This window comes from Zeugodacus cucurbitae, chromosome 3, assembly GCF_028554725.1.
Source record: "Zeugodacus cucurbitae isolate PBARC_wt_2022May chromosome 3, idZeuCucr1.2, whole genome shotgun sequence".
Classification (NCBI taxonomy): Eukaryota; Metazoa; Arthropoda; class Insecta; order Diptera; family Tephritidae; genus Zeugodacus; species Zeugodacus cucurbitae.
The window spans coordinates 7,970,067-8,101,573 of NC_071668.1; the positions used below are offsets into that span (position 1 = coordinate 7,970,067).

At 34.5% G+C, this 131,507-nt stretch overlaps 1 protein-coding gene, 1 long non-coding RNA gene and 1 other non-coding gene across 3 annotated transcripts; 1 reads left to right on the forward strand and 2 right to left on the reverse strand.

Moving 5' to 3' along the window:
* Window positions 1–7,751: 7,751 nt before the first annotated feature.
* LOC105215248 (uncharacterized) lies at window positions 7,752–95,855 on the forward strand. The gene is made up of 19 exons (XM_054226501.1): window positions 7,752–8,226; window positions 74,912–75,003; window positions 79,966–80,209; window positions 80,291–80,500; window positions 80,561–80,980; window positions 81,045–81,764; window positions 81,826–83,102; window positions 83,167–83,468; window positions 83,531–83,673; window positions 83,921–83,965; window positions 86,874–86,985; window positions 87,690–90,686; window positions 91,206–91,301; window positions 91,361–91,518; window positions 91,760–91,835; window positions 91,908–91,988; window positions 92,074–92,265; window positions 92,329–92,494; window positions 95,373–95,855. The coding sequence occupies exons 1-19, from the start codon at window positions 8,014–8,016 to the stop codon at window positions 95,530–95,532; spliced, it is 7,704 nt and encodes a 2,567-aa protein (XP_054082476.1). The 5' UTR covers window positions 7,752–8,013; the 3' UTR covers window positions 95,533–95,855.
* Trnag-gcc (transfer RNA glycine (anticodon GCC)) lies at window positions 86,245–86,315 on the reverse strand. The gene has a single exon. It is a non-coding gene; the product is annotated as a tRNA-Gly (tRNA).
* Window positions 95,856–102,238: 6,383 nt separating the features above from the next.
* LOC105215252 (uncharacterized) lies at window positions 102,239–103,338 on the reverse strand. The gene is made up of 4 exons (XR_851881.3): window positions 103,015–103,338; window positions 102,767–102,950; window positions 102,469–102,643; window positions 102,239–102,368 (listed from the first exon to the last, which is right to left on the reverse strand). It is a non-coding gene; the product is annotated as an uncharacterized LOC105215252 (long non-coding RNA).
* Between the last annotated feature and the right edge of the window lie 28,169 nt (window positions 103,339–131,507).

Consider the following 131,507-nt stretch of genomic DNA (forward strand, 5'->3'; position numbering starts at 1 on the left):
TGTTTCTAGAAGTGTTAAGTCAAAATTATTGTTCTATTTTCTATGATGAGTTTGTTGATGAAACAAATAGTCAACAGAACACACTTTTTCCTCCAACAAAATCATATTTCGAGCAATTGAGTTGGCATTAAATATTCAAGTTCAACGCACGCCACGTTTACCCCACACACAAAATTAATGCAATTGCAATACCAAATAAACAATTGGTCGCTTGTTATAAAAGCAAATGCCACTTAAGCAACAAGCAATAACTACAAAAATCAACAATTGAGAAAAAAAAAACTAAAAAACCACACGAACATATGAGAAACAGTAGTGAAAGAGCGCGAGAAAGACTTTCGCAATAAACAAGCGACGCTGAACAATTCCAAATGTGCGACGTCCGCACAGCTGATCGCACGAGCACGAGCGGTTGGAAGAAGAGTCAAACGATCCACCGCGTAGCAGAGCGAGTGCAAACGAAGAAGAGCACACTGAACATTCTCCATTTATATGTGTTTTGGTGGGGGAGCACAACTTTCTTCAACGCAACTCATTTTGTTTGCTGTTCCCACCGCTGGAGAGAACGATCTAATGTGATTGTATTGCTCTGGCGCGTCGCACACTGCAAATTTCCCGGAGAACTAGCAGTGTTGCTCTTTTTGCTTTGTGTTATGTGCTCCAGGGTTTATTTGTATGCGTTGCGGTTCCCGTGGTTTGGTGTGATCTTCTGCGCTTGAATGAAAAGCTGCGGTGATGATGTGGAAAAAGTTGTAAGCGTTCGCGAGTGTTTGAGTGTTTGTCTCTATGGAGCTCCATTTCAAGCGTTTCTTTCTTTTTTATTTAGTGTTAGTTTTGTCTGATTTTATTTGAATTTTTATTTGTTTTTTTTTTTTTCACTTAAACGCCAAGCGCTCAGCATTGCTCTTTTGTGGCGCTGTGCAGCAGTCGAGGGAGGCATACATTTTTCGGCGCTGGAGCAGTCTATTTGCTGCATCACATTTTCATTTATATTTTTCCAGTATTTATTTTGCTATTTTCAGGCATTTGTCTGCCCGCTCACTCGAGACGATCGCGCGCTCTGTTGTTGTCTCCCCAACTTTTGTTGGGTTTTTTATTGTTGTTTTTTATTGTTATTGTATTCCTTTTACTTTGTGTGTTGCCGTACTTTGTGGCGCTGTTGTTGTTGCTGCTGTGTCTGCTCTGCGATCGCTTGCTCTAAACGCCAAGCGCTCAGCATTGCTCTTTTGTGGCGCTGTGCAGCAGTCGAGGGAGGCATACATTTTTCGGCGCTGGAGCAGTCTATTTGCTGCATCACATTTTCATTTATATTTTTCCAGTATTTATTTTGCTATTTTCAGGCATTTGTCTGCCCGCTCACTCGAGACGATCGCGCGCTCTGTTGTTGTCTCCCCAACTTTTGTTGGGTTTTTTATTGTTGTTTTTTATTGTTATTGTATTCCTTTTACTTTGTGTGTTGCCGTACTTTGTGGCGCTGTTGTTGTTGCTGCTGTGTCTGCTCTGCGTTCGCTTGCTCTGGCTCTGCCTCCGACTTTGGCTGTGTGGCTGTTGCGTTTGGTGGCACGGCTTGGCCAGCTGAAAATGTGGCGCTTGTTGCCTACTAGTCGCTGATACTAACGATCAGTTGACCGCCTGTGTTTGTTTGCCTCAGACTCATTTCGACGTTTCACACGTGAAGTGTTGGGTACGCGCGCCGGTTTGCGGTACACGGTGCTCTGATCTAACTACTAACAAGAGTGGTTGGTTATATTATATACTTATATAGGCAATGCACCACCTAACGCCTACAAATTGGCACGAATGTTAGTTAAAAAATTTTAAATCGCCAAAAACAACAAAAATAGTGAATTTTCTGTGAAAAGTGTCGGAAAAAAATTATTTGAAAATTTTTTATGAAAATTCAGAAAATATCTTTTTGTTATTAAAAATAAGCAGCAAGTGTGTGAAAGTGAAATATTATAAATATTTATGTGCAAAAATCAAATTTTAAAGCAGAAAAGCCAAAACACTTGCATCACAAAATCGCTGTAAACGGCTTTTTAATTGGATTGCATTGTAGCTGTGTTGTTGTTGTTGTTATTGCTGTTTATGCTTTTAACTACAATTATTTGAACTATTTTCGTTTTTGTTTGCTGTTGTTGTACTTGCGATTTTTTCGCCTATTTCGCTATACACCGCTATTCGCGAATTGGCGATTGCTGCAATTTTCATTATTTTTCTCACACACAAAGGCGTACAAATACAATACAGGTGCTCTACTATGATTTTTTTCAATTTGTTGTTGTTTTTTTTTTCAAATATTTTTTCTTTCATACACTACTTAAAAACACAATCGTATTTAATGTTCTTTCTATTTCTTCCTCTCCATCGCCCTTTGCAAAAAAAAACAAAACAACACGCTTTGTTCCGCGTTCAAGTTGTTTGATTTTTGTTGTTGCTGTTTTTCTGCAAACCTTTCCAAAGTTTTTCGCTTAAGCCGCTACGCTGTGATTTTATACTCGTACATATATGAATATTTTCCAATTGTTGCTGCTTTTGTTGTTGTTGTGTTTTTTTGTACATTACAATTATTATTATGTGTTGTATTTTGTTGTTGATTTTCGCAATGACCTCGATATTTTGTTGTTAGAGTGTGTTTTGTTGTTGTTTTTGTTTAGTTTGGTTTGCTTCTTATTGTTGTTGTTATTATACAACAAATGTCGTTTGATGGGGCTATGCTTTTGACACCGTCACCGTCACCGCCAACAGCAGCGCCGCCATGTTTGTTCGATAGCTGTCAAGCGGAAAATGTGGAAAATTGTGTGTTTGCTACAGACCATTGCGGTTGATGTGAATGCGAAGTGGAAAGATAAAAGTTGAAATATTTTTCTAAACAAAATTTGACGTACAATATTAAAAATAATAATTATTGAAGAAAATTAATAAAAATGTTGTTCAAGCTAAAAATCATAGATATGAAAATATAAAATTACAAATAAATTGTAACACAATTTTGCAAAGAAAAGAAAAAAATAATAAAAATATTTGTTTAAAAAAATATTAAAAAACTAAAAAAAAAACATTATAAAAAGTTCCTATTTATTTAAAAATTTTACAAATATGTTGGATAATTGGCTGTACCTAAAAAAAATATAAAAAGTAACCAATTATTTGTAATTTATATCCATAAAATTTTATTTGAAATGTGACTTCCAGTAGCCCAATATATTTCATTAAAAAAAAAAATCTCATAAAACGGTGCTCAATAAACTGTTATATCATAAATATTTGAGACCTTCTTGTTTCTAAAATATTAATGTTAATAAATCATTGTCCGCTCACTTTTAGAACCACCCTCTCTCCACTTTATGCCACCTCTTTAAAATCAACGCCCGAAATACTTTGTAGTCTATTGACTTCAGCGACTTTATACACTTTTATATTTGTATTTGTCATTGACAAAATTCTCATAAAACGCAGAACATGTTTCCAAAAGCAGTAAACTTGCAACGTACAACAAATAAAAGCTTGCAACATCGTGGATTTTTAACTCAACTGGAGTGGTGAATCAGATATGTGTGATTTTTATTTTACCTCTTTGTGTGTATGTGTGGAAAATGCAATAGTGGTTAGATAAATTTATAAAAAAAAAATATTTTTTATTAATTTTTTGTATTTAAATTTTTTAAATTAATGAATATTTTTTATTTTCTTCAACATAATTTTTTTGTAAATTAATAAATTATTTATTTCATTTTTTTAATTTTTTTTCTTTAAAATTTTTTTCATTAAATCTTTTTTTATTTAACTTAAATTTTTTATAAAATAATATTTTTTTTTTAATAGTTTTTCATATCAAATTTTTTTAATTAAATTTTTTTTATTTAAAAATATTTTTTGTTAATTTCTTTAACTTAATTTTTTTGTTTTTAAATTAATAGTTTATTATTTTAATTTAATATTTTTTTATATTCATTTATTTTTAATTTAATATTTTTTTTTATATTCGTTTTTTTTTTTTAATTTAGGGTTTTACCAGTTTCTGCTTGGATTTTTTCAATTTACTTTAGTTTCCTATATTTCGAATATTTATATTAAATAAATAAAATAATAATTAGTCAAAAATAAAAAAAAATTTAAATTTGTTAATAAACTGGAAAAAATATGTATTAGTTTATATATTTTTATATTTTCATCAATATAATTCTTTAATTAAAAAAATTTTGTTCAATTAATTTTACTAAAAAATATATTAATTTAAAACTACAAGTTTTTATTACGCAATTTAGTGTGTTTCCACTTGATTGAGCTTTAAACTCAGCAACAACTAACAAGTAGCAAAGGTTAAAGAAATATGAAAACACAGCAGGCGTTTGCGATTCGGTCATCAAAACCATATAAACACAAACGAAAACTGATTAAGAAGTTAAGTTGCATATAGAGAAAGTGAAATTGGGAAAGAAAAAAGGCATAAAAACATACAAAACAAGCTAAAACAAAACCCTCAGTTTACTCAACCTAACGGTGAAATGTGTTGAATCGATCTATGTACTCTTAAGTATGTATTTTATGAATACATATGTATATGTATATACTTGTATGTTTGTTTGTTCGTATGTATGAAGGTCATTGCGTCTCAATAAATGATGTATGGCTTTTGTGCTTTTACTTATCATTTTTTGCTATAGACGCTTTTTTTTGTGCGTTTTTATTTCCATAATGTTTGTTTTCATATCTAAATGATGGCAATAAAGCGGCTAAAAAGAAATGAAATTACCTACTACTTATCAGCAATGGTAGGTGATAAACATACAGAAAGTAGTGAATTTGTTGGAAAGATACCTCTATTTATATATTTTTGTTTGCAAATAAGAAAGGAAGTTTGTGCATGTTTTTGGCAAGTCACGAGATGAAATGGCATGCAAGCAATTGCAGAAATATATACATACACATTGTAAATTATTGAATTATCAATAAACCGGTTGCAGACAAATTGAGATTGATTTTGCCACTCTTCCTCCCTAGCCTTAGGTGTTAAAGTAAACAATCTGAAGATTATTAAGACGGTTAAACGTCCTTTAAACCACTCTCTTCAGAATTTTTATAATTCGAGTTAAGCTCTTTTGTCTTCAAATCCTAACCAATTAGTTTTTTCATATGTTCGCTTTGCTCAGTAATCAATTTAGTTGTAAGCTAAGGCTTCAAAGGTGAAGGAAAGCGCAAGTGAATTCGGATTTCCGCTGATAAAAAAAAAGAATACAAGCAGAATAAAATATAATAATTCATAAACATCTGTAGCGAATTTAGACTCTCAGAGAATCTTTCATCTGAGCCTAAACATAAAGAAAAATGAAATAAACAATTTTGTATTTGGTTGCTAATCATTCTAAATGTAGGTGGAACAAACTAAAGTTCTCAAATTGCATATTTCGCAATTGAGATCGCAAAACGCTTTTAATATAGTATCAGACGATGATTATTTTAGCTGAAAAACCCAGTGGAATTTATGCCGTAGTCGTTTGTGGGTTAAATGTTTCGCATATAAATCAAAAAGATATGGGTTTTGGTATTAAATTAGTCCAAAAATAATATTTTTTATGAATTTTTTACTTAGTTGAAAGAAATGAATTGGTATACATTATATCCAATCCAATCCAATATACTTTTAATACAATTATTTTTTTTTTTAACATTTCATTTATTTGTATTTTTGTTTTTAATTTGTTTATTCATAAATTTTTAAAGTTTTTTTATGAAAAATACTGAGTTGATCAGTAAATACACTTTTTGCAAAAAAAAATTGACAACTGTGCCATCTAGCGAATTTTTAAACTCGCAACTTCTGTTTGAAAATATTTCTCGAGAATTTTAACTCAATCAGTTATCTATTTTTAATTTTCATAAATTTTTTAGATCTATCTTAGAATATATCTGCTGACTTTCTGAGTTTAGATCTCTTTAATGTGTCACAGACCTAATTTAGGTGTTAACTCCAAATTTAGTCGAAGCATAAAAGAGAGCTTAGAGTGTTTTTCGGTTATTCAAAACCATTTAATTTCTGATTTTTATATAATTTTTTACGCTAAAATGTTAACAAATGTAAAAAAAAATATAAATTAAAGAAAAAATTAAAAATAGTTGGCAACTCTGTTTACATTAATTTTGTTTGTAATTCTTGTTTTTTTATTTTTTCTTCAATTAGCACCTACAACAATAGTATTTATTCCTCACAAAAACAAACAAGTCTTCAACTGTTTAGAAGCATTGTAAGAATTAGTTTCGTTGAGCTGCTTCAAGCTACGCCTGAGTTATTGATGCTTAGCACTCTGTATCACACTTTGTTGATACCCGCTTCACCCCCAACTCAGCTCTTGATATTCCTTGCAAATGTTGAGCGTGTGATTATTCAATGAATATTATTCAGTATCACACCTCATAGAATATATACAAACATATTTACACACCTTCTTCCATATATACATCTCTACTCACAAGACTTTTGCGCTTATCATTTTTCTAGACTTTTGTTCTCTGATTTGTTACTCTCTTCTAAGCAAAATTTTGCTGTTTGTGTTTTGTTGAATTGTTTTTGTTGTTTTTTTATTTTTTGATTTTGTTTTTTTTTCTGTTTATGAGTTTATTTTATTTTTGCTTTTGCTCTCCTACCTTGTCTTTACCTTACGTTCTTCCCATTCACTTGTACTTTTTTGCTGATTATTATTATTTATTTTTCGCTGCCATTTGGCACAATTCACTATCGGCGTTCGCAGCGTAACAAGCGAAAACAGAAGTGCGCGTTGCAAAGTGTATAAGAAATTTAACAGAAAAATATTAAAATTAAAAAGAGAAATAAAATAAAATTAAAAGAAATCATAATTTTCAATTTGAATGTGAATAGAGTAAAAGCAGTAGCAGTCACTGCGTTCCCCTCCAAGCATGACTACCGCGCGATATTCAATTACTCATACGCCACGGTTGTGAGGGGGGCTATAACTGCAAACCGCTATGTTTGAGGTGAAAATATAAATAAATAAATAATTACATACAGACATGTATTTCTATATATATGTAGGTATATGGTATAACAATAACCAACCGTCATCACTGCGGATCGTGTCCGGCGTTAATTTCTGACTAAGATTACCTCACAGCACAGCATACAGCACACAACACAGCACACAATTCAATTCCAATTTGGAACGTGCGGCGTTTTGTGGTGGGGCACACAGGGGTGCATTTCACGGTTCGCGTAGTTAGAATCTACTGATTGTGTATGTGCCGATGTTGGCGTGCCTAATTTGTTTGTTATTGTGTTTTTTACATATATTTTTTTTGCCTACAGTGTTGTGAAAAATCTAGCATAATGTGGAAATATTAAAAAATAATATTATTAATAAATTAAAAAATAATCCAGTGAGTGACTCTGAAACTGCATCTCTACTATAAAATCTTCTGCGCTGCGGAATGGAAAGTCCGCTTACGCAAGCGCCGTACTTATTCACCTGACTGCCGCTGTCAGAGCAGTCAGCCAGCCAGCCCACCTGACAGTCGCAATTGCAAGTGCAAACGTTATTCTCTACATTACACACACGCCCGTGCGTTCGCTGCAGTCTCGAGAGTCTATCGACGTCCATGCGCCATCACCATCCACCGTTATATAGTGGTGTGCATCGGCGCTGGTTATCATCAATGCGCGCTTCAATGCCGCCAATTAAAAAAACGCCATTCAAATTTGTCGTCGTCGTCGTCGTCACCGCAACAACAAATACAACAACTGCAATAATAATAATAATTACAATTGTGTGTAGAAAGTAAACGGAAAAGCTGTGAAGAGGCGAGCAAATACAAAATCAGCCGCTTCGCTCAACCAAGTGCGCTTTTTGTTTTTGTAAATGCAAATACACACCTATGAGATTGTTCGAGTGTACGTGTGCGCGCTTTTGTAAATTAAATTTAAGTGCATAAATTGTTTTCTTGCGCTGTTGTTGTGTATTTTTCGTTTTTTTTCTGTTTTTCTTCGTTTTGTTGTTTAAAATGCATACACGCATCCGTGCACCATCTTTGCCGGCACTTTGCTCTGTGCATACACCGCCCTCCACCCCCTGCACGCCGCCCATCTACGGTAGTGTGGGCAATTTTGCCAACTTTGGCAACTCTAGCTCTAGCACAGCGCTGCATTCGCCGTTGTCGGCGTCGTCGCTCTCGCTATCGCCTAAATTCCCAGCGAATTATGTCAGAAGCGAAAAGGTAAGTGATATCGTGCGGATAAAATAAGAACAAAAAATTACAACAAATAAAATATAGTAAAAAAAAGTAAACAAAAAAATATAATATATGAAATAGATAACTCAAAAAAAAATATATATACATTTTTCTTTTATTTTGAAAAAGTTGGTTTCAAATGGCCTACAAAAGCCAAGACAAGATAAAAGCTATAAGCGACAAGAACAAAATAAAAATTCGCAAATTGCGTAGAATACTTTGGACGTGAATATAATAGACAATTTTCTTATCTATAATCTCCAGTTCTTTTCTGCGTATCACAACACAATATTTTTTTTTGTCTATTTTCTAGATTTTTTAACAACTTCTTTTATTTTTATTTATTTATTTCTAATTTCATTTATTTTTTTTTTGTTCTTGTATCTTTTTTGTATATATTTTTTTAAATTTTTATCTATTTGTTTCTTATTTCATTAATTATTATTATTATTTTTATAATCTCGCAACAAAGTTGCTGCGAGAGTATAATAGTTTTGTTCACATAACGGTTATTTGTAACACCTAAAACTAGACGAGTTAAATATAGAGTCATATATACCAAAGTGATCAGGGTGACAAGTAGATTTGAAATCCGGATGTCTTTCCGTCCGTCCGTCTGTGCAAGCTGTAACTTGAGTAAAAATTAAGATATCGAAAATGGGCGAAATCGGAACACTGCCACGCCCACAAAATGGCGAAAACCGAAAATACACAAAGTGCCATAACTAAGCCATAAATAAAGCTATAGAAATAAAATTTGGTATGAAGTATCGCACTATGAAGGGGCATATTTGGATGTAATATTTTTGGGGAGGTGGGCGTGGCCCCGCCCCCAAATAGGTTTTTTGTACATATCTCGGAAACCAATAGAGCTATATAAACCAAGCTTTCTGCAGTCGTTTTTTAGCCACTTCTTAATACAGTCCAAAAATGAAAGAAATCGGATAATAACCACGTCCACCTCCCATACAAAGGTTAGGTTACTAAAAGTGGGTTACCTCACTATCGAAAAACGTCAGAAACACTAAATTTCACATAAGAAATGGCAGTTGGAAGCTGCACTCAGATTTTTTTACAAAATGGAAAATGGGCGTGGCGTCACCCACGTATGGGTCAAAAACCATATCTCAGGAACTACTTGACCGATTTCAATGAAACTTGGTTTGTCTTAGTTTCCTTACATCCCAATGATATGTTGTGAAAATAGGCCAAATCGCTTCTCAACCACGCCTATTTCCTATATACCAGAACTTTGAAGACTATCTGAATCGTTCACTTTACAATATATAAAGTAAGCACTAGTGAAGATATCGGTGCAGAACTTTGCACAAATACTATGTTTATAGTGTGGCAGCCCATTCTAAAAATCGCCGAAATCGGACCATAGGCTTTCAAGGCCCCATATATCGAACATGAGGACCTCTGTGCTTCTAACCTAATATTAGGATTTCCAACTTTCAATGGACTTTATACAATTAATATGACGAATATGTGGGTCAAATTGTGTCTTATATAATATAAATAAAATTAAATAAATAAATTGCGAGAGTATAAAATGTTCGGTTACACCCGAACTTAGCCCTTCCTTACTTGTTTTAATTAATTTAAATTTTTATTTCTCAAATTTGTTAATATTTTTTTTATTTATTTATTTTTTATTTTTATTATTATTATTATTATTATTTTTTTTTTATACAATTACGTATTGTTTTATAGTTTTTATAATGCCTAGACTCTATGATACCTTAAGTCTCCCTTTTAGTTGTTCTAGTTCTAGTGATGTTTTTTTAACAATTTAGCACTTGAAAAGTATTCTTTCGGTTTATCATATATTTTTGTCAAATCATATTTTATTTATAACTGATGATGACCATTGAACGATTGTCAAGTGTATTGAAATTATCTGGCATACATTTACCAGATAACTTTTGTGGTCAAGTGGTCAAGAAGATTTTAGCGCTTATTGAGATAATATTTTTGAACATGTACTCCCTACTAGAATAAGACTATAATGCTCTGCCAATAGAATTAGTACAGACGATAAACGGTTTCTTTTTCGTTAGATCATAGAACGTGCTCACTGTGTTTTCCATTTGTTTCCTTTGAGTTATGACACTTGATTTGATTCACAAAATTTCAAGGTTAGATTAATCGATGCTGAGGATATTTTATAAATTAATTTATACATTGACCTCAAGTATCGTTTAAAAGATTTGATGAGGATATTATCATTATAAAAAATAAAAAAAACGACGGCTTGAAAGGGCTTTCTGTATACTTTGGAAAGTTTTTTTTTTGACTGACAGCGCTTTTCGTAAAATGTTGTTGAAGACAAAGACCTTGTTAGAGAAGTTTAGAGTTCAATAGATTGAAGCATGAAATCAACTGAATTTTTTCAGCATAGTGGTTCTATGAAATTTATTTTTTGAACAATTATTATAAAAAATATTAAAGTTTAGCACGATTTGGTAATACGATTAATCTGAGAGTAGGTCGAAAGTATGGATAAGGCATAGTATAGCGTTGTCCCAAACCGAATAAAATGTTTTTAAACCATACCAGAAGGTTCCTACGTTAAATATGAAGACTATTTTGATTATTCTCTGTGTGAAAAACGATTTTCAAATCAATCTTCAGTCTTGTGGCTGAATTCGGTTATTGAAACTTCTAAATCGTCTTATGTGTCTCGTTCTCGACAGTGTATGCCCTTTAAAAACTCAAATGCCTTGTGACGTTTTACTTATATTCCTCAGATCTATCTTAAGACTATTTCGCACGAAATAATCGTGAAATCATCAACAAAATTAGAAGGTGTAATCGATAATTGCAGCAAAGAGAAGAGGGGCAAACTCGCCAAATACGAGTAATCACTAACGAAGCAAACGCGCTAACTAACAGTGATAATTCTACTTTGCCAAAGCGATTTGCAGCTACAGAAGAATTAGTTGAAAAGTTCAAGGTGAATTCATTAGAATTGGAATTGCAGTTTCACACGCAAATTTCATAATTTCCACGAGCTGTGCTCGTTGGCCGTCCGTCCGTGCGTCCGTCCGCGTCGCAATGCAATACCCAAGCGAAATCTCTTATTCACCAGCAATGGTTAGAGCATTAATGATTTTATTTGCTTTAAACATACATATTTTATGCTTCCATTCTCATGGCAAACATTTGTGTGGCATGGTGCAAGCTAGTCGTACGCTGTTGCAATTAGCAACACCACCTTTCCATTTTCAATTTTCTCATGGAATTCCGCAACATAAGTGAGCATTTAGCATTTAACTATTTATGAATATACTAAGCATGCACAGCTATGTACACTTGTGTGCGAAATGTTTGCGGCGGTGGAGGTGGCGGCGGCCCTATGTTGCAAGTTGGTTGGCATGCATGTCTGCCGTGCTTAGAAGTACAGCAATAATTTGATTGCAACAACAATGCAAATTTCTGGGTGGGACACTGACTGGTTGCAGCACATGCACTGACTCGCTGTCTGCCAGCGCTGTGTCTGCGTCTGCTTTTTAGAGCAGAAACAAATTTCATTTGCAAATCTTTCGCCAATTTTTTTTTTTGGTTTTTTTTACTTAAAACATTTTTGGCCTGGCTTTGCTCTTGTTGAACGCCAAAATAGAAAAAAAAGATTTTTTGAAAAATTGGAAGAGGCTTCAACGTCGCTAGCTGCCTAATCGGCTTTAAGTTGGCTCTTCTTCGCTTGTTTTATTTTTTTATTTTTTTACTTTTGTTCTGCCATATATTTGTGTGCATATATGCATATTTTTCGACTCCCCCATTGGTATGCAGATGTTGCACGCGTCTGCCTGCCTTCGTTCTCTGCTTTCTTGCTGCAATTTTTCTGCATGCATGCAAGTTTTCCCAAATATGTACGTGTGTGAGTGTACTGGTATAATCTTGCGTACATATATCTTTTTTTCAAGTCGAATGGTTAGAATAATTGCTTGCATGCACCGGCTGTTGTAAGCGCACAGTGGGTGGGGAGTGTTAAAATATTGTTAAAAAAATTTTAAAATATAAAAACTCACAAAAAAAATTTAATAATAATTTAAAATTTAATTTTTTTTTTAATTTACTTAAAATATAAAATTTATTTTTTTTTTCATTATTTTAATTAAATTATTTTTTTTTTCATTAAACAAATAATTTTTAAGAAAATAAAAAATTCAAGACTTTTAACATATCAGATATACATTTGTTCAGTTTTTTTATTTATTAATTCTTTTTCTTCAGTTTTTATTAAAAATAATAATTTAAATTTTTTTAAATATAATTTTTTTAATTATTTTTATTTTACTTTTTTTTAATTAGAAATTATAATTTTGTAAAATAAAAAATATTTCTTTTAATTATAATTTTTATAAAAAATAATTTTTTTTATTTTGTAAAAATTACACTTTTTGCAAAAAATTATTTTGAAATTAATTTTTATATTTTTTTCTTTAATTTTTTCCAATATGAATAATATATTCAATAATAAATTTAAAAAATAAATCATGGAAAAAAAACATGTTTACATTTTCACCACCTCCACCCCACTGTGCAATGCCACCCCAGCCAAAATGTGTTGCATTAATCAAAGTTGGCGCTTTGCCGAGCGCTGGAATTTTCTGTTGCTTGTTATGCGCGTCTGACATGCGCTGCATTTTCGCTGCGCCCAACAACAATTATCACTGTCTCAGACGCGCCACGCGGCAAGCACTCCACCACCACTACGCCCAAACAATGCGCTCCTTTCAAGTATAGAGCTAATTGTTATGGCATAAATCTTTGCAGCGGCCCACAGCGGCACACTGCTTCCTCTGCCACAAAAGTGAGCTGCACTTTTACCGCAATTCCTGCTCTACAAACATACACACAACTACATAAATATAAAGGCAAGCACATATGCTTGGCTTCATTAAAACCCCCGGCTAATTTAGTTTTCCTGGCATTTCTTTGCCAATTTGACAGCGCCATGTGAAAATTGTGTGCAATTTTGGTTTTTGTTGTATTCACTTGACTTGCGCGTAATGAAAATGAAAGGAAAAAATGCATCATTGCAATTTCCCTTTTCACATGTGAAGCAATTGCTACTTCCTCGCGCCCCTCCACCTCACTTCCTCACCCACATACGCATACTGATGGCTGCTGTGGTGTTCAGCGTTAATTTTGCGCTGTCTTGGTGAGGTGAAGAGTGAGGTAGGTAGTGGAGGAGAGGGAGCAGCCTGCATACTTTGGCATAAAATGTGAATATATTTGCTCTGAAGATTGCCATCAGTTGCCAAACGCTTGAGTGACTATCTTCCTGGCTCGAATGCTTGCCATTATTAGTCGGCTGTGCCGCTTTTCCTCCCACTCTTTTGCGCTCCCACCGCGCTTTGTGGCGCCCCACTCAGTCAGTCATTCAGCGGTTGTGGTCCCATAAAATTATTTTCATTAACTGTTAATTTGCATTATTTGGCTTTGCCGCCGACAAGCGTGTGCATTTTTTGCCCACAATTGCATTGCTGGCATTGTTGCTGTTGTTTTTTCGAAAACTTTTGCAATTTGCAATTCCGAGTTGCAGTTGTTGTTGTTGTTGTCAAAATCAGCGTAATTCCATTCCTTTCATTTGCCATTAAAATTGCGTATTGCACCATGGCGTCTTCTGCGACTGCTTCTTCTTCTTCGCCTTTACTTTTCAACTTTTGCCATTTTCATTTCCTTATCACATCTCTGTAAGCCTTTCGTCGGGCCGCTTGGCATGTCGAATTAGCACCGTTAACTTTTTTATTATTATTGTTGTTTTTTTTATTGCTTTTGTTGTGGTTGTTGTGTTGGCTGATTGTCTATGACATCATGTCTCCCTAAACCGTTTTCGCATTTATGTGGTTACGCTCTAATGCCAGCGATTAACATGTTATCAGTTGGGTTGCTTTGCCTCTCTCCGCCACCTGCCGCGTTACTTCCTTTACTCTCACCACACTGTTGGTTAGCGCACCACTGCACACCCTACACCCACTCTCTAACTCGCCTAACCAACCAACTTTGCATAGTTTTACTAATAGTTTCGCATACGATTCGCCTTCGTTCGTTCATTATGTTTTATGATTTTCACAGTTGCTTACATGTTTCAGTTGTTGTTGTTGTTACTATGTTTTTAATTTTTTATCGTAATGAGATCGTGTTTTCTTCTTTTCACTTTTGATTTTCAATTTATTGCCTTTGTGTAGTTGTATATTGTATTATTCATGAAAGTAATAGCCGTACAAATAGTTAAGCAAGCGATTTGCTTTGCAGTTGTAGGCATACATTCATACATAACCGTAAATTTGTAAACATGAGATTTCGATTTGATAAGTTGCTTCTTTAAGACACTTACATGATTATGTAGCTAAAAGACTGAAGCTCAAAGTTGTATAAATTTCATTTAAGAGAGAATTATGAATACTTTAATAATAACTGGGTCTCTGGTTGATCTCTAGTTGGACTCTGGTTGGACCTCTCTCGAAATTTTGAAGAACTCTGTGTGATCGTAGATACCAGATATCTCCAAGCATTGTAGCAAGTAGCGAATCGAACAGTCAACTGGTATAAATCAAATATTACGGTATAATTAATTAGAGAAGGCATTAAATGAGATTTTACCATTTTTTTATATTGTATAATTATCCGAAGAGCTCAAGCGAGTAATGAATAAAGGACGAATGAAAAGTTATTTTCTAAAAAATGAAGCAACAGTTCTTTACTGATGCTGGACAACTCTGTGGCGCTCCAGCGAAAAATCTTCATTGTAGTCGGTGAACAAAGTCAAGATGATGAAGGGAACCATTGTTATTGAAATGTATAATTATTCTTGAACTATTCCAACACTCTCTCGACCCTTACCACGCATGACGCATATCATGTTGTGGACTAGACTTAGGAATCAAATGTTTCAATGAGGTTCTTGTAACGTTTAGACCGTAGTTTTCAAGCATTCATTTTAATTTTTGTAAGGCAAGTCCATTGTACCTGCTTATAGCACCATTATTCTCCATAACAATCCCTATTTAAAAAGAGCATCTCTGAAAACAAAGAGTTTTTGGCGAAGCCATCCAAGTTTTAAATCATACATTTTCCGTAAACAGACTAACAGCCCTATTCTGTGCACTTGACAAAATATCAAACAAGTTTAAAATTTTTTCAGATTTTTATCAAGTAAAAACTTTTTTGGTATTCTGAGATAATTTTGATAAAATAAAAAGCTTCAGTACGCATAGCTTTTCCCCACACGGGTGGGAAACAAAATACTGTAAACAGAAACAGCTGATTCTGTCCAATTATATTCGAATTTAATTGAAAAATTGATTTGAATTATTTTTTAACGTAAGTTTTCAAATACATTTCAATATTTGTTTCAAAATAGTTAATAATTTAACTTCAATTTCACAATAAATCCATTGCTTTTGGTCTATACTTTTCTTAGTGTGCGCAAATATTCCATGCTCCGAAGCTGGCACTATTTTTCATGCAAAAGGCCGTTATTTGGATGAGTGTTTGTTTTAACCAAGCCTTCTTCAGTGTGGCTTCGTTGATAAGTTTGGTTTATGATTGACCAAAGAGTTATCAGCCTATCAATCCGATTATTATGTCGAGATATCGACTGAAGCCTTTCAGACCTGATGCAATGTATTTAGTTTGGTTTCACAACTCCATAGAGTAAATGGATGTAAAATAGATGACAGGGTTATATCTAACCAAAGAGGGAGTGCCGCGCGTAAATAAAGTTGATGGATAATCAAATGGCAGAGCCTATATATTCACTTTTCCATCCCAGATCCTCCATAGCCTTTTGCTCCCCCGCAAAGCCGTAGAATACTTCATAATATTTAAAACTGTTTGGAATGCAATTTTGATTTAGTTGGTTGTTATGTTTAGCTTCAGAAAAGTTCCTTGGAGACTACGAAATCTAAACTTTGTTCTTTGTTGGCAAAAATTTGCTAAGCTGTAATCGCATGCAATATATAGGAAACAATTTCGTCAATGTTACTCTCATTGTCCTCAGTTTTTTATACAAAAAACGGAAAAATAAACTTCTTAATATATTATAAAAACGGCTCAATAATGTTCATATTTTTCCTCTTTGCATAAAACTAACGACAAAAGTAAAATATCTCCATTGCAACAAATTCACTTTCTCAGCTATCCACAGCGAGATATTTTATTTGTCAAGAGCATTTTACTTCTTAACAACTTATAAAGAAAAGAGCTTTTTATTTTAGACACAGAATACCAAATGCTTGATAAATTTCAATTTTTTACAAATTAGAAATTTGTTGAATTTGTAAAGTGCACAGAATAGGGCTGTAAATATTCAAACTGTTGACGAAAAACATTTTTGGAGAACCTAAAGTGCTGCTACTATTTAGACTAGACCCCCACGGGTTTCGTACTCCAAAGACATCAGAGAAAGTTAACACTCAGATTGGACTTATATCATAGGTCGATCTGAAACTGGGAGTAACATAAAAAGATCACAATTGCTTCCTTGAAGGTTCCACCTCAGAAGCCTATAGTGCTTGCTAGACTGAGTTCGTGATTAATACCTCTCAATAATGAATATGTAAATAAAATATATTCGAAACATATTTAACAGATTATTTACAAATTATAAATTACCGTTATTTTACATGAAAACAATCATAATTTCATGTAATCCGTGTCTGCTGAGAAAGTCTATATGACTCAATACTGATTCGTTTCGAAGAAAGTGTGATAATTGTCTTTTAATAAGCTTACTCTGCTTTATATTTAATGTCTTCTTTCATTAAACAGTTATGTCACACTTTCCGACACGAGTGCAGTAAGTAGACATAAGATTTTTCCCAAGTGACGCATCAAAAAACGAAAGTCAAATTTCTTCAAAATTTAAAGCGTTTTTTTACCATACACCCAATCAAGCATAACTTCAACTAGTGTCAAGTGTAGCGGATCATTCACTTGCATAACTGTTTCGGCTCTTCCACATGCATTTGCCTTCAGACACAGCATTTTCGAAATTTCCCTTCCACAAATCAAACGAAAATCAATTACCCAATCTCTTTGCATGCCACACAATGATTTGTTGTTTACTTTTGTTGTGCACCATTTGTGGTTGTTGTGCGCCACTTATTGTTGCTGTTGTTGCCAACGATCGCTGCATTAATCAACTCCCACTGAGTTATGCTATTTATACCAGTATTAAGTCAGCACTAACTGACAGCATAGCGACATTATGCCATCGTCACCTTCATGTGCTGCAGTAGCATCAGTGCTGGCAATGCACCAAAGCTGTGGCAATTACCAGCAGCAGCGCTTAATTAGTGACAGCGCAATCAGCGTTTTTGGTCGCGGCTCATTGCTTCCGCGCTGATTTCGGTTGCAGTGATAATTGTGCGAGATTTTTTGGATTTTAGTTTGAATGTGGTGGAGTTAGAGATGTGCGAGGAACACAAATACCTTGTAATCGATTTTTAATTTTTTTGTTGAAAATTTTAAAAATTTCCAAAAATTAATATTATTAAAAATAATGATTAAACTTTTCATTAAAAAAAAATAAAATAAAATTTCAAATAAAAATAAACAAATAAATAAATTTTTATTTATTTATCGATAAATTACGTATATGTTATTTTATCGATTTTTTTTATATATGTAAATTAATTTTAAAAAGTTTACAAATTGTTGTCTCAAACCACACCAATACTTCCAAAACATTTGGTACACTCATTGCTGTCCAACATTTCACCAATTTATTTTTATCGAAAATCGCACTTACCTTGTCATCGCTAACTAACTAACTCACAAACGTGGCATAATAAATTAAATAAGCTACCAGAGCTCACGAATTTCACAAAAACAATAAATTATACGGATACAACACTTGCAGGCAACAACAACAATAACAACACCAACAAAATAATAGCAATTTTCCACAGCAGCCAGACGTTTTCGATTTCTTTTGTCGACTATTTTTGTTTTTGCGATTTTTTTTCTCTTCATATTTTTTTCTCTACATTATTTTGTTGTAGCGTGGAAAACTGTCGCAACTCCGCGAAAGGAAACTGAACTGCCTTGGTTGTACAAATGAAATGGAAAGGAAATTGCTGCAACTTTCCATTAAAAAATGTTTGCTGTGCTGCCAGCTAGTTAGAAAAATAAATAAATTCAAAAAAAATTAAATTTATATCCTGCCCGTGAAAGCTTGACAGCTGCGAGGTGTTGCCGGCAGCTGTACCTGTCTGCAAGCCCGTAAAAACCGTGGCAAATTGAGTAATCGAGCGTTGCATTGCTGCTATAAAGCAACAAAATAAAATAATTTTTCTTAATAAGTAAAAATGTTTTAAACGCCAACAAAGTGAGCTTTCATTAAACGGCAATTGCCGCCAATTTCATTATAAGCCGCGGCGAGATTACCAAATAATTACATACTTATCTATATTGAATTGGTTTTCATTAGCCTCGCTTTTCCAGCTTTGGTTAAAAATTTTGATTTCACTGCAACAATTTATTGCCAATTTCATGCGAATTTTCACTCGACAACAAATCGATTCCTTGCCACTTTCGCAATCACCGACCGCCGCTCCCCACAACCGCCGCTCTATAAAATGCCACAAAAATTTCCTTCCGCTTCGGGCCGCAAATGTCGTTATTGCAATTTTCAAAATTTCAAATATGCCGTTACATTGTGTGTGTGTGCGACATATTTTTATCTGCAACTTGCAAAAATCAAATTGTATCACATCAATTTGGCCGAAAGTGCAAAATGTTGTTGGCCTTTCAAGTTGCTGGTGTCGTTCGGTGCTTGAGTTTTGTTATTGTAACATAGTTGATATTTTATGTCAGTTTCTTGAGATTGGTATTGCAGTTGCTCTTATTGCACTTACAGTGTGTATCTTGAGATACATTTCATTGAAAATTTGTCTTTTATTAAAATTGTTTTTGAAAACTTCAATTTATACTCGAGAAGACCCCACAAATTGATTGTACATACGTTGAACATTTAAAGTGAACTTAAAGTATGACACGGTTTCCATTAATCTATATCATCAATTCAGGGTTCCCTATTAGTGCTTACAGCATCTGAAATTTTATCTCTTTGTGGTTTTTATTAGACAACGGAGCTAATTTTATAAAATTTCGAATATATCTGTCGTCATGTAATTCCTCTCAAGCATTGAACTAAGCAGTGACTAATTTTGTACAGAAGAAAGTATCCCAATATTCCATTCTCCCTTTCGAAATCATTCACTATAGCAATGTATGGTCGGAGTCAAGGTTTAGCAGACCGTTTAAAATTTTCTATATTGAGATTATAGGTTATACAATTTTGGTTCTATATTTTTTTATTCAGAGATAAAAGTTTCGACGAAAATCTTACTTAGTGAGTGGAGGTTCCAATAATTCCCATATGAAAACTTATAATTTATTCATATAAATCCGACTTCAGCAATTCTTTCAGAGATTGAGACAGATTGAGAGATATAAATATAGAGATAGATAAAGATTGATAGATATAGGGGTAGAGAAAGAGACATATTGAGAGATATAAAGATAGAGATAGATACAGATTGATAGATATATAGGGATAGAGAGAGACAAATTTATAGAGATAGAGATAGAGATAGAGGGATAGAAAGAGAGACAGATTGATAGATATATAGGGATAGAGAGAGACAATTTTATAGAGATAGAGATAGAGGGATAGAAAGAGACAGCTATATGACCGTTTATCGTAGATTTGTGAATGAATAATCGTCGAACGGTTTGTAATAAAAGGAAGAATATAAGAGAGCGCTAACTCTTGAACATAGGAGACGTTTCTATTTGAATTAGACGAATTCATATTCGAAATTAGTGGGTATATAGAAGGTTTCTGCCAACTGAAATTTGAATTAAAACTACAAATACGAATTATTTGACATTTAATGTGCTAAAAACCAAGAAGAATAAGCACTTCCTGGATCGGACGACCACTTCCGTATATAAAATCGTCTTGAATATAATTATATAGCCAATGAAAACTCTTATTATTGCTGATTAGCTTACTAGCAGTAGATGAATATTAAAGATTCTCAAATATTGTACTTCCACAATTTTCTAAATCTCTTTTTTTTTCAAAATTGAAACACTGTGCCGCATAATCTATTGCCGCTCAAGCATTACTGATGCCCCACAGATTATTTATCGCACACTCGTTGAGTGAGTGTGTGTGGCTCTGCACTGTATGTTCGGCATTTGAATGAAATTTTACTTTTATCACATTTCTTTTTTTTCCAATTCAATTTCCAAAATGACATATTGGCGTTAACGAATTTGTTTTCCATTTAACTTTCTGCAACTAAGCAGTGCGACGTTTCAACTGGAGGCGTTATTACAGTTGTTGTTATTGCTCTGGTTGTTATTGTTGTTGTTGCATATCGATAATGGCTTCATAGACATAACAAGTTTATATATAAATCGTGCATGACTGGGAGCAGCGACATGAAGTTATAACAATAATAATAACAATAACAAAAAAATAGACAAATAACAAAAACAACTACAAATATCACTTAATATATAACGGTTTCATGTTTTCCATTACTTCAGTTACTTAAATTGTTGTTTTTTTTGTATCTATACACTTTCGTTTGTTTGTTTGTATGTATGTGCCTGATACATCTAACTGTCAATTTAAAAAGCGACTTGTTGAGTGGCAAATAACGGTACAAATCAAAACTCTCAAGTGCGCGATGCAACATCGTTGAAAATTGTCGAAATTTATGCAGTTGAGTAAATATGAAGGCAGCAGCAGCGGCTGCTTAAGTAACCGCAACATCAAAAACAACAACAACATTGTGCCACACCGAAAGTGAGCGCAATCGATTGGGCGCATTCAATCGCCTCAATCAACACTAACGACAGCCATTTAATTTATGGTTGCAAGTCGTGCAGCAGCGCGTCGTCGTCGTCAAGTTGTGTCGAGTGATATTTCCAGGGCATAAGTTTTTGAAATTAAAAAGTGTAATAATGAAAAAAAAGAAATATATTTTTTTATATTTTTTTATTTCCTCTCGTAGCTCTACTTAAGAGAATAAAATGAAATCAATAAAAACCGAAAATGTCACTGTCAGTTAGCCAGCCGTACCCACAAAATGAAAAATCGTATGCAACACCGAAAAAATCGCCTGCTACACCTTCAATCACTGCACCAACAACACAATTTATTATTATGTAGGTTACTCATACGTCTTGGCTTTTGTCGCCAGCGTTGTGTGTCCGCATTCATTAAATCAAACTGCCAAAGTATTTTTCTACACAATTTACCAATTTTGTGGCATGAAACGGCATGCAATGCCACACCACGCTGCATGCATTTCGCGCTACACCCACCAACGCGCGCTTGTGCCACAACTCGATCTCTTGGCCGCTGCTGCCAATGCACTTCACCCTCAAAAGCTATAAAAAGACCGTTCAAACGGTGGCACTCTACAATTGCCACAGCATCGCGCGGCAGCATACATTGTCTGACTTTGCATCTGCATGCTTCCTATATGGTGCGGTTGAGTGCTGGTCGGTGACTTCTACTGTTTTGCAGCGACTTTTATGCATTTCTTAGCTGACTAGGTAGCTGATTGGCCAAGACTCTATTTTGCTCTAGTCTGCATGCTTGCGTGTATTTTCTATTTTTTCTTTTTGTTGACTCTTATTATTCTACTATTGCTTTATCTTGCTGAACTGAACAGCGAGCTATTGTAAGCGCCACACAGTGACCTATGGAAAATGTTGGTAATTTGTTTGAAGCTTCAACAATCTGAAATGATCTCAAAATTTTGTACGCTTCTTGCTCTAGAAAATTTAATTATTCTTTGGAATTTAAAAAATTTGCCCATAAAGCTGATCGTCTAAAAAGATCTCAGTACAGAGAAAAGATTTCAGAATGTTTGAGATCACCGATTATTCAAATAGAGACTCATAACTTTTGGTCGTACTCGATTTTTTTTTAAATTCGCTGTTCCAACAAGTTTTATTCCTTCTTCTAAAAATATTTCTTTGAAAATATCTGAGAAATTTTTTGAAAAAAAAAAAAACAGATCGCCATGATCATCACAAAATATTTTTGTTGTAATTTAGAGTTCTTATCTATAAATGAACAGATATTCTTAACAAATATAAAAGTCTAAGAAGAAAAAAATGTGTCTTGAATGAACTCTAAAACGTAGTTTTTATAAAATAATAATCCTGATTGATCATCCGATGATCTGTTTCTAGGCTAGTCGGGGCTCTGTATCAAAAACGGATCCTGATTTTTATCTGGCCAAGAGCGGTCAAATTGTCCACATTACGCTCTATCTTTCTCTTTTCTGCCCCTACAACAAGAACAACATTTACTGAAGATCGCAAAACCGATCAAAAGACAATTTCTTTTATGGAGCTTCGCTCTATCTTTTAATATTTAGATTAGGTTTAGTGGTTGTCTATGGACGCAGTTGTGCTTTTGGAAGCCTCATTCTGATTATTAAGATTTTAGTAAGTTCATACTCTATTTCCCTGGTACTAAAATTAAAAAAAAACCTGTTATGAATTCTTTTGAAAGATTTTATATTAATTTAATCAAGAAAAAGCATTAATTCCTCATCTTAAAAAAGCTCACTATTTGCTTTATGTATACTCATTAATTTATCTGCAAAGCCAGCAATCTCTTCACCACTGTGCACTATAAAAACCTTTTTATATTTGCTTTACTGCCACCGCTGGACTTACCGTTGCTCCCGATAATCGCCTTACCTTCATCCCGCCACAGCAACCAACGCCACCAACTGCTTTATCTCAATTCATTTTAAATGTATCTCATGGCAAGCGCTGCGTCGGCTGTGGCTTTCCCGCTGTGCCTTGTGCCTTGTGCTGCAACATGCCATTCACTTGGCCTTCATTGTCCGCCTGGCGAGCAGCTTTTCCTTTTTCCCGCAGCGCTGCCGCATTTGCATTTCTGCTCCTTTTTCACGTTGATTTTTTTTCGAGAAAGCTGTTTGTGTCCGTGCTGTTTTTGAGTTTTTTTTTTTTGTTGTCGACCAGCGGAAAGTGAAGAAAATGCCAGGAAAAAATTTCAATAACTCGAAGACTTTCCTTTTACTTTCGATTTTGCCGCTTTTCGCCGGGATTTTTTGTTTTTTTTTGACAAATTTTTTTAAGATTTTTCATTGTAATTTTTTTTATATTTTTTCATTGTTATTTTTTAAGATTTTCTTTTCACTCAACGGCCAATAGCTTCACTGGTTTCACTATAATAGTCAACCTTTAGCGGCGCGTTTCTTTTAGTTTACGCCCACAATTACTGCAGTTGGCCGAAAGAGGAACAAATTAGGAAACAACTTTGGCGTATAAATTTTCAAATAACTGCATAAACTCTGTTGCGGGTGTATGCCTGTACAATGGTCGTCAGTTCGCGTCGAAAATCTCAGTATTTATGAACGTCGGTTGTGCAGAGTTCGCTGGCTCTGCGACCCGGCGGCCATTCTTGTCGCTGTCGCTTTCGTTTTGCCACAAAATTTGCATTTTACGGTCATTCGTGCATTGAAAGCACACACTCGGCGACGAACATATGCATATCTCTGGTATTGGAGCACTACGCTGACAAGGTGAACTCCCTGGTGGCACTATTAAGTATTTACCGTTACGGCCATGTAGTGCTCAGTGCGAGTACTTATCTCTTGCAGACAGTCAGGAAAGTGAAATTTGCCTCTTCGTATACTTCAAAGGAATCCAGCAAAAGTTAAGTTTAGATACTTCAAAGCGAAAAGCTGCTGCTTAGTTACAGTTACATGCAAGTGCTTGCTTTTGATTTACGGTATTTATTTTTAGACACATGTGTCTTCCTTTGCTGATATATTATATGTATGTACTCTTTGCACTTTTCCACTAAAATCCTCGAGTTATTTTCGTTGAAAATTCGTATATTTTCAGCTTGGCTTGGTTGATTTTTGTTTATAGTCGCTTCTTAGTTACTTTTGAAATATGCTTTTGGCAAATATTTGATTTTTGAAATGTATAAAGCCTTTACATGTAAATTGTCAAAGAAGAAATGCACTCTGTCTATGCAACCCAGACGCAAATGGGTTACAAACGTCAAATCCTCAATTTGTTGCTAGAAATCTAGTTGGAGATGGTTTAAAGCTTGTTGGAATTATGATATATGATTCAGAATAGGAACAAAACATGTTACAGAAGCTCTGACCTTGTTGTGAACTCCAAATCAGTATAATATTAATGATATCTTCTTATTAATTAGTACAAATATTTTCTTACAGGGATCATGCATTCTTAGGATCATAATTAGATCACAGATGTCAATTATTAGCAGAGATATAGAACATCTACAAAGTTCAGGGAAGCAGAATTCAGCAAGAATGTATCTTGGCTTTCAAGAATGTAGAGTCATCTGAAAATAATTTGAGATCACAATGACTTCTCTTCTAGTTGTCAGTACTTTTTTCTCAAAATTTGCTTTTTATATCATATATTTTCCTGCTATTAGACAACTTAGAGGCAATACAAAGCTTTTACTAGAGCTTTTATTTTTTTTTAACACATTTTTGTAAAGTTTACTGGAGTTTTCTTTTCGAAAACCTTGATGTTCATTGAGAAACTTGACTACAGCTAGAATTTTAAGTATATAAAGACCACTTAATTAAAAAATTAAAAAGTTTGGAAAAAAAGCTTTGAAAGCTTTCGATCGAAAATACCTTTCCGACGCATATAAAATTGTATAATTTAGAACACCTTATGAAAGAAACTCATTTCATTACAAAAATACACTTTAGACCAAAAACGCACTATCAACTATATATAAAAAATTCTAAACTCGAAACAACTGTCAAATAATGAACTCTGACCTTAGTGCCAATTCTAGCTGAAAGTCAAAAAGTAATGCAGGAAAATATTGCAACACAACTTCGCGAAACAATTTCCTTCCTATTTCCTCATTCTTAAACCTAAACCTGATGTCTCTGTTACGATATGAGACGGTGCCATTGGCCTAGCTTTCGACACAGCAATTAACATTGACCTTAACGCAAAGCAACGTCGGTCAGTTATACCCACTGCTTTACACATGTACGAAAACTACTACAAAAACAACAAATAAAAAACAATAATAATGTTGTAATAAACACAAAAACAATTGTCACCCGCGAAAAGGTGACAAAACGACAATAATAATAATAATTAGAAGACGGCATGCTATTTGAAGACAATAGTGGAATTGGAGAAGACAAGAGAGGGAGAAGAAGAAGTGTTAAAGTGAGGTTTGTGCTAATAATTAGCGGGAGTACGGTCAAATAGGCAATTTGACAGTGACAAAGTTGAATTGTGTAATATTCGCGAAAGAATATGAATGAATGCGGAGGCAATGAGAGAGAGACCGCAGGCATTAATAACGAGTATCCACGCAAGTAATGCGGTTCTTATACATTTTTTTACGCTCTTCTTTTTTGTTTTTGTTTGCTTTAGTTTTGATTTATTGTTGTTGCTTTTTGTTTTCTTATGAAGTGCTAAGTGCCATGCTTACTTCATTCATATGTACACACGTACCTATTTGTATGTCTGTAGGTGTATCCGCAAACTTGCTTTTTTTTAATGGTGCCGTTTGTTTTGTCTATTTTATTGCTGTAGCTGTCATTTGCTGTCCGTTGTTGCTGCTGGTGACTGACCCCCATTTAATGTGACAACTGTTGCATTGCATTGCTTACTGACTGACCACTCACTCCATCAGTTATAGTTGACAGTTACTTAACGTGCTTGTGTTTGCTTTCATTTGTTTTTGTTGTTATTTCTGTTACAGTTTTATAACGCATTTCATTTACTTTTGTTGTTGTATATACTGTTTTCATACCTGCTTTTAACCAACATATGAATGGCAGACTGAATTGAAAACATGTAATGCATGTAAAATATGAAAAATCCCACTCGTTGTGACTTGTTACTTGCTACTCTCCACTAAAAACAATCATGAAATAACAGTTAGTGCTGGTCACCAAAAAGTGATTCAATAGTGGGTAAATTTAGTCGTATACACTCCAAATTAGTGAAAAGTGCGCGCTGAAATAGTCAATGAACCGCAATGGTAGTATTAGTACAATAAATTACAGTGGTGGGCATATAAATATTGACACTTCATTGATACACACACTTATTTAGATTCTCAATCGCTTTTTTAAACTGATAATAGTCGACTCAATTCTTTGTTTGAATTTTAAGCAATAAATGAATAAAATAAAATTAAGAATAAATAAAATAAAAATAAGTATAAATAAAAAATATCGACGTGTGTTCAAAAAATAACGGGAATTTCCCAAAAAATATCGAAAAATTCCAAAGTATATTGCTAAAATTTTTTGCCTGTAGCAACTGCTAAGGTTAGACATGTTTTTATGGTTTTTGCGATTTTTGTGTGTTAAAAGCTCATACTTCGTGGGTTGTTCGTGAATTTTTGCTCACAAAAAATGCCTATAACGACGATGCACTAACATTCATATTCGCCAAACATGGCTCCTATTCCTATTTCTGAAAATAAAGAGAGCCTTTAAGGGCCGTTGTTTTCAAGCATAGATGAAATCACTGAATGAGCCGAAATTTATATTAAAAATCGAGTTTGAGAAGTGTTTCGACGGTTGGAAGAATGCTAAATGCATAATAAAAATTTTATTTAATGTTTTTCATAAAAGAAAAATTCCCGTTATTTTTTTAACATACCTTCATAAACCTCCAACTAACCAGAATAAGAATGAAAAATGAATTTTAATATATTTTTAGTGTTTGACAGTTGAACGTTATCACTGAAATTTCGAAAATATCGTATCATTTTTTGCAATTCTTATTCATATGGACACCGCTGTAATTTTTCAAATGTGGAAATTAATAAAAATATTTCTTATTAGTTTGAATTACTTCAGAATAAGAATTTTAAAATATTTTTACGCATTAAATTTCATATTTTCCGAATATTTTTTAAAGCACTGTACAAATAAAGAAGATAGCAAAAATGATATATCAAAGACTGCAATCATTGAAATATATGTATGTATTATGAAAAAAACAGAATGCTCGCATAAGAAACATCTGGAAATAGTTTAAATAGAACATGACATATGAAGAGTTGTTTTCCTCCCTGACAACTGCATGTAAGAATGACACCAGTGTGTTTTAAACCGCTACACATTTCATCATCGTTCTCTAGTGACATGTAAGTGCTTGAGTACAAGCAACTTGTCAACATATAGTTCTTATATTTCCTCACTTCTGTGTTATTCTTCATTCCGAGTGTAACAACTTCTTTCACACACATGCGGATTACAACATATTTTCTCATATTGTCACACAAGCAGTGTACCTGTCTTTACGAAACGCCCAAAATCAGTTATTAGCGATTTTGGGCAACACTTTACCGTTGTTTGCGCCACTATTTTGGCGTTACGAAAATTCCAACGCGACACCAAAAAATTTGCATAAGTCCAAATGTGCGGCGACGACATGCGAACCGGAAAAACGTGACCAGTTTTACGCATTCAGAATTTTATAAAATATTACTATAAGTTTTTTTTCGACATTCAAAAGTCGAATTTGCATATAAGTAATATATTAGGCTTTTAGAAAAAAAAATTAAAGTTGAAAAATATTTTTATAAAAAACTATAAATAAATATAAAAACAAATATTAATATTATTTTGATTATTTTTCTATGCTTACGCTTAACCCACCCAAAAGTCATGCCGGTCTTGAAGGTCGCTAACGAGAGACAACCATTCATAATTTATGTTTTCGCCTTTTATTTTAGTTGTGCGCTTTATTATTTTGCTCTTTAAGCTTATTAACATTTTTAATTTATCATTTTTCACTTGATTAGGCATTTGCACTATTTATATTTTTTATTTATTTATATATTTGTCGTTATTTCAAATACTCGTAGTAACCACATTCTTCCGAGAAGAATTCGTTAATATTTTACTTGGCACTCATATCTCTATATACCTATGTATGGACTTATGTATCCAACTGTATCTAAGCTAAGTGGCAGCTCGTTTTATATGAGCATAAAGTTTTTATGCTACTCACAATTCGTGACTGCCTTCAAGGACGTGACCGTCCTCCCACCGGCTAATGAAGTCAAGCTAAATGAAATGCATGTGTATTTGAGATGTTGGAACTTATACACATATGGAGTATATGTAAATACTCGTGTAAAAAGTTTAGTTTTACTATGCTCCTCTCCAAATTTGAATATGTTGGAAATTGTGTTTGTTGCCTCACTGAACTTGTTGAAGTGAACTTTTACTGTTCGTAAGTTGTATTAACTGAGTTGATTTCAACGGAATTTACGCTAGTTTATCTTGGTGGCAAAGCGAGAAATTAACGCATAAATTTGTGATATTGAATTAGCTGGATATTTATTTAGTTATCTATGAAATCATCATAAGTAATTAAGATCTTTAGTGGGACAGTTAGTAAAGTAATAATTGGTCGAGGTTAGAGCAATTGCCATATACATATTTTCATAAATTTATGTTGGGTAATCACATTATAATTACTAAGATTACATTCGATCGGAAAGGCTTTAACTAGTTATCCTTAACAATAAAATCAGTTATAAATAAGTTTGAAGAAGGGATTTAGGGGGAAGGGGATGCTAGTCGGATTATTTTAAAACGTGTTAGATTTGTGATATAGGCTTCAGAGTAGGAATAAAAAAGTAAAAGAAAACCTGACAAGATTGTGAACTACAAATCATTAATATTATTCTTATTAAATATTACAAATATTGTCTTGCAGAGATCATTCATTCATAGGATCATAGGTTTCAGATGTCGAATAGTAGTAGAGATATAGAGCGATAAGATTCGAGATCTTTATTCGAACAGCTATTCATTTTAGGAAGCAGAATTCAGCAAGAATGCATATTGTCTTTCATGAATATAGAACCGTCTAAAACTAATTTGAGATAACAATAATTTCTCTTTCACTTTTAAATACTTTTTCTCTCGAATATTGCTTATACAGTATGTCAAACAAATGTTCCATAAGTCCATTACCATAATATGAGAAAGTTCAAGTAATACTTTCATGGTTAAAGAAATCGTATTCTAAGGTTACTAAATTTAGAACAATGCTTTAAAGTCACTCACAAAAAAGGTAAAAGGGAGTTTCTTATAGATCACTTTGTTCGAGTTTTGTTTATCCGAATATGCTTATACATTTCTAATGGCATTAAGCAACATTGAGACTTCTCCGAACTGTTTCAAACGATGCTTCAGGCAGGGCGACGCGTTTTCATGTGATTTGTTACACTAAGCAATTAATATCCTTGTTCCACTGCGATCTCAGCCTTATAGCATTTTTACACAGCCCAATTAATTGATCAATCAAAATGTTATTGAGAAACCTTTCTTGCCTTTTGCACTGCCGGCTACTCGATAACCGATCAGCTGTTATACATTTTTGTTTTTTCTTTTCATAAGAAGTTGGTAAGTTTCATCAGCTGATTGATATTTTTAACAGCGACATCTACAGTAGCTTTTTTTCAAAATTTCTGCAGACGAAGAACGTATATATTATATAATTACCTTTGTCTCAGAGGTGCATTTGATTTTCAAGTCGATTAAAATTCAATTTAAAAATTAATGTAGATTTTTATTTTGTAAGGTAAATCGATCATAATACGCGTTTTAATCGAGCAGAGGCCGGTTAATTGATCAATTAGCTGCTGTGTAAAAAGGCTCTAAGTCACATGTATTGTAGCCAAAATTTTGAGCTGCTCTGGGTCGATTATTTGTTTTTCTAATACATAACCTTATTTTCTGGGCATAAAATCTTCTTCTTTAATCTTTCATTATTTAATAATAAATTTTTTTATTCCTTGCAACCAGTATCTCCCTATTTATGGTATATACGCCACTATAACATTTACTATACTCGAATAAAATTAAATAATTTATGCACCAGTTGAAAATAGTAAAATCAATTTAGTGCTTGGAATGTACATAAATTTACATATAACCATAAATCAGCCTACTATACGATGGGATATGTAGTAGGCAACCCACAATATACCTATGTAGACTTCTAAATTTGTACATATGTATATAAATAAACAAAGCCTCATTTTTAGTCTAGATTTTTAACAGGTTTACGTGATTTTTTGTGATTTCGAATTTTATTTACCTACATTCAAATTAATGCGACGGTTATTTATGCCAAAAATGTCTACCTACAAGTACAAGATTACGAGTGTTCTGACAAGCAGTTAAGAATTATGTACAAAACCAAAAAATAAAATGTGAGAAATCCAGTTTCAAGCACATTGGTTGTGCAAGAACGATGTTCACAGAGTTGTATACATTTTTTGATTTAATTTTTTTTGTAATATATTTTTTATTGAGCTCCACGTTCTTTTCATTTTTTCCATTTCAACGAGCAATTTAAATAGTTTACCAGCGCCGTAGCTGTTGCCATCAACACCATTTTAACGTTGTTTGGCGGCATCTTTTGTACTCTTGAAACTTGTCAAATATTTGACAGTTCTATGCACAGCATTGTTGTTGTGGCGTAATTTTCATTTTTTGGAGTTTCAGTTATTAACATTCCTGGACCATAAATGGCATGTAATAGTTTTGTATTTACACATAAATAAGATTTATATAATCACAGTTTCGAGTGTGCATTTCAAAGTGTTTGATTTAAGAAGTTGTCTGCCGGAATTGGTTTAACCATTTCGTGGGCGATGACCAAATTGTTGTATTTCTAACAAATAAAGAAAAAAAAAACAATTTGAAGGCATACATTTATTTTATTTGTAATTAAATATTTAAATATATAACAAAAAAAAAAAATCAAAAATAATATTAAATATATTTTTTAGCAATATGGCAACACTATATGAGAAATTTCATGAAAATCCAGCGTCATTTTCCACACAATTTACTTATTATTATTAATATTATTATTATTATTAATTCAAAGTTCTAATTTCCCTGCCGCTACCTCCATTTTATTGCCATAAACTCTAGTTCTTCTCCAACAATAACATCTCATTTGCTATTCATAAACCGCTCACCATGCGAAAAGTATGTAATTTTGCAATGCTTATTAAGTTCGTTTAACAATTCTGCACACGTTTTTGTATTTTCTACACTTTTTGGCACAGAATTGGCTAAAACTGTCAATGCCTTATCGTGTTCTCGCTGATTAATGGCCTCCACTGTGTCCACTTAAATGCAAAGGTAAACAATCTGCGCAAATACTAGGCGTTGAATGGTAGTAGCTGCGCCTCCTTTACCAACTACTACTTGCTTCGTGCCTTCTACTTGGGCATTAAATTGTAAATTTACTAATGGCATTACACTCATATTTCTTATTTACGTGAGAAAATTTCTTTCTGCACTGGGAAATTTAAAAATAAATCGTAATACTGTGGAAAGATATTGACTGTTTTTTTTTTGTATTTAGTTGACCACAGTAGGATCAACTTTAGTATTGAATCAAAAAGATGAAAGCAATACAATCTCATGGAACAGACTTTTCGCGATTATACTTTCGGGAATTATAATTTATATATATATATATATAAATAGTCGAGCTTTTGAAAACGAAAGTGAAAAAAAAATAACGAAATAATTCCGAAAAATTGTAATACCTAAATTTCAGGACTATGTAGAATTCAGTATAAAGATGAAAAATCTGAATTTTCTATAATAGCTGGTTATAAATTGTTTTGTAAATGAGCGTATAGAATATTGCATAGATTCATCTCTTAAATAAAATATTATAATAAAATAAAAATTTATAATAAAATTCCGAAAAATTCCAATCCCGAAATTTCGGGATTATAAAATATTTTATTATTATCTCAAAATTTCAACATCTAACTACACCAAACTTGTTTATAAAAATTAAAAAAAAAAATAAAATAATCCCGAAAAATTCCGAACCCGAATTTGTGAAATTTCGCGTTGTTGGTTTTGAGAAATTAAAAAAAAATTAAGTAATCGCGAAAAATCCCTGTACCACATTTTCAGAATTTCGGCATTATTTTCAATTTTAATATAAATCGAAATTTTCTAAATTTCCAGGTATTAAAGCCGATTATTATATTTATATGTTACTGTTATAATAAGCCATAAAATAATATTTTCAACTAATTTGTTCCTTTTCTTTCATTTCAGGTATGTACCTCCTTTATTGATTGAACTTGTCATACAGTTCCAAAACATACAAGCAAGTACTTTACTATATACAATTCGTTAAATTCACCATCATTCAATTCATCATCGAGGCCTTACAATTATTAAATACAAAAATATTAATTCAATTCTTTATATGACATGTCAAGTATTCCATATAGTATATTGGGAATGTATCTACATACCTCTATACTCTCCTTACCTTGTACCTGCTGCTGTTTTTTTTTCTTCATTAGTTTCTTTACTTATTTGTCCAACACTTAGTCAATTAAGAACCCAACACACTTCATGCGGCCGCTGCAGTCACTTCTCTTAAGTGTATTTAATTAAATAATTATCAAGAACAATAATATTTTGCAATGCCAATGTTGGCATTGATACTTTTGTATTATTTTTTCCAAGCTCAGATATACGCAGAAGTCGGACATGTACTTGAGACGACTTTTATTTGTGTATTCATTCCATTTGCAAGAATTTCGCCTACACGGCGTCTTTATGCAAATATTTCTGAGCACATATTTTTGCACTAATTTATTTTATTGTCATTTTATTGTTTGCATTGGTTAAGTGTCAAGAATTAGTTTCTATATAGTTTAGTTGATCACTTTTTAACTAAAGGTTTGTGCGGTTCCAGCGATTTACACCCCATATTTGGTAGAGTCTTCGTTTAAGATGACTTCAGATATTATTATGCCCTAATTTTATGACAATTGTTAGTGTTTTATGGAAATATATTCCTCATAATGCTTCTAACCCGTCACAATCTACAGAGCTCTCTCAATAATCCAAATTTGGAGTCTCAAAACTTTTCAGACCTGGTGAAAGCAAGATTTTTATATTGACATTCTTCTCCAAGAGCTTTTTTTTTGTCTCCAAGTCCCTCAATCGTGAGCCCACGTAATACTCCGAATTTTTTTTATTTAATTTTCAATTAACCCTTGTTTGTACATTTGAGGTCTCTCAGACCCGTTGTTACTTTTCCTGACAATTTTACGATTTCTTCCTTAGTCTTTGATTTTTACTATAAAAGTTAATGATTTGATTAACAAAAAAGCCAAAAGTTCTGATTGCTAAGCATTCTAATTCAGATTCCTCTTATATCTCTTTCCATCTTCATCGCCACTTGAGCTCACAGAGCACTCCCACGAGTGTCTGTCGCTAGCAGTCAGCAAGCGCTCTCTCAAGACAAATCAGTGTAAATGTGACAGACACTTAACTGCAACAATACTTGTTGTTGTTGTTGTAGGTGTATTATTAATTTATGCCCCAGCTTGAATATAAATCTTAAACTTTGCTGCCACACAAGAACAAGCACAAGAATAACGCAAAACTGAAAACAATGGACCGAGAGAGAGAGTGCGTAAACTTTTAGTCACAGCAGTGGAGCGGTCAAGAGCAGCAAAGGAGGAAGTAAGGAAGGAAATTGAGAACAAAAGAAGTTGTTGGCAGCTGACGAGCCACAAGGGGCAACCGCCGCCTTTAGGCTTCAAGTTAGAATTTATATTTGTAGGGTGTTTGCTGTGTGTGTGTCCGCTTTTTGAAAGTTATCTCAACATCTCTGTAAATATTGTCTCATTTTTTGGTGAATTTGCCAAAAAATTTGCCATTCAAACTGCCTCGAAATTGCCACTCACCGAGTTTATCGCCATATTTTTTATGATTATTATTATGGGCACTGGTTTATTTGGCGAATTTTGTATGCGTAAAATTCCCTCAATGCAGAGTTAGAACTTTAGTGAGTGTGTCTTTTTTCTGAATAAAAATATTTTTTTTAAGTTGACAAAGTAAATTTCAATATTTTTTTGTTCTTACTCAAGTTAGTTGGCATTTTATGGCGCTGATTGGTCAGCCTTGAAAATTCTGCAGATGTTTTCTTTTTATATTCTTCTTGCTGACTTTTTTATCTTGGTTCTCATATGTCACATTATCTGTGTTATCGCGCTTTTTGAGTTTGAAGTAATAAAAAAAAATGAAGTCACTGTGGAGACAGCCTAACGAGCTACCAGAGTGACTCACTCTCACAACTTCCTTTGTTGGAAACTTTTTTCCACATTTTTTTCTCCAGTTTCTCCAGTTATTTTTATCATTTTCTTTTTTTTGTCTTTCCAACTAAAAACCACAACATAATTTATTATATGCCACTTGATCAGCTCTAATTTTAAGCGCACACAAATCAAAAAATTAATTTTTTTGATGATTTTTCGCTTTTTTTTGGATTTTCTTTCATTTTGGCTTTTCATATTCATCGCTTTTACAAATTACCGCTATTTAATATTTTGACATTTCCCCAACGGAAATCATTAAAATGAACCACAACAGGCAACAAGTCAAGTCATAACGACCACTGATGAAAGCTCATGAATGGCCCGAACCGACGACACTCACACTAGCCAATATACAACATTTTGGTTGTGGGCGCGTAAGCCCAGGCAGCCTACATATGTGTGTGTATGATACTTTGTATGTGTTTGTGTTTAATGTGCTCTAGATTCTCTAGATTTCAACTTTGCTACGAATTTCAAATCCGGTGTTGAAATTTGACAATAAACATTTATCAAATTTATGATTACCACTTTCATATAAATGTATGTATGTATGTTAGTTTGTTAGTGATACGCTGAGATTTATTAAGTAAAAGTTGTTTTTACTGTAAATAGTAAACAATAAATTTACTTGTTCATATGTGATCATAATGACAAAATTTATTCGCATCATTGGTCATAAATAATTATTTATAATATAATCACTTTTACTATTTCATTACTGCTCTCACATTCAGAAATAGTAATAAGTTAATTAATTTTGTTGAAATTTCATATTTCAATTTGATCATTTTAGCAATTTTGGAACAAAAAATATCAGATTTTTCATAAATTTCTTTTCGGAACAGTTATTCAATTAAGTGTAAAGTTCATTTAAGTTGCCATGTATATCCACCTTATACAAATTTGTTAATATTTCCTAACCTATAAATCTAGTATGCCTACTCTCTTTGAAACAGTATATCACAGACCATATAATATAACCACTGAAGTCGTATAAAGACATAATGAGCTGTAAGAACCGCTCTCTCTACTCTCGAACCAGCATTTGGTATAATTTGTATAATTACAATTGAGTTGCGTATGCAAAGGAGTGTAGGGGTACAACCTCAATTAGGTATTGATATACTATATTATATTTGATTATTTAAGATCCTAATTTCTCAGTCTCCAGCGTCACCGGTTTACTATGAGCACTTTACAAGCTTTTCTATAAACCCTCTTCTCAAAGAAGACGAAGCTTCTAATCGGTTAAAACGCCGGTGTTCTCTAAAAATTGGGTGCTATCAGTGAATTCGAAAATTCTTTCTAGTAAGAATGATTTAAATAATTATTATCTATTGCCTTATACGTTATTTATACATTTTTGAAGTTTTCTAACAATGAATATTCTGTTTAAAATCGGCTAGAGGCTGAAACAGAATCCACTTCTTCAAAACAATTCAAATCTTCTACAAGTACCGCTTCTGGCAGGTGTTGGAAAGCAAATCTGTACAGAGAAAATATACTTTGATGTAGTTCCGAACGTACTTCCATTTGCAGGTCTTTATCATGTAATAAGCTTTTCGATGAGTATTTTTGGTAACCGCAGTACATTTTTACATTTATGGAACCGAAAATATTCTTAAAAGTATTGTAGCCTTTTTACACAGGATCTAATTGATTATTTAACCGGGCTCTGTTCGATTAAAACGCTTATTAAGATCGATTTATCATACAAAATAAAAATCTACATTATTATATAATTCAATTTTAATCGACTTGAAAATCAAATGCAACTCTGCGAGAAAGACGATATATATACGTTCTTTGTCTGCGATTGGCTGTATTTTTTTATAAAAAAAGAGCTACGGTAGATGTCGCTGCTAAAAATATCAATCAGCTGATGAAACTTACCAACTTCTTATGAAAAGTAAAAACAAAAATGTATAACAGCTGATCGGTTATGGATTAGCCGGCAGTGTAAAAGTCAAAAAAGGGTTTCTCAATCAAAATTTTAATTGATTAATTAATTTGGCTGTCTAAAAACGCTATGAAACTTAATATGCAAATAAAATGTCTTCTCCAAAGTGTACCGTAAAGCTCAATCGAAAAGCTCAAATAAAGCTTTTGGTCTTCCAGAGCTTTTTTACGTTTAATAATACTTGATTAAATATATTTTTTTGTCATTTTCTACTTATGATATATGAAACTAACGTTAACCAATAAGTGTTAAGAAAACGTGACTTTTCTTTAGAGCTTTTTACAATGTCATTAGATTAAAGCTTTTGAAATTCGATTTTTTTTATTTTTTAAATAAGTGTTTGCGGTTTAGTTCATATGCTTTGTTCATTAATTTCACCAATTTATTCATGCTTGTGCTACACAAAAAAGGCAAATTAACTGTGTTTGAGCAACGAATATGTCTTAATAACACAAAATTAATGTGGTTTGGAATTTGTATGAAGCATAGCTGATTTGGATTATCAACTATTACACATACTATACATAGTATATACTAGTAGCGAAGCAGGCATGTGGGCTAAAAAAACAAAGTTGGTAATAAGCTAATAAACTAATCCAACGCTTGATTACTTAAACGCTAGTATTTTCCCAGCAAAAATTTATTATAAAAACGATTTATTATTTCTAAAAAAGAAAAAACACCGAAACACCCTCTTAAAGTGCCGGAACAGCAGCACTACCTATTAATTAAATAATCGCAAGTTGTCAAAGCGTTGTCAGTGGGTGCAACCAATCGCTATGTGTATGTGAAAACATATGTTTGACAGCTATGAAATATTTCAAGCCATAAATTTTGGAGCGAAAAAATTACAATAAAAAATTTAAAAATTTTTTTTAGAAAAAAAGCGGTTGCACTTTGTTTAGTGCATTCCGTGTCACACAAAAATATTGTATTTTTCGCTACCCACACACTCTTGCCACACTGTCTGCTAATGCAAAGCAGCGCATTTGTAAAATATGAGAAAATCACATAAAAAAAAATCCGCCATTTAATTTTCATCGCTGCTGAATTGCATTTGGGAGTTGCTGCTTGACAGCTGACACCTGTCATTATGCGCAACACCAAGCCGCCAACAGGCTTACACACACACACACATACAAGCATACCGACTTGTGCCACCAATATGTCTTCCTCCATTCACTTGTTCAACTTTCTGGCGAGCAGCGAATGTCATTAAGTATTACGAAATCTTGTAAAAATTTTGTGCTCGAACAGCGATTTATGAACGGTTTCTTTTTTTTTGCAGTCGCTTAAAAGTGCAGCAGCAAAAGCAAAAACAACACACCGAAAGAGTGTAAAATATCTGTCTGTCTGCACCATTAACCATTTAGTCACTTTTCAAAGTGCCTGCCTGCCTGCCTTCGGGCGGCCTGGCCTGCTTTACTACCTGCCATAGCGTGGGCGCCCAATTTTTTCCTTGCATTTTTTCGTTTTTTCATTTTTTTCTCGAAATTTTGCATAACTTTTTGACTAATGACACAGCTTGGTCGCCGATTGTCGTTAAATCACTCCTCTGCAATGACAGTTAACAGCAAATGAATTATATTAAAATTTTAAATACTGGCCGCCGCCGGCCCACGTTTAACTGCAAGCGCGACGACGCATTTACAATCTACAAAGTTGCTCAAGTTTTCCAATGCAATAATAATTAATAACTGTCACATAAAGTGCATTGGTTTCTTGTGGTTATTGGTCAAAACGTTGGTGCATTTGTGTTTGAACTGAAATTTTATTTCTATTGAGCTTTATTTGTTGTCGGCTTTGTTGACAAAAGTTTTTGGTTTGAATTTTTGAATCAATTTTTGTAATTTATTTTTATTAATTTGTGGCTTAAATAAATCTACTAAAAGTTAAATTTCAGCACAAGCAGTTCCACTCTTAATTGAAACTCTATTTATACTTTGTACAAAAGAGCTTTTTAAGCTTTAAGCGTTAAATAATGGTTATAGCCTTAAATTTCAATACAAAAAATTCGGAAAATTCTATAAAAGCTTTATAAAAGCTCACTTCTGCGAAATATTGAAGCTTTCAATATGTTTTCGGATTAATGTCAAAAGGCTTTCAAATATGCTTTTTAAATGTTTAATCTTCTTCCAAGTATCACAGCTTAGTTCCGTTGAAATGTTTTTAAAGGTTATTGTAACTCGAATTTATTTCGTAATATCCTCAAAATTCGACAAAAATCTTTACAAAGCATTCAGAAGCACATCAATTGGGTACGGTTTTTAAAAATGTCTTTCCATTCGATCCATTCGACCAATAATTCAATACTACGAACGTTTTTTTTATTAATTTAAGATTTCATTCGAAGCTTTAAAGTTCTATGGAGTGAAATTTTAAGCAGAAAGTGTTTTTTATTGGAGTTTTTTTAGCAAAAGCTGCACTTAATATTGTGAACTCTCTTTCAAAAGTTTTTAGTACAAAACCTTACAAAGCTTTTAAGCTCACGTGAAAGCTCGGAAGCTTTTTTGAACTTAATGCATGACAAAATATTAAATTTCTATCCAAAAGTGTTTCCAAAAACTTCGAAAGCTTTTTAAAGGTGAAAGCTTTTATTTCAAATTACCATTTCGCTGCATAAAAAGCTTTAGGAAGATAAATAATATAAACACAAAAATCGTTTAATATCTAACCTTTTCTTTGATCGCAATTAGTGTCATTTGCAATTGTCAATTGCTAATGAAATTCACTATTTGATCAAATGAACACTGCTTATATCATTAATGCATTCTCTCCGCAAATATAAAATTAACAATTCAATCAATATCCCACCTATTTCACAGATTCATTAAAAACGTATTAAAATTTCATTAAAAAATTATGTCATCAAATTGTGGCCTGTCGTTTGTAGCGACGGCTTTGCTGTTTGCTGTGAGCTTTCATTTTCTACTTTTTGTAAAAAACGCGCGTTTTCACATCCATTTAATAGTAAACATGGCTGAATATAGTATATATGTATGTTGATACGCATTTATGTAAGCACAATTTAAATAAATAAATAAAAATACACAAAAATTTAGTCAACAAATTTAAGCTCTGAGTGTGGGTGTGGTGAATGCAAATAGCTACGAAGGTGTGAAATTAACAAAAATGTTTATATTTACGATTCTAGTAAAAAATCACAAATACCTTTAGTCAACTTAGTATTTATTAAAAAAAACCGTCGTGAAGAGTCAATAAATTTGTCAACAAAAGCTTCACTGAAAGCCTTCAACAAGGGACCAGCACAGCGTGTGGGCTGACAAAAACCCAATCACTGGCGCATGTGTTCAGCTATAAAAAATTAAAAAAAAATTAAAAAAATGATAATCGAAATCATCGATTAGTTTCTCAACTCTTTGACTTCTTTTTGAGCTACTCTACAAAGCCACAGCTTTTGCCTGCAAGCAACACTGCGGTGGCTATTTGTCTGTCTTACAGCGTAGCTTGTCCGCCACTTAGCTGCGCTATGATTAATTGCATTCATGTATGCTCACTCGCCAGTGTGTGTGTGTGTGTTGGTTTTCAAATTTAATCATAGATTCCCGCAGATAAAGAGGTACATATAATCAAGCTATAATTTGGTGCAGTTAATTTGAGCCACCAAAAAGCTGGTGAGCGGCAGCAACAGCAGCACTCACATGCTGACAACAAGAAAAAGACTTGAATGCACATAAGCAACTCATATGAGCTCAAACACACTTAACTAAACTCACATGCCTCTTTATACACCCCTCAGCTGCCCGCAGAGGTGAATTACGTGACTTGCATCGCTTTGGTGGCAAGAAAAACATTCGATAACTTTAAATTGCAAATCGTTAAACGAATCAAGCAAAGTTAAGCCAACAAAAACAACAAAAAAAGTTGCAAATAATTTTGAAAAATTGTAATTTCAAGGAAGTCAATTGATTTGATAGAGCAGATTTGAACTTTTCATGCATGATTTACAATAAAAACAACAAAAAAGCATCTATCAAAAGTGCTTTTAAAAGTTTTTTTTTTTGTTGTTTGTGTGTGTGTAAGGGGCGTGTGAAAAGCGTGTTGCCGCAAACAATGCTCGAAAGTGTGTGAAAAGCTGTGGCTGTGGGAGTGCATGACTACCATGGCGTATACGTAATGTGATTAGGACACGGAGGAAGTTCGTTTAGTGTGCAGTTTTTTCTTGCGGATTTTAATAAATTTGCTTGGGAAAGTGCATAGAAAATGTATAATGAGTATATAGTATGAAAATTGTAATATTTTATGAATTTCTTGGAAAGTAAAGTGAGGCTTTAAAATCTGCAACTCGGGTTTCAACTAAGTTTTATCTAAACTAAGTATTAGCTATGTTATTGTAAGCATATTTTTGTATAAAATTATCAAGTTTAGCTTTTAAACTTTTTCATTTTTCGAAAATAAAAAGCGAGCTTTTTCGGAGCTTTATCACAGCTTTTTTATTTTTTTAGAATATTTGGAAAGCGCACATAAAGAGTATTTGTAATGAGTGCTATATACTTTAAATACATTGAGGGTCAAGCTCAACATCAACATCAACATTAACCCAAACAAATATTTGTAGAGATCTGTTTGCATCCCAAACTTAGTCTCAACTGAAAATGCCACGAATGCTGCCAGAAATAATGGTCAAAAGTAGTAGCTAGCGACGACCAATATTTTGAATAACATTTTTGTAACCGTTTTTATACAAAAAATCCTTTAATTTACACAAAAAATTAAATTGTAACCGTTTTTATACAAAACAAGTAAGGAAAGGCTAAGTTCGGGTGCAACCGAACATTTTATACTCTCGCAATTTATTTAGAGATTTACCTATATTTTCGGTGAAAAATTACGCTTAGGCACTGGGTTCTTCATGTTTGATATCAGGGACCTTGAAAAGTCATGGTTCGATTTTGACAAATTTTCCACAAGTGATGTCACAGCTCAAATACAGTATTTGTGTAAAGTTTTATTTCGCTATCTTTATCGGTCCCTTATGTATACATTATAAAGTGAAAGAATCATAAGGATTCAAAATTAAGTTATATGGGAAGTAGGCGTAGTTGTGAATTGATTTCGCCCATATTCCACCAGTGTCATCAGGGTGTAAAAAAAATATTATATACCGAATTTCATTGAAATCTGTCGAGTAGTTCCTCGCCAAGCCCATTTTTTATTTTGTAAAAAAATCTCTTTATGTGTTTTTGGTTATCGCCATTTTGTGGGCGTGGCAGTGGTTCGATTCCGCCCATCTTCGAACTTAACCTTCTTATGGTGCCAAGGAACACGTGTTCCAAGTTTCATTAAGATATCTCAAGTTTTACTCAAGTTACAGCTTTCACGGACGGACGGACAGACAGGCATCCGGATTTGAACTTTACTCGTCACCCTGATTACTTTGGTATATATAACCCTAATATCTAACTCGTTTAGTTTTAGGACTTACAAACAACCGTTATGTGGACAAAACTATAATACTCTCTTAGCAACGTTTGTTGCGAGAGTATAAAAATGCTTAAATTTACAAAAAAAAAATTTAAAAGTCTTCAATTTTGGTTTTGTTTGACCTGGTTAGTTATGTTGTTTAAAGCGTATATTTCAATGAAATGTTCATGTGTTTAGTTTTTTGCCATTTTTATTTTCTTAATGTTATAAAAAAAGCTTCGAGAGAGCTTTTTTGAAGCTTTTTATATTTTCTAGAATATTTGACATATGATATGGATTTAATAAATAATGTGGTAATGCAACTACGTAATTTTTATAGACAATCTATTACCAGAATTAATTTTCTTCTACTGGCGTACATTTATTTTCCGTTCTAACACGCCATTTAATAACCGGTTTTAAGCTTCAAATAACTACACAGTTCGATAATGAATCAAGTGAAAATATGCCTATCTACCTCTGCCTAATATATCTATCTACTATTATGTACTTACCTCTGTAAAAAACTACAAATGTCAAGCGAATCTACAAAGTTCATTTATTATTTATTATTAATCTACCCCAGCAGTGTACTAGAATTCCCAGCGAATCTTGTCGAACAAGTAATTTGTGCAATTTTTGTCGCTTTTGCGCGCTAAAGTGATTATGGCAAATTAGACACTACAATGATGTGATGATATGACAATAACAACTATGGCAATTGCGTTCTATATCAAAGTACATTTTTTGTTTTTATTTTTTTAGATACAAAAAATGTGAAAGGTTGAAAAAAAAATTTAAAAAAAAAAATAATAAAAATCACAGGCATTTTGAGCTGTCTGTCGTCTTTTGCACAACGTTCGCACCTGGCAGCATTACCTCATTCATTCTGTGAATTTTTCGACTATAAACTCGCACACATATTTTTTGGCTGTGTGCTTTGCTCTGCTTGAAATTAGATTTATGTGCTAGAATAAACACAAAGCGAAGCAGCAGAAGTAAGCCAGCCGAAAAATATAAAAAAGCAAAAAATATAAATAAATGAATTATAATATCTAACGTCATGGCAAATGGTCAATAGCAAAGTGCGCATGCGCACCTTAAAAATATGAAATGAAATGCGAATATGAAATTTGCTACGGCGACGTGCCAGACATACAAAAAGCAACAAAAATATTTGCATTGCAAAAATGATTTATTTCATATTTCAAATGTAAAAAGTCTCATAAATATTTTCATATTTTCAGTGCAAAAAAGATCACATCAAAGGCGCGCTTGTTATAAATAATGCTCAACTTATTTGTATCTACTACAAAGTGCATACTTCAACTATAAATTGCTCGAAAATTATTACAGTTCAACTCTTTTGACGCTGTCAAAATCTCTGTCTCACTGCCTAATTGGCCAATCAAAAAGCTCTTTTGCAGCTTTGCAAAAAATTTGCAATTTATTCTGCACCTTTGCTGCTGTCATTTTCAAGTCGAATTTATGCATTCAAATTGTTTATTGCATTTCGCTCACAATTTGCATATTTGAACTGAAAATGAAGAGCTAAAAATGGAAATTATTCATAAAAGCTCTTTAAAATTTGAAAAATGTTTTACAAAAGCTTAATATAGCTTTTGCTATAATTATAAAACTACATACATTTTTATACACTTTTCGTATTATAATTGTGAGAATTTAATAATTTTGATTTCAACTCAAAAGCTCTATAAATCTGTAAGGATGATGAAAGAGTGTGGATCAAACAAAACTTGGAGCTTTTTTCATAGAAACATGCAAAAATTTTGGGCTTTCGTGGACTTTTCACTTTGCAACTAAAAATCTAAGACTTAAAAGCTTTATATTGTAAAAATTAAAAAGTTTCCATGATATTTATTTTTGAGAACTCAACAAAACTCAGTCAGAAAGAATTATAAATAACTGTAATTATGTATGACAAGCTTTGAAGCCAAAGTTCTCCAAAGTATTTAGAATTGAAAAAGCTTTCAAAAGCTGAAGAACCTTTCAAACGCTGGAACTTGAATCTCAAAGCTTGAAAGCTGCTTACCAAAAGCTGTTCTGTGTGAGCTTTTGTGCGAAAGTCAATCAATCAAAGCTTTTTAAGGCACAAATTGCCAGAGATTTTTGAATAAAATTCTCTGAAAGTCAATATGAAGACTGCAACTATTTATATTCATCTCTAATATATATAAAAATGGACGTTTTTATATAAAACGATGCATTTTTGCTTTCGTGCACAACAACTGACAGCTGTCAGAGGCTCACAAAGCAAGCAAGCCTATTTATAAAAGCTCATGTAACATCATTAAAAGCAATTTCATTGTGTCGCTCACATTTTTTGATCGTTGCTAATTGACATTTTTCGATTTGTTTTTCTAACTTATGTAAGTCACTAACAATAAAAACTACAACAATAACTATGGTGATTACATGCGCTAATTACAAAATTGTTATTGGCAATCGTAAAATAGTTATTTGCCACTTGGCTTGGTTGCCTTAGGCAGTGCAGTGCAAAGTCAGTGTTAGAAGTCATGTTTTTTTTTTAAATAGCTGAGTTCAGAGCCTCACCTCAAACACCCACAAAAAAAATTGTTGGCACATAAAAAATTATTTTAATTTTAGCTGCGCAATTTTTAATTTTGAATTTTTTATTATTTTTTTTTTGTATTTTTTTAATTTTTTTTGTTGTAATTTTTTTTGTATTATTTTTTTTTTAAATTCCATTTTTTGCTAATTTTCAGTAATCAAATGCTGACATTTAATTTGCAATATTCAGAAGATTTTGTTGTTGTTGTATTTTTTGTTGTTGTTGTTATAAAATATGTATTCATATGGAAGCTGGTCTTACAACAATTCTCATTTTATTGCCACATTCTAAGCTCAAGTGTACGCGCATCAATAAAAAATACAAATTGTTCCGCGTTAGTGTTGTTGTTTTTGCTTATGAATGTGTTTACATATATCAATTTGTTTGTGTATCGTTTGTTATTGGAAACTTGTAGGCGTTTTTACTAAACTTGGTTAGCGCGCTAAAAAAATAAACAAATAAATAAATCAAAGTGAACAAATACAAAAGTGTATAAGTAATAAATCCTTAATTAATAATTACTTAAGTTTACTTAATACTAATCGCTTTTGTGGCAAGACAACAAAATGTAATTATTGGCGGCGTTGTAGGCAGTGAGAATATTTTAAAACAAAGAAAATGGAAAAAATAATATAGAAATGTAAGTTCTATATATAGATGTGTACCATATGTTTGTATGTATGTAAGCATGTTAGCAGCAAAAGTAGTCACTTTTAAATAGCCAATAAGCCAATTTGCATTGCACATTGCACGCCTGCGCATGCGCCACTGTAACCAATTGTCTTTTATCACCTCGTGAAATGCATAATGCGGCTTTCGAATAAGTATAGCGCACGGAAATGCATACAAACAAACATATTTGCATTCATACAAACTCTATATATACATATATATACTCACATATATATAACGAGTGATTGCCAGACATGTACCACACATATCCATATAGCCACTTTTCTAATGCAACTACCGGCCATATTTTTGTTGTAAATGCATTCTTTGTTGTTGTAATTTAAACAACAATGTATGCCAAAACATATGCACTTACCTTTATACTTAAGCAATAAACTAAGTAAAATAATAGGCAGCTCCAGCTCAAGCTATACAAATCTGTCTCTTTCGCATTCATGCAAGCATACAAAGAAATAGGTAACTTTGTGTCAAGCATTGAAAGTGTACTATGCCATGCTACGCTATGCTATGCTATGCTACACGCCCAGCGTATTGCCTTGAACAAAAAAAAATACATAAAAAAGCGCATTGTTTTCCTATTTTATTACAACTTTTCTTACCGCTGCTTTATGAGGGAAAGTTGCTACTACTACTGTTGTTGTTGGAATGGTGAATGCTGCCACTGTTGCATTTACAATTCAGCAGCAACAATGAGCCTTATTACAATGCCAGCATTCAGCACGGTGGGCGATCCACAGCTGAGTTATCAGCCATCAATGAAAGGTTTTTTTGTGGTAGTAATGCTACTAATATCGCTACTATTTGATACTTGCAACGGTTGTTCAATAAATTTCAATTTCGAAAATAAATTTTTGAATTTTTTTTAAAGAATTTTTAACTACAGTTAACTTCCATAACTCAAATTTCTCCATACCTCGAACTCTAGAATTGGCAATAGAAGTAAATTTTCATACATATTACCTTCCAACTAGAAGTTTTTAGTGGATTATGGTAATTTGAGTTAGGAAAGCTCAACTGTATAATATTATATTTCTAAATTATATAGGGTTTTTTCATCCTTTCCTCTTCAGTTGTATCGTTTAATTCAAATATATGACACTAGCGCCATCTATATGTCTTCAATAACAACTAAATATACTCCACATTTCAAAATGAAAATTTTCGATTTTTAGTTTCGTAAATGAAGTGTCTAACCACCCTCTCTCATCTCCAAAGCAAATAAGTAAAGCGAGCAAATTATGAGCAGCTGGAACTCTCTTATATGTATGAATGACACGACTTTTTCATTAGAAAGACAATGAATGATTCGCTAATGTATGCGATTTATCATTGTTTTACCAACATTATTGTTGTCTGTTTTAACACAAAACAATTCAATAAAATCCCCACATTTTAATATGTCTTATACTCTTAACTGCTCAAATGCCTCACCACAGCATCATTTTATTAATTTACACCTATGACTAATTTTTGCCCTCATCTACCTCCACCGCTCTTTTCGCACTCACTCACCTCTTGTTTTAATTTCTGCGTTCACTGTCAATTTGTGTTCACATTATTTAAACAATAATTTGTTTGTATGTAAGCAGACCAAGCGGCTTCACTTTGTGTTTACCGCGCGCTCTATTAACAAAATTATAAACACAAACTTTAATTTGAAGTCAAAGAATCGCTGAGCGGCAAGCAAGAAAACCAGTTTGGAGCAAGAAATATTTTTTCTTTTGCTAAAATCATTGAGCAACAAATACTTTGTGTCATTTGTCATGACTTTTTTCTATTGAAATTCTAGCAACGCCGATTTAATGAAGGTGAAATAAATGCGAAGTCATGAGCGTGAACAGCGATAGCAAGCGTGTGAGTGAGCGCTGAAGCCGCAGAAAACGAAAATATTGTAGGCGGCGAGTGTGGTCAGCAGCGTAGAGAATTATTTATTTTATAAAATACAACAATATTTGTATAACCTTAATTGAGTCAATTTAGTTTTAATTGAATAACAATTAGTGACACACAACATATTTTATTTTTATTATTTTTCGCTTAAATAAATTAGCAATTTACTAATTGACTAAATTTAGAAAGTGACTCATTTTACTAATTGACTAAATTAAGATAATGATGTGAAATTATTTTAAATTGGACTATAGTTAAAAAAAATTAAGCCTTTTCTTCTATATCCGCTATTGCTTTACACTCATTCCACAAAATTAACTCAAATATAACGTCGAAGCCACAGCGACAGCCACGGCGGTTGACACATTGAACGCCTCAAAATGAACGAAGTGCGCAAGCAAACGCCACCACACACAATTTGCCGCCTCCGCCTCAACGCGTTGTCTTCGCTATTTATGTAAATGCAACGTGAGCGGCAGCCACAAACGCGCCGCCTTGGCAGTCAAATGCTTTGGCTAACAAGAAAAACCAAGCTAAGTCAAGTAACAAAAGCAAAAGTCAAGCGCTTGAGCCACGCGGCTTGTAAACAGGTGACCGCCACATGCGCGCATGCAGCATTTTTATGTGCGCGATTAACGCGCTGACTACCGCGCCGACAACAGCGGAGTTGGCGGTGACGCTGAACGCGGCGCGCACTCAAAAACTCAATGAGCTATAACGCCGCGCCGCGCGCCTTCAAGTGGCTGAAATCCGCAGTTGAGTGCGCGCAAACAAGCAAACGCGCGATGACTTTTTGATTTTGTCTTTGACTTTGCGCTTGATTTGTGGCTTTGATTTGCTTTTACACCTTTTGTGACTTTGCATCTTGGCCAACATTATTGCTGCTTGATTGAGTGACAGCAGCGCGGCGCGCGCTTTAGTCAACTGTATGTATAGACGCGCGCTGGTGTGTTCGTATTTGTGGTGTCCGCTGTGTTTGTTTTACCACAGAGCGCTTGTACGCGCCGTGTGAACGCGTCGCGCGCTGCCAATTCAGTTTGATTTGAGCCGCGTTATTAAGCGTTTCAAAAAGATAAAATCGATGCGAAACGAGCGCGCATAAAATGAAGCGTAAAAAATAATTAGAATAAAGTAGAAATTAAATTTTCGATTTATGAGAAATAAAATTTGGTTTTTCTTCGAAAGTTATATAATTAGTGAATAATTGTGCCATCAAAGTTAACTGCTTTTTCTAAACTAAACATTGAAATAAAACGCGCGCGCGCAACGCCTCTGAAATTGTGCAAATACTACAGTTACGAATTTAGCGAGTCATCGAAAGCGAAAGGTGCTCGAACTGACTTTAAATAGCGATTTTGCCCGACTATCTTTTTTTTTAGTGATTATTTGCTGCTGCCAAGCGGGAAACCGCATACAAGTTGTTTAGCAATTTAATTAGCAATCGTGTACAAGTGTTGCTTAACTTTTGTTTTTTTTATTTCACTAAAGTGTCTGTGTGCAATAACAAGAGTACGCAAATAACAGTATTGTGCGATAACTTAGAGATAAACAGTGAATTTAGAGTGTTTTATGCGAAGCTGCCAGCAACGCGCATCGCCTGCGCCGCGACGACCTTGACTTGTAGGTACGCGCCACCGCAGCGCCAGCAACAACGGTGTTTGTGGAATACCTTCCGAGTGACTGTGCTCCAAGTTGTTTGTGCAAATTAGTGGCGAAAATATTTAAAGAAATAAATATTAAAATATTTTTTTATCACGAAATCGACAACCGAAAATATCGAAACAATCGATTTGTGAGAGTTTGAAATTGCATTTTATTAAGCAAAAATCAATTATAGCACAGCGCAAGTGTTTGAAGAGAAACAAAAAAAAATTATGATAAATAGTTGCAAAAAATATAAAAAAAATTGCTAAATACGCCCTTGAATCAAGCTTTAGACGCCCACACGCCGCTCACTGTTTCATACAAAAATACAAAAGAAAGATAATAAGTGACGCTAAAATTAAAATTAGTCATAAACCACAACAATAGCAAAATATACCGTACACAAATTAATTTTAAAATACCACAATTTTGTTGAATTTATATAAAAATTCATCTGACACACAAAAAATCGAAAATTTTGACTTTAACTCCCAAAAGTGTTTAACAAAAATCAGTGAAAAATCAGACTTTTTCCATTGCAAAAAAAAATACATTCAGTGCCACCAACAGCGTTTACACCGCCCACCCACATACCAACTCTCTACTGCTGCCGACAAGCGCAATTAAATCTCTGCGTGATTTTCGCATTTCTCTCCAATTAAGTCGAAATCAACGTTTTGAGCTTGTTGTGTTCTTGCTTTAACTCCTCGCCCCGTTTTCATGGTGATAAATTAGCTTTTTTTTGCTAAACAAAAAGAGTTTTTTGTTTGTGTTCAATGTTTTATGAATTTTGTGTAAAATGTTTGCACCACGTAATTCATCGCCAATACCCTTGTATGGCAAGGAGGATGTGGCAGCTTATGAGGTAAATTTAATTATATATTTTTTTAATAAATAAGTGTTGTGCGGAATAGAAAAATAAAAATAATAAAAAGTGAAGAAAGTCTATTAATATTTGTGTGAAAAACCAGTGGGAGTTATTGTTGAAGACTTGCAAAAGTCGTACTGGAAGCCAGAATATGTATATTTAAAAAACAATAACTTAACTTAAATTTTTTTTAAATATTTTTGAAATGAAAAATTACAAAGTTTCAAATCTCAGTTCACATGTTTTTTCAATCTTCCAATCTTTTGGTGAAGAGAAAGCATTAAGTTTTACTCTGTAACTCTGCTAGTTTAAGGGAATATTTAATCAAGTTGTATCGTTCTATTTTAACTAACTACCTGCACATTATCAGAAATACAATTGTACAATGGATCTTTATAAAATATATATTTTTTTTTATAATTTTTTTAATATTAATTTTTGACTTATGAAACCTTCAATACTTTAAAAATAGATTTTATTTGTTTGATGTCTATTCTCTTTTAAATAAAATTATCTCAAAACAACAACGAAAAATAGGAGGATATCTCGTTAAAGACATTTCTAAATTCAATTTTCATTTGATTATACCAGTTTGTTATAATTATACCAGTGGTGTGTTCGATTCGTTCTTTCCAACCTGTAGCGAATCGAATATAATCTTTTCATTTCTGATCTTTTTGCGGGGATTCCAAACAAATGAAACCAAAATCTTATTTTTTTCTTTTTATTTGTAGCATTTTGTGGGAAAAAAGAGTTACGCCACCCTGAAATTTTCAAAAAATCTAATTTTTTGTTTTTGCTTAATTGCAAATTCTATATTCTAACGAATATTTTGAGTTGTCTCCGAAAACAATGTCTCAATAATTACGAAAACTAAGATCATTAGAAGTCAGCAAACCACATTTTTCGAGTTGGTGTATACGATAACTCAAAAACTATTCAACCGATTGACTTGAAAATTAAAATACATCTTCCTTAATAGGTTTTTGCACATAGTGACGTGGGATATTTTCGATTGAGTAATTTGAAAATTTTTGATCTAATTTTTTATACAATATTTTTCGCTCAAAATATGAAACAAATGATTCCAATTGCTTAAAAATTTGTCCACGTCACTCTGTTCAAACATATTATTAAATTAGTTATAAGTATAAAGAAGTTCTACCTCAAACAGTTTTATCAAAAAAAAAAAAAAAAAATTATAAAAAACTATCCGATTTTCATGCGTTCAGGGAGGTGTAACCCCTTAATATAGAATAGAATAGTAGAATATTTTTCATATCTATGTATGCCATATTTATGAAGTAATTTAACGGAAAAATACTATTTTCCTGAAATTCTCTATAGCAAGTATTTTTTATCGATTTTATCGATATCATATTTTCTTAAAATAATTATTTCTGCGCCCCCTTTGCAAATCCCTGCCAAAGCCACAGCTAATCTTCTTTCCATATCGATCTCAGAACATTACCCTTAAGAGTTGCGCCTTTCTTCTTAATAAATTCACGTCCATCAAAAGCAATTAAAAAATCTCAAACACCAATTTAACTGCAGTTCCATATTGATTTGTATGTACATGTGTATGTATGGGTATTTATCACTACATGACATTATCGGCAATCTAAACTAATTATTGCTTCATTCTTTAATTGCTTTCCTTCTTTCACATTGATAGAAATTTATGTTGTAAGCAACCGGTAGACTTTCACCAATTGATTGGGTGTCTATAAATATTTATATCTAAGTATATATGTATGTATATATGTGAGACTTTGTACTAACCGTAGACATGTTTCTTCCACTCCTTCACATGTCGCGTACATACATACAAACCGTGGTAAACTCTTAAAAATGCAATACATTTATTCAAATTGAACTTCCTTTGTAGATAAGCGACAAGCGGTGTGTCTCAAAAAAAGAGAGTAAAGCACATAAAAAGCCACTACATTTGCATAGCTTGTGTGTGTCTTTTTGGCTTTCATTTATAATTCTTTAAGTTCAACTGCAACTGCAGGTAAACATCAGTTTTACATGTGTCAAATGAATATACTTATATATTACATGTGTGTTTGAGTATATAAATCTCTCCATATCATACCTGTTGTGGCTGTGCAAGTAGTTCGTTGGCGTTTATCGTCGCCAACAGATTGAGCGGGAGTGCAGCTACTGGTTTGAGTAAATAAAATGTTTGTATTTTTTTTTTATTTCCATAAAAAAAGTGAAAGAAGATAAAGTTCTTGTGCATATGAGCCGATTCAGTTGTTGCTTTTTTCTACTACATTTTTTCTATTGTCAAAAGCGACAATGCAGCGCTAGCTTGTCACTCACGTTTAAACATGAAGACCGAAAGACAGACAGTTTGTCCAAAAGCGAAACTGCTGCTGCAGCTACTCACAAGTACTTTGCTCTGCATATATTCATGCTTTTTCTGTATTTTTTTTTTTTGTTTTTCCCTCGTTAATTTATGCATTTGACGTGACTTGATACGTGTATCTCCGCTTACTCTTATCTGTATGCAACAGACACGCGTGCGGCGTTTTCATTTTTTTGTGCCCGATTTTTTTATATAATTTTTTTTTTAATTTTATTCAAGCTTTATTTTTATTGTTAGAAACCCTAAACCTGCCCCACAGCTGCATGCAAAGTGTATCAGAATTAAAAAAAGAAATCGTTCAGCTTAAAATTCATGTGATTACAAATAGTTTTGTGCATGGCTTTAAAGTTTCTTGTTTATGTTGACAATTTTAAGCGTGAGAATTTTCCAAGAGACAGTGAAATACGTGTGTGCTTAGTGTGAAATGATGGCCGCTGGATTTATGTTACCGCCAGTTGCAGTGTTTTTTGAATAGTTTTAGCTTACGGTTTGAGAATGATAAGTGAGACTAGTGACTGAGACGGGTTTAATTTTTATATTTTGTTCCAATTTTTTTCTTTTAATAAAAAGGTGAGGAAAATTCACGGAAATCTGAATTATTTTTTCAGGAATATATTTTGGGAATTCTAAATTAAAAGAACTTCTCCTAATATTAAAGAAAATGGGAAGAAAAGTGTTCAACATTTTGTTGCTGTTGTTGTTGTTGTAATTTAAAGTTAGAAATGATGGCAAATGAGTCCTCGATCAGATACAAATTCATGAATTATTTTTTCAGAAAATTTGTTGATAATCCGAATTTATAAGAACTTTCAATTCTCGGATGAATCGGAAAGGTAATTGTTCAACATTTTGTTGTTGCTGAAGCGATAGAAAATATTTATCAAATAATTTTATAAAATAATGCCGAGTTGCCTGTGCTTGACCCGATAAAAATCCGTGTCCACAACGTAGACCCGAATAACATGAGAGCTGTAAAATCCATCCAAGAGTGCGTCATATTCAGTACCTATCCTGCAGTCTACATTAATTCATTTCTGAAGACTTCATCACAGTGGTTCATTACCAATGATGATCTCTATCCATTATATTAACTTTCTTAGTTTTTTTATCAGCCTTGTTCTGTATAAGTTTGTACTATAAATAGTTCCCTTGTCAATCCAAAAATCAACTACAATATTACAACTTTCTATAAACACGTATCTCAAGTTTCTTAACTGACTTGCCTAAAGCAAATAACCATATTTCTGCAGTAATATTATTTTCAAATAGAATTAGCAATCGGCGAATTCCAGGAAACTCATTAATAGGCGACAAATGCGCGCGACTTTTACCGGAGATGCCAGTTGAGATTACGATAAAATCAACAAAAAGAAAAAAGCGAAAAACGACAAAACGTTGTATCGGTTATGCCCATGTAGACACAGCGTAATAAAATAACCGCAAATATGCAAAACAATTCGCGCCCTAACTACACTTTCAGTATACTATATACACAGATATATATGTATATATTTGTTTGTATGAAGTCATAGACCAAACACGAAATGCAAATCAAATCATTATCGATTCACTCAAACGAACGATTGAAAAGGTATTAAAGCGTGATCGTAACGTAAGCCATGATTATTTTCACAGTTAGTTTAAATTCAAATTCTAAATTCGATAGGGTCTAACGGCTAAGCACCACCAGTCAGTCAACCACTATACTCATACTTTTATATAAGAAGATGGTGTACATCAAAACACCAAATAATTTCAGCTAATACAAAAATAGCAACAATAAATCTGTTTTGGCTGTATAATTTGTCGCCTTAGTCCATTTACAACGCAACGTATCTATTGTAGCGCTCTTTTCGATGTGTTTGCACAACTCATTCGGTATCCGCTAATGATGAGCGCGTCTCACGCATACTTAATTTGTTTTCACAAGCAGAGCTCAGAAAATATTTCAGAATACTAACTGAAGAATACAGCAGAATAGTTGGCACTTTGACAAAGAGTTGATTGTCTGTAAGTGTGGTTGGTGTGCAGTGGCTTGAAGAATACAAGTTGAACGTGCAGAAAATTGGTAAAGACTGGGGTTATTGTAACACTCGTTTGGAGTTATATAAGTTCTGTAAATATATGCAAACAATTTGTGTTATTTTTATATTTGCGCAAACTATTCTCAAGCCGAAAGATTCTTGTTAGTTAAAAATGGCTGTCGGTATTCTCAATTGTACCAATCTTATGTTTTCTGGTTCAAAATTTTTGTGAAGCTACTTTTAAGATCACTTATTACTTCGAAACATGTTGTTTGAATTAAATAATGATGGACGTGTCAAAAAGTAGGCAATTTAGTAAGAGAGTTCGACCAAGATTTCATCGTAGTTTATGGCAACACACGAATACATTAGCCTCTAACTTGGGAACATGTTGATTGATTTAAAAAGTATAAGCGTGTCAAAAAGTAGGCAATTTAGTAGGAAAGTTCTTCATAAAACTTTTTAATTTTATAAAGATTTCATTGTAGTTTATGGCAACACACGAAAATGTAAACCTCGTAACTTGGAAACACGTTTCTTGATTTAAAAAATGAGGAGCGTATCAAAAAGTAGGCAATTTAATAAGAGGGTTCTTCGTATAACTTTTTCATTTTCCAAAGATTTCATTGTAGTTTGAAACAACGCACAAAAATGTTAGCCTCTAACTTGGGAACATGTTTTTTGATTTAAAAAAAGGTGAGCGTGTCTAAAAGTAGGCAATTTAGGTAGAAAGGTCTTCACCTAATTTTTAAATTTTTCAAAGATTTCATTGTAGTTTGGAACAACGCACGAAAAAGTAATCAAAGCAATACAAATGAAGCATATGCTGAATTTCAGGCATTTCCTTATGTATTTCACTAATTTCAGCGATAGTTTTCAGAGCTTTTTAAGCATCAAAAGCTTATTAAAAGCTCAAAATCTGCATTTAAACTGAAATATATTGAAATCAACTCAGTTTCAGAACACTGTATGCCATAGAAACATTTTTCAGTAGCAGTTCGTAAATCAAATTTGTTTTTATGGCTTATTAAGTCTCGCTTCATAGGCAAAATTTGCATACCTTCGCTCAATCAAATGGTGTTTAAATTTCTTTTGTCTGTAATACAAATCTGGAAATTTGCGTGACAAATTCGAATTTGCTAACACTGCCACTGTAGAGGTGGCAGCGACTACATACCAGCTTATTTCCTGCTTCATCAATGAATAATGCAAATTTTTATGCGATGACAATTAGCGATTCATAATAGTAAAAATAGCTAGATAACCGGTGGTAATTTAAATCGACATGTACGCATTTCAATGCATGGAAGTTATTAGTTGGTATATAAGTTTATGCAGGGCCTACAGGGCTAGGTAATTGAGGAGGGAGTTTTGTGGAATTTTTAATACGAGAGTATCAGAATGCCAATTATCGTGTTTTTTGAAAATCCCGAAATTTCGAGATTCGATTAATTTTTTAATTACCAAACTATAAATCGTTTATATATAAATACGAGGGTACCAATTGTACAATTTAGGTTCAAATCCCGAAATTTCGGGATTTCTATATGTCTCGGAAAGCTGTTGTAAGTCGTTGAAGATGCGATCTGTATTCAACTCCATACTCTATTAGCTTTATTCTGAAGGTATTTCAAAAGCTTTTATATGAAAAAATACAAGATTAAAATAGGTCCAAAATTTCAATCCCGGTATATACTCTCGCAACAAAAATTGCTAAGAGAGTATTATAGTTTTGTTCACATAACGGTTGTTTGTAAGTCATAAAACTACACGAGTTAGATATAGGGTTATATATATGAAAATGATCAGGGTGACGAGACGAGTCAAAATCCGAACGTCTGTCTGTCCGTCCGTCCGTGCAACGGATAACTTGAGTAAAAATTGAGATATGAAATGAAACTTGAAGCACATGTTCCTTGGGACCGAGAGAGGGTTGCTTTCGAAAATGGGCAAAATCGGATCATTGCCACGCCCACAAAATGGCGAAAACCAAAAACTTGTAAAGTGTCATAACTAAGCCATAAATAAAGCTATGAAAAAAATTTGGTACAAAGGATTGTTCTAGGAAGGGGCATATTTGGATGTAATTTTTTTGGGTAAGTGGGCGTGGCCCCGCCCCAAATCGATTATTTGTATATATCTCGCAAACCAATGAAGTTATATAAGCCAAAATTACTAAAAGTGGGTAATCTCACTAACGAAAAACGTCAGAAACACTAAATTTTACAGAAGAAATTGCATAAGGAAGCTGCACTCAGATTTTTTACAAAATGGAAAATGGGCGAGGCATCGCCCACTTATGGGTCAAAAACCATATCTCAGGAATTACTCGACCGATTTTCAAATTGGGGCAAATTTTGTGTTATCTTAATAAAAATATATCAATAAATTGCGAGAGTATAAAATGTTCGGTTGCACTCGACCTTAGCCTTTCCTTACTTGTTTAATTTTATTATTATTATAGTTTTCTTTTTATTTTTATTATTTTTTCTATTTTTTTTCTTTTTTTTCTTTTTTTTAGTATTAAAAATATCTCAAAATATATGTCCATTAAAATTTTTTTATTCATCATTTTCTCCGCTTATGCGGTAAAATAGTGTTAGTATGTGAGACCACCAACCTCTAAAACACCGCAAATGAACAGCTGACGTTACAAAATTAATATTAATGATTAGCAGAAATTATTATTAATTTTTTTATTTTCCAATTATAATTTTCCCGTTATTTAACATGTATTTAATATTTGCTTGATTTGAATAATCATTAGTTAAAAATTGAACATTAATTTGCCGGCTTCAGCACGCAGACCACGACGTATAAGCAACCGTGTGTGGCGCTCTAACCATATTTATTGCAACTCATTTGTGTGAAAACGAACGCTCCGGGGGAATAGTGCGTGCATTCGTTGATTGCCTCAGCGATAGCGGCGCTATAATTTATCGGTTTTCACGCTATTTAATTGCAAAATTGACATTGAAACGGTTGGAAAGTAAGAAAAATAATGCGCAATCCCTCACCAACTACTGCGAATGCACTCACCTGTAAATTTATGGAAAATATATATCTACAGCTGATTACACGTGTTTCTTGCAGTTGCCACACCCCGCTGTTGCTTGCACTGATGCCCCCATTTGCTCTCATTCTCTCTCTATCTATCTCTCTCTTTCTCTCTTATTCGTAACTCTGCGAATTTGTTAAACTTCAAATAATTATGAATTATGTTGCAACTTTCCGGCTTCTCGTTTGATTTATTACACATTTTTATAACAGAATGCATGCAACAATGCAACAATAACAACAAAAATTCCTTAATGTACAAGTTTATTTATTAATTTTTTTGGGAAGTTAAGTAATACCAGAGTTAGTGTATTTTGTGGTTTTTGTAGAATAGTATGTGAACTAAACTTTATTTGGTAACCAAGACTCATTTTAAATGTCTCCTAAAGCCCCTTAATACTGAAGAGAGCTTAGCAAGTATAATGGAAGGGGTCTCAACTCTTTTGTTCAGAAAAGCACATACGGATTTTTGTAGTAACTTTGTCATTCGTCACGTTTACTTCTAATTTTCTAACTCAACTGGTTATACCAAAAACAGTTGTGTTATTCTAACATCAGATGTCTTGGTATTGAGTCTTCAACATTTTTTCTGATTAAGGCAGTAGTCTGCTTTAGAAGACAAAAAAAAAGCGTTTTTTAGCAATTTTGTTTGAAAGGGAAGGAAATGATTGCGGTAAACGGAATTTTAAGACGTTAGTGTACTATATTTAAGGCTTAAAAAACAATAATTATTATTAAAAAAGATTGAAATTTTTTCAAAGTTGTAAGTATTTTTCAGGAGCGCCTGGAGTCTGCACTTGTAAATCGGTGCCGGTGATGAAGGTCGTGCGATGCATCTGAAACAGTCGAACCAAATTTTTTTTTAATTTTTATAAGTTTCTTTTCTTTATGAACTAAAAAAATACCGAAGAAGTTAAAAAATTCCAAATTTTTTCAAAGTTTGAAAAAAAATTCACTTTTTTAAGAAAAAAATTGACTTTAAGTTGCAAAACAAGTAGTTTAAATAATACTTTTGTCGAACTTTTTTAGTTCAAATAGAAGATAATTTAATACTGAAGCTAAATCACTTTGGTTTTTTTCGATCGGACATATATTCTTTTTGCTATCGCCGGCACCGTTTTCTAACACTTGTGAAAATGAAAACTCGAGAAAACGCGTTTTAAAGGTCTGCCTGAGCAATCGCACCTGCTCGACGCTCGGCCACTAAAACTGCTCTAGCTTCCAAAACAAAACAAAAAATAGATTTTTTGAAGCCTGTAAAGCAGACTATTGCCTTAAATTTTACCAAAGGGAGTATACCTTATTAGGAGTGAATACCTTATTAAGTAATATAACCTCATTCTATACCTCTTCTGATTTATTATATCAGTCTCATGTATTTATACCAGTTGCTGGTTCGATTCGCCAAACTCTCTCCTCAGATTCCTATATTATTTAAAGCAAGTTGAGACTCTCAGGAATTTTTCAAAGCATCGGCACTTTGTATATATTGTAAAGGGTGATTTTTTAAGAGCTTGATAAATTTAAAAAAAAAAAAACGCATAAAATTTGCAAAATCTCATCGGTTCTTTATTTGAAAGGTTAGATTGGTTCATGACATTTACTTTTTGAAGATAATTTCATTTAAATGTTGACCGCGGCTGCGTCTTAGGTGGTCCATTCGGAAAGTCCAATTTTGGGCAACTTTTTCGAGCATTTCGGCCGGAATAGCCCGAATTTCTTCGGAAATGTTGTCTTCCAAAGCTGGAATAGTTGCTGGCTTATTTCTGTAGACTTTAGACTTGACGTAGCCCCACAAAAAATAGTCTAAAGGCGTTAAATCGCATGATCTTGGTGGCCAACTTACGGGTCCATTTCTTGAGATGAATTGTTCTCCGAAGTTTTCCCTCAAAATGGCCATAGAATCGCGAGCTGTGTGGCATGTAGCGCCATCTTGTTGAAACCACATGTCAACCAAGTTCAGTTCTTCCATTTTTGGCAACAAAAAGTTTGTTAGCATCGAACGATAGCGATCGCCATTCACCGTAACGTTGCGTCCAACAGCATCTTTGAAAAAATACGGTCCAATGATTCCACCAGCGTACAAACCACACCAAACAGTGCATTTTTCGGGATGCATGGGCAGTTCTTGAACGGCTTCTGGTTGCTCTTCACCCCAAATGCGGCAATTTTGCTTATTTACGTAGCCATTCAACCAGAAATGAGCCTCATCGCTGAACAAAATTTGTCGATAAAAAATTTCGATAAAAAATTTCGAACCGAACACTGATTTTGGTAATAAAATTCAATGATTTGCAAGCGTTGCTCGTTAGTAAGTCTATTCATGATGAAATGTCAAAGCATACTGAGCATCTTTCTCTTTGACACCATGTCTGAAATCCCACGTGATCTGTCAAATACTAATGCATGAAAATCCTAACCTCAAAAAAATCACCCGTTAATAATATAAGCTTTCTCCTTTAAAAATCGAAATTTTCAAATTTATACGACAAAAATAAAAGACCATTAATGGACCCGTCATTTATCGCCATAACATTTTTAATTGATGAATGTCTTTTCTCTTAATCAATTTCAGTGAAATTATGAGACTTTCTCATATTTTTTCATAATTTCATTGCTTTTATGGTGTCTTCTGAAACACTGCGAAGACAAACAATCGGTGTCTTTTATAATAAGTCATACACTGAATTTCCATAAGTCTATCTCGCCGGCTTTTATGCATTTATTGGATTTTTATTATCTACAAATGAAATGCCGATCATCACCGGCGATAATAAAATGGCAAATGGATGTGCGCTCACTGCAATGGACTTAACAACGCCCAAGCCGCGATGTCTATGCATAAATTTATGCCAATTGCAATGTATAATTACACACTTACACAGATATGTAGATATGCACTCTCATATATTTTCATACACATGAGTAAATATGTACTATTTGTAAGATTGCCAATGCATTTCTGGCATGCGGATTGCAATCATTATAGCTGCTATAAGTTTATATTCATCTAAACTTTGCGCATTAAACATAAAAAGCATAAATGAGAATGCATAGCCAACAACTACATTCGTATATGTCTGTATGTGTGCTTTATTGAGTTTGTGCTCGTGTAAGTTTGTTAGTGCTCATGTAAAAGTAAACAAAACAGCATACTGCACTGTCTATTAACCTCAATTGTTGTTGTGGGCCGCATCGAACGTTCATTAACCCCGTTAAGTGTGAGGCACAGACGCCAATATCGATATATGCACGAGTATATCTAGCTATATATCTATGAGCGTGCAATATTTGTTTTTGACTATATGGTATGCTGTCTGTTATTGCATTTGCAGTCATTTCTGTGACTGCGATTATTTTTTTTTTGCTATTTTTCATATAGAATTTTTATCTTCTTTTTTCAATATTAACAGTGTGGCAAACAATTATGAGAGTATGAAGTATTAATATTATATTTTGCAAAAAACATAAAGAGAAAAGGCTTCAAGTTTTGGGATTACTTCTCTACTGTATTTGAAGGTTCTCAAGCTTTGATGACTCGTCACATTAAGGCAGTAGTCTGCCGAAAAAAAGCCTTTTTCAGCAATTTTTTTTCAGGGAAGGAAATCATTGCGGTAAACGAAATTTTTAGACGATGGTGTACTATATTTAAGGCTTAAAAAACAATATTTATTATTAAAAAATATTGAAATTTTTTCAAAGATGTAAGTATTTTTCTGGAGCGCCTGGAGTCTGCACTTGTAAATCGGTGCCGGTGATGGAGGTCGTACGATGCATCAGAAACAGTCGAACCAAATTATTTTTTAATTTTCATAAGTTTATTTTCTTTATGAACTAAAAAAATACCGAAGGAGTTATAAAATTCCAAATTTTTTCGAAGTTTGAAAAAAAAATTCACTTTTTTTTAGAAAAAAAATTGACTTTAAGTTGCAAAACAAGTATTTTAAATAATGCTTTTGTCCAACTGTTTTAGTTCAAATAGAAGATAATTTAATACTGAAGCTAGATCACTTTGGTTTTTTTCGATCGGACATATATTCTTTTTGCTATCGGCGGCACCGTTTTCTAACACGTGTGAAAATGAAAACGCGCTTTAAAGGTCTGCCTGAGCATTCGCACCTGCTCGACGCTCGGCCACTAAAACTGCTCTAGCTTCGAAAATATGTCGAATTGGCCTCTGGAATTTTAAAGACATATTCTTGGATAGTTTTGGTAGAGATTTAAAACAAAACAAAAAAAATCGATTTTTTGAAGCCTGTAAAGCAGACTACTGCCTAAAGTCTGTCTTCTAAAATCACAAAATTCTAGATATTCCGGTGAGCAAATGTACTGAAACCCATGAGTAGTTGTTGTTGTTGTTATATAAAAGGAACGCGATTTTATTTTAATAATGCTGCTAAGTTGATAGTCATTTTAAATTAGGTATCTCTCTCTGGATAGGTAGACCCGACTGTGAAGAATATATCGCATATTAACTCAATGTGCTCTTCTATTGCAACTGTTTGAAAGAAGGTGACGAGGAATCATGTGATCAATGTCTCCTTCAATGTCCAGCATTCCCCAAACTAAGGTTAAAACACCTTCGACGAACCCAGCGAATTAAGGACTAACTCCAAGCGCATTGTCGAATCGTGAGATCTTTTGAACCGTTATTAGTATTTTGGTGCCACAAAGCGCAGTCGAGACTGTCTTAAATGAGATTATCTTTAGACGTGGAGATCTACCCCTTGACCTAACTTAACCTCTTCTATTGTGCTACTTACTGCAACAGTGTTCTGAAAGCTTTCTTGGAAGTCAAATGGTTGCTCTTTTTTACTGCATCGAACTCAAAGATGTATTCATCCAATGGTCAAAACGTTTAAACAAATTAGAAATGTTGTTTTCACTGTGCAGGGGTTCAATAGAAGATTAATAAGGACCTTGTCGGAGATCAACTTTTTAGATTTTAACAGCTGAAATTTGAGAGACCGAAAACAAATACTCTACAATCTGTCGCACTAGTTTTAAGACACACTGTATTGCACTCACAATCTGTTGTATGCATCATTTATATCGCACACAAACCATAACAACAAATATTTATAATTCTACATATGTACAAGTATCTTATGTGTAAGTTCTACGGCCATCATCATGTTGTTGCCTCACTTTCAAACTCCCTGCACACCTCCCGCATTGCGCCAGTCATTTTGCCATAATTTACGCAATTATTTCTATCAGCGCTTGGCAGGCGTTGTAAGTTCGTAAGCCCCGCTAGTCGCTAGACACATTACCATTTGTTTATGCATTTTGCACACCATACATACATACATACATATTTATATATATTATATATTGTTGTTATAGTATTTGTTGTTGTTCTCAGTATTGCATATTTGCTTATGTCACTTGTCAAAATGCTAAACGCAATTTTATGTAAATTTTCCAAATCGCTTGCGAATGCCACCAACTTTGTCGCGCTGCCGCTGTCAACTTGTACTATATAGTTTACAATATTCTTATACTATATATATTCCTATACAATATATATATGTGTGTCTTATAAACTTCTTGTATGCATTGCATTAACTGTTGCTACTGTCATTCTTCATGTCTTACCATCAGTTGTGGTAACAACGTGTTCTTCATGCTTGTCATCTTTGTGTTTACCTTCAGGCAACAATTGACAAGCCAGCGACACAAAACTAATGACAGTGACAAATTTGCCAAAGAAACTTTGACTCCTGCGTTATGAATTTTGAAAATTTCAGACCTTGAGGGGTACTAAGTGTCACAACTTTGAAACTAGTTTGATTGGCCCATTAGGTTTCACTGAGCTTGATTGAAAGATTGAATGAAAGTGTATGAAGTGGCTGAGGCTTTACGGATCTCATCTCAGATAGCTACCAAAGTCTAAAGGATATTTTTGGATCTCAATCCCATTTATATGACTTTTTTGGGATTTTCGAAGCCGCCACTGGTTATGTCGATTATTCTCTTTCTCTGAGTAGGCGTAATAAGAGATGTTTTCCTTAAGAAAGCTATGTTAAAGCAAAAATCGTCATATGTTTTATCGATAACAGGAGCTTTTTCTAGTAATGAAGGTAAAATAGTATAAAATGTAGAACTTTTTCGAGAATATAAAGCAGTTTCTTTAAAGTAATTCGTTAGAAACGCGGGCTTAAGAGTAGTAACACAATTGTTTGTTAAAATGAAGGTGAGAGTGTTTTTATGATTATGACAGATTAGTGATCATAATTTTTTTTATAAAACTATATATAGATGACGAAGAGTTTTCCAAGCTCTAGAACCTTATAGAATGATCTAACCTAAGACATTACTTTCTACAACTATGCTTCCGCCTTTTTTTCATAAAAACGGTTACAAATGTCGATGAGCCTCAACCGCACTTTTCTTGGAATTAAAAAAGAAAATCAAAATTTCCCGCAAATGTCGAGAATTCGGCTCAAAAAGTGACATTTTCAGTTGAGAATAAGTTTGGGATGCAAACCGATCTCTACAAATATTTTGTCGGGTTAATGTTGACGCAAATGTCCAAGATCGACATAAAATGATTTAATCGATCAGTGCTTGACCCTAGAGACATCTATTCTAGAAAACGGCGGAAGCAAAGTTGTAGACCTAATAATATTATGAACTATTTGTATTTTATTAGTGTAAATCTATACACTTAACCTCTAAGAAACTCTATGAAATGAATATTACTTCCATCAAATAAAAAGACTTCGCACACTCACACACAATTCTTGCACTTGAAGTGCGCAAAAAAGTCTTCAGAAAAAAAATTACACTTTTTATATGTCTTATTGACATTTCCACTTGACATCAACAAAACGGTCACATGTGCAGTGGCTCTAACAACCATCCAGCCCACACGCAGTGTTTCGCGCGAATGCAAATTCCAAAATCTGTATGTATGTCAGTTGTTGTGGTAGTTATTCTTTTATTATTTGTATTTGTTTTTATTTTTGTAATGATTGTCAAGGCTGTCGGTTGGTGTTGTTTGGCTAATGAACGACAAAGTGTCTGCCAGATGAGTTGAGCGTGGTCCATGGTCTCAGCTGCTGTTCGGTTGTGGCATACATTTTATCTACACATTCATTGAAGGTTGAAAAAATATTTTTGTTTGCTTGTGTGTGTACGGCCCACAATGTGGATCATGCAAATGAATGTAGGTTCTTTGAAATTATTATCTGCCAACAGTTGGGTTGTTAATTGAGCGAAGTAAAGTGTAATAAATTGAGTAATAAAATGGCATTAATAATCTCTGTTTTGAATTAAAATAATTATTTAAAAATTACTTTGTTGAAAAAAATATAATATTATAATAGCAAAAAAAAAAAAATAAAAATAGCATTAAAAATAAAAATAAAATAAAAAAATAAAAAAAATAAAAATAAAATAAAAAAATAATAATAATTAATATAATAATAAATAATAAAATAAATAAATCTGTTAGAAATGTTTAAACTATGTTTTTAAGTTACTCGATTTTATAGCTAAAAATAATAATACCAAAAAATAATAAAAATTCCTTAACACTTCAAGTTAGCCGTAAATAGAAACTGCATTCAACTACTACAACCTTTTACTACTCATAACACATTTTTGAATAAATTTAAAATAAAAAGTAAAAAATAAAACCTCCTACTTTCTCTTCCCGCTAACTTCCCACAGCTAGCAATAAATTCAATTATCGGTCAACTGTTGTCAGTCAAACACCATCGCTAATCCGGCATTATACCGTTGTTGACCCGTTTACCTAGACTAACTCATACAATTTTCCACCTTACGCCGCCGCTAACACTCTCCACAAAAGCTGTGTCACGAGCTCAAACGGTCAGCGAGTTGTGAGTGTGAGTTGTGCTTGAAAATTTCGCATGAAGCGTTGGAATAGTGGTGGAGCGCTTTGAAAAACTAAAAGCGTCAGAAGTTGTGTTTGATGGTGCGCGTGCAACTCCGCTCGCTACCTTTACCAAACACCACCGGTGAAGCCTAGTCTGCACATTTAATTTCATAGCTGACGCATGCGTACTGCAACTCCGTCAAAGTGTCTGTATAATTTTGTAATTTTGTGTTTGCCCAACCAAATTCGTATTTCCTTTGGCTGGCATGCGCAACAAATTGTTCGAACAAATGTTGTTGTTATTGTTTTTGTATGGTGAATGCATGCAGCATTTATTTAAGCAGCGTATTCACATAGGAAATTTCTTTTTTCTTAGGCAAAGAAAATCATTGCAAACGCATAAATCGTGAGTTGAGCGCTAAGCGAGTATGTGTTCGATTGCGTAATACATTCACTGGTTATAATTATTGTTGTTATTGTAATTTATGTGCTTACTTCGTTCGAGTGTACTCTACTTTGAGCTCTAAAGCGAAAATTAACTGACCCAACCGAACGCCTTTGGCAATGACAGTGAGCAACAACAAGCTTTCAGAAAAAATGTTCTTACTTGCAGTTTTAATTTTAATTGCCCATGACTTCCGATTGTTGCGTTGTTGTTATTGTTGTATTTTTATTTTTTGTTATTTTTTATTTCTATTATTTTTTTCAAGCGTTTAATTTCCATTTTTTGTTGTTTTTTTATGAAGCAATAACCTAATTTCTGTCCAGTGGGCATTTAAGTTGTTTTTGTTGTTGTAATTTTGTGCAGATTTAACTTTTTTACAATTTTTTTTTTTAATTTTTCCATATATCTTATACTTTTTGTTAGCCGCCAGCAAGTTAGCATTATTTCACTCTTTTTCTTTTTAATTTTTGTTGTTGTTGTTTCAATGTTTAATTTGATCACGAAAATTACTTCTAATTGCTTACAATTATGACAACATGCGAGCGGCGAAAAAAAACACAAAATTTTAGACAACAAAATTGTAAATAATCGTTTCATTTGCTAATTTTTGAGCGCTTTTTTGCTTGCCTTTGCGTGGAACCGGTTTCCAGTGACAGCGCTTCGGTAGCAATGAATACAAATAACAAAACTTACTTATACAATAACAAAGAATGAATAATGTATAAAAATCTCGATTTGTGTCTAACGACCTTTGGCTAAACGAGTTGCGGCGTGTTCTTATGAAACCTGGTTAATGCCTAGTAGGAAATTAAACGAATAGAGAATATATTAAGGGTTGGTGGTTGATTTCAAAATGTTTTTGAAGCATTTGAAAATATTTTTTAAAATGTTTAAATACTTCAAATATAGAGTATTCTGTCAAAAGCGCAATTTTACTGTCTTTGGGTTTCGCACATACAACCAATCGAGTGCTAGTCACGAACTCCAGCAACTTAGCTGCGGTTATAATACTGAATTGTCTTAAAAAACAAGAAAAAACGTTAACTTCGGCTGTACCGAAGCCAGTATACCCTTCACAGGTGCATTTCTTTTAGTAACAATGTGTTTAAGCAAATCTAAAGACGTAAGAAAAAGCAAGTAAAAAAGAGAAAACATTTTACTAATTCTTTTTAGCCGGGTTGTTTGCTAGACATATTAAGGTTATATAGTTAACCGATCTGAACAATTTCTTCGGAGATTATATTATTACCTTAAGCAGTAATCCATATCAAATTTCGTGAGATACCACGTCAAATGCGAAAATTTTCCATACAAGCCATTGATTCCGATCGTTCGGTTTGTATGGCAGCTATATGCTTTAGTGAACCGATCTGAACAATTTTTTCGGAGATTAAATTATTTCTATGAACAATAACTCACACCAACTTTCGTGAAGATATGTAGTAAAATGCGGAAGTTTTCCATACAAGCCCTTGATTCCGATCGTTCGGTTTGTATGGCAGCTATATGCTATAGTGAACCTATCTGAACAATTTTTTCGGAGATTTAATTATTTCTATGAACAATAACTCACACCAACTTTCGTGAAGATATGTAGTAAAATGCGAGAGTTTTCCATACAAGCCCTTGATTCCGATCGTTCGGTTTGTATGGCAGCTATATGATATAGTGGTCCGATATCGGCAGTTCCGACAAATGAGCAGCTTCTTGAAGAGAAAATAACATCTGCAAAAGTTCAAAACGATATCTTAAAAACTGAAGGACTAATTCGTATATATACAGACAGACAGACAGACAGATGGACATGGATAAATCGACTCAGTTCAACATACTGATCATTTATATATGTATTTTATAGGGCCTCCGACGCTTCCTTCTGGGTGTTACAAACTTCGTGACAAACTTAATATACCCTGTCCAGGGTATAAGAAGTAGAAAGCGTAATAAATGACAAATCCATATGAGAAACTTAATGCAACAGATGTTAAAATTCATATATGGCGAAGACAGACATTTATATATGTATATTGAGGAATATATGAATATCTAAAGTATGTTTGTATGTTTATAAAAAAAATATTTGACATGCCAATAGCCATCGCATTGCAATAAAACAACCACACACAATAAGCGTCTACAGTGTAGTGGGTGCAGCTGCTGTGCTTGAGATGAGTCAAAAGTCGAGAGCAAGGTTGTGGTGGTACTGGCAGAGGGGGGCGAAACAGCGCAGGCGTGATTTCGCGCAAATGACATTTCATTCAAAATGCGCATCAAAAGAGCGGGGCTTTATTCTATTTTTATGAATATTTTTATTATAGACTGTGGGTGATCTCACTACTCACTTTTTTCACAGCTTAAAATTAAAAATACATTGCTTGAGGCGCCGTTAAGTGTTGGGTGCTGTATAGCGCTTTTGTAATTTTTTTTTTTTTGTGAAATTAAATTTAATTGATTCTGGAAATTAATACTAGATTTATACATTACTTAGAAGTTAGGCTTAAGGATTTTTAGTTAATGTTGAAAAATACAGCTTTTTTATTAAAAATATTAAATAAATTAAATTTCATGACAGTTAAGCTGAATTTGAAATCACAAGTCGTGTACTTATCCATATACTTATAATTATTATATAATTTTAAATATTCTTGATTTCAACTTAAGTGTTTACAAAAACACTATTGAAAACTACAAAAAGCTATCTTCTTAACTGCGCTTCTTTAGAAAAAAAGAATTATGTATGCGATTTTAATATTCCAAAGTCAGTTGTCGTTTTGAAAATCAATTTGGCAAATCCATCAGTCATACCATCCATCACATGTCTGACACATCCGTGTTGTCAGCTCTGCATATGTAGAGTCAGTCAGTCAGTATGAATGGAGTAAGTAGCTGCTACCTGTGACAAGCGAATAAAAACAAGAACGAAAGCGTAAAATGGTAGCTCACATACACACAAACACACTTTTCATTCACGCTATGCATCTTAATACTGAAGATTCTTAAAATTTTGGCATGTATGCTAAAGCTCAACAGTTGTCTTATGAAATTTCAATTCACATTTGTTACGAAGTAGTTACAAATATACATTTCTACATACTTACATATAAACTGATACATGTATATTTGCAGCTTTTTTGCTTTTTGCTCTGTTGGTGGGCGTTTTAACTGGCATATCTCTTGCCTTTTACGATTATTACCGATTTGGATTGATTTAGAGCACTTGTAGTAAATATTTTACGCCAAATTCTGTTCAACAATGTAGTCACGATTTGACTTGTACTCGTACATATGTAAATGGTGCAGCGAATTAATAAATTTTCTTAATGTATACTCGTACACCCGTGCAACAGGGCGTGGGTGGTGTCTGTCTACAAGCATATTTTATGTTTACAAGCCGTTTAGAAGTATAGAATTGTGTATTTTTTATGTACTTATGTTTTGCTAATAAATTACTTGTCCGTCCGCTTGATGGACGTGGATATCCGTTGTGAATTCAAAATTAAATTTTTTGATATTTTTTATATGTTTTTATGTTTAATATATGTAATGTATCTTTCCGTGCTTAGTTTAAAAAAGTAGAAATTTTCATATCACAGTTTGAGTAATGGCTTTTAAGATGCAAGTGCCTGAAAATAATGTAAAATCTCTCATTCTCCAAAAATTAGCTATAGATTTCCACTAACCCTTACTTTCTCCAAATTATTTTCTTCCAAATTGTTGAATACATGAAGTTGATCCAGTATTCGCTAAGCTCAGCTGACTTTCTGTTAAGTATAAGTCAGCATTACCCATCTATATAACTTTTCTTCTATTCTTTTTTTTCTATTCTTCAATTGGTATGAAGAAAATATGAAGGACTTCCCTTCATATATATATAGGTATAGGCAAGGATTCAAATTAGATTTTATTATTTTATAGATCCATATATCGTTTATACATATAAGAAATTGATATTTATGCTCTACTTTGCATACAGAATATATATATAATATTTTTAAATTATTTCAACTGATTTTACAAGATTAAGACTTTCTTCTGCCCAATACACAAAAAGGGAGACCCCACAATTTGCGCCAATTACCGTGGGATAAGCCTCCTCAACATCGCGTATAAGGTTCTGTCGAGCGTATTGTGTGAAAGACTAAAGCCCACCGTCAACAAACTGATAGGACCTTATCAGTGTGGCTTTAGACCTGGAAAATCAACAACAGACCAGATATTCAGCATGCGCCAAATTTTGGAGAAGACCAGTGAAAATAGGATCGACACACACCATCTCTTTGTCGACTTTAAAGCTGCTTTCGACAGCACGAAAAGGAGTTGCCTTTATGCCGCGATGTCTGAATTTGGTATCCCCGCAAAACTAATACGGCTGTGTAAGCTGTCGTTGAGCAACACCAAAAGCTCCGTCAGGATCGGGAAGGACCTCTCCGAGCCGTTCGATACCAGACGAGGTTTCAGACAAGGTGACTCACTCTCGTGTGATTTCTTTAACCTGATGCTGGAGAAAATAATACGAGCTGCAGAGCTAAATTGAGAAGGTACAATCTTCTATAAGAGTGTACGGCTACTGGCGTACGCCGATGATATCGATATCATTGGAAACAACACCCGCGCCGTTAGTTCTGCTTTTTCCAGACTGGATAAGGAAGCGAAGCGAATGGGTCTGGTGGTGAACGAGGACAATACGAAATATCTCCTGTCGTCAAACAAACAGTCAGTGCATTCGCGTCTTGGCTCCCACTTCACTGTTGACAGTCATAACTTTGAAGTTGTAGATAATTTCGTCTACCTGGGAACCAGCATTAACAGCAATAACAATGTCAGCCTGGAAATCCAACGCAGAATCACTCTTGCCAACAGGTGCTACTATGGACTAAGTAGGCAATTGAAAAGTACAAAAACCAAACTCTACAAGTCTCTCATCATTCCCGTCCTACTTTACGGTGCAGAAGCTTGGACGATGTCAACATCCTATGAGACGTCACTAAGAGTTTTCAAGAGAAAGGTTTTGCGGAAGATTTATGGTCCCTTAAACATTGGCAACGGCGAATATTGCAGACGATGGAACGATGAGCTGTATGTGCTCCAGCTCTGAAAGTATTCGATGCAGTACCCGCTGGTGGAAGCCGAGGAAGAGGGAGACCTCCACTCCGATGGAAGGACCAGGTGCAGAGGGACCTGGCTTCGCTTGGTATAACCAATTGGCGCCAAACTGCCAGATGGAGGGATACGTGGCGCGCTGTTCTGGACTCGGCTATAACCGCGTAAGCGGTGTCTACGCCCGTCAAGAAGAAGAAGAAGAAGAAGACTTTTAATTCGAAGTATCCGACTTGTTTTTCTCTTCTTCTGTCCGTTACGGTATTACTCCGCTCCATTGTAAATTTCAATACAAAAGATATTGGACTATAACTATTCAAGACCCTAAATATTGAACAAAAAGAACACACTGCCTGTGACTGATTTTTTTAACAAAAATATCTCGATAAATTCAGAGGAAATGATTTTTTTTTACTCTGCCTCTGTGCCTCTGTGCTAAAATGAGCAAAATCGGTTGAATACTTCCTTCAGACTCCATATATGTACCTATGGCATATAATGTAGCTTAGTGGTGAAAGAGAGGGAAATTGGTGCAGAAATTATCCCAGCCCTCATATACTATATCTACTGATTTTCGTTATTCTAGTGAACTTTATGCTGAAAATATACGTCAAATTGTGTATCTTAATAGAATTAAATAAATAAATTGCAAGAGTTTCAAATGTTAGCTCTTCTTTAATGATTGATTATACCAGTCTATTACCAGTTGTGTATTCGATTCACTACTCGCCGAAAATCATCCAACAATCATTTTAATAGCATAAAGAAGCTGTATTTCGATTCTAACTGCCATATCAAATGTCACCACAACATTTACTACGAAATAAAACCAGTTTGTATTCCCCAAAACATTCTCCAATATCACTCATAAATAATTCACTGGTGTATCACTAACATTCTAAACCTAAATAATGTGCTATTTGTTTATGCTTATGTGAGTACGAGTTATGTATTTGGTTGCCCCACAACTTGGTGATGCAATCAACCGAAAACACCAAAATGTAGCGTTCACTTAGCGCGATTTGTTTACCCCACAACTTGGTTGGTGCGGTATATATTTAGGCACGAGTATCTGCTAAATCCATATTCACACACCAATATTGACACGCCGCAAATACGCTAATTAACATTGAGAATGGATTATCAAATCACGTTATTTTGTCAACGCTTATACATACTGATCAACATATTTTTGCATATTTATAAACTGTAGTAAGAAAATTAAAAAATATAAAAATCGAAATCAAATAAACTAGTTTTAGGCATTATCAATGTTTTGGTTTGTTGGAAAAAAATAAAAAAAAAAATAAATAAATTGTATACAAATATTTGAAATATTTGTTTACTAATTAGCGACTGTTATTTACATACTATGTTTTGGTTTTGAAAATTATAATAACATAGTAGTTGGGGTTGTCTGCAAAGCATGGCAATTTAGTGAATTTAGAGCAAATAAAAAATATAAAAAATTAAAAAAAAAATAATATTTTCATGGCTAATAATAATTATGATGGCAGGATTTGGTGTTAGATGAGCTTAATTTAAATAATAATTTCAATTTAAATATTCATTAATATTGCTAAAATGTTATAAAAATTAAAAATTGTTTTTAGTGAAGTTTGTAATTTCAAAAATATTTTTGTGTCACCCTGTATTACCTTAACTCTTTGTAGTGAATTATAAACCTATTTTTACGCGCTCTCGTCTTTAAATTAAATTTCTAAATTGCAAGTAACTGCTTTCATAAAATAATTTTTATGAGTTCGTGCTTAATTTAAATTATATGAAAAAATAACAACAACAATAATAAAATCAGTATGCCTGTCAATTTTAAGTGAGATTAACGAATAACTAATGAATTAATGAACTAAATGAAAATATTTTGTATATATATACAATATATGTATATACCCGTTTAACACGCGCCACACAAACAAATATGTTAATGATTTGTACAATAACAACCACACGAAAGCCATTAGCTAGCAGCAAGTGTTTACCCACACGCCGTGCCTGCCACGTGCACTAAAAACACTCGATGATCTCAATTATTGACTAACTAGCATTGAATGGCAGCAGCAATACTCGTACTACGTTGTAACTATTTCTCTAATATTTTTTCTATATTATTACAATGTGCTTTAATTTCACAGTCTCACCTGCCGCACTCTCGCTTTACTCGTTAATCTTTCAACTTCTCTCAACTACCTGTTTGCACAATTATAGCTTCACTTGTATTATATGTATTCACCACGCCTCTTTTCCCCCCACGCGCTAGTTATGTTTGTTGTGCAACAACAATAACGCCTCAAGTGTAGCACAGCACCTGTTAGACAAGATCAAGGTGAATCTTAATAGCACATTACGTATACGCAACGTCGCATCGCCGACAGTTCAACCGAGTCATTGAAAATCATCACAGTTAATGGCGGTGAAGTACATATAATATACGAGTGTATCGCATTACCCACTGGCTATTGAAATGCATGAATGAGTGGCTGAATGGCTGAAGGCTCGAAATACTCGTAATATGGCTTTGGGAGCTAACAAATGAGTTGAATATCTGTGATTTCATATGTGTGTGTTTAACCGTGTGTGTGCAGCTCAGCGCATCGTCTACATTACATCTTCCAATTCATTGCTGGCATATCGCTGTTTGCGCTGTAATCGATGCGAATTGTGCGCTGTGGTTGTGTGACTTTTATGAATTGCGTAGTAAAATTGAGTTGTAAAAAAAAAAACAAATAATTTTAAAATAAAAAAAATATAAATTAAAAGAAGTAAAAATAAAAAAAATTAAAAAATTAAAAAAATAAAAAAGTAAAAAATAAAAAAATATAAAAATAAAAAATTAAACTTGTAGCAAACAATTTGTTAACACATGCCTCAAGTGATTATTCAATTATTTATTTATGTGCTTGTACGAGTACTGTTTGCCTGACGGCTGATGTCAACTGCCTGTGTGTGGTGAGAGGCAAAGTGGCGACTGTTGCGCTTGCGCATGACGTAGTCCCGCAGGCATGCCAGCGTGCGAGACAAGTCTTCCGTTGTTGTTTGTTTAGTGTGTACGTGATTTTTCTGTAGTATTTGCATTGATTTATTTATTTGATTTATTGTGGCTTCGGTTAACATGAAATTTAAAATCGATAATTTACGTAATTTTTTGCAATCATTTTTTAATTGTTTTAGTCAATTAATTCATTTTGAACACTTGGAATTTGCATTTAACGTATTTTTATCACTGATGTAAATTTTGTTTTGGCAAAATACGGGGGTTTTATATTTTTGTCGAAAAAAATTTAATTTATTTCATGTAATTTTTTAATTAAATTGAAATACAGTATACTCTCGAAAAGTAAATTCTCAGAAAGTAAATAATCGCGGAAAAGTTAATCACCTTTAAGATTACACATGCACCTCGAAAAAGTAAATTTTTTAATTTTTTACTTTTTTTTTTTAATTTACTTTTCAGAGAGTGTGATAAAAAATTCGAAACGCAGCAAGCAGAGTTTTTTACGATGTTGCAAAAAAACACTTACTCTCTTGTTTATCGCGTCTTTTTAGTAAATAAACTCTCCTACTTGATCCACTGGTTTAAAAATGAAAACGATGCAAATCAGGTGTCAGACTTTTTGTATTGTCGGACAAAAATGGTCAGAAAATATTTTGCAAAAGAAAAAAAACAAAAGAATATTCAAGATTTTTTCTCTTCATAGTAAATACATATGTATGTATGTAAATGTAAATATGTTTTTCATGTAAATCCATATGTTTTATTGAAGCAAATAAATGAATGAATTTTTTAAGTTTAAAACAGATAATTTATGTATATATTTGGAAAAGTAAATTATTCGAAAAAGTAAATTACCCAAAATACCAATCGATTTACTTTTCGAGAGTATACTGTAATACATTTTTTGATAAATTAAATTAAATTGAATTAATTTGCAAATAAATTTTTTGAACGATTTTTTTAATAACAAACCAAATTTAATTTAAAAAAATTAAACATTTGTACTTACTTAAAATAATTAATTTTTTTTTTAATATTCAACATTTTATATTAATTTTTTTTATAAAAAATTTTTCAAATATTTTTAAAATATTTAAAATGAGGCACTAAACCTAATTTCTCATAAATGAAACTCATATATATTAGAAGCTAATTGAATTACAGCTTTTGATTGACTTAACAAATCGAATGAATTAGAAATTTAAATGAAATTTTTGTTTATACAAGCAAATCATTTACAGTTGCAAATACAAAGACATCTAAGTATCACTAAGTTATATTTCGTGTAGATACACTACACTCTGCCACTCGTCAACGGCATCGATTGCAATTTTCGTTTTCCAAAAACCAAAGAACTAAAAACCAAACAAAAATTTACCAAAAAATTTTGTCCACTCTCATATTAAATTCTTTCTCCGCTCACTTTCTTCTTCAACCACTTTTGATCCCCAATTCTAGCACATTTATTCACTGTTTGTGTTTTCCTTTCATTTGCAGATAAAGCTCAAAAAAGTGCTCGGCCTCACAGTTTGCAGCAATGCCGCCTTGGACGTCTCGCCCGTTAGCGGTCTCTTGGCCTATCCAGCAGGGTAAGTTTCGGTATTTTTTTCACATTTAATCCCACAAAAAAACCAACAAACACAAATTTGTGCCAAATTCTTGTTGTTGTTAGTGTCAATATACGGTTTTTCGTGGATTTTTAAGTGCATATAACGGTTGTTTGCACCACAACCGCGTATCTTTGGAAAGTTTGAAAAACACTTTTTCTCGTTAATTACAACTGCAAGCAGGGAGAGAGAAAGCAGCTCAACCGCAACGAAATGAGTTTCCTCTTTAGTACAGAGTGCAATTTTGGTTTTAGAGAAGCTTATTTTTAAACTTTGTTGAAAGTAAGGGAAAAGTACTTATTCTAGTCGTGGGTTAAATGCGAAAATGGGAAATGCTTTGTGGCCTCATTTTGGTTACTGAAAAGTACTTCGCCGTAGAATTTAATTTTTCGTAAAGGTCAGATTTATAATTGAGGTCACTGAAGAAAGCAAGGAGGCTTTGTTCATAAATCTCTAATAAACGGAATAAGCAGAAAGTTAATATAGGACACTTTGAGTACTTCCCACGTCCACACTTCTTGCCTGCCTTCTTACATTTTCCGCTTAAGTTGCCTTCGAAGATCGAAAGATGATAGTTCCTGTTGCTCTTGTAGCGTTATAAAATATTCTTTCAACAGTGTTTGAGAACTCAGTTGAGTTGACAGTCCCGAAATACGGATTGGCGTCGTTTACGAAAAATCGACTCTTATGAGAACTGCTGCATCAGATGATCTATAGTAACGATTCTTGTTTGCAACAGTCTCAAAAATTTCTAACGATTGATAATTCGATTATTACGAGGAACATTAAAAAGATCTCTTGTAGTCACAAAGTACAGATTCTGTAGCCTTCGTAGGGACTGTTCTTACAAACCAAGTTGATTAATAACCTTCAAGATTTTTAGAGCGTGAAAGAGAGACAGAAAGAGACCACTTCTCCTTCTTCTTGATTATTCGCGGTTTTGCTTATGATATTATGGTGAAGGAGAGAGGGGGCAAGCGAGAGATAGAACAAGAGAATGGGTTCTAACAAGACTTTATTTATAATAACAAAGAGATCGGAAGTACTATCTCAAATAAAAAAAATATTTATACTCTCTTATTGAAGTGAACACACAGATTTAACGCTCTGGAATAACAAACAGACGTCTACAATAAAATTAGATTTCCTTTCACTTTCGCTTTACTTCCTTTTCACTGCTTTATTGCCGGTAGTAAAACTCTTCAAGAAATTCGTTTTGAATTGAAATAGAAAATCCGATTTGCATATAAAATCAGAATTATTTCAACTGTTTGTTTGGAAATGCAAAGGAACTGACCTCTGCATATCCTTGCAATTTATTGCCTTTTTCACCAACAGAACGTGCCAGCATTTCTGGTGAAATAAGCAGAACTAGATAGGAGTGAAAGGTACTTACATACATATATATTTATCAGTTGGTATATATATACAAGTCTATGCGCTCGTGCTTGCAATTTAATTTTGTTGAGCATACTCTCGACTGTTTATTTGGCAGCGGGAAAAAATATATGCGCATCAAATTGAATTTGGCAGCCAAATAGCTATTGAATGCATCACGCTGATTACATTTCACAATAACGACGGAAATCGATGGCTACAACAACAAATGTTCTCGCCGAGCTTATGCTAAGCATAAGTAAATTGTAAGTAAATAGCATGCGAAAAAATGTAATTCAAGCTTGTAAAAGCAGAGAGCTCCAAAACATTTGTAAATTACGCCGAGAGATTTACGCTGAAAATCTAAGTTACGTATACGCCCAGTTGAGCCGCCATCAATTTCGCATAAAGGCAAGGCTGAGTTATTTTCTACTTCAACGCTGTGCAGCCAACCCGGAAGCATAACTTTCTAGCTGAACGCGTACTTTGTCCTTTGCCATTTGTCCTTGATTGTTTGAGACAACATTGAAGCGCCTGTGAAGGCATGACTGTGTATGTGTGTTGTAAAGTAATGAATAGTAGGAGGTGGAGGGCGACTGCCAAATGCGGCTTTAAATACGGGCTGCACAGCTGCATTTGTCATAAATAAAAGATGAATTCGATGCTCAAACTAAGCGATAAGAGTTGACAAGCGAGCGCGGTGCAGTGGTGTGTGGCCTCGCAGCATGAAGGACCATATGTAACCTTCCGCATATGCCACATGCAAACGAACATGAGCATTTGTGGTATGGATGGATTTTGCGCACAAAGTAGCTTTGTTTGGCAGCCTCCACCGATGCTTAATACACTGATACATGTACAAATGTATATATGTATGAAAATAAGTACGTTAAAGCGGACAAAACGACAAACTGACAATCTGAGAATGGCCTGCAGCGTGTTGACAGCTGGCAAACACTTGCAAATTGTAGTGTAAGCTTGTAGTGGAAGAGAGTGAAAGAGGAGGCAACATTTGTCTTTCATAAGGCAAAGTTGTTGGGTGGCTACTTTACAACAACAACCTTACACTGTGGTTGTTGGAATTGTGGCGAGTTGTGTGATGGTTACCATACTCACTGACGGATTGACTTGTAAGCCAGCTTTTGGGCTATTGCGCACAGCGGCGGAGAGTCCTTTTAAAGCTTTCACTTATGCAAACACTTGCTGGGTGTGTTGAAAGCGCGGCCGCGAAAAGCTCATGTTTATTATGTCTTACATATATACTGCCTTTATAAGGGTTTATAATGTTTCATATATGCTGGCACAATAAAAATATGTGCAAATCTTGTATGAACTTGCGCTGCTTAAGCAAACACTAGCGTCAGTGGCTCACTGCAGCAGCCGCAATCGAGACCATAACCCGGTTAACTGCAGTAATAACATTCTTGCTTTATTTAAATTAGTTGGTTGCTACAAAAAGTGAAGAATTCTTTTAAAGCATATTTTGAATGCTGAAATATAGGTTCTTCCGATATACTGAAATTGATTGACGAATATATCAAATAATGGTTCATGGAATTTTTAGCAATTTAGAAATTTATCTAACTAAGTGTTTAGATAGTCTAGGAGATCAATTTTTTCTCTCTTTAGGGTATACGAGGTATGTTAAAAAAGTAACAGGAATTTTAGTTTTTTTAAATAAATATTCATGGGTTCATCTACAATAATGTCTTCACTTTCAAAATGGCCCCCATTTGTCGAACTCAATAAACTCAATAAAAATTAAAAAAAAATTTAAAATTGAAAATTGAAAATTGGACTTTTAGACAACTAAAATTTTAAAAATTCCCGTTATTTTTTGAACATACCTCAAATTAACTGCAGTAACAATATTCTTGCTTTATTTAAATTAGTTGGTTGCTACAAAAAGTTAATGGAAGCAATCTTCATCATATTTTGAATGCTGAAATATAGGTTCTTCCGATTCTGAAATTCTGAGATTCTGAAATTGATTGACGAATATATTAAACTATGACTCATGGAATTTTTAGCTAACTCTGACAATTTATTATGAGAGTAAGGACAAGGAGATCAATTCGTTCCCTCTTTCAGTCTGTATGAGGTATGTTAAAAAAATAACACGAATTTTAGATTTTTTTAATAAATATTTATTGATTGATCTACAATAATGTCTTCACTCACAAAAGTGCTCCCATTCGTCGAAACACTTCTGAAACTCGATCGTGCTTCAAACGTCTATAAACATAATAAAGATAAAAAAATTGAAAATTGGACAACTAAAATTTTTAAAATTCCCGTTATTTTTTGAACATACCTAGTATTAACTATGGTTCATTAAGGAGTGTTGAACATTCATAAATCTTTATGGAAGTGCTCTCGACTAAAATTTATAAAAAAGTCAGAGGTTAAAATCTCCAAAATCTTGGAAATTATCTAATTAAGGGGTTAGGCCAATCCGGAGTCACCCAAAGTATAGACAGTTTATTCTGAAATTAAGGAAAAAATTATTGGGTTTCAGACTTTATTAAACACATCCTACATTCATGAAGGAAACACATTCGAAAGCCCTTAGACCGCATATGTAGAAGGTTTTTTATTGTGAAGGTTTCGAAACTATTTAAGAAAACGAGGAAGGACAGTGTTCGGCCGGAATTGAACTTTAGATGAATATTATAAAAATATTTGCCGATTTCGTAAACTTTTGTTTCAAAATTATTTTCTAAATTTTATTCTTAGCTTAAACGATTTATCAAATTAAATTTGAAAGGGTTTTCTTGAAATAAAGCAACACAAGTTTTGAAAGAATCAGCTTTTAGAACATTTCAACCCTTAAACAGTTGTCCAAATTAATTGCATGAGAATTTCTCCGACGTAAATATGGAAAAAAAATCATGGGCTTTAGGGTTTAAGTATTTTTTTTTAAATTTATTAAAAGCAAATTTACGGTAAAAAAAATAAATGAAAAACTGTTTTACTTTAGTTTCTCCTTCCGACTCGTTGGCTTTACGCTGCTGCGAAAGAGCACTAATTTCAAAACTGTAGTAAAGTGTAAGTAACTAAATGTTTGCTGATAGTCAAGGCAAGGGCACACAAGCTGCTGCGCAACTTTTAAACTATTCCTCATTTTCCGGCATAAATTTGTTCATTTCCTATTTTGCCTTTTTTAAACGCGCTGCGACTTTACTTTCGCTTGCCATTTTTTATGTCATGCCATATCAGTAGCATGTGAATATATAAATTTACTGCTGCTGCTCGGCATTGTAAAAGAATTGTTAAAATGAACTTGCTTCCTGACAGCCTTAACAAAGGATTCGCGCAAGCTTTTGCTGCACAGCAACTGCAACGGAACATTTAATATGCAGCAGAAAGCTGTAAAAAGGGCATTAAGGGCGAACAACAGGGCTAATTAAGTCAGCAGGTGATTTTTTAATGAAAAGGACGGCGCATTAAGTTGCCAACTAGCTTGTAAATAATTAAATTTTAAGTGATTTATGTTTTATTATTTAACATTTGGTCTTCTTTAGCATTTATCATATTATTAACTTTTTCACTTTTCACCTCTTGCAGCTGCACTGTGGTCCTGTTCAATGCAAAGCGTCAAACACAGGCCTATCTGGTCAACACATCCCGCAAACCATTCACATCGGTCGCATTCTCACGCTGCGGCCGTTATGTCGCCACCGGCGAGTGTGGCATCAATCCCGCCATTAAAGTTTGGGAGCTAGACTCGCCGAATGGCAATCTCGAGCACACCACCGGCGGCAATGTGGTGGCGGAATTCTTCGATCACAAATATGCCGTCACATGTGTGGTGAGTTGGTTGAGAATCTCAATATGAAATATACTCTTTCTCCTATTTGATTAAAATATATAAAAAAACTACATCTTTCAGGCCTTCTCACCCACCGGCAAGTACCTGGTATCGATCGGTTCACAACACGACATGATAGTGAACGTATTCGACTGGCGATCGAATCAAAAGATGGCCTCGAATAAAATCAGCTCTAAAGTGTCGGCGCTAAGCTTCGCCGAAGATGGCAGCTACTTCGTCACAGTGGGCAATCGTCATGTCAAATACTGGTATATGGAGGGTGGACGCCGGGTAAGTAGCAAGATCACGGCTTATTGTAACTCATAAATAAACTTTTCACTTTCATTTCAGTACAAGGATCCCATACCGTTGATGGGACGCAGTGCCATATTGGGTGATTTGCGTGACAATGACTTTTGTGCGGTCGCCTGCGGCAAGGATGAGACAAAGGATCGCACATATGCCATTACCCGACAGGGTCATTTGGTGGAATTCAGTTCACGCCGTTTGTTGGACAAATGGGTGCAATGTCGCACGACGAGCGCTAACTGTTTGACGGTGAATGCGCGTTTCATACTCGTCGGTTGTGCCGAAGCCATTATACGCATTTTTAATGCCGCCACATTGGAATATGTGACGACATTGCCGCGTACACATTATCTGGGGGTGGATGTGGCGCAGGGTATACATATCAATCACATCATGACCGTACCACCGCATGCCAAATATCCGGATTGCGTGGCGATGGTCTATGATGAGCAGCGATCGAAGGTCAGTTTGTCGGTTAAAAAGAAAAATATCTTAAATCTAAATTCTTCACTCTTATGTCCTACAGGTCAGTTGCGTGTACAATGATCATTCACTCTACATATGGGATATGCGGGATATAAAACGTGTGGGCAAATCGCACTCTTTTCTCTATCATTCCACCTGCATTTGGGGCGTGGAAACTGTGCCATACAATATGGAGCGCGAGTTGTCGGATACACTGCCCGAAGAGTCGTTTGTTACATGCTCCTCGGACGATACGATTCGCGTGTGGGGTCTTGACGGCTGCACAAACACCGAAAATTATCGTAAAAATATCTACTCCAAGGAATTGTTGAAAATTATGTACATCGATGAGGAAATGAATTATATCAAGGATCAAGATCTTGCGGGCGATAAAAACTCCAATACCGCCTATGATGGTCGCAATGGTGTGCGCTGCATACGAATTAGTCCGGAGTTGCAGCATTTAGCCAGCGGCGATCGTTGCGGCAACATAAGAATCTATAATTTGGCGAACTCAAAACTAATCATGACAATTGAGGCGCATGAATCGGAAGTGCTGTGTCTCGAGTATTCGAATGAGAAAATCGAACGAAAGTTGTTGGCGAGCGCAAGTCGCGATCGTCTAATACACGTGTTCGATGTGTCGCAAGACTATTTGCTGCTGCAGACTTTGGACGATCACTCGTCCTCCATAACTTCAATCAGATTTGTGGGTGCCGGACTCAACTTCCAGATGATTTCCTGTGGTGCCGATAAGTCGATTATGTTCAGGACCTTCCAGGTAAATAATGTGATAAACTCCCCTCAATTCACATATTCTAATTATCTCGTTTTCCCTACAGGGCAATATTTTCCTGCGCGGCACAAACACCTCCGGCAAAACGACATTGTACGACATGGAAGTGGACTCAAATGCCAAACACATACTCACCGCCTGCCAGGATCGCAATATACGCGTCTATGGCACACAAAACGCCAAACACACAAAAACCTTCAAGGGTTCACACTCGGACGAGGGCAGTTTGATTAAGCTCAGCCTCGATCCCAGCGGCATTTATGTGGCCACCTCGTGCACCGACAAAACGCTTGCAGTCTACGATTACTATTCGAATGAGTGCATGGCACGCATGTATGGCCACAGTGAGCTGGTCACCGGGCTCAAATTTACCAACGACTGTCGTCATCTCATTTCGGCCAGCGGTGATGGTTGCATTTTTGTGTGGCAAGTGCCGCACGATATGATTGTCACAATGCAAGCGCGTCTCTCACAACAGCGATTACGTTCTGGCCATGCGCCACTACCACCCCGACCCGGTTCTATTATCGCCACACCGGAGGGCATTATTGTCGAGTCGCCAACACATGAAATGGAGGAGACGGCCACACCACACAAATTCATCGTGTCGCCGTCAATGTTTACCGAGGAGCCAGCGCTGACGCCAGGCTATAAATTCTCTGACGTGGGACAATTACCGCAGTGGGCGAAACGAAAGGCTGCGGCGAATGCGGATGAGAGTGGTGGTGTCTCCATACCCGGCTCAACCGTCTCCGCCATGCAGTCCGCCTCGTCGACGTCCAATTTGAGTTCGTCACCCAGTCAATTAGGTGTTGGTGGTGTGCCGCGTGCGCGTGGCCGTTGGGCACAACGTGGTCCCTTCGACCCGGACGATCTGCGTTCGAATTCGGAAAGTCCTTTGGGCACTGTGTCGTCAAGCGTTGGTGGTATGGGTATGGGTGGCGTTGGCGGTGGTGTTGGTGTCGTTGTGAGTGGCGGTGGTATGGGCAATACACAAACATCCGACTACAATAGCGCATCATCCAAGGACATTATGTACAACCAGACTTACCTCAGTGAAGATTCATCAATTGACTCCGGTATGGAAACGCGACGCGAATTGAAATTCATTGGCAGCAATAATAGCGGTACAGTGCCAACAGTGACCGGCAGTAATGGTGGCACAGCGGCCAATCGCTTGGCACCTGAGAAGCGCAAGCCAGGTCTGCGTTTCGATCCACAATCCAATGAGCATGATGGCGATGTCGAAGATATTTCAGATGGTGAACGCACCAGCTCCGATCACGGCATGTTCTACAACAACATTTCGCCCAGCACACCAACGTAAGTGATTGATGGGAGTTTCAGCAGTTTTTTTTTAATTTATGTGTTTTTCAAAATTTTCCAGTGACTTCAAAGTGACCGCCATGAATGAGGACGAACTGCGCAAATCGATGCGGCGACAGAAATTCGATAAAGCCGGTCTTACGCTGCCAGGTAATGGCAGCACACACACCGCTAGCACTGGCACGGGCACCGGTACCTCCGACACCGAGGACGAAGGCTCCACACCGAGCGCTGAGAATGCCGAGCGTTCGCTGGCTTCCACACTAGGTGGTAGCTCGGAGAGTATACCGCAAGCGACAAGCACTTTCTTGCAGGCCGCTTTGCCCGAGGGTCCAGGCAGCATGCTAGAACGTGGCAGCACAAGTGAGTTGTAATTCACGGAAAGAAATGAATTAAGTTTGACTAAAATGTTGTAAATTTTGCAGATCGACGCAGTATTAGTGCCAAACATAATACAGAGAACGGCAAACCGGTATCCAATGCGTCCACAATAACAAAATCGTTTACCAGCACGAAGAAGGACGAGCTACTGAAGGTGATCAGCGAGGTGAAACAACAGTTGGAAAATGTAAGTACACACTTTGATTCACATATATATTTCCTTATATATTATATCTATGATAATCGCATTTGTAAGCGTTTATATTCACTTAAATATTTTTTATTTGTTTCGTCCCTAATCCTGTGTCTGTCTCTCTTATATGTGTCTTGATTGACCAAAAACACCCAACCAAAACCAAAAAAAATATAAAAAAATTTCCTGTTTGGTGTTTGTATTTGTTTTTGACGGGTTGTACACGACGTTTTGTGCTTAGGGCGCACGTAAAAATGGAGTTAAGAGGTTGAATGCAATACCGGAGGTGAGAAATATCTAAAACGAACACGCTGTAACAATTTCTGTAAAACGCACTACTAAGGCAGTCTAATAACATGTGACGCTTTATTGAAGCCTTACGTCTCTCTCTCTCTCTACTAAAACTGGTGTATATATTCACACATACGCATTGCCATAATAATTTCGCTTTTCTACTTTATTTCGCTTAATTGAAACCATTAATTATGTGCACACCATTGATGTCTCATGGCACATACATATCTGCATTTGTAAAAGAATTTCATAAAATTTCATTAATATTATAGTTTTTCAATATTTGTTTGACCAAAAACGCATGCATCTGAATGTCGCTTTCATTTCCGATTTTTTTTTAAATAGTTTGATGTACTAAATTATATACTGTTGCACAAAGCGCGACAGTTTTACTGATTTATATTGGCTTTTAATGGATAATATGAGTTTTAATGCACAAACAAACATTTTTAAACATTTACAGTTATATTTTCATTACCATTTTATTTAGTTTCAATGACATTTTGTTAAAAAATTTTACTTAAGATCAGTTAGGTAGTTTGATTTCTGATATTTAAATTATTGTTATAGATAGAATTAAATATCGAGTCTTGAATATGCTGGTTTGAAAAATTCAAATTTTCGTTATAGCTTAATTGGGATCAAGTTACCTTACAATATTGGCACAGAATGATTTTTCTTTCGAAAAATTTTACGTAATCACCTTTTCTAGGTTCCCATACTAGCTTTCGAACAGTCGATATATTTATTAAATTGATTTGTGAAATAAGTCGTACTAACGAATCGTTTTTTGAGGGTTATATTTGTTAAATATTCTATCAAAAAATCATAATACCTAAAATAAGAAGGATATTCTCATGAAACATTACTTCATCTTTAATAGAATACAGCAGACCACTCCGGCTTCGCACGGGCTTAAACAAACATTTCAAAAGTTATAAGTTTTTATACACTTATACACACTCTCTCAAACATATGTATGTACATTGTCGTTTCTTGCGTGGGTTCATTTAAAAAAAAAAAGTAAAATGAGGAAAATTCGAACATGAAATTATATATTATTTGCAATGAGCTAAAACTTGATTACGACCTCTAGTCTTTTGTGTCCGTTGCCTTTCTCCTAGTGCGAGCTTGTATATTTTTAATATTTTGTTCTTCAAGCCGCTGCATACGCTTCGTACTCGACTCTCAAGCGCGTACTTGGGAGGTTTCGAAATTTTGTTCAGCAAGCAGATGCGAGCGTTCATTATTCGACTCTCTGGCACGTGATTGCGATGCGAAGAGAATGACTTCTAGGACGATTTTCAGTTTCAGATTAAGATTCTTCATCAAGGAGTCTCTTTGATACCCTCACCTGGGAACTATTTCCAGAAAGTTGAGATTCTAGCAATAAATATAGCCTATATTACTCGGGGTGAATCTAGCTTTCCAATGGTGAAAATTTTTTGAAATCGGCACAGTAGTTTTCGAGTTTTATATTTTTTTGTTTTTTTGTAGCGACAAAAACTATTCACCAAATATTGTTCAACAATGTTTTCAATTTGAAGATACTAAAGATAGATACACCCCTATTGCGAGTGTCGACTGGCAGTAGATAAACGACTACTGAGCGATGATCGACTACTGGTGCTATTGTGAGTGTCGATCAATCGCTCAACCAACGACTGTGATCGCTCATTTGTCGACACAAATTTTTCAATCGCTAGAGATTTTTGAATTTTGTCGATCAAGTTACACAATAGCAAATGAAAATATAATCGACTCAATCGACTGGATTCTATTATACTAGCAAGTGACACTTGCAATCCGTTCCGAATATTTAGACTTGACGGTAGTGGGAACAGATCACAGATTTCGATATATCAGGTTATTTTAAGGACTTTTGGAAAAAAATATTGATGCAAGCTATTCTTAAAATAGTTTTTGCATTTAGAAATCAGTTCAATTTTAGTTATTAAAATTTGTCTAATAAGAAAGATGTATGATTAGGTATTAGAATCCATCACATCATTTGTTGTTCGGTATTTTAATAGTTGAAGAGATTAAAAAAAATCAGCGAATATAACATTTCGGAGGACTATTTACACACTAGGCAGATATTTGAAATAATATTTAACTCTTAGCTTACATCTATACTACTAAAGATATAACCATTAAATAATTTAAATTATGTCAAATAAACCTGAATGCTTATTATAAACAATCTTAAACTAATAATAATAATACATATTTATCATAAAATATCGTAAAAATAAATGCAAAAAAGTAATTTGCATCGGCCGGGAATCGAACCCGGGCCGCCCGCGTGGCAGGCGAGCATTCTACCACTGAACCACCGATGCTTGTTATACCACTACCACCCTGATGGTAACTTCAGCATTAACACGCACAGCATAACACAACAAGCAGTCGAAGGAAAGGAGATGCTCAACGCGCTACGAACAAAGTGTGGAATTAGCTACACACGCGATGCGATTAATATCAAACTATAAATAGAGAAGAGCTGCAGGCAAACAAAGTGAAAGGTTAACAAGAAAAGAAGCAAACTCAAAATAAGAAACGCATGTGAATAGTTGTAAAGGCAAACATATTGACCGGAATAAAGATTAAAGATTTGCGTGTGAATTTGAAGCGGATTAAAAAAAGTAATCTGTCAGTCGTGGCTTTTTAGTTAAAGGAGTGAGATAACTAAGAAGCATTACTTTTTGCTTTACTAATTACAATAATCCTGTACATAAATAAATACATACTTACATATACATAAACGCATATGTAATTACATGTCAGCGCTTTGTCTTGTAAATGTTGAACATATTAATTTTAATAACTGTTTCATAGTTTACTAGTCAATTCTATTGTTTAGGAGCTTGTTTTTAAATATATTTTAACATTTTTATCAGGTCGGTTATCGCTCACTGCGTGGCAGTCATAGTATTTCGGATCTAAGTCTAGCGGGCAATATGGATAATGCGTCGAGATCGGCGGCTGCCGCTAACCGTTATGCAAAGACAGGTGAGTGAAATGAGCAAAATTCAGTTATTAAAGTCAGCAGATTTTAAAAACTTTACATTTTTATATATTATATGTAACTATAAATTAATTGAATTAAATTAAAATTAATTGAATTCAATTTAATTTGATTGAATTGAGTATTTATGGTGTACTAATTAAATTGAATTCAAATAAGCATATTTGAAGTGATTATGACTGACTAAATTGAATTGAGTTGAAATTAACTGAATTAAATTATATGGATTTAGATTTACTGAATTGTATAGATTAAATTGAATTGAAATAACCTGATTTATTTAATGTGGATATATATTAAACTTGTAGGCTTTAATGAATTCAATTAAACTAATTTCAATGTAATTAAAAATAAATAAATCGACTATTGCTATACAAATTGCAGATCCAAGATAATTTTAAAACAAAATAAAAGTCATATAATTTAAGATCATATTTATAGCAGCTTCTATCAATAATTCCTATCATTCTTTGGCCCCTACTTAGTACTTTATAAATATACTATCAACATATATAATAATATTAACCGCTCTATTCGTACGCTCATCAAATTTATATCTCTCACTATGTTCCGTATTTTCTCTTCCCCCGAACATGCGGCTTGTTGTAAATTTAAATATTTGGACTTAATATATTGCTAAACTGCTAACTTTACTTGAACCACTAATATATGCCTTACTAATCAGTAGCTCCTCTTAATGAACCCACACAGTACGCTAGCTATTATAACTCCCCATTACAACAACAACAAACATTACCACAACAACAGCAACAGATGTCGCTACAAACACAACAAATATCTGCGCAACAACAACAATTCCAAACTTCACAACAATATCCACCGTATCCACGTTCACCACTCCAGCAATCGTTTAGTCAGGAACAACAACAACAGCAACCACAACATTTCTTCAATTGCGCTGCATCACGTTCGGTGTTGCAGCAGAGCTGTCAAGCAATGCGTCAAGTGCAACAACACTATCCACCATATCCGCATCATGTTGGTGTCCACCAAATACATCCACCGCCTGGTGTGCCCTTCATGGCGCCCAACGCGCGTAGTACCACACCGCGCGCACAAGCGCAAACGCACAGCGGCAAGCAGTCGGGCGCCTTTAATAGCTCCACACTGCCCGCACAAGGTCAGCACACGCGCGTCAAACGCAACCCGGCGGGCAATGCGCGTCGCACGCCGAGCATACTGAAGCACTATAAGTCGTGTCCGGTGTCACCGGTGCATGAGGAGGTCGAATGGTCGGCGGATAATAAGAGTAGCATTATTATCACGGAACCGAAGCGTCATTCGGTGTACGCGGAGGATGCCCGCACCATACTCGACATGATACAGGCCGATACCGAGAAAATGATTGAGGAGATACAGAAAAAGTATGGTGATCTAGATGATATCGGCGTTGATTTGTATGACGCTAAATTGGGCGGACGTTACTCACAGCTTGTGGCATCGCAATCAGTGCCGTCTTGTCTTTCGCCACCAGTTTATGCGGCAGGCCGACAGCCGCCTTTGGCAACGCCCACCGCTGGGCCACACCTAACACACACGCTACCCTATCAACTGCACTCACCAGGCGCGGTAACACCGCCTAAGCGCGCCGTGTCCGAGTATTATATCTATCAGGAGTTCTATCAGTGTCATCGCAATGTTTCACTATCCGACATATTGGCGCCAGAGCAACAGGCAGAGACGCGTCGCATTGAAGAAGCGCGTTTTCTCGAGACACAACGGCACTCGAGTGCCAGTTTCTTTCTCACTTCGCAGTTTGGTGAGCGCAAGAGTCAGGAGTCACTGTTATCCGATGAGTTTTTGGATGACGGCAGCTATTGCAATAGCATGGAGAGCATACTCTCGGATGAGAGCGACTGCAAGAGCGCGCCTATGGAAACACAAATGCAACGTCATGCTGGCATTCGCAACTTCATACTGCATGGACCGGTGAGCGCCGCCGCTGCCAATACCACACAGCTGGTGACCAAGTCGTACGGGTCCAGTCCGAATGCTTATGGCAGCTTTGATTACTACATGCAGCAGCGCAATCTGCAGCATTCGCCGTTGCCTTACGAGAGCTTTGATGTGTCCAGTTACAATTTAGAGAATTTCAAAACGGAAAGTGTGCGCCAGAAAACGCCTATAATGCAAAAGAAGCTGCCCAACTCGAAAACATATCCACGTATTGCTGATACGCCGCGAGCCAGTGTTGGCGCCAAAGCGGAAGACATACCGACGCTCAGCTCTAAGAACAAGCAATACAATTCGGGCGTCAACAAGAGTCTCAGTCAGGACTTTGCGCAACAACGCCTGCAACGCACTACAAATCCGTTACAAGTGGAACGCAACACTTACGATGACAAGCTGTTTACCAAGAAAGCGGTGAAACCAAAACCACCTGTGCCAGCAAAGCCGCAAAATCTCATCTCAACACTCACGTCTACTGTGGAGACGGCGCATGCCAGCAGCGCGCCACGTGACACAGCGCCCAAGTACTGCGCCTTCGATGTGGACACCACCGATGTGCGCTGTCAGTCGCGCACCGCCAGCGTCGTGCGCAAATTCGAACGCAATCTACAAAAGTTCGAGCGCGAGAAGCAAGCCGAGTTGCAAACGAAAAAAGCGAGCGGCATGCGCCCTTCTGTCAGCAGTGGCGCGCTCACAACACACAGTTGTTTGAAAAAGGTTTCGAAATTTGATACCAGCGCTAAGAATGCGCCAGCGTCGCGGCGTGCCACAAGCATGCGCACACGCGGTCGCCCCAAGGTGGCGGTGCGCTTCAACACAGTCTCGCAAATCAAGTATACGCCCAGCGAGAAGCGTTCGTCGTCATGCAGCAGCGGCAGCACCGCGTCCGCTTACTCCGCCTGCGCAACAATGGAGCGCGAAACTACAGCGATGTGTCCGCTAAACGATATCAACCGCAACGTCGAGTCGCCACCGCCCATTGTAGGCAGTCTGCCAAGCGATTATGGTGGCGAGCGTTCCTTCGAGATGTACATAGCGGAAAATGGCAACGAACATGAGAATATGAATATGGACAGTCTGAAATTATATACCAAACCCGAACTGCAAGCGGTGGTCGACGAGATACAGCAGGAGCGCGAGCGCGATGCCAAGCACAAAAAGAATATGGCCAATGTGGAGAAGACGACCGCCGCCGACACGACCACAAGTAATCAGTGTAAGAATATCGCTAAGAAAATCGATATCATACAGAAATTAATCGAAATGGAAGAGCGCAAGCTGGAGCAAATACGCATTGCCACCGAGTCGCGCATGCGTCCCTTCGAATGCAACTCCAAACAGAAGGGTTATGTGAAGAGTTTGACAATGAATTTCGATATGCTCGCCAAGGGTATCGAGAAGGATATCGAGAATGAGCAGCGGCGCATACGTGCCGACAGCAATGATGCGGATTTGTGCGCCTACGCGCGTCACATCAAGCGTAATATAAGTTTGCCGGATGTGCTGGAGCGCACCGATCTGTTCGGCAAATCACCACCAGCTGCGCACTCCTCATCCACGGATGAGGATGAAGTTGAGCTGGCGAAGGAGGTGAAGGCCGATTCGGATGTGGAGGCGGACGAGAATGTGGTTGAACATGAGAGCGAAAAGATGCGCATTGATTTCGATGAGAAGGATCGAGGTTTGCTGCGTGCGTTCAAAAGCATCTTTACTTCATAATTATTTTGAAACACAATTTTTGTTGTTGGTTTTTTTCGAATATTTTACGTGTTTTCTTCACCGCCGCACTGTTGTTTTTTTAAATAATATTTTTTACAATGAATTTCGGTTGATTTGGTGGCAATTTTGTTGTTGTTTTCTTTTGTGTCTCCAATGAGCAATTAAGCACCGTTATCCATGCTTTCATCCACCTTTTTCAACTCATACTCATAAGCACGAGATACATACATATTCTCATTTAATGAAAAAAATCAGTTTCTATTTTCTATTCCATCCAACTTTTAGCTCATTTAAAGCATTTAAATTTATTATACCATATATTACTAATATTATTATTGTGTTTTCTTTCTACTATTAATTTTTTATTATTTTATTGAATTATTATTATTTATTATTTTTTGTCATTATTAGTTAAACTCATATAATATATAATGAAAAAAAATTTATTTTTATAAATATAATTTTTAAACAAATATTCCTGTCTGATTATAAAATTTTTCATTACCTTTCACAGGCAATCCAAAAAGTCTGCTGCCAATGCCAGTCGAAGACTCCTCAATGCGTCGCTCTTGTTCGCTCAGTGACTTGCATATGGGAAACCTAGGCAAATGTAAGTACCTTCAAATCTGTATATAAGAAATTTTATTGACTATCTGACATCAATTTCAGCTGGAAAGTCAAACGGCAGTCAGTTGAAGAATCCCGGTGTAGTCTATCGCAACAGTACGACAACAAGATCGGCGAATAAGCGAAATAGTTTGCAACTGAAGAGCTCTGCTGGTGGATTGGGTGCATCGAGTTCATCTATTGGTGTGCTAAATCAAGCGGTATGTATTACAATAACAATAACAAATATCTAAAAAAATTAAAAACTACAAAATATTTAAAGTGATATAGAATCAAAACTATATTTTGTATTTTTCAAAAAAGAAATATTTTCCAAAAATGTTGAAATTTTCAAAAAATATTTTCAAATTATATTTATATATATTTTTATATTATTTTATTATTTTATAATATTCTATTCTTTTAAAAATATTTTATATTTATAATAATTTTAATTTTTAGAGCGACTCTGAGAATGAGGACAGCAATCGTGGCCGAAGCAGTGGCAACAACCAAAATCGTAGCAATGGTCCAACGGGTAAGTGGAGTAGTAGGAAATGTCAGTTGCCTCCATATATTATTAACTTAATTGTTTTGTTTTTTTCACCAGCCGCCAATCGTCAGTATGTCAACAAGAATTCAAATGGCAACAACAACCGACGAAAGGGCTTACAACCAAATTTCAGTAACGGTATGTAAAATAGAAATTTTTCTGAATAAAACTATTCTATATTTATTTTTATAACATTCTTCATCTCTCTCCTATGTTCCATCAGCCGCTCCACTGCAGGACGATTCCAGCTCTGAGGAGACACCCGCCGGTACGTCCAACTCCAAACCAATAGTGCCACCACGCCCGCGTAATTTAACCTTCGATCATAAGAACAAAGTGCTCAACAGTCCGAATGTGATGAAGCAACGTGGCGCTTTTGAGGCGCCCGAATTTGGCACCATCGATGGCAGTGATCGTGAGTTTGCATTTGTTTTTAATCTTAGTATTTGTATGAAAATTATATATATTTGTCTTGTAGCAAAATCACAAGTGCACAATGTGATCAACAATTTGTACACAACAACACAGACCGTTATGCAATTGCATGCGAATCTGAAGAATTGTGAGGACTCACTGATGCTAAAGGAACTGGAGAACGCTGTGATTATGACACAAAATATGTTGACAAACATTACACAAAATAAGTGAGTTGAGCGAGTGTTTTAGATTTGATTTTAATTTTTATGGTTTAAGGTATAGATAAGAGCTTAGATGAATAATTAATTTTAAAGCACTTTCTGACATTTTCGAACATGCTCGTATCTTTATTTTTTTATGAACATTTTTTAGTTTAAATATTTTATTTTAGTTTTTATTTATCTATTTTAATTTTCAATCGACCTATTTATTTATTATTTAGTAATTTTATTTTAATTTGTTGTTTTATTTTTTTTCTTATTTAATTTTTTTATTTTTATGTATTAATTTTAATTTTTTTATTTAAGCTTTTATTAATTTTTTAAATATTTTTTTCCAATTCAGTACTGACCCCTCCACACATATCAGGCCTTTTTAAAACTATAAAGCTGCCCTCTTTGGGTCTATCTGGTGTATTGACGCTAAACAAAAATTCTGATTTATTTATGACTGACTTTCTAAAATATGTGAATTGAAAATGAAAAAAATTCAATAGTGTACTACTAGTGAAAATATCAAAAGAGAAGCTCAAATAATACAATTCCGTAGCTCATTAATGAGGTCTGGGGAATTTAATCTGCACAATATTATTGATAGTTGCATTTTCGCACTTTAAAACTTTGTTCAATTTAATTTGCCGAAATTACCAAAATTAACAGTTCAGCTGAACTTATCGGGCAGTAAGTACATCTAAATTCATAATAATCGTTATAATGTTTATGAATGTTTTGTTTAGTATCAAAATTAGTAAATATTTGTAGTTGTGTTGTCCGCTTTTATATGTGTAATATTGGAAAAAATGTTGCGGAAAAATACAAAAAAAAAAATTGCGAATTGAAGTCTTTGGAAAAAGTTCAGACTAATAATACTATACGGCAAAATCGACTTTTTTCTGGGTATTGGTTTATTTTTTCCAAATCTATTGATTCATAAGAAAAAAGTGTGAATTCTTCGATTTTTTAAGTTAACTTACAAATATTTGGCTTCAAAGTTCAAAAAATGGATTCTTAAAAATAATTAGTATTACTTACAGGATTTAGTCACTAATAAATCCAAAATATGGATAAAATCCAAATTCTGCAACAATTTTTGAAAATTAGTTAACTATTCTTCGAAATATATTTTTTTTTTATTTTTTTCGAACATCCAATTTTCAAAACTAATAAATAAATGTTATCCACCTTTCAAAAATAGGGAATGGTAGTTTATACCCATATTTTTTATATTTTTTTATTATCTATATCTTAAAATTAGTACTAATGCTTTCAAATAAGTATTTTTTTCGGACTTCGAAAGAAAATATTTCGATTTTGGAAACTTCTAAAATCGGAGAATACACGTTTTTTACTTGTGACTCTATCTCTCGGAAAAAATAGTTCGGTTCAATACCCAGCCGAGAGTAATAAGTTATTTCCCGATAAAATAAATTGATTAAAATTCAGAAATTAATTAAAAAGAAAATAAAAGAAAGAAAAATTAGTAAAATACTTCAAAGATATTAGGTCTACAACTTTGCTTCCGCCATTTGTTTGTAAATTTAAGGCTTTTTTTGTACGGTTACAAAAATGTTATTCAAAATATTGGCCGTCGCTAGCTACTACTTTTGAACATCTTTCTGACAGCATGCGTATTCCGTGCAAATGTCGAGAATGCGGCTCAAAAAGTGACATTTTGACAGTTGAGAATAATGTGCTGAACACAAACGCGGCGACACGACACGACGTAGCGACGGCTGATTACAAATGTCGCTTTGAAGCCAGCGTCTTGAACATTTTGAAGACGGCAGCGACATATCAAACAGCAATTTCATTGTTGCCGTACTAAAATCTTTCACTTCAATAAAATTTACATATTTAGTTTAAAGTGAAATTATTTGTGCAAAAAATGTAAAAATTGGCGATTTATTTGTTTTAAATAATCGATTGTTATTATAAATGATATATCAAAGCTATTTTACGTTTCTGCTGACAAAATAACGTCATACTTGTGAGAACTTTGAATAATTTTACATTTCACATATTAGTGGCAGCTCTACAGCGGTCATTGTCGTCGGCAAAATTAGAAACATTTCTAATTTGGCGACAGGGAAGACTTCAACCATTTTGTGGTGAAGTCGTGCTGTTGTCTAAAAATCTGTGCCCATAAGAACGCGTGTATTTTAATATTTGACAGATGTCGCTTGTCGCTTGTCGTCGTCTATATGTTCAGCACTTAAGTTTGGGATGCAAACAGATCTCTACAAATATTTTGTTGGTTTAATGTTGACATCTATCGGAAAGCAAAGTTTTAGATTTAGTACAGTCATGGCCAAAAATCGCTTGTCTAATGCAAATTTTACCGAACTGCTGTTCGATTCTTCCAATGACTCCTGACGAATGACAAGTCTTGACTTAGATGTCATTGGGTTTCGGTAGCTTAAAAGTAAACATAATTTTGTTACATCCTGTATTATTGTACACTACACACATAACCTGTTGAGACGAGAGTCTGATCAAGGTAAATTGAATGAGTCCGAATTTATTGTAGACAAAAATTGTGAAAACGTTAGCAATCACACAAACCATATGCGAAGGCTTTCTTACGCTACAACAATAGCTTTAAATTTATTTTTTATTGTATTTCATTTTGTGTTTGTTTTTATTGTATTGTTTCATGTATTTATGTCTTTTCGTCCTTTAGAAGACTAACACTAAATTTACTAATTATTACTTCATATGTTTTGTTTATTGTCTTACAAATGTTATCTGTTTTTTTATTATTTTTTTTTTTAATTTTAATTTAAATATATTTGTGTCACTTATGTATATGTAATTTAATTTAAATATATTTGTGTCACTTATGTATATTGATTTGTAATTAATACCAAATTTCTCTTTTACCTTCCAGAAATGACAAAAACAATTCACAACATAGTCACGCCTACACAACCACTGAACAAGCGAATCTAGACAATGGCGACTACCTAATGATGGTGAATAATTGCGCCGATCTTTTAAGTAATTTCCGTATGAAGCACAAACTCGATGACTGTGAAAATAACTCCTAGTGTTGTAAGAGTAGCACTAGCAGCAGTGGCGGAGAAACTAGCTTATAAATAAAGTAAGAAGCAGCGTATAAATAAAGAAAAAGAAGAAGAAGAGGAAATAATATGCAGCGAAAGAGTAAAAATTAGGAAATAAGTGCATAAATAATGGCAGCCAAAACTAACTAATATGTGCAACTAACCAAGCCAGCAAGCAAACGAGAAATGTGAAATGAAAGCGTTGAAACGTAAGCGTAAAGCAAAGTGTCTGAATGTGTCAACTCCAACCTTTTGGGGCGTTACTAATAAGCGTAATAAACATAATAATAAAATTAATACTAATAATACTAAAATAAAACAGTTATATAAGCAAAAAAAAAACAAATAATTTTTAGCATTATGTCCTTAGAATTTGTAAGCGAAAAATTGCAGCGCGTTGTATGTTGTAGTTGTAGACATTTATTAATTCATTCAACTTCAACTAATGCAATTCAATGTAAAATTGTAAACGAGACACCAACAACCAACTAATCTTTAACAAAACTAAAATTGCAAATATTCGAAAAATAAGCAATTAAATATGTTTAAGTGAAAAAAGCATAATTTTGTGCCGAAAATAATAAAAAAGTGATTGCTTAATACACACATACACACCATTACTTATTTACTGGCATATAAAGAAATAATTGCTTTTTTATTTGAAATAAAAGTAACCAACTAAATATATTTTTTTGCAAAGTAACTGTTATATTCTGCCTTATACGTCCACGTTCGCAATGGTTTAGTGCGTTTGTAATATGTTTGTTAAGTTTGCAGCAGTTCTATATTATATATGTATATGTATTTGTAAGTTTTGTTAAGCGTTTAACCTTAAGTTTAATACGATTTAGTTAAATTTATATTTTAGTACATACACACATACACACACACAAACACACTTTAAATAGTTACTTACAAATTCGTAGTTATTGATTTTTTATAAAAAAGTATAACGGTATTTGTGAAAAATTAACAGTTGTACGCGAGTGAAGGTTTTCTTTCGCGCTCTGTAGCCAATTTGTAATGGCTGTATGCCCTTACATACTAATACACACTTAAGTGCGTTTGACGGTTAATTTACGTTTTGTGTTAATTGCCTTTACACACTTTGATGCTTAAATTAAGTTCAGTATAATTGAAATTTGTTTCACAAAAGTAGTGGGAAGTAATTAGAAATTGTATGATATATTTATTATATACTCTTGAGTAATGTAAATGCATAATTTTGAGATATGAGCACAAGAGATGACCAAATTTTGATGAAAAAATAAGCAAAAGCGATTATTTGAGGAAAAACATTAGAAAAAAGTTGTCAAAAATAATTTTCGGTAAAAAAAAAAATAAAAAAAATTCCGAAAAATAATTTTGAAAAAATAACTTTGATGAAAAAACGATGCAAAAGTTATTAGATATTTGTGGAAAAAAATGTTGTCGTGAAAAATTAAAAAAAAATTCTTAAAATTAATTATTGTGAAATAAAAAAATAATAATTCCGAAAAATAATTCGTATGGAAAAATTGTTAAAAATATCACGCAACAAAATCTCTTGTGGAGTTATTAAAGCCTATGTGAGAGAAAAAGAGAGCGAGAGAGTAAGTAATAATGCTCAAAATTACTTTAAAAAGCTTTAATTGTAATATTTAAAATTTCAATTATTATAATTTTTTTTTGATTTTTCAATATTCTAGCAAAATTTTTTTGTTGCTTTCAAAAATATTTTTTGCCCTCTCTAATTTGCCCAAATTGCTCTTTAATGACCAACAGCAAAACCTACTCAAAAACATTTATAAAATACAGTTGAACTTCCATAATTCGAATCAACATTATCCACAAAAAAACTTCTAGTTGCAGAGACTTCGAGTTACGGAAGGTATAATAATTTGTATGAAATTGGACTTCTATTGCCAATTCAAGAGTACGAGTTATGGATAACTTCGTGTTAAAGAAGTTCAAATTAAGGAAGTTCAACTGTATATAAAAAAATGTTAATGTAATGTTACTTACTATAATTTATTATACAATTTGAAAGCTTCCCACAACAACATTTAAAGCCAATTAATTTGCAAGAAAAATGCAATGCAATTCGAAGTGAAAAATCTTTTTCAGCTGCCAAAATTTGTGCGAAAAAAAAATTGCAAAGCAAAATCGTAAAGCGCCACTGCGAAAGGGTTTCCATTTACAATTTACCAATTAAACAATTAAACTAAATAATTTTATTATCAAATATTATATTATATTATATTATATAATTATAACTCCTTATGAATATAGTTAATCGTATTGTAGCGTTTATTAATATGATATTTATAATATATAATTTATACCTAAAAAAACATTAGACTACCGCCAACAATTTAAACATTTACTCTATACACATACTAAGTATATTTAAATTAAATTAACATAAAGCAAACAACAACAACCATAAGCAACACAAAATGTTTTGCTTACTCTTTAAACTAAAAATTTAATCCTTAATAACTACTATTAACTTTAACTTAATGCAAGCCAACAATACTTTGTATTATACAACAATAATAATAAGTATAACAAACACATACACACATATACAGAGCTAACAATTTCGTTTAATTACTAAATTAGGATGCTGTGGTGAAAAAAAGAAAATTCTAATAATAATTAAGCAGCGAAGGAGCTAAGTTGCATTGTAATCCTAATTCTAATGAAAAGACATTAACTAAAATATAATTAACTAATTGATAATGCAATACAAATAACAACAACAAAATATGGTATGAATAAAATATTAAAAACTTATTTTGCGGAAAAAATTGAAATTTTAATATTTTTATTTCTTTATTTATTTTTTAGCAATAAATAATATTTACTTTGAGAAAATTCTAAAAAAAATTTTGTAAAATATTTCAGCAAAAAGCCAATTTAATTGCAAGAAAATAGCTATATATTGGCTAATATCCAAAATATAAAGCTGAGTAATTGTGTTGTTGGCTATGAATCCAGCAACATAATCCGACCTGCTTTTTAAGCGCATAGAAGCAATTTTCAATACCAAAATCAGCTATTTTATCTTATTTTCTCAGCTGACGCTAACGGTACAGTCATAATAATAAAAGTGCATAGTTCTATTTTGTGCACAATGATATGCTCTTTCCAATGACACCACATTCATCAAAATCGGTCCACAATTGTAGAAGTTATAAACTGTTACAGCTAATGTATTGAGGCATTTGAGTCCTACTGGCTGCTTCTGGGTGCCTGGTAGCGAACCAGCAAAATTGCTCACAGAATTTGCAAAGTTTCTTGGCTGAATTATACACATAAGCATAGAGGCCGTATGGGAAAATTCAAAAATCCATTTCCGTCAGCAGCTGCCTGACATTTCTGGGGGCCTGATACAAAGGTATAGAGGTTCGAGTAATCTGTTGGAAAATTTAAATGCAGGATGTAGTTTACGCTCAGCGGCAAGATGTGGAAAAATATTTTAGCTATCCGCAGCCTAGTATTCCAGGGGGCCTGGTAGGATACCGGTCCTTTGTCTACTAAATCATCTGTCGAACGGATGTGGAAAATTTAAATGCAGAATTGTAGTATATGTCTTAAAATATTATAAAAAATTTATATTTCTTCTACTGTCGCGCAGCTTTTCGGAGATTATGACTTCCAAATAAAAAATTTGCTTGTGAATAATTAAAATAGTCCATCCATAGACATACACACATAGCTAAAGAATATGTTTGTACGCTTGCTGTGTTCATCAATTAGCCAAATTTTAAATATAAAAAATTAAATATATATGGAGTACGTCCATAATGTATACATAATTATTTTATTAATATTTAACAGTAGTAAATTATGTGCCTAAATTGTTTTGCGTGTCAAAATTAACAATATTTTGCTAGAGCTTTGAATTTAGTAAAATTTTTGTTATTTTAAAATAAAATTTTAATATTTTTTAAAATGACATTTTCATTTCTATAAATAAAATTTTAATTTTTATAAATAAAATTTAAATTTTTTTAAATAATATATTTTTTATCAAAACACAACAAAATATCCCCGAAGAAAACAAATTGCATTTATTGAAGATATTTTATTATGAAGATATGAAGATATGAAGATTAATTCCCTTGTGTATAGTATTGATGTTGTCAAATTGTGAAACGTGTGCGAGACGAACGGCGAGCGTGTAAAAGAGAAAGTAATAAGAAACTTAAAATATTTTTGCACTTAAGAAACCAATACCAGCACAAAACTTACATATGTAAATGAAAGAAAAAAAAAACAGAAGAAAAATTAAAAATTTTAAACAAGTCAAGATCAAGTTGAGTATAATGTAAACGGATCCAAATGAAATATTAAAATATTTGAAGAGTTACATATAACAAACAATAAATTCTAATTACTTTATAACAAAGGAAATGGTTTATTTTATTTAGAAATGTGATAAAAAGAATAGGTAAGAATTGTATATAATTTTCGGGTATAGTCTCTACTAACTGCTGCCGCTTAATCGCTCTGTAATTTCCAGGAACGCGCTCCTACCGCTAGCCAATTATCTAGCAGGTCAAAGTTTAAACCAAAGTGAAAACTGGTATCCGGCGGAAAGAAATATATTTCACATACACCAGGAACTTACCTCCATCTCTCCTTACTTGGCTTGATTTTTCATGGCTTCAAGCAAAAAGGCTTGCTGTAATGCATCTGAAGCCTTCACTAGTATTAAATGTGTGTCATTTCTCTATGATTTAAGTTATGTTATAAGAGTAAGTATCTGCCATTTTCTTCCCCCCTTCACTCGCGTCGAAGAAGCACCATCGAAATCGGATTATTTGCCTTCGTACGCTATTAGATAAACAAAATTCATTTAAATGTCATGTCAAAGCATAGCCGCAAGCCTAACAACCGCCAAAGCAGCTAAAACACACTTTGGTAGCTGCAAAAGGAGCGCAAGAAGGAGCTCGTGCCAACAACAACAACTACTAACAAAATAACGCAACATTTAATGTGCAACGCGTTCAAGTAGCTCGTTTAAATATTGACACAAGTTAATTGATATCAAGCTACAACAAACAAGAAAACAAGTAATGGCAACAAGGCAAGAAGACAGCATTTGGTAACAAGTACAACAACCACAGCACAAGCTTACAACCTTCAATGAAGGTACATACCAACTTGCATGTCAAAGCGATTCAAGGAGTGAGTCGCCAGCAACCAAAGCATAAACTGAACAACACTGGCAACCGGGTCCACCAATCCACCATAGGGCTTACAACCAACGACTGCTGGCCGCTAGGCATAACACAACACACATACACGAACGGCATTTCTAACAACTTCATCTTCTGTTGAACAGGTGGAGTGAAGGGTCGCAAGGATCAATTCTGCTTATGGGGTGTTTGCTTACAACCACCCACCCAACCATCGTCATCATACACCCATCAAAGAGCGCTTATGTTGTACGGCGGCAATGAAGTCATCAAAGTGTATCGCAATAATTGACGAGGGTGTCTAAAGCTTTTTATGCCGCATTGAACACGAATGGACTGCGCTGTTATGTGTGTTAGCGTGTTTGTATGGACAAAAAAAAGTTTGACACTTTTTGTTAAAACTTTGAAGCTTCCAGGGAGTGTAAGTATGTATATGCAAGCGGGTTCAACAGCTGGATGTGATTTGTGGTGCTTTGGTTGTGTCTATGAGTCTGCCTTTTACTCTGTTAAATTGGCGCAAATTACAAGTTATTGAGGTTCCTGCGCTTTCGCATGGCATATGTGACCAATTTATTAATTTATATCCCGCTGTGCCTATATTGACCCCATATGCCCAAAATGGATGTATCTAAATAATGAACGCAATCATGTAAAATGGGAAATTATGTGGGCCTTTTAGAACCAAAGATGATGAGTTAATATTAAAAAATGGGTTCAGGAAGATTTTGTATTTAATATTCAATAAATTTTCAATTATTTTTATATATATAATATTGTTGTTGTTATTATTTTTCCAACCTACATTCTAAAACAAGTAAGTTAAAATATGTACTAATAATAAAAATAAAACGCCTTTTAGGTATGCTTCATATGCAAGTACAGTAGCAGCGCACATGCCACTCACACATACGCACCCACACATACGCACCGCAAAACTCGCAATTTTTCATTTTACTAAAATGTCGCTGATCTACTAAGCGACCAGAACAGCTCAGAAGGCAGCAAGCAACCCACGAAAAATTTTCAGGGCAACAACAAATGCACGTTTCGATTATCTCGCGTCGTTCCAGTGTAAACATACAGACACAGAACCGCTACCTTGCATTCCTTTGGTGACGAACCAGAGTTGCCAAATGTTAACTAATTTATTTAAAATTTGTACAGGGCACATACAACAACAACTCCGCTTTCAGGTGATAGGCGAAATACCAGGCGCTCATGAAAAACAGTTGGCAGCAGACACAACAGCGCAACAGTGACATTATTTTGGCAAAAACAAATGATATATTGTAATACAGGGTGCTATAAAGAATTATTTTCATATAATTAATAATTGTAACAACAATAACAAAATCGCGTTTCACATTACCCAGGTTGTTTCTTTGTAAACAAAGCATACATAATTTTATTTTTTTATCAAATAAAAACATTTACTTATCAGGATTATCTATAATAATTAATATAATTTTAATATTTTAGATCAATTTACATAAAAGATCCAAATTGTGTACGTACGACAGAACAATCCGGCGCTCATGACCATAAAATGTCTCCACGCAACAGTAGGCAGCATCCTCCTTGCCAGCCAACAATTATGTTTTAAGTCTCACATGAATAATACCTTTATCAACTCTATAAGAAATAAAGTAAATAAATATTAAACAAAGAAATTAATTACTTAAAACAAAACAAAACAAAGTAGTAAGAGCAAACAAGCAGTAACGCCACAAACCTCAAGATTTTTCCAGACGTCTACCCAGACGAACATAATCACACTGAAAGCAGCAAGCAAGCGGTGACCAAGAATGAAAGGAGAAGCATCAGGTATCAGCAGGCAGCATCCTCACGAATTTATTAAAAATTGCAATATGCCAGCCAATAATTATGATTTAAGTCACAAATGTACCCTTATTATATAAGAAATAAAGAAACAAAGAAATACAATAAATAGTTCACCATAATTAAACACTTAAAAACAATACGTAGTAAACGCAAACAAATCCACCCACACAAATCACACAAAAACTCACGATTTTTTTCAATTTACTAAAGAGTCGCTGATCTGCCAGGCACAGGAACATAATCACACTGAAGGCAGCAAGCAAGAGGTGACCAAGAATGATAGAAGAGGCATCAGGCATCAGCAGTCGCATCCTCATGTATTTACATATTTAAAATTTAAGTTTAAGTCACACATGTACCTTTATTATCTCTCTATAAGAAATAAATAAACAAAGAAATACAATAAATAGTTCACCTTAATTAATTAATTACATACTTTAAAACAAAACAAAATAGTAGTAGCAAACAAATCCACACACCAGTCGCACCAGAAAACTCACGATATTTTAATTCACTAAAGAGTCGCTGATCTGCCAGGCACAGGAACATAATCACATTGAAGGCAGCAGGCAACAAGTGACTGCAGCCCACGAAAATTAAGTAGGGCAACAACAAAAGCACGTTTCGATTAACTCATTGTTTCTAAGTAAACATACTGACACAGAACCGCTACCTTGCATTCCTTTGGTGATAAACCAGAGTTGCCAAATGTCAAATTATATATTTCATATTTGTTCGGAGGACAACAACAACTCTTCTTCGCAGTGATCGCTCAACTACCAGGTGCTCATGAAAAACCATAGGTAGCATACACAACACCGCAGCAGTGACATTGTTTTGGCAACAACAAATGATATATCATAATACAGGGTGATACAGAGAATTATTTCCATATAATTAACTATTATAACAACAACAACTCATCAGTGGCTATTTACAGGGTCATTGCATATAAAATTTGATTTATTTAATTTAGTTTGCAAAATCAACAAATAGTTTATGGACAAAAATATATAACATAACCGCTCCCCCTGTATTGCGTATATGCAACTGGACGGACAAAAACGACAATAAATCGACATATTAGCAGCACACTGAATTACCAGGCGCACAGAATTGCTGATAAAGCAGCAACTGGTAGCAGGTGCACGCCTATTACTCCTCAGGCCGCAGCATGCATTTGCAGCATTACAATAATAACAATAACAAATTCGCGTTTCACATTATCCGCGTTGTTCCTTTGTAAACAAAGCATACATATGTACAAGTCCGCTAATCGCATTCCTTACAACAACAATAACAATTTTTAACAATTTAATTTTGTAATTATTTGATATATCAGATAAAAAATAGCGTTTGTATGACAACTATTTGGCGTTCATAATCATTATTCATATATTATCATATTTAAAATCATATTCAAAATTTATTATTTAAATCTACATGCATTCTCTTATTAAAATATTTAATAAATTTATTAAAATAAATTAAAAACAAAATCATTCATCTTTCGCACCCTGTATTAACAGGCAAGCAGCATCACTATAGTAGGTTGCTGCTGATCGTGGGTGACGGCATTGTTACTCGAGACTTAGGCAGTTACATACCATACACACATATGTATATGTAGTCAGCTTAGCACAAAGCTTCGTTTCAAATACCACATCGTTCCTAAGTAAATATAAATACTATAAAATATTCGCTAGTTGTATATTACATTTATTACATATGTAATAGGATTGCCAAATATAAAATTACAAAACGAAAAATAGATAAAAATTGAGGAATTATATTTTTGAGATGAAAAAATTTAAAGATCATTCACAGGTATATTTATACATATTTATAAATATTGCAGAATATGTAATAGTACGCAATTAATTAATGGTATATTAAAGATAATTTTGTAATAACAAAATGTATAGATGTATGAAAATTACTAGTTTTTTTCATATATTTATTTTTTTTTTATTTTTCTTCGAAGAATTTTTGAGATATCTTTTAGTTTTAAAGTAATTGACTGTGAAAGAATGAGTTTGAAAAATATAGCCAAGCATCTAAACTTTTAATTCACTTTCTGATGCCCAAAATATTTATTTCCAAAGACGAAATTTCCCGTAATTTTTTGAACATATGTACTTCGTATATAACTATGTTTGCCATGCCTCCATATTTGTAAATACTTTCTGATTGTTATAAATAGAAGAAAACTTCGGTATAATTTTAGAACATACAAAGAAATCAATAATGAAATGTAAGATAAGTTTTCAGTTTGTAAAAAATTTCTCTCACAATAAACCTTTCAGCTCACTCTAAGTTATCTCTTTGAAAATTCTAAAAAAATGTGGATAGCATTTTACTAATTAATAAACCACACACAACCATTATATCTGTACATATGTACAATCAATAGATAATACACTTTTGTGTAACATATTTTGGACTCAACACCGTCACCGTCACCGTCACCAACACCGCCACCATCAGCATTGTGCTCCTCATCACGCAGCATGCAATGCGCATTCGAACTGCTCACCAAAAGAGCACCTTCAGTTTGAGCAACAACCTGCAAAGCGACTGAGGACAACACACCAACCCACAACAATTCACAATTCGCTCACAAACGCAGCAAACGCCCGGCGCCACCCATCCACCCACTCGCTGACGCAACTACCGACCAACCCACTGAATAGTTATCGCCGAGCCGTCGCCGAACATCGATGAATACGCGCATTCGAGCTGTTGCAGCCAGAGTCTGAGGTCTGAGCTCTGAAGGGGGTTGGGTTGATTGCCGCTAGGCCTGACATTCGGAATGGTTGGCTGGCTGGCTGGTTGGATGGCTGGCATGTGCCTTGCTCACTTGCACCAACGAAATATGAATAATTTATGCCGACACCCAATCGTAAAGTGAGCACATCCCCTCGTGCGCGCACTCGCCCCACACAACAACCCCGTCAACCCATTGTACGCTTGGGTTCGACTGTCAGTCGACTGCTGCGGCGCCTTTTCATGACTCCCTTTACATATACTTGTACATACTCGTATATGAAAAGGACATAAGGACACATGGTTGTTATTGTATTTGCATCTATAGAAACAGCAGCAGCAGCAGCAAAATATCAACAGCGTGTTTTAAATATGGATCGAACAAACAACTACAGAGCAACAACAACAAATCATATAAGAAAATCAACAACGACAACATCAAGAGTAGAAAAGAAATTGTCAATGATGTTGATGAGAACACGCCCACTCTGCTGAATACTCATATTTTACTGTTTGTTTGTAGTTGTTTTAAATTTTTTGTTATTGTTTTTTCTGACTACTTGTATTTTGTAAAAAGGCTTTTAACTAAATGTAGTATTTGTTTTTTGCAGTTTAGTATTTGCTTCGGATCTTATACTCTTAGCTCAAATTTTCGTCCTTTTATTGGGACTTTTTAATAATAAAATGGAGGAAATACCGTTTTATCCTCACAAAGCCTCAGTCCCTTTAGTTTGAAGTATGAAGTATAAATTTTAAGACTCTTATTCCAATTATTTTTAGCATATTGTTGTATGTATGTACTTCTAGCTATATTAAACCCCCAAATTTCATGAATATTTTACAAAAATTTAGAGAGAATATATCAATTAAATCAAATCAAATTAATTTAATTTATAAATCACCTTAGTATTACCATGGTTAGGCACTTAGAGCAGCATGAAAATTAGATAAATCGGATCATAGCCACATCTACTACTCAACAATATTTTGAACACCATCCGCGTATTTGGCTTTACAGTAGAAACCTCAAATAACAAGAAAAATATTGAAGTAAAGCTTTGTAGAAATATATTTCCTAGCATTGGCGACCGGGGCTTCAAAATGGTCCAAATAAAATATATGCATCCCTTCGTTTGACTTTACGACACATTAACATATATAATTCGAAAAATATCTGAGATATCATAATATAATTAAGCGAGAATATCTTCATTAATTAGCTAGATTTTAGTAATCATAGAAGGAATCGGTCCATAACTTCTACCATTCACCTTATACCGAATCTGACGGTTTCTGTCATTGCGCGATTAAGGCTGTACAGTAAATATCGGTCAGGATAAGAGATGACGTCGTAAACTTAAATGAAAATATCAGACTAAATACGAGACATATTAAATATCGAGTATACTAATTTCTGTCGATCTGGTTGAATGAAAATTGGATTTTTCATAATCAGCTATATGTCCGGGGTGTGATAAAAAAGAACGCAAATTTTACAATTTCCAATAGGCCAATTGTCAAAATTTTCTGTAGTAGCCGCTAAGGTTAGACATGTTTTTATGAGCTTGGCAATTTTCGTTTGTTAAAAGCTCACATTTCGTAGCTTGTTCGTTCTTCTTGGCCAAAAATAATACTACATATAACGATGCTCCAGCCTCCGTATTCGCCAGACATGTGACTTGTGACCGTGTGACTTTTTCCTATTTGCAAAAATAAAGGTAACCTTAAAGGACTGTCGTTTTACAAGCATACGAGAAATCGCCGAAAGAGCCAAAGGCTATCCCAAAACTCGAGTTTGTGGAGTGTTTCGACGCTGGCATAAGTGCTTTGTTTTGAATAGGGACTATTTTAAAAGTGATAACATTAATGTAGACGAATTTTTAGATATTTTTTACAAAAAATTCGAAAATTCCCGATATTTTTTGAACAGACCTCATATTTCAAAAATAAAATTTCAACTATCTCGAATTAGCAAAAGCATTTGAAATGCAAAATGATAACTATCTGCTCATTATCAGACATTATTTTTTTATTACTGCGCTCCTAAATGTAGGCAAAGTTTGTAAACGCTTTTAAAATTATGTAAAATAATTTAGTTAAGGGGTTATATACAGTTAGACGGCCGAAAAAAGTGAATTTTCCAGAATTTTTTCTGAGAAAACTTTTTAATTTATTGATCCAAAAATTTATACACATATTATGGTATCTTTTAACTGTATTTTAAGGCTTAGTACTAGTAAAAATATTTATTTGAAAAAGAGCTACAGCTGATCTCCAGGAGCTCCTCTCAAAAAAGACGTTTTGCGGTGACCACTATATCTCGGAACTGGATCATCCAAAATTAAAAAACCAAACAGATTTCGTTAAAATAATGTTAAATCTAGTAATTAATCGAAGGAATAAGCAAAAAAAATTTTTTTGACAAAATGGCGGTTTCTCAAAAAAAAAAAAATCGATTCTTCACCGAAATTTCGGCCTTAAATTGTTTATAAAAAAAAAATATTTATCGGAGAGAAAAAATCTACGATTAATTACTAAAAAATATATTTAAGAATGTCGTGTTAAAATTTGAGACTAATCGGTTTAGCCGTTTTCGAGTAATGTTGGTCACCGACTTTGAAAACACCATTTTGAGAAAAACGCGTTTAAAGTTTGGACCTTGTACTTCCAAGCAACTGAAACGCCTTTTCAAATTTGTTTGTAACTTTGAAAATATTCACCGGAACGATATGAAATTTTCTGTGTGTATTCTTAAATATATGTACATTAAGAAAATTAAATAAAAAAATCGATTTTTTTGAAAATTCTAACTGTATATAACCCCTTAATTAGTACTTTAACTTACGAAGTGTATCCATTACTTTCAGCTCTCAAGATGGATGGAATTATTATGAATAATATTCTATTCACTGTAACGAAAAAATATGAAATATTTTATTGAGCGGTTTCAAAATAGGTAAGACTAAGAAATTTAATGTAAGTGTTAAAAAACACATAAATATTGTATATTTAATATTGTATTATAGATTTCAACTTAAAGTACAGAAGGGTAAACAGGTACAGGTATGAAGAATACAGTTGGTACACATTTACATATACTTATTCGTCACATTGCTAAATAAAAATTTTATCATTGTAATATGCTAACTCATGCTCACTCATTATCACAATTATCGATATCAACTTCATTAACACCACAATCATCATCACAACACTTACAATATTATCTTCCTCAAAAACAAAAACAAAAATAAAAAAAGAGAAAAAAACGAGAACACCATAAACTTCGTCATATTGATTTCACCCAGTTGTCAATATAGCAACAACACACGAACAACCCCCAAAGTCGTAAATAGCACAGTAAATATGCGCCACCCACCGTTTGCCACACCATCACAACTACTTTCCAACGCACGTCTGCACATACACACACACACACACACCAAAACTTATGTACATGCACCCACGACACTCGGCTCTGCCCACCAACAAACACCCAACAGTCATCTGGCCTCAACCCACCTAGCGCTAGCGCCAACGCATACTTTTCCTCCTATTTGTTTGCTTGCATTTCACCCTAAAGAGCAACCAATTGAACTGTGTCCACATCCGGTGCCCTGTTATTTAGCTACAACCAAGCTGCCCTTCCCCGGGATGCCGGTGCGTTTGCGGGTGCGCATCCGACCCCGATTCGCAACTGTTTGTTTGTTTTCAATTTGTGTATTTTGTTTTCGTACTCCTTCTCCACAGTTCGAGTGGATTTTTGCTTCTTCATTTTATTTCACGTTCGATTGTTTGCTATTATTGTTGTTGGCGCTGTTGTTGCTGTATGATTTTGTTTCTGTTTTAGCTACGATTTGCCATTGTAACCAACTAGCTACTAGCGAGCACTTAAGCCAACCATGCCAACTATGGATGTTGTACACCAGCCACATCAATATGTTGCTATTGCTGCTGCAATTACTGTTGTTGTTGCTGTTGTTTGTTGGTTGGCAGCGCGCTATTTGGCAGAAATTATTTCATCTCACTGACTCCATTCAATTTGTCGATGATGAGTTCATATGCTCGCATAGTGCAGCAGTTATAATCCATATAATTTGCCATCGGTGGAAGTGAGTATGTGTTGGTGTGTCGATAAGTACCGCAATGAATACATTTCTAAGTTACTTGTGTGAGTACGAGTATGAATTTTTAATTTAATTTTTTACGTTCACAATGGCAATGGAATTTTTAATATTTCACTTATGATTCTGATTATTGCCAACGAATACTCACTCATTCCACAATTGTAGAAATCACTAAGCAATGATTTCGAGTTTATTGCAATGAAATACAATAAAGTGGCAAAAGAGGAAGATATGAAATAACAGACCAAGTAATGGTTTCAATATTTCATTTCAATAAAATTTATTCAAGATTCAGGAAATTTAACAATTTCATAAGAAGGCTGCATGGGCAGAAACGCCTTTGGTCTGACCGATAGATCGCGTCATAATAAATCTTCATTATTGAATATTAGAATATTGTCGAAGCTCCAGGGATCTCACCTAATGGTTACCGTACTATTGGCCTCAAAAAGGCGATGGCTCTGCTTTGTATTCTGGACAAAATATGGGAAATTCCTAAAGGGAAAATACACAGTGAGCGAATAGGTTGATAAGTACTTGTTTCCTGAATTTCATAGTAAAGGTACCAGCACGAATAATGGTCCGGAGGCCCTAAAGAGCCACTAATGCCAGAAAACATCGCGAAACAAACCTTTACTCACGAAAAATATACCAACTTGAACCATGAAAGGAAAGATTTTTTACAATAATTTGTGACAATAGATCAAACATTGATACCTGAGTCCAATAGTCAGTCGTCTGGTGCAACTCCTCAAAAGCGCCCGAAAACACAACAGACGGCCGGCAAGGTTTTACCAAGTTTCTTTGGAAGAAGATAGATATTATTTTCATTAACTTACACTTAGCAAAGTAAAACACATAATGAGTAAGTCAAAGTTAAATCGAATGAGTGGGTAAAGTCAGGCCGAAGAATTTGCAGTCCATTTCGTAAGTTCATATGGAAAAATGACGAATATGATACTTTTGAAAAACTATCATTCAAAAACAACATGTCCAAATCTCTTGATAACTCTTAGAACATGTTCCCTTTGAGTCAATAATACCTAATCGACTTCGAATTGGATTTCCTCTACATTAGTCATAGACTCAAAGTCTCAGTGAAGTTCTTTTTAAGGAGTTTTATTGAGTCATTTCGCATTGACCAGAATTGATGTCTCAGTTCGTGATCAGCAGAATATTACAGACAGCCGAACTTAGTGAAGATGGTAGCATTCACGGGGCAGCTGATTATGCAGTCATGTATTCGAACCGGATTTTATTCGGCCAAGGCTATCTCATCCTGTTTGGGTGGGTATATGGTTGTAAGATTGTGGTTAAGTGATGATTTTTTACATATGTTTCGTCGACAAATCTTTCTTTCGTTTTTGGTACCGAACCAATCGATTTAGATAATATCTGCTGCATCGCTATTACATACATCCAATTTCCTTAACTATCCTTATGTTATTATGCTTAAAAGAAATAGAAGCTGGACTTTTATAAATAGCAGAATATAGTCTATGTACCTAATACCATATACCTAAGTAAACAAAAGTTCTCAATTATGTAATAATAAAGTAATCGCTGGTTAAGCAAAACGAAGTTGAGAGTCAACCAATGAGGGACACGAAGTCAATTCCGAATATCATATGGAAGATGTTTTCTGGAGATAAGTACTAAGGTTTTGGAACTAACAGCGAAAGGAAATATAATTATGCACTCAACAACCGTATCGGATATGAAAAATCCTTGCCTTTATAACACATTTATTTACAGTTAGTGTTATAAAAACTTATTTAGGTGCCCACTTCAGTATCGTACCTCGAAGTGGTCTCTCAAGAAATACCACACGAATACCGCTTTTAATTAAGATATATTTCTATGTATTTCCTGTACTACTTATGGTAGTGTTGAAATGTTTTCAACCGCAAGTGTCGAATACGCCCGACTGAGTTTTCGAAAACCTTTTCACTGCGAACTCAAACGACATTTGTGAACATCAAAACGTAAAGTGGAAAGCCGACCATAAATTGAGCTCCAGATCGCACGGTGAATAGAATGTCGGCGCGGATGTCGAAAAATGCAAATAATTTCATATAATTTCGCAAGAAAGTTCCATAAAATACGAGTGATATCACAGTCTATGCAAAGTGTTGCGCGCATTCAAAATATTCAGAGCATTCAAAGCACTCAAAGTCTTCATATAAGCTGGGCATTCGGAGCGTTTCAAGCGCAAAGCAATGGCTGCACTTAGACCGAACAAAGTGATTTTATTTATTTGTCCGTATATTTGTTTGTATTGTATACCCTAGTAACATGCTGTAAGGAGTACGGAAAGCATGTTGTACGGATGAAAAAGAGGGGAATTTTGTTTTGTATGAGAAAGCAGGATAAACAATTTACACGAGTTGAAAGCCAGTGCGTTCTTATGGTGGAAGTCCGGTCCGGAACGGTCCAATATCTCGATATGGTAGTTCCCTGTGACCGTTTGGATCTTATCCAAGGAGATATACAGATCAGACCTTATAATCGCGTTATAATCGACTTCTTCGAAGCAGTTTCCAAGTAGATCTATAGATCAGTCCTTATAATCGCGTTATAATCGACTTCTTCGAAGCAGTTTCTCCGGCTAAAGCCCACTCTTCCGACTGTTCCTTGAACTCTGGTGTATATTATTGGATCTATGCTTCGCCGACGTTCACAAAATAATGCAGAAACTCCATGGGATTACACTTAGAGATTGTCGTCTCACTGTTGTGCTTGTTGTACGAAGGTAGCAAACTCGTTACCCATTTTGCCAACAGTGATCTACAATCAATGAACTTTTATACGATATCCTCCTTGGAATGCATTCTCGGGCCGACCACTTTGATACTTGTGAAACCAATTTTAGGCGGTCGCTATCGAAGAAGAAAAGTCACCGTATATAGATTCGAATTAATTACCGACCTATAAGGGATTACACTATTTCAAGTTAGATATGTTGCTCTTGAGATAATGGCGACATCGGAAAGTGAAGCTTAGTTCTTTTCGGATCGTCGATTCCGTCGTCTTTAATAATATAGTTTCGTAATTAAATACGGCGAATACCGCAGACGATGGAATGATGAGCTGTATGTGTTATTCGACGACATAGACATAGTCCAGCGAATAAAAAGACAGCGGCTACGAAATGGACGAAAGTGCCCTAGCTCTGAGAGTTTTCGATGCAGTACCCGCTGGTGGAAGCCGAGGAAGAGGGTGACCTCCACTCCGATGGAAGGACCAGGTGGAGAGGGACCTGGCTTCGCTTGGTATAACCAATTGGCGCCAAACTGCCAAAAGGAGAGACACGTGGACCGCTGTTGTGGACTCGGCTATAACCGCGTAAGCGGTATCTACGCCACTAATGAAGGAGAAAATTAAATGGAACTAAGTGCGATTTTATAAGTTATTAAAATTTGGCGCATATACTATATTCGGTTCCGTCTAAACCTAACATTTCCCTACTTGTCAGTATATGTAATTTTGAATGAATACATGAATGTATATATATACTCAAGTCCTTGCTCGTCCTGCTGTGCTGCAATTGTTCTCAGGTGTGAATAAGTGAATAAGATGGGTCATGAAGCTGTATTGTACCAACGCAGTGTACAAGCAGTGCTATACAACAACAACAACAAAAACGACTTAAAAATTATATATAGCAAAGCCAAATGCTGAGATGGGCAACAACTGTATGGCACAACGCTAAACATATGGAAGGCGGAAAGGACATGCCCAATAACGCACCACTACTAATATTCATATACAGCACACACACACACACATACAGGCACATTTATTCGCATATCAATGCTTTGGCACTGCGTTTAGTGCCGCTGGCATTCATAGCTGCTGAACCGCACTAATTGATCCGCGTTATGTTGACATGAATGACGCTGAATGCCAACGGCTTGTTGTTGCGACAATGCCCAAACAAGGATCGGCTAAAGGATTTGCAGCATATTGCGATGATACACTTTTTTCCGGCGAACAAGCGCGCGTGCATTAATAAAAGAGATGTGAGACGTAAGAATGATTTGAGAGGAAGGCAAGCTTAAATGAGTGAACGCATCAGAACTGGTAGCCATCAGGACACGCCTTTCAATAATTTCCACTTTGTACAGCCAAAAGAACTGAAGTTATAAATGGAAGCATGTACATATCTACAAAATAAAAAAATACAACAACACAAAGCAAAAAGGTGACAAATCAAAAAGCATAATATTTTTAATGAGCATGTCCTTTGAATAACGTCGCTGATTTGTTGTTCATTAAGATAAGAAAATAACAACAACAAAATGCTAAGAAATTGTATAGTGAAGACTACTAGTGGCTGAAAGACTGGTTGGTTGGTTGGTTGGGTATTGAGAGGATGACTTCATTTGCGCGCCACGCCACACCATGCTTAGCAACACCCCACTGTACTGTTACTTAAGTATCTAAGCACATATATACAATAATATATAGAAATACATACAGTTAAGTGTCTTCCAAACACACTTTGTAGACACACAAGTGACATTTCCGCATAGCTTATGTGTATATATGTTTGTATGTGAGTCTACTAAGTCGAGTCCTTTTTTATTTTATTATTATGTGCACTTGTATTTGTCCCACATGAATCGTGTCAAATGTTAATTTGTCTCAATGAGCTTAAATGTCCTTTTTTCTTTGCCCACGTCCATCCAAAATGATTAGCTATAGAACGCTAAGTACCTTGCTTTTGTGTACGCTAAGACTCTGGTGCTTATAATGTTGGTGATGATGGTGGTGGTGCGGTATCAGCTGCACTTGCTCACAGATAAAAATTCAAAACTCAACTGTCGGAACAGATACAAATCAAATGCGCTCCACTGACCACAACACAATAGACAGCAGACGAATAAAGAAAGAAATGGGAATAAAAAATATGTGCGACACAATAAGTTAGTGCAGAGAAGACTAGAGGTGGGAAACCTTTAGGAATTTACATCAAACCTAGTACAACTTCCCGAAATAATTATCACATAATGAACCCTTCGGAGCAGATTACTTAACTGGAGGTCGTAACACTGAATATCAACGAAGAAGAACGTAGGATAACTGTAACTATGACTAGAGTCCTTGAAAAATATGAAAGCAATACAATTTTCAAACTTGAATGGGTCTGAAATTGAAACATAATCACGGTTCTCTTCTTTCTGGAACAATAAGATTCTCGAGCTCAAATATACGTATATACGAAAAATTCACTATACAAGAATCAAAGGTTTTAGTGGGTGTTCTGCGATTTTATGAGCCGGTAATCGATTCGGAGTACTTAGAATGTCATATAAATTAACAAAAGTATCGTCTAACTGCCTTCCCTAAATAAAAGCGTTGACGGAACGGTTTTTACTGCTCAGCGTTAACGTCGATGCGCCATCCCTAAATAAAAGCGGCAACTTTACGTCAAATATCAAAATGTTTACTTGAATTGAAATTTTATTGTACAGAGAAACTTCGTTTTTCGCAGCCAACTTTACTTCGGAACGCTCTGTCAAAATAGAAAATTTCAACCGCTCAGCGTCGCCGTCGCGTTCTTTCGGTATGCGCCATACATTTTGTATGGGCATGAGAATTTTTTGACAGTCATTTGCCGCTGACGCTTTTATTTAGGGAAGGCAGTAAGCGAAGTTGATCGGCAAGGAAAACCAACGTCGATTTGGATCAATCGGTTTGGTTTTCAATGATCACTTTAAGGGCGCGCTTACATGATTTAAAATATTTCCCCTAACATTGAATCTTCAACAAGTAAACATGACAGTTCCCATTTTCTGGCTAAAAGTCTGTTAAAAGGAGCCAAGCTCCTCCAATTTTTTTCTAGTTCAGACCCTTTTATACCATAAGTAGAAGTAGAGACCTGCATGGTTACTTGAAAGGAGCCAAGTTCTTCCAATATTTTTCTAGTTCAGACCCTTTTATATCATAAGTAGAAGTAGAGACCTGCATCGTTACTTGAAAGGAGCCAAGTTCCTCCAATTTTTTTCTAGTTCAGACCTATTTATACCATAAGTAGAAGTAGAGACCTGCATCGTTACTTGAAAGGAGCCAAGTTCCTCCAATTTTTTTCTAGTTCAGACCCTTTTATACCATAAGTAGAAGTAGAGACCTGCATCGTTACTAGAAACCCCGGGCGGACAGTAGCGGTATCTTGATCAGTTACTGTTTTACAGATAACACTTAGTATCGGCTGTTCTTGCTTTGCTAGTTCCAATGCCTATTAAAGACTTTTTTATATCGTCAAGACCACAGTATGTCCAACAGATACCGAGAGAGATTTCCAAATATGATAATAAGTACAGGTGATTTATGATATTGCACTTTTATTATAATTTGTCCACTTGTTTTTTATTGTACTACTGTAGAACTATCTATTTAACCCTGACATTGTTGAGGAAATTGTCAATAAAATATCACCCACTGCTCATTTCCTATATTTGGGCAATTGGGGTTGCGCCACTCCACTTCAAACTCCTAACTTGCACTCTTAATTTAGTTAGTTTACGCTTAACTGGCAAATAGTTGTTACTTCTCGACACTTAAAGCGATAAATTCAACCCACCAATTGACAGTTATGTTAATTTTCTTGACTGTAACCTTGTAATGGTGTAACGCTTCGTTGGTCACCTGCGACCAAAACATGCCACAGAGTTATTCTGGCTACATTTAGTTAACTAAGTAAGTAGATTGTATGGTTTTTACTTTCGACAACACATTTTAACTGTTCGACTTCTGCAACTACCCGAATTAATTTGTGAGGGTGTCAAATGAGTAATTAAGTTGTTGAAATTTGTTTGATTGAGTGGGGTTACATTTTAGTAAATGTTGCACACATAGTTGCATGACTTCTTAAGATCTCAATGATTAGTTGTGAAACGTTGTTAAAGCTTTGGTAAGGGACTTGCATTACCTCTTTAAAAAATTTTTCGGTTGTTGATTTTTGTACCATGTTCTAAGCCGTACATACTGGTATTAAAAGTCGATAGTTTGCGAAATTCTTCAATTTTATGCAAAATAATTTCTAACAAAAAGAGAATTTAAGTTGAATCACAACCCAAAATCAACATCGAGGACAACATGAAGTGCCTTTTCTTATAAAATAGTTGGTAAACAGGGCTCTCGTTTTTTGAAAAAAAAAAATTAATCTTAATAAAATTAATATTAGAGAAAATATCCGGAAGAGTTGATCAGATTTATCAGGCTGTTCGGATCTGCGTAAATAATTTTGGAGAATTTAAGGTGAAATAAACGTCGTTCCTTCTCTAGTTTCGATAACTTTTCGAGAGTTCGAGAGAAAGACTTTGTGAAATGAATGATCAACTCTGGAGGCTTAACCCATTAAAACACATTGCTCTATTTGAGAGAACGCTTCGGCTTGTCATAGGGCCGAACAAATGATGAGTACAAAAGCGTTTAAATAGTAATCTACAAAAGTGTTATTAATTCATATAGTCAATAACATTTTGAATATAATTAATAATAATCTTTTCTCAAAGGTTAAGGGATCTTTCAACTCAGATCTCTTTCATCATAGACGCTTACTAAGGTATGTTCGTTTAGTTGTTAGAACTATTTTCCAATATATTTATAAAGCTTAAGCCACTGCAGTACTTTAGTTATTTGATAAAATATGATTTATTATATTATAAACCCAAACGATTACCCACCTCCCGCCCAACCGACGCGTGGGGCGCAATCCGCAAACGAGCGGAATTTGCCGAGTCTTGAAAGGCAAGAGTTTTTAAGCGTCGAGATCTCAAACTGCTCAGCTACAGAAAGAAACATTTCAACAGCTAAGATTGGAGATACCCAATTAAGAAGTCTTGGTTGAAAACCAAGATAATCCAATTTTTGTAATAGAATAGAGTTGTTTACTCTATTGAATGCTTTACTAAAGTCTGTATACATAACATCGGTATTCTTATTGTCTCTAAAACCCATTAACACATGGCTTACGAATTCAAGCAAGTTTGTTGCTGTAGATTTCCCTTTACAGAATCCATGCTGAGAAATTGAAATTAATGGAGAAATCGAGAATGTAATTTGGTCAGTGATAATAGCTTCAAAAAGTTTGAGTATAGCTGACATTTTTGCTATCCCCCTATAGTTCTCAACGGATGATCTAATACCGCTTTTATGCAAAGGTATTATAAAAGAGTTTTTCCACAATGACGGAAAAATACCTTGTTTAAGAGATGAGTTGAAAAGCTTGGTTAAAGGTAGATAAATATATTTTGCACAATTTTTAATTTTTTAGTAGACTTTTTAGACCATATGAGACAGGAAGACCATTCTGAGTGTTCTATATCCTCGAAGTGAGTTTTGAATTTTTCAAGTATTGCGTTATGTATTTGAAAGGAAGTACAGAGTTCTAAGTCATCCAAAGCTGTTATTGCATTCAAAATTACAGTAAACATAATGTATTGAGACACTGATTTATCAAGCTGCCATTGTATTAATAATTCTAAACAAATTGCTTATTTGCAAAACACATTTCGGGGCGTGATTGTTTATTATGAATAAACAATTTTTATTGACAGAGCGTGATTTTGTGCAATAAAGTAAAGCAATCTTCAACTTATTGAAGCATACTGTCTTGGACATATATTTTCAGTATGGGATTATTATTATTAAAAATTCCAGAAATATACATATATGTATTATGCTCTGGCGCCATTTTAGAAAATAACCAATCAGAAGGCAAATAAGTTAACGATTTCTCTAGGTAGTAGATGTCAGTATGGCATTTTCCGGAAATATAATTTCTTATGTATATATAATACATATACATTAATGTCTTCAATCACTTAAATGCCTATTAGCGTGACAACGTTGATACACGCAGAATGTAATAAGGGGTATCAATATGCATTTCCCATGATTACGTTACAAACTCACACAATTATTTATATCGTATATATTATACATACATACATTCTCTTATGCCTGTAGATAACCTCCCCATTGTCTACACTATATTAAATGCCTAGATTATTATTACAGATATCCCACTGCGCTGCCTGTTTATCAGCTATTGAATTTTTCCAATCTAATTCTATTGTCTTGCGGAACGAGAACGCAGCGAAAATGTCTAAACAAGCATAATCGTTATCACCTTTTTATGCAACGAGTTTAATCAATGCTTAACGAGGTACTCAATGCAAGGAAAAGCGAGTCTTCAGCGGGGAATATATTCAGAAATAGGGGCACACCCTGTGGGAAATACCTAGTTGTAAATTTTTGTTGAAAACTCACATAAATTCGTTTAAAATTGAAGAGATCATTCAAAGGGAGCCTTAAAAAATTAACTCCAGAAAGTTTTTTCCCTTCATTGTGATTTGAACCATGATTTGATAGATATATGCTACAAATGTGGATTTCAAGCTTCGTTCCCTTGACTAGTTCACTCATGGGAGCCGTACGAGTTCTTTTCTACTCGTTGGTTCCACATTATTAACCGGAGATTTCGAACTATTGCAAGGGTATGTAAAATAGGACAATTGGAAGTTCTTAAGAAGTCATAATATTTCATTGACAGCCCATTCTGTTGAAGAATGAATGACTAAGGCCTAGTGATGATAGAATTCGGAGCGATTGCAACTAGATACCAATACATTTCTCTTCAGGGTATAATCGTACTTATATGTAATCTATAGGCGAAAGGAACAGAAGCAATTTGAAGAATTTAGCAACAATCTAACTGAGGCGATTGCATAATACACACTTCTGCCGTATATAATTTTGTTTTTGTTTTTGCATTGACGATGCCAATCATCAGCCGCGCTTTTCGTATAATCGTTCATAAAACGCTGTGTAATCTCTTCCGGATGCGATTAAGACTTATAAGTGAGTGCTCCCCTCTCTAGCGCGCTCTTGTGCTGTCCATCACAGCGGTCGTGCGCTTATTAATGAAACGCGCACAACGGCAAATACGAATTGGTGGAGCCGAATGTGCGAAGGTTTTAGGGAATTTTCAGCGCATTGTCAGGCACTCGCTGCGCTGCGCAGGCACTTGCACGCTTATTGCCGCCAGTTCGACAGATAGTATTCTCGCCAACGCATTATCCTTGTTACTCGGCGACGATGATGATGACGATGATCTCTTCAATGAACCACACATTTTTTTGCGAATGATGTAATGATACGCATGCCATACATACTCAAGGATTCATGAAGGATTTTATGAAGCATATTGCCACAGTCACGCTACAAAAGTGTGAGGCGAATGCATTTTTGTTACTGTTGTTGTTGCACTTGTTGTCTATTATTTGGTGGCAGGAGTACAGCATCCACTGTTGCTTGCTTCATTTGTTGCTTTCTACTTGCGTTAGCTGAGACTGCTAATGCCAACCGCCCGCCTTCGAATCTGCGTGGCTTGTTGTTGTCGAGACTGAAGAGGTTGTGATCTATCTTTGTATCGCGTTAAGTGTGTATCGCTAGTTGTCACATTTTATGTGATTATAATTTTTTAAAAAGCTAAAACGCACACAAAAGATGCAAGAAAGGTACAGAGAAGAAAAAAAATTCAAAAAGTATTTAGTTCAAGCAGTGGAGCAGCCTCCAAAGCGCTGCAATTTCCTTTCAATTCTTTTGCAATCAAGTGAAAATTGTCTCAAAGTATACAGCATGTGACAATGGCTGCTTGGCATTTGCAATCTCTTTTCACATTTTCGAAATCCCATTTATTTCTTTTTTCTTCTGTTTTTTATACACTTTTTGCGCCTTTTACTGCATTGTTCCTGGCATAGTTGATGCGTGCGACACTTAGTGGAGCGCCTTCACAACGCTCCTTTGTTTGCTTTCTTCGTCACAGCTATCTAAGCGTGTATTATGTGTGTGCTGCACTCTGCAAGTAAGTAATCCTGCTTAAGAGACACAACAACTCGCATATCCTTGTCAGATTGGCGCGCACGCTTTCCATTATCGCACGTCGAGGTCTTGGCGTTTTAATTGTGTCCTTAATTGTGGGGCGTCGCTGTGTACTTTTCATGTTATCAACGCACTTTAGTCGATCCCCATTGACTGTGCGATGTTCAATATGAACATGTTATAAATATATGTATTATATACATACATAAATACAATAGAGATGTCTATTTGAAATCTTCAGTACCAAATTCTTGCTCGATCCCGTCGTAGGCTTCCGAAGTCTTCTTATTTCCAATTAATATCCGCCACCTTTCCAAGTTGGGTACACATTTTAAGAGTTCTTTGTGATGGATGGGCGTTCAAATGCATAGTTGTGTTGTGACCTCCGATGATCTGACAATGCAAAAGTATGTGTTCTGAAAATAATTTAGATATAGGTCTTTTAACCCGTCCCCGAGGGAGGCGTTACACATTCAATATTTCAGTGAGAACTAAAATCAAATATGTACATATATAAGAGTCGGTTTTTTTCACGATTAAAAGGGCTTCAGCAACACCAACAATGTCAGCCTCGAAATCCAGCGCAGAATCACTCTTGCCAACAGGTGCTACTTTGGACTGAGTAGGCAATTGAAAAGTAAAGTCCTCTCTCGACGAACCAAAATCAAACTCTACAAGTCGCTTATCATTCCCGTCCTGCTTTATGGTGCAGAAGCTTGGACGATGTCAATATCAGATGAGACGACACTAGGAGTTTTTGAGAGGAACATTTTGCGCAAGATTTATGGACCTCAGAACATTGGCAGCGGCGAATACCGCAGACGACCTGGTTACACTTGGAATCTCCAACTGGCGCCGAACTGCGAAGGAAAGAGAGGAGTGGCGCGCTCTCATCGATTCGGCTATAACCGGCTAAACGGTTGAACGTCAATCACATACATACAAAAGGGCTTCTTGGAATAACAGACTTGTCTTGATATTGGAACTCCATATCTACAAGTCATAGGTCTTATATCTATAGATTTTTAGAAAATAATTTATCCGAGCAGTCAAATTATAGAGAGCTTGGTTGTATGGTGACCATTCTCGATGGAGACCGTGAAAAATTGGTTTAACCACCTTCAACCGTTTAGGTGAGTCACACTCAAGTACTCTTAAAACGGCTATCAGGGTGGATAACGTGACAAGAGTCCACTATCTCTTATTGAGGGAAGGAAGGAATACTTCGCGCATCTGAGAAACCACGTTGGTCGATGGATGCTACAACAAACATCGTTGTCCCCTGTTTAACCGTTTTTCGAAAGAGCTTCTGCATCGTTTTGTGGTCAATGAAATATGGATCCTTTGCAAAACAACAGAGATCAAGGAACTGTCGAAGCAGTGGACTTCACCAGCCGAACCAGCGCAGAAGAAGCCAAAGACTGCCCTATCGACCGGAAAGCTGATGGTAATCTTTTTCTGAGATTCACAAAGTCTAATTTACATCGAGTAGTCACGGAAAAAAGATTAAAGTGCTCTACTATGCAGAAATATTGAGCAGATTCAGCTTCGAATTGCTAAAAAGCGGTATGGATCTACGAAATATTTGACAATTCTCTTGTTCACCGCCTGCTGCCACTTTGGTAACATTAGATTTAGCTCCGCTGCGACTTCTTTCTTCTTCTTCCAAATTTGAAAAGGTTACTCTCTGCACTAAAACTTTTGATACCCTTTTATCTTCTTTTTTATGAATCGAGTGTACTATATATTTTACCGGTTTGTAGATATCATAAAAGCCTACATTCCACCTATTAGAAAATCAATCCCAATGTTCTATGCAAATTTCCTTAGATCCATAGCAGTGATATGCAAATGACAATTGAATTATCACAAACAGTCGTATATACACTAATCCAAATGCATACTAATTGACTTAAATTAATTACCTTAATTAACGCCTACACATAAGACTAATGTATGCCCAAAAAACACAAACGGAAGACAAAATCAGGACAAAAAGCACAAACTCAAAAACCCTTTCAAAACGTCAAAAGAGAAGAAGAAGAAGATAACATGCATTGATTAGCATGGTGTGAGAATAAGAGAAGGAGGGCGGTTTCGAGGCAAAGCTAAAACATTGAAGAGCCGTACGCTTTATCAGGACGCAATCAGTAGCCAACACCCGCAGGCCGACACGCACACATTGACACCACAACGGCCACATGTGATACAAAAGAAAGCACGAAACTTACTTGCTCTCGAAGTGGAGGGAATGTAATGGTGTGAGCGATAATGGTGACCGAAGTCAATTTGCAAATAAGGTCTTCATTTACAGAGTTGCGCTATTGATGTTTTTGTTGTTGGTTTGGGTGTTTTTTTTTTTGCATTCGAGTGCACAGATGGATACAACCACTCAGCAGTACGATTACATTCACGGCGGAAAAATCAAAAAGCTCAATGACAAATGACAAACACAGCGCCGGACAGACGAATGAACTTACGAAGTGCGCGCGCGGGCGTTCCCGGGCACTCAAGAACATTTCAAGTGTGCCACAAAGACAACAAATACAACGAAACGAATGACAGTGATTTCGTCGCTGATTGCGTCGTCCTCTTTATTTGCTCCTTTTACACTTAAGCGGAGCGCGCGAGTCTACTGCGGCACAGCGGGTGAATGCAAAGTGGCGATTCGATCAAATGACGCTCTTCCTACCCACCGCTAACTTCTGATGTGTTAGTATTTCATTATTTTAATGCAATAATTTTGAGGACATTTATTGTATTTAGGTTGCACATCCCCCTGCACTGGTACTAACACTAACGTGAAAGCATTCATTTATCGCTCGCTTGCGCGGGCATACAAGTGCACGCGGGATCAAAGCGCTGCCGCCAAGAAGCGGACAACAAAAACACAATGACAGCGTTGAAAATCACAACACTTGAAGCATACTTCAAGGCGCTCAAAATATATACTAATTTATACAATGCTTTGTTCGGCAGACAGCGTTCGATTTGAGCAAAGAAAATGTTAGGCCAACGCCGCTAGCCCATCAGGGGGCCTTACTGCAGCGCAGCTTGCTTGGCATAATTTATTTTATATTTTTTTATTAATAGTGGTAGCTGACGCTTAGTGGTGTCGACATACATATGCTCGCAATGAATCGATGATGCTGTCGATGAATTTGATTTGCATAAACAATTGTTGTGCAGCACCAAAATTTACGCTCACCATTGCCTTGTACGTATGTACATGAATACAAATCAAAAAATATTTTTCTGGCTTTTTGAGTGCGCAATAAAATTTGAAAAAAGCCTACATGTTATTATAATAAAAAACTGTCAATTGGAGTGGCAGTAGTGCCCACTTGCTTTGACAAATTTTTGACATATCCGCTCGAGTATCACAGGATCAAAGAAATAATATAAAAATTTTAGTGTGCAGTACTATCAACTGGTTTCTCACAATGAATTTTTAATTGAGCACGGCCGAAAAATTCACGGTTTTGAAATATTCGTTTGAATTTTTGATATTTTGAAAATAGTTCTTTGACAATTTGTAGCATATATTTTTTGGTAAGTGTTTATTGAGTGTTATATTCAGTATAGAGCTGACAAAAATATAAAAATAAAAACAAGAAATTATGCTATTTTCATTATTTACGATTTTTTGACAATATTTAAAAAAAAAAATTAAGTGACAGCTTTCAAATAAAATAAGTCGAAACATTCGGGCGCAAATTTGTAAGAGTTTAACATCACAAGTTTTTTGAAAGCTTTCAACAAACGAAGTCCTTTTGATATTAAACTTTGATTTTTGAAAATTAAAAAAAATTTTTGAAGAAACTGTATCAGATGGTTTTTGGTAGTTGATTAAAAAAGCGTGATGAAAATACTAGATGGAAAGCCTCAGATTCAAAAAAGATTTTGTGTGATAATTTCTCCAAGAAGCGAATACTCTAATTATTCCCAAAACACATGAAAACACTTCAGTACGAGGCATGTTCAAAAAATAACAGGAAATTTCGTTTTTTGAAAAAAAAAATTAATGTTGTCGTCCTTAAAATATTACCCATTCGATATTATGAAGTTATTCCAGCGCTTCTTCCAACCTCAAGACACCTCACAAACTCGATTTTTGGGGTAGCCTTTGGCTTCATCTGCAGCGATATTTCGTATGCTTTTAAAATTTCGGTCATTTAAGGTTCTCCTTATTTTTGGAATCAGGAAAAAGTCACACGGTGTCATGTTTGGTGAATATGGAGTTGGAGCATCGTTACAGTAATGATTTAGGCCAAGAATGCACGAACAAACAACGACAAATAAAACTCGCCAAGCTCCAAAATGACAATTGGACTCTTTGACAATTTTAAATTTTATAATTCCCGTTATTTTTTTAACATACCTACATACCTCATATATGAACCGAAATTGAAACAAAATTATATGCTCCACGTATTTTAAAGTCACAAAGGTGGTACACGATGAACAGCCATTAGATAAACTAACATATTAAATATGTAGGTGCTCCTTAATTGAGAAAGATTGTTTTAGGCTATAGCCAATGAAAACAAGTAAGGAAAGGCTAAGTTCGGGTGCAACCGAACATTTTATACTCTCGCAATTTATTGATGTAATTTTATAAAGATAACACAATTCGACCCATATATTCTGATTAAAGTTCAATAGAATAACGATAATCATCATAAATAATATATGGGGACTGAGGTAATTCCTGAACCGTTTTCACCACCAAGATATATTGTATCGAAGACTATACGCCCACTTAATTTTATATTATCTATAATTAGGTATATGGGATCTGGGGGAAGTTATGACCCGATTTTAGCCACTTTTGGTACATAGACAAAAATAAGATGATAAGAAAAAAATTCAGAGAGAATGAATTACATTAAAATATCTGAGAGATTTACCTATATTTTCGGTGAAAAATTATTGTTAGGCACCGAGTTCTTCATGTTCGATGTCAGGGGCCTTGAATAATCATGGTCCGATTTAGACAATTTTTTTCACAAGTGATGTCACAGCTCAAATACAGTATTTGTGTAAAGTTTTATTCTGATATCTTCATTGGTTCTTAATGTATATATTATAAAGTGAACTAATCCGAAGAATTCAAAATTGAGCTATGTAGGAAGTAGGCGTATTCCACCCGTGTCATCAGGGTGTCAAGAAAGTGCTATACATATACCGAATTTCATTTATATCGATAGAGTAGTTCTTGAGATATGGTTTTTGACTTCTTTTGGTTTTTTGATAAAAGATAAGTGGGCGACGCCACGCCCATTTTCCATTTTGTAAAAAAAAATCAGAATGCAGCTTCCATCTGCCATTTGTTATGTGAAATTTAGTGTTTCTGACGTTTTTCGTTATTGAGTTAACCCACTTCTAGTAGTTTTCAACCTAACCTTTGTATGGGAGGTGGGCGTGGTTATTATCCGATTTCTTTCATTTTTGGACTGTATAAGGAAATGGCTAAAAGAAACGACTGCAGAAAGTTTAGTTTATATAGTTTTTTTGGTTTGCGAGATATATATATATATATATATAACCTATTTGGGGGCGGGGTCACGCCCACTTTTCAAAAAAAATTACATCCAAATCTGCCCCTCCCTAATGCGATCGTATGTTCCAAATTTTCTTTATTTATGGCTTAGTTATGACACTGTATAGGTTTTCGGTTTCCGCCATTTTGTGGGCGTGGCAGTGGACCGATTTTGCCCATTTTCGAAAGCAACATCCTCAGGGTGCCAAGGAATATGTGTTCTAAGTTTCATTAAGATATCATTAAGATAGCACGGACAAACCGACAGACATCCGGATTTCAAATCTACTCGTCATACTGATCATTTATATATATATAACCCCGTATCTAACTCTTTTATTTCTGGGTGACACAAACAACCGTTATGTGAACAAAACTATTATACTCTATGCAACATGTTGCGAGTACAAGTATGTTATGATCTGAGATCTCGGAATGAAATAGCTGTAAGTCTAAGTGAATTCGATTTTATTGAGAATGTAAAAATTTGTTTAATTTCTACTTTTCACATCTCAAAAGTTCAGAATATCGGAGGAACCAAAATACCAAAGGTCAGGAAGATTGAAAAGAGAGAATTCTGCTGATGAAATTGAAACAAAGGTACCAGAGGACAACATCAGATAACCGTTTAGTAGGAAGGATCTTCGGCATTGACTAGAAGTTAAATCTCATAATTTGGAAGAAACCTTAAGTTGTGTATAGTAACCTAAACCATAGTGAATCGCGGAAAAAATAAAAACGTTGGTTTATCGTAGGAATTGGCTTGTAAAGAGGAATTGTGGTAGTAGTTAAATTGCTACAATTTGAAGAGAGAAGAAAGGTTGATGGAATGCTGGACGAAAGTTAATGAAATGATTGTAGTTTATGTCGAAAATTAATAACGTATGTATCATATATAGTACATAGATTAAAAAAATAAAAATAAACCTATAGAATCCCATTTTTTTGCCACTTTATCGTCATCTTAACCATTTTTTTGTAATTTTGGCTACAACTTGATTTTTTCTGATGGCTTCTAGCTGTAGTCGCCATTTTGTTAAACCTTCAAAAAATATTCGTTAAAAACATCTATGTGGTTATTACAAGCAGATATGCAAATTCGTATACCTCGCAGCCTCCGGGACAAGAGTTGGTTTTATGTGTTCCTTTTTTATGCACTTGAAGTGACACATCAACCATTGCTGGCAGCTGGTTACCGCCTACACACTCTTATGTACACACAGAGACGAACTCATTCAGCGTCGACCGCCGTCAACTGTCTTTTTGACATCAAAGTGGAATGCAAATAAATGTGTTGCCATCGAGTGGCGCGCTTACCGGGTTAGACGCATAGACTCCTACACTCATTAATCATATTTCAGCCCCCAGACTTGCGCCCTCTACAACACAAATTGTGCATTCATTTCTTCCACTCGGCCGAGCCAACGAGTGCAACAGCCAGCAGCGTACGTGTGCTTCTTCAGAAGCTGCCTCTAATTAAGTAAACACTGAAGATGTTTGCCCCCAACTTGCGGAGTCTCAGCACAGAAGACACCTACACCTTATGTATGTATGTATGTATAGAAGAATATATAGAGACACACCTGGCTTGGTTGGGCTTTGGCGCTGTTTTGCATAATGACCGTCGTTTTATTTATCAGCCATTGTGTGCCCATTGAGTGGGTCTCAGTGTCGGCTTGTATGTATGTGTCTTCAGCCTTATGAAATGCAAAATTAATTGTTCTCATTTATGCGCATTTGAATTTGCATTTTTTAGTTGCACTCAAAAGCAGCAACCACAACAACAACAAACGACACTCATTCGCATGCACTTTTATTTCGATGTTAAATAAGAAAATGGTGGCAAAGGACTGTCGTGGTGACATATGTGTAAATTTCATATACGAATGAACGGGTTATTCTGTTGGCAAGAGTCGGCTTTAATTCAATTTATAGTTAGTAGTGCTCATTATGGGGCTAAAGCTATGAACTTGAAGAGATAACTCTTCCGAATTAACTGGTTCGGACCTAAGTGACCGACACACGATCATATAAAATCCGAACGTCAAGACCGAAATTAACTGAGATTACTATGTTTCCGAAGTTGCCAATACGAGAATGATAAGGAAGACTTGGCATTTACTACACTTCAACTTGAAATTTTTGTCAGATCTTGTTCCTGAACTCATACGAGGTTCGACTAAATGAAGAAATAGAATCCATTTACTAATATATAGATCAAAATTCAAGATTAAAGGGACAAACAATAAATCTAAGAATCCAATTCTGTAGCGAGAAGTGCTTGAACCCCTTCAAGTAGGACTCGAACAGCTGATGGACAGCGTCTTTAGACTGGTACAACAAGACAAAGAGTGGATTAAAGGGACAAACAATAAATCTAAGAATCCAATTCTGTAGCGAGAAGTGTTTGAACCCCTTCAAGTAGGACTCGAACAGCCGATGGACAGCGTCTTTAGACTGGTACAACAAGACAAAGAGTGGACGTCCAGATAGACAGTATGTTTCAGTAATTTTAAAACATGGTTATATTTCAGCCAGATGGCGACCTGCAAGACGCAAGATATCCGAGTGTAATAGCCTTAAATAGTGCTTATACTCGCTTTCTGGTGTTTCTAAAAGATATATGTAATTATAAACGAGTTAACTCAGATTCTGAGTACCTCAGTAGAATCCTGAAAACACAATTTAATTAATATCCATCCATTCTAACTGAAATGCCCTTTATTTTTGGAATTATAAATAGACACTTAAATGGCGTATATCTTTGAGACTCACACAAATTCATAGAAACATTTCGCACTTCAACGAGTGAGACTGTACGTTTGTACATATGTATTGTTTTTGTATTTTTGTTAACAAAAAATGGCCAAGTGGCAAGTTTCATTTTCTGAAAAAGCGAGGAAAATGAAGATTTCAAAGAAGCCACATATAAAGTGGGCTCTATTTGTCAAGCTTTGCTTTTAAAATGTGTACACTCATTGTGAGAAGGCATATACTACAATGTGCTATATAGGTACTCGTATATATTAATGTCGAATTAAGCGACTACCAATTAAAGCTTAATTTTGAGACAGTCTTATCTGAAGTGGATAAATGCAAAAAAAAATATTTTTCGTACTTGAAACGAGTTACTTTAGGTAATGATAGCACATAATGAGGTTCAGGATGATTCTTTATGGGATTAACTGTGTTCTTTTAATTTAAAATCTCGTTAGTCTGTCAGTCTCGCTATTCGAATCTATGTTTTTTGGGATTTTTGAAGAATTTTCTCCGCATAAACATTTGGAGCATGACACATGGCAAGAAAGATGACATCTTTATACATGTAAACGACTTCCTATAACAATATCTCGGTTGAACTGTGGTACCGAACGTCAAGTCCCTTTATATGTAGAGCTTTTAAGCTTTCGAAAAAATCAAACAAGTAATGCTATTGTCGTCCAAGAGAATGTTGTACGGATGATAGCGTGAAATTTAAAAATTCACAAAATGATTTTGGATGACCGTAAATTATAGTGAAACGTGAAAGCCAACACTCCAAAAATATAAAAGAAAAATGTTGGGAATATCTCCTATGGGTCATTTGGTTAGTCGAAAACTCTTTGCAAAATAGTGGTGAGCGATATTGCTATTTTTGAATCACTGTGATTTCAGTGATTACTATTTTTAAATCACTGTGATTTTGTATTGCTATTGCGATCACAACAAAAAAAAAAACGAATTTATGAGAATTTATACTCCACATTTTTATACTCTCGCAACAAATGTTGCTAAAGAGAGTATTATAGTTTTGTTCACATAACGGTTGTTTGTAACACCCAAAACTAAACGAGTTAGATATAGGGTTATATATATCAAAGTGATCAGGGTGAAGAGTGGAGTTCAAATCCGAATGTCTGTCTGTCCGTCCGTCCGTCCGTCCGTCTGTGCAAGCTGTAACTTGAGTAAAAATTAAGATATCTTGATGAAACTTGGAACACATGTTCCTTGGCACCATAGGAAGGTTGCTTTCGAATGAGCAAAATCGGACCACTGCCACGCCCACAATATGGCGAAAACCGAAAACACATAAAGTGCCATAACTAAGCCATAAATAAAGCTATGGAAATAAAATTTGGTATGAAAGATCGCACTAGGAAGGGGCATATGTGGATGTAATTTTTTTGAGGAGGTGGGCGTGGCCCCGCCCCCAAATAGGTTTTTTGTACATATCTCGGAAACCAATAGAGCTATCTAAACCAAACTTTCTGCAGTTTTTTTTTAGCCATTTCTTAATACAGTCCAAAAATGAAAGAAATCGGATAATAACCACGCCCACCTCCCATACAAAGGTTAGGTTGAAAATTACTAAAAGTGGGTTAACTCACTAACGAAAAACGTCAGAAGCACTAAATTTCACATAAAAAATGGCAGATGGAAGCTGTACTCAGATTTTTTTACAAAATGGAAAATGGGCGTGGCGTCGCCCACTTATTGTTCAAAAACCATATCTCAGGAACTACTAGACCGATTTCAATGAAAATTGGTTTGTAATAGTTTCCTTACCTCCCAATAATATGTTGTGAAAATTGGCCAAATCGCTTGACAACCACGCCTACTTCCTATATACCAGAACTTTGAAGACGATCTGAATCGTTTACTTTACAATATATAAAGTAAGCACTAGTGAAGATATCGGTGCAGAACTTTGCACAAATACTATGTTTATAGTGTGGCAGCCCCATTCTAAAAAGCGCCGAAATCGGACCATAGGTTTTTAAGGCCCCATATATCGAACACGAGGACCTCGGTGCTTCTAACCTAATATTAAGGTTTCCAACTTTCAATGGGTTTTATACAACATATATGACGAATATGTGTGTCAAATTGTGTTTTATATAATATAAACAAAGTTAAATAAATAAATTGCGAGAGTATAAAATGTTCGGTTACACCCGAACTTAGCACTTCCTTACTTGTTTTTTTTTTTAATGTTTTACATTTACATTTTTATTAATTTTAACAATATCCAAAATTTACCTACTTTTGTAATCACAATTATTTAATTAATAAATTTTAGGTACATCTAACTGCTTTTGTAATCACCGTACCCAAAATTATCAAAATCACAACTAAAATTTCTACTGTGATCACCGAACAGTGATTGCTACTTTCGAACTGGTATTGCTACTGAACAGTGATTGATACTTTCGAACTGATATTGCTACTGAACAGTGATTGATACTTTCGAACTGGTATTGCTACTGAACTGTGATTGTTACTTTTCGAACTGCTAGTGCTACAGTGATCGAATTAGAATCACTGAACTCGTATATGTACTGTGATCGAACAAAAACACTGAAATTCTCAATAGCTACTGTGATCGAACTTAAATTACTGAACTGCAATTGCGATTATAAATCACTGATATTTACAAAAATTGATCACAGTTGCTATATGTGATTTTTCAATCACAGTGAAAAAATCACCGGTAGTGAAATATCGCTCATCACTAGTGCAAAATGTGGTTGGCACGATCATTTCTTTTATCAAATTCTTTTATTAATGAAAACGAAGCAGAAATTGCAGTAATTTATATTGAGATTGACATTGTTATTTTTC

Bases quoted from the DNA above. Each gene is read 5' to 3' on its own strand.
- LOC105215248 (XM_054226501.1), top strand. From the start codon at position 8,014: ATGCATACACGCATCCGTGCACCATCTTTGCCGGCACTTTGCTCTGTG. The intron at 83,103-83,166 runs GTAAGTGATTGA...AAAATTTTCCAG, and splicing joins ATTTCGCCCAGCACACCAAC to TGACTTCAAAGTGACCGCCA. The intron at 83,966-86,873 runs GTGAGAAATATC...CATTTTTATCAG, and splicing joins GGTTGAATGCAATACCGGAG to GTCGGTTATCGCTCACTGCG.